We start from the raw sequence: 144,179 nt of genomic DNA on the forward strand, positions 1-144,179 counted from the left end.
TTCTACATATGTCCTTCTAGTGCTGAACGTTAAAAAATATTTTAGACCCTTTTCATGCAAAATTTATAAAAAATATTTTTCACGTTTTTTATTTAAAAAAATTGTATCCCTTCATATGCCGAACTAGTTGCATTGTGGATTTTGCCTAAAACATGATTTTAGAAAATATTAATAGACATTTTTTTTAAAAATCACATTTGAAACCCTTGTATGTTATATTCTACATATGTCCTTCTAGTGCTGAATGTAAACAAATATTTTAGACCCTTTTCATGCAAAATGTATAAAAAATATTTTTCACGTTTTTTATAAAAAAAATTGTATCCCTTCATATGCCGATCTAGTTGCATTGTGGATTTTGCCTAAAACATGATTTTAGACAATATTCATTGAAAAAAGCTTTTTCAAAAATCACATTTGAAAACCCTTCTAAATTGTATTCTACGTCTGTCCTTCTAGTGCTGAACGTAAAAAAAATATTTTAGACCCTTTTCATGCAAAATTTATAAAAAATATGTTTCACGTTTTTTATAAAAAAACTTTGTATCCCTTCATATGCCGAACTAGTTGCATTGTGGATTTTGCCTAAAACATGATTTTAGAAAATATTCATAGAATTTATTTATTTTTTTATCACATTTGAAAACCCGTGTATGTTATATTCTACATATGTCCTTCTAGTGCTGAATGTAAAAAAATATTTTAGACCCTTTTCATGCAAAATTTATAAAAAATATGTTTCACGTTTTTTATAAAAAAACGTTGTATCCCTTCATATGCCGAACTAGTTGCATTGTGGATTTTGCCTAAAACATGATTTTAGAAAATATTCATCGAATTTTTTTTGTTAAATCACATTTGAAAACCCTTGTATGTTATATTCTACATATGTCCTTCTAGTGCTGAACGTAAAAAAATATTTTAGACCATTTTCATGCTAAATTTCAAAAAAATATTTTTCACGTTTTTTATGAAAAAAACGTTGTATCCCTTCATATGCCGAACTAGTTTTTTTGTGGATTTTGCCTAAAACATGATTTTAGACAATATTCATTGAAAAAAGCTTTTTAAAAAATCACATTTGAAAACCCTTCTAAATTGTATTCTACGTCTGTCCTTCTAGTGCTGAACGTAAAAAAATATTTTAGACCCTTTTCATGCAACATTTATAAAAATTATTTTTCACGTTTGTTATAAAATGGTATCCCTTCATATGCCGAACCAGTTGCATTGTGGATTTTGCCTAAAACATGATTTTAGAAAATATTCATTGAATTATTATTATTTTTAATCACATTTGAAAACCCTTGTATGTTATATTCTACATATGTCCTTCTAGTGCTGAACGTCAAAAATATTTTAGACCCTTTTCATGCAAAATTTATAAAAAATATGTTTCACGTTTTTTATAAAAAAACTTTGTATCCCTTCATATGCCGAACTAGTTGCATTGTGGATTTTGCCTAAAACATGATTTTTGAAAATATTAATTGATTTTTTTTTTTTTATCACATTTGAAAACCCTTGTATGTTATATTCTACATATGTCCTTCTCGTGCTGAACGTTAAAAAATATTTTAGACCCTTTTCATGCAAAATGTATAAAAAATATTTGTCACGTTTTTTATTTTAAAAAATTGTATCCCTTCATATGCCGAACTAGTTGCATTGTGGATTTTGCCTAAAACATGATTTTAGAAAATATTCATATAATTTTTTTATTTTTAAATCACATTTGAAAACCCTTGTATGTTATATTCTACATATGTCCTTCTAGTGCTGAACGTAAAAAAATATTTTAGACCCTTTTCATGCAAAATTTATAAAAAATATGTTTCACGTTTTTTATAAAAAAAACGTTGTATCCCTTCATATGCCGAACTAGTTGCATTGTGGATTTTGCCTAAAACATGATTTTAGAAAATATTCATTGAATTTTTTTTAAAAATCACATTTGAAAACCCTTGTATGTTATATTCTACATATGTCCTTCTAGTGCTGAACGTTAAAAAATATTTTAGACCCTTTTCATGCAAAATTTATAAAAAATATTTTTCACGTTTTTTATTTTAAAAAATTGTATCCCTTCATATGCCGAACTAGTTGCATTGTGGATTTTGCCTAAAACATGATTTTAGAAAATATTCATAGAATTTTTTTATTTTTAAATCACATTTGAAAACCCTTGTATGTTATATTCTACATATGTCCTTCTAGTGCTGAACGTAAAAAAATATTTTTGACCCTTTTCATGCAACATTTATAAAAAATATGTTTCACGTTTTTTATAAAAAAAACGTTGTATCCCTTCATATGCCGAACTAGTTGCATTGTGGATTTTGCCTAAAACATGATTTTAGAAAATATTCATTGAATTTTTTTTAAAAATCACATTTGAAAACCCTTGTATGTTATATTCTACATATGTCCTTCTAGTGCTGAACGTAAAAAAATATTTTAGACCCTTTTCATGCAAAACTAGTTTTTTTTGTGGATTTTGCCTAAAACATGATTTTAGAAAATATTCATTGAATTTTTATTTTTTTTAATCACATTTGAAAACCCTTGTATGTTATATTCTACATATGTCCTTCTAGTGCTGAACGTAAAAAAATATTTTAGACTCTTTTCATGCAAAATTGTATAAAAAATATTTTTCACGTTTGTTATAAAAAAAATTGTATCCCTTCATATGCCGAACTAGTTGCATTGTGGATTTTGCCTAAAACATGATTTTAGACAATATTCATTGAAAAAAGCTTTTTCAAAAATCACATTTGAAAACCCTTCTAAATTGTATTCTACGTCTGTCCTTCTAGTGCTGAACGTAAAAAAAATATTTTAGACCCTTTTCATGCAAAATGTATAACAAATATTTTTCATGTTTGTTATAAAAAAAAATTGTATCCCTTCATATGCCGAACTAGTTGAATTGTGGATTTTATCTAAAACATGATTTTAGAAAATATTCATTGAATATTTATTTTTTTAAATCGCATTTGAAAACCCTTGTATGTTATATTCTACATACAGTGGGGAGAACAAGTATTTGATACACTGCCGATTTTGCAGGTTTTCCTACTTACAAAGCATGTAGAGGTCTGTAATTTTTATCATAGGTACACTTCAACTGTGAGAGACGGAATCTAATAAAAAAATCCAGAAAATCACATTGTATGATTTTTAAGTAATTAATTTGCATTTTATTGCATGACATAAGTATTTGATCACCTACCAACCAGTAAGAATTCCAGCTCTCACAGACCTGTTAGTTTTTCTTTAAGAAGCCCTCCTGTTCTCCACTCATTACCTGTATTAACTGCACCTGTTTGAACTCGTTACCTCTATAAAAGACACCTGTCCACACACAATCAAACAGACTCCAACCTCTCCACAATGGCCAAGACCAGAGAGCTGTGTAAGGACATCAGGGATAAAATTGTAGACCTGCACAAGGCTGGGATGGGCTACAGGACAATAGGCAAGCAGCTTGGTGAGAAGGCAACAACTGTTGGCGCAATTATTAGAAAATGGAAGAAGTTCAAGATGACGGTCAATCACCCTCGGTCTGGGGCTCCATGCAAGATCTCACCTCGTGGGGCATCAATGATCATGAGGAAGGTGAGGGATCAGCCCAGAACAACACGGCAGGACCTGGTCAATGACCTGAAGAGAGCTGGGACCACAGTCTCAAAGAAAACCATTAGTAACACACTACGCCGTCATGGATTAAAATCCTGCAGCGCACGCAAGGTCCCCCTGCTCAAGGCAGCGAATGTCCAGGACCGTCTGAAGTTTGCCAATGACCATCTGGATGATCCAGAGGAGGAATGGGAGAAGGTAATGTGGTCTGATGAGACTAAAATAGAGCTTTTTGGTCTAAACTCCACTCGCCATGTTTGGAGGAAGAAGAAGGATGAGTACAACCCCAAGAACACCATCCCAACCGTGAAGCATGGAGGTGGAAAAATCATTCTTTGGGGATGCTTTTCTGCAAAGGGGACAGGACGACTGCACCATATTGAGGGGATGGAAGGGGCCATGTATCGCGAGATCTTGGCCAACAACCTCCTTCCCTCAGTAAGAGCATTGAAGATGGGTCGTGGCTGGGTCTTCCAGCATGACAACGACCCGAAACACACAGCCAGGGCAACTAAGGAGTGGCTCCTTAAGAAGCATCTCAAGGTCCTGGAGTGGCCTAGCCAGTCTCCAGACCTGAACCCAATAGAAAATCTTTGGAGGGAGCTGAAAGTCCGTATTGTCCAGCGACAGCCCCGAAACCTGAAGGATCTGGAGAAGGTCTGTATGGAGGAGTGGGCCAAAATCCCTGCTGCAGTGTGTGCAAACCTGGTCAAGACCTACAGGAAACGTATGATCTCTGTAATTGCAAACAAAGGTTTCTGTACCAAATATGAAGTTCTGCTTTTCTGATGTATCAAATACTTATGTCATGCAATAAAATGCAAATTAATTACTTAAAAATCATACAATGTGATTTTCTGGATTTTTGTATTAGATTCCGTCTCTCACAGTTGAAGTGTACCTATGATAAAAATTACAGACCTCTACATGCTTTGTAAGTAGGAAATCCTGCAAAATCGGCAGTGTATCAAATACTTGTTCTCCCCACTGTATGTCCTTCTAGTGCTGAACGTAAAAAAATATTTTAGACCCTTTTCATGCAAAATTTATAAAAAATATGTTTCACGTTTTTTATTTAAAAAACTTTGTATCCCTTCATATGCCGAACTAGTTGCTTTGTGGATTTTGCCTAAAACATGATTTTAGACAATATTCATTGAAAAAAGCTTTTAAAAAAATCACATTTGAAAACCCTTGTATGTTGTATTCTACATCTGTCCTTCTAGTGCTGAACGTAAAAAAAATATTTTAGACCCTTTTCATGCAAAATGTATAAAAAATATATTTCACGTTTGTTATTAAAAAATTTGTATCCCTTCATATGCCGAACTAGTTGCATTGTGGATTTTGCCTAAAACATGATTTTAGAAAATATTCATAGAATTTTTGTATTTTTAAATCACATTTGAAAACCCTTGTATGTTATGTTCTACATATGTCCTTCTAGTGCTGAACGTTAAAAAATACTTTAGACCCTTTTCATGCAAAACTAGTTTTTTTTGTGGATTTTGCCTAAAACATGATTTTAGACAATATTCATTGAAAAATGCTTTTTAAAAAACCACATTTGAAAACCCTTCTAAATTGTATTTTACATCTGTCCTTCTAGTGCTGAACGTTAAAAATATTTTAGACACTTTTCATGCAAAATTTATAAAAAATATGTTTCACGTTTTTTATTTAAAAAACGTTGAATCCCTTCATATGCCGAACTAGTTTTTTTGTGGATTTTGCCTAAAACATGATTTTAGACAATATTCATTGAAAAATGCTTTTTTAAAAACCACATTTGAAAACCTTTGTATGTTGAATTCTACATATGTCCTTCTAGTGCTGAACGTTAAAAAAATATTTTAGACCCTTTTCATGCAAAATGTAGAAAAAATATTTTTCTCGTTTGTTATAAAGAACTTGCCATCCTACAATCCAAACTAGATGCCCTCAATCTCACGCAAATTATCAACGAACCTACCCGGTACAACCCTAAATCCGTAAACATGGGTACCCTCATAGATATCATCCTGACTAACATACCCTCTAAATACACCTCAGCTGTCTTCAACCAGGATCTCAGCGATCACTGCCTTATTGCCTGCGTCCGTAACGGGTCCGCGGTCAAACGACCACCCCTCATCACTGTCAAACGCTCCCTAAAACACTTTAGCGAGCAGGCCTTCCTAATTGACCTGGCCCAGGTATCCTGGATGGATATAGATCTCATTCCGTCAGTATAGGATGCCTGGTTGTTCCTTAAAATAAATTTCCTCTCAATCTTAAATAAACATGCCCCATTCAAAAAATACAGAACTAAGAACCGATATAGCCCCTGGTTCTCCTCAGACTTGACTGCCCTTGACCAGCACAAAAACATCCTGTGGCGTACTGCATTAGCATCAAATAGCCCCCGCGATATGCAACTTTTCAGGGAAGTTAGGAACCAATATACACAAGCAGTCAGGAAAGCAAAGGCTAACTTTTTCAAACAGAAATTTGCATCCTGTAGCACTAACTCCAAAAAGTTTTGGGACACTGTAAAGTCCATGGAGAATAAGAGCACTTCCTCCCAGTTGCCCACTGCACTGAGGCAAGGAAACACTATCACCACCGATAAATCTACAATAATCGAGAATTTCAACAAGCATTTTGCTACGGCTGGCCATGCTTTCCATCTGGCTACCACTACCCCGGCCACCAACTCTGCACCCTCCGCTGCAACTTGCCCATGCCCCCCCCCGCTTCTCCTTCACACAAATTCAGACAGCTGATGTTCTGAAAGAGCTGCAAAATCTGGACCCCTACAAATCAGCTGGGCTAGACAATCTGGACCCTTTCTTTCTAAAACTAGCCGCCGAAATTGTCGCAACCCCTATTACTAGTCTGTTCAACCTCTCTTTCATAACGTCTGAGATCCCCAGAGATTGGAAAGCTGCCGCGGTCATCCCCCTCTTCAAAGGGGGTGACACTCTAGATCCAAACTGCTACAGACCTATATCCATCCTGCCCTGCCTTTCGAAAGTATTTGAAAGCCAAGTTAACAAACAGATCACCGACCATTTTGAATACCACCGTACCTTCTCCGCTATGCAATCCGGTTTCCGAGCTGGTCATGGGTGCACTTCAGCCACGCTCAAGGTCCTAAACGATATTATAACCGCGATTGATAATAGACAGTACTGTGCAGCCGTCTTCATCGACCTGGCCAAGGCTTTCGACTCTGTCAACCACCGCATTCTTATTGGCAGACTAAATAGCCTTGGTTTCTCAAATGACTGCCTCGCCTGGTTCACCAACTACTTCTCAGATAGAGTTCAGTGTGTCAAATCGGAGGGCCTGTTGTCTGGACCTATGGCAGTCTCTATGGGGGTGCCACAGGGTTCAATTCTTGGGCCGACACTTTTCTCCGTGTATATCAATGATGTCGCTCTTGCTGCTGGTGACTCTCAGATCCACCTCTAAACAGACGACACCATTTTGTATACATCTGGCCCTTCATTGGACACTGTGTTAACAAACCTCCAAACGAGCTTCAATGCCATACAACACTCCTTCAGTAGCCTCCAACTGCTCTTAAACACTAGTAAAACTAAATGCATGCTTTTCAATCGAACGCTGCTGGCACCCGCCCACCCGACTAGAATCACCACTCTCGACGGGTCTGACCTAGAGTATGTGGACAACTACAAATACCTAGGTGTCTGGTTAGACTGTAAACTCTCCTTCCAGACTCACATAAATAATCTCCAATCCAAAGTTAAATCTAGAATCGGCTTCCTATTTCGCAACAAAGCCTCCTTCACTCATGCTGCCAAACATGCCCTCGTAAAACTGACTATCATACCGATCCTTGACTTCGGCGATGTCATTTACAAAATAGCCTCCAACACTCTACTCAGCAAATTGGATGTAGTCTATCACAGTGCCATCCATTTTGTCTCCAAAGCCCCATACACTACCCACCACTGTGACCTGTACGCTCTTGTTGGCTGGTCCTCACTACATGTTCGTCGTCAAACCCACTGGCTCCAGGCCATCTATAAATCACTGCTAGGCAAATCCCCGCCTTATCTTAGCTCATTGGTCACCATAGCAGCACCCACCCGTAGTCTGCGCTCCAGCAGGTATATCTCACTGGTCATTCCCAAAGCCAACACCTCCTTTGGCCGCCATTCCTTCCAGTTCTCTGCTGCCAATGACTGGAACGAATTGCAAAAATCTCTGAAGCTGGAGACTCTTATCTCCCTCACTAACTTTAAGCATCAGTTGTCAGAGCACCTTACCGATCACTGCACCTGTACACAGCCCATCTGAAATTAGCCCACCCAACTACCTCATCCCTATATTGTTATTTATTTTGCTATTTTGCACCCCAGTATCTCTATTTGCACATAATCTCTTGCACATCTAGCATTCCAGTGTTAATACTATTGTAATTATTTTGCACTATAGCCTATTTATTGCCTTACCTCCATAACTTGCTACATTTGCACACACTGTATATATATTTTCTGTTGTATTTTTGACTTTGTTTTTTTACCCCATATGTAACTCTGTGTTGTTTTTATCGCACTGCTTTGCTTTATCTTGGCCAGGTCGCAGTTGTAAATGAGAACTTGTTCTCAACTGGCTTACCTGGTTAAATAAAGGTTAAATAAAAAATAAATAAAAATACAGGTGTGCCAAGTTTGTAGCGTCATACCCAAGAAGACTCAAGGCTGTAATCACTGCCAAAGGTGCTTCAACAAAGTACTGAGTAAAGCATATACTGAATACTTATGTAAATGTGATATTTCATTTGTTTGTTTTTTTCAAAAATTTCTAAAAACTTGTTTTTGTTTCATCATTATGGGGTATTGTGTGTAGATTGATGAGGGGAAAAAAACAATTCAATCAATTTTAGTGTAAGGCTGTAACGTAACAAAAATGTAGAAAAAGTCAAGGGGTCTGAATACACTACATATACAAAAGTATGTGGACACCCCTTCAAATTAGTGGATTTGGCTATTTCAGCAACACCCGTTACTGACAAGTTCATGAAATCGAGCACACAGCCATGCACTCTCCATAGACAAATATTGGCAGTAGAATGGCCTTACTGAAGAGCTAATTGACTTTCAACGTGGCACCGTCTTAGGATGCCACCTTTACAACAAGTCAGTTTGTCAAATTTCTGCCCTGTTAGAGCTGACCTGGTCAACCTTAAGTGTTGTTATTGTGAAGTGGAAACGTCTAGGAGGAACAACGGCTCAGCCGCTAAGTGGTAGTCCACACAAGCTCACTGTTACGAACCCCGTGGCTTTAAAAGTCTAGGGTGGATGGAACAGAGACCCGTAACATAATTCATGCAAATTAGAATCATGACATGGAAACAGTGAGAACAAAAACTACACCGACAACCATAAACTACCGTCAAACACAATATGTTTATTTTGAACACACGGTAAAGGTTTGGGAAAAAGGGCTGAGCAGGACCCAAGAAATGAAACGATAATGTAAAAAAAAACTAAACTGATCTTGCCTGCCTCAAGAACCGCTAAGCTACTGCTAATCATACAAAAATTACAGTGGGTGGTCCGCTCAGGTCTACCTAGTGTTTTTAAACTATTTTCTTCCTACAGGTAATGTATGCCCATGGGCAACTTGCTTAAATCCCCCTTTTCCCAGAAACACACAACAAAGTTACCAAACAGAGTAACCAGCAAATGAGTGAGTATACAAAACACAGGACACCACAGTATCCATACTCACATACGGAAATAGTCTCTTCCAACAAACACAACTGACTGGCTTTTAAAACAATGGGAGGTGTAAGTGAAAAACCAGAAACAGGTGGTGCAATACAGAGGAATGTCCACTAATTCGTCCACCTCAGCAATCAGCAGCCAAACGGATGTCGGACAGGTGGGACTCCCCAACGACCACCAATCAGGAACATAAAGGACACCTGTGATTAGGGCAGAAGGAGAGGGAAAAACACAAAAACACATACAGGATACCTGTATCCGTAACACTCCCACCCTTAAAAGAGCAAACCACAAGGGTTTGCGACACACGTATCATCACAACACCAAAAATTCAAAGATCAACCGCATCCTGACGGGATAACAAAAAAAACCTAGTTCTTGAAACACGAGACAAAGCATCTGCCAACACATTATCCGACCCCTTTTTGTGGCGGATCTCCAAATTATAATTTTGCACTACAAGTGCCCAACGCAAAAGGCGTTGGTTCTGGTTGTACATCCGGTGGAGAAAAACTAAGGGGTTATGGTCAGTATACACTATCACTGGTAATGCACTGGAACCAACATATACTTCAAAGTACTGCAGAGCTAACAACAAAGCTAGAGCTTCTTGTTCAATGGTGGAATAGTTTGTCTGACATTTGTAAAATTTTCGTGAAAAATAACAGACAGGATGGTCCACTCCACTCTGGTCCGGCTGCAGTAGAACAGCACCAGCCCCTCTGGCACTTGCATCTACCTCCAGTTTAAACGGTTGTTCAAAATCTGGCGCAGCAAGAACAGGAGTACTACATAAGAGTGCTTTAGCAGTGTTGAAAGCAGTACGACAATCTTCCGACCATACACATTTTCTCGCCGGACTGAGCAAATCCGTTAATGGAGCAACTACCGCAGATACATTTTTACAGAAACTACGGTAGTAGCCAACCATCCCTAAAAAGCGGCGTAGCTCTCTTCTGGTGGTAGGTGCGGGAAATGCATTTATAGCTGAGACCTTGGCATCTACAGGGCGCACCTGACCATGGCCGACCTGTTTACCGAGATAAGTAACAGTGGCCTTCCCAAACTCGCACTTTGCTAAGTTCAGGGTTAGAGAAGCGGCTGCTAGATGTTCACACACTACCCTTAGAGCGTTAACATGATCAGACCACTCAGTTGAGTAAATTACCAGATCAAGGTAAGCACAACAATTAGGAACTCCAGCCAATACTGTGTTAACCAGGCGTTGGAAAGTGGCTGGTGCGTTCCACATCCCAAATGCCATGACAGCATATTGTAGGAAGTGGTCTGGGTTACAAAGGCAGAGATGTCGGAGGCACGCGAGGTTAACGGCACCTGCCAGTAACCTTTTAGAAGATCTAGTTTGGTTACATAAGTAGCAGCACCAACAGTGTCAATACAGTCATCCAGTCTGGGTAACGGGAACGAGTCGAGCACTGTAACAGCATTGACCTTCCGATAGTCTGTACATAACCTGGATGTCCCATCAGGTTTAGGAACCAGAATGCACGGAGAACTCCAAGGACTTGAACTTGGCATAGCCAGGTTATTCTCCAGCAAATAACCGACCTCATCCCTCATTATCTTTCTTTTAGAGACGTTGACACGATAAGCATGTTGCTTGATAGGTGCAGCGTTTCCAACATTAATGTCATGTTCTAACACATTTGTGCATGTAGGAACATCATTAAAAAGACATGGAAAGCTGTGTACTAGCCTCACAATATCATCTGACTGTCCGTCCGTTAAATGAATCAGGCTTGACGGGAGAGACAGCAGCATCTCTGAATTGGGCAATATAGCACACTGCTGCTGAGTATTGCGCAACTCCAAACCATCTCCGTCCACATAATTAACATGACCTCCCACTACAGCCGTAGCAGCAATAGAGACAGCCGACTCTGCCAGTTTCTCTGGACTGTCTACCTGAGTGACGGGTCTGGTGTGGTATGTCTTCAACATGTTAACGTGGCACAAACGAGATTGGCGTTTTCTATCAGGAGTCTGTATCACGTAGTCAGTTTCACTTAGTTTCTTTTCAATTACATAAGGACCAGAGAAACGTGCTGACAATGACGCTCCTGACACAGGCAACAATACAAGAACTTGGTCACCTGGCAGCAGTGAACGAGAAACAGCCTGGTTGTCATAGTGCCGTTTCATCCGTCTCTGTGAGGAAGACAGCGCTTCCTTTGCTAGTTCACAGGCACCATGTAGGCGCTCACGAAAGCGACTAACGTAGTCCAACACATTTTCTTTCACACACAACTCGTGATAAAAACTGATCCTTAAAGGCTTTCATAGGTCCTCTCATGGTGTGTCCAAACACCAGTTCAGCTGGGCTGAACCCTAGGGATTCCTGTACTGTCTCACGGACAGCAAACAAAACTAGAGGAACTCCCTCATCCCAATCCTTCTCAGATTCCAAGCAATATTTACGGAGCATAGACTTCAGTGTCTGATGCCAACGTTCAAGTGCACCCTGAGACTCTGGGTGATATGCGCTTGACACACGGTGTGTAACTGACAAGGATTTTAACACTTGTTTGAAAAGCTTAGAAAGGAAATTCGTACCCTGATCAGTTTGTACCACCTTAGGTAACCCAAAAGTTGAGAAGAATTTGATCAACGCTTTACTCACCACCAGAGCAGTAATCCTTCGCAGAGGATTGGCCTCTGGGTACCTGGTGGCCACACACATAATCGTCAACAGAAACTGGTTACCAGATTTTGTCTTTGGTAATGGTCTAACACAATCAACCATCACATGTTCGAATGGTTCACCTATGGCCGGTATGGGCCAAAGAGGCGCGGGGGGAATAACCTGGTTCAGTTTCCCAGTTACTTGACAGGTGTGGCAAGTCCGACAGAACTGAGCCACATCTTGTTTTAAACCAGGCCAAAAGAAATAAGTCTTGGTGACTCCCAGATGTCCGGACCACTGGTGATCATGAGTGAGGGATAAAACATTTTGTCGAAAGGCTGTAGGAATCACTATTTGGTAAACAACATTCCAATCTCCGCCAGCGTCAACATGGGATGTCCATTTATGCATGAGGAGATTACCATCAATGAAGTATGCCATGTTTTTCTTCTTTAGCTCCTCCTCTGAGACAACACTAGAAAAACATTTAGCCAGGCTAATGTCAACCTTCTGGTTAGCGATCAGCTGCTCATGAGTGACTGGTAACTGTATTGCCTCAGCAACAAGTTCCACATACTTCTTCCTTTCCCTGGGCTGTTGGTCAGACTGCACCAGCTTACCAGAGGTAGCACCCGAGCTATCCTTTGGGTCACACTCTCTGAATAGAATCGTGTTCGACAAATCTATCACTTGTCGTGCTTGAGCACGTGTGACAGCACAATCGGGGAACACATCTGGATAACCCTGTGCCAGCTCCTCGGAAAGAGACTGGTCACTTTTATCCATTACCTCCAATACGGGTATCACCTTTCCTCCGGCAATATCGTTGCCCATTATAAATGTCACACCTTTTACTGGCAACATAGGACGTACTCCAACTCTGAACAATCCACTGACTAACTCAGAGTGTACATTCACAAAGTGCAATGGCACTGGGACGAATCCCATTTCAATTCCTTGTACTAACACACTGGAACCACAATATGTATTATTGGACAAGGGCAACACATCAGATAGTATGAACAACTGCGCCGCACCAGTATCTCTGAGGATTCTAACCGGACGCTGAGACGCTTCGTCATCTGATATGGAAACAAACCCCTCAAAAATGAGCGGTTCATAACTGTGATCTGGGACTGGGACTTTCAAACCACATTCACTATGAGGCATCTGCTTTGATTCCGGCCTTACAACCGTACGAATCAGCCCAACACCCGTTGGCGGCCTGGTGTGCTGAGGCATCCCCTGTTTGCTCCCATAGAGAGTTAAAATCAGTTACCTTACTAGCAGTGTGCCATTTGTCAAACATATTTCATTTGTCTCTAGCAAACTCTACATAAGTCTGAGTAGAATACTTTTTATGAGACCTAAATCTCTGTCGATATGCCTCAGGAACCAGCTCATAGGCACAAAGAACAGTAGCTTTGACCACGTCATAATTCAAGCGGTCTTCAAGAGGTAGCGCTTAAAGAACCTCTTGGGTTTTACCTGTTAATTTACACTGAAGTAATAGGCACCATACCTCTTCGGGCCATTTCAATGCTACTGCTATACGCTCAAAAACACTGAAATAGGAATCAACCTCTGACTCCCTAAACACAGGTACCAAGGTGATCTGTCTACTAATATCAAAAGTAGCAGACAACACAGCTGGTGAGGACGGCTCACTAGCAGGCATAGTATGAGCAGAGACTAACCTCGCTGTTTCTGCCTCCAGTTCCATCTTACGCGTCTCCAGTTCCTGATCAAGTCTACGCGTCTCTAGTTCTTGATCAAGCCTACGCGTCTCCAGTTCTGCCTCTAGCTTACGCGTTTCCAGCTTGTCTTGCCTGATTTGTGCCCGCTCTTCCGCCTCCATTTGGAGCCGTGTCGAGCGGACATCCATCCTGGCATCACTGTCGGACAGTGGGGAGAGTGGGTCAAAACGGGGCAATGTGGCTGGAGCCTTAGCCTCGTCCTCAGACACCGACGGGCTTACAGGAGCAGCAGCCACATCCCCTACAGGAGCAGCAGGCTCAGGCGGCGGTAACTCAAGCACTCGCTCGTTCAATAATATCTCTAATACTGCTTTCCTAACTTCTGCTTTCACTAAAACCCTTGATATGGGTACAGAAAAGTGGTCAGCCAAAGCCTGTAGATCCACTCTACGGCAATTCTGAAAAACCTCCCACGTAGGGTTTTCCAACAATGCATCCAACTCAAAAGTAGCCATCTTAAACTAGCAACACGAGCCGACGAATACTAAACACAAAACCAGTTAGTCACAGCTGCCAAGCTCAACACTGAACCAGACACTAAACCAATTTGCATGAGTATCAATGAGAATGATCCCAGACGAGCCCCCGCATTATGTTACGAACCCTGTGGCTTTAAAAGTCTAGGGTGGATGGAACAGAGACCCGTAACATAATTCATGCAAATTAGAATCATGACATGGAAACAGTGAGAACAAAACTACACCGACAACCATAAACTACCGTCAAACACAATATGTTTATTTTGAACACACGGTAAAGGTTTGGGAAAAGGGCTGAGCAGGACCCAAGAAATGAAACAATAATGTAAAAAAATCCTAAACTGATCTTGCCTGCCTCAAGAACCGCTAAGCTACTGCTAATCATACAAAAATTACAGTGGGTGGTCCGCTCAGGTCTAACTTGTGTTTTTAGACAATTTTCTTCCTACGGGTAATGTATGCCCATGGGCAACTTGCTTAAATCCCCCTTTTCCCAGACACACTCAACAAAGTTACCAAACAGAGTAACCAGCAAATGAGTGAGTATACAAAACACAGGACACCACAGTATCCATACTCACATACAGAAATAGTCTCTTCCAACAAACACAACTGACTGGCTTTTAAAACAATGGGAGGTGTAAGTGAAAAACCAGAAACAGGTGGTGCAATACAGAGGAATGTCCACTGATTGGTCCACCTCAGCAATCAGCAGCCAAACGGATGTCGGACAGGTGGGACACCCCAACGACCACCAATCAGGAACATAAAGGACACCTGTAATTAGGGCAGAAGGAGAGGGAAAAACACAAAAACACACACAGGATACCTGTATCCGTAACACTCACAGAACAGGACCACCGAGTGCTGAAGCAGTTAGCCAATGCCAAGTGTCAGCTGAAGTGGTGTAAAGCTCGCTGCCATTGGACTCTGGAGCAGTGGAAATGCTTTCTCTGTAGTGATGAATCGCGCTTCACCATCTGACAGTCTGACGGACGAATCTGAGTTTGGCGGATGCCAGGATAACATAACCTACCTGAATGCACAATGCCAACTGTAAAGTTTGGTGGAGGAGGATTAATGGTCTGGGGCTGTTTTTCATGGTTCGGGCTAGGCCCCTTAGTTCCATTGAAGGAAGACCTTAACACTACAGCATTCAATGACATTCTAGACGATTCTGTGCTTCCCACTTTGTGGCAACAGTTTTGGGAAGGCCCTTTCCTGTTTCAACATGACAATGCCCCCGTGCACAAAGCGAAGTCCATACAGAAACGGTTTGTCGAGATTGGTGTGGAAGAACTTGACTGGCCTGCACAGAGCCCTGACCTCAATCCCATCGAACACCTTGGGATGAATTAGAACGCAGACTGCGAGCCAGGCCTAATCGCCCAACATCAGTGCCCGACCTCACTAATGCTCTTGTGGCTGAATGGAAGCAAGTGTCCGCAGCAATGTTCCAACATCTAGTGGAAATCTTTCCCAGAAGAGTGGAGGCTGTTATAGCAGCAAAGGGGGGACCAACTCCATATTAATGCCCATGATTTTTGAATGAGATGTTCGATGAGCAGGTGTCCATATACTTTTCGTCATGTACTGTATATACTGAACACAACAATTTCTAAGATTTTACTGAGTTACAGTTCATACAAGGAAATCAGTCAATTTAAATTATTTCATTAGGCCCTAATCTCACATGACTGGGTCACAGATACCTTAAAGAAAGGTAGGGGCGTGGATCAGAAAACCAGTCAATATCTGGTGTGACCACAATTTGCCTCATGTAGCGCGACACATCTCCTTCGCATAGAGTTGATCAGGCTGTTGATTGTGGCCTATGCAATGTTGTCCCACTTCTCTTCAATCGCTGTGCGAACTTGCTGGATATTGGCGGGAACTGGAACACGCTGTCATACATGTCGATCCAGCGCATCCCAGTGTGGCGCAGTGGTCTAAGGCACTGCATCGCAGTGCTAACTGTGCCACTAGAGATCCTGGTTCAAATCCAGGCTCTGTCGCCGCCGGCCGCGACCGGGAGACTCATGGGCGGCGCACAATTGGCCCAGCGTCGTCCAGGGTAGGGGAGGGAATGGCCGGCAGGGATGTAGCTCAGTTGATAGAGCATGGCGTTTGCAACGCCAGGGTTGTGGGTTCGATTCCCACGGGGGGCCAGTATAAAAAAAATTTGTATTCACTAACTGTAAGTCGCTCTGGATAAGAGCGTCTGCTAAATGACTAAAATTTAAAAAATTTAAATGTAAATGCTCAATGGGTGACATGTCTGGTGAGCATGCAGGCCATTTTCAGCTTCCAGGAATTGTGTACAGATCCTTGTGACATGGAGCCGTGCATTATCATGCTGAAACATGAGGTTATGGCAGCGGAAAAATGGCAATAGGCCTCAAGATCTCATCACGGTATCTCTGTGCATTCAAATTGCCATCGATAAAATGCAATTGTGTTCGTTGTCCGTAGCTTATACCTGCCCATACCATAACCCCAACATGACGTCATACACACTCCGTGTCTGCCATCTGCCCGATACAGTTGAATCCGGGATTCATCCGTGAAGAGCACACTTCTCTAGCGTGCCAGTGGCCATCGAAAGGTGAGCATTTGCCCACTGAAGTCGGTTACGACAATGGTGAGGACGACCAGCACGTAGATTAGCTTCCCTGAAACGGTTTCTGACAGTTTTTGCATAAATTCTTTGATTGTGCAATCCCACAGTTTCATCAGCTGTCCGGGTGGCTGGTCTCAGACGATCCCGCAGGTGAAGAAGCAAGATGTAGAGGTTCTGGGCTGGCGTGGTTACACATGGTCTGCGGTTGTGAGGCTGGTTGGACGTACTTCTAGTTTCTCTAAAACGACGTTGGAGGCGGCATATGGTAGAGAAATTTACAATTGAATCCCAGTACAACAGCAAAGGACCTTGTGAATATGCTGGAGGAAACAGGTACAAAAGTATCTATATCCACAGTAAAATGAGTCCTATATCGACATAACCTGAAAGGCCGCTCAGCAAGGAAGAAGCCACTGCTCAAAAACCGCCATAAAAAAGCCAGACTACTGTTTGCAACTGCACATGGTGACAAAGATCTTACTTTTTGGAGAAATGTCCTCTGGTCTGAAGAAACAAAAATAGAACTGTTTGCCCATAATGACCATCGTTATGTTTGGAGGAAAAAGGGGTGCTTGGAAGCCGAAGAACACCATCCCAACCCTGAAGCATGGGGTGGCAGCATCATGCTGTGGGGGTGCTTTGCTGCAGGAGGGACTGGTGCACTTCACAAAATAGATGCCATCATGAGGATATATTGAAGCAACATCTCAAGACATCAGTCAGGAAGTTAAAGCTTGGTCGCAAATGGGTTTTCCATATGGACAATGACCCGAAGCATACTTCCAAAGTTTTGGAAAAATGGCTTAAGGACAACAAAATCAAGGTATTGGAGTGGCCATCACAAAGCCCTGACCTCAATCCTATAGAACATTTGTGGGCAGAACTGAAATAATAATAATAATAATATGCCATTTAGCAGACGCTTTTATCCAAAGCGACTTACAGTCATGCGTGCATACATTTTTACGTATGGGTGGTCCCGGGGATCGAACCCGCTACCTTGGCGTTACAAGCGCCGTGCTCTACCAGCTGAGCTACAGAGGTAGAGCACGGTGTGTGCGAGCAAGGAGGCCTACAAACCTGACTCAGTTACACCAGCTCTGTCAGGAGGAATGGGCCAAAATTCACCCAACTTATTGTGGGAAGCTTGTGGAAGGCTACCCGAAACTTTTGACCCAAGTTAAACAATTTAAAGGCAATGCTACCAAATACTAATTGAGTGTATGTAAACTCCTGACCCTCTGGGAATGTGATGAAATAAATAAAATCTGAAATAAATCATTCTCCCTACTATTATTCTGACATTTCACATTCTTAAATTAAAGTGGTGATCCTAACTGACCTAAGACAGGGATTTTTTACTAGAATTAAATGTCAGGAATTGTGAAAAACTGAGTTTAAATGTATTTGGCTAAGGTGTATGTAAACTTCCGACTTCAACTGTATATATATTTAGATTCCGGAAACTGACATTGCTCGTTCTGATATTTCTTAATTTCTTTCAACTTTTTTTGATAATGTGTGTGTATGGTTTTGTATTGCTAGGTATTACTGAACTGTTGCAGCTAGAAACACAAGCATTTAGCTTCACCTGCAATAACATCTGCAAATCTGTATTCGCAATCAATAAACTTTGATTTGATTTGTCATGCTGAGGGGATCAGTGTTGGTGAGCTGATCGGACTGGGGCTTTTCATGTTGCAGACTATTTACAACCAGCTGGTATTGGCTCCCTTTACACATTAGCCAATGACTGTCGACACCTGTAGGTCTGACTCAGGAACAACAAGGGTGTGTATAGGGCCAGTCTTCTGAGCCAGTGAGCGAGGGCTCTTGGGTGGTTTCCTCTAAGTACAGATCTTGGATCAGCTTCCCCTCCCCCAATAACCTTAACCATTAGTGGGGAAAATGCTAAACTGATCCAAGATCAGCGTCTAGGGGAAACGTCACTTTACATCGCTGGGGAGCGGGGACAGAGGCCTCTGTCTCCAGCCGTTTGTCCTGCAAGTGCCAAGAACCTTTCTGTCTGTGATGCCCGGAGGTTGTTTAGGCTGTGAGGGAATGACTGTGTCTCCCTGTCAATAGGTAGAGGAAAGGAATAGGAGATAAGTGTGGGTAGAGTTGAAGACTACCTAAGTAAGTAAAGGAGGTCACAGGACCCCCCCCACGCCTACATCACCTATGGTCTACAAATGCCAGCCGAGATGAGAGCAGAGTAGGACACATTCTCTGACACCTCTGTCTTCCTCCTCTCTTTGATGTGTGTTATATCAAGTTCAAGATCATCTCGTCTGGGGAAAGATTGGGTGGCTCCATTAATTGTCAATGCTTTCTTCCCCACTACAAGGTAGAAGGTACCCATCCACTGTTAATCAGTAGTCTCGGCTCAGATGAATGGAAGAGACCGTCTTTAGTTCATTTATTAAAATGTTCAAAGTTAGCAAGTTGGAAATGTTGGGATCAAGCCTACTGTGTTTGATCCCAACATAACCCTCAGTGAGGATTTGAGCCTTCACTACAGGTTTATGAAAGAACTGGGGTGTAATCATTAGTCTGAAAAACAAAACAAAAACCAGAGTTTCTATTGGACAAATGTAAGTAGGTCCCTCCCCGTTTCGTTCCGTGTGCTTCTGTTTGGTTCCTGATCTACGTCCCTGAGTTCGACATGCAGGACATTTTCAGGTCCCAGATGGGATTAGCCTAATTGCTATCATTTTACATTTACATTTTAGTCATTTAGCAGACGCTCTTATCCAGAGCGACTTACAGGAGCAATTAGGGTTAAGTGCCTTGCTCAAGGGCACATTTATGTCATTTAGCAGACGCTCTTATCCAGAGCGACTCACAAATTGGTGCATTCACCCTATAGCCAGTGGGATAACCACTTTACAAATGTTTTAACAAGGTAAATCAACAAGGTAAATCATTTTACATTATGTCACACATGTAGACCTATTGTATGTAGGCTACAGTAAGAGTTATGAGCTAGATACATTTGGTATGTTTTATATTAAATTCCAATGTCATTTTATCCTATAAGTTTAAGTACTGCAGGCCTACTTTGACAACAACTCGGCTAAAGGATTTTACTGGAAGGAACTGACTGTAGATGTTTCTCCATTCTGAGATGTTATCAGCTTCCCACCTTGTCAGAGACAGGTCTCATCAGGCTTTTGATTAAAAGATGAGTGACCTTTTACAAGAAAATAACTACAGTTAGTAGCCTATGAAGTCTCCAAGCGTCACATTTCACAGCCGCTGTTGCTCAATTTCAGTGCTGCCGTCTACAGTCCAGTGATCTTGTAGTTGAAACTATTTATGTTGAGAATGGTTTTTATTACACAATCTGGAAGCAGCGAGAGCTAGTTGATTTATTTGATATATTTTTAAAATTTTCATAAATTTAGGAAACAGACAAGAATTAGGTTGCACAAAATAGCCAGGTTCTTTGTCATATACTGTGGTATACAGTGCCTTCGGAAAGTATTCAGACCCTTTGACTTCTTCCACATTTTGTTACGTTAAAGCCTTATTGTAAAATTGATTAAATTATTTTTCCCCTCATCAATCTACTCACAATACCCATAATGACAAAGCAAAAACAGGTTTGTAGAAATGTTTGCAAATGTATAACAAATAAAAAACAGAAATATCTTATTTACATAAGTATTCAGACCCTTTGCTATGAGACTCAACATTGAGGTCAGGTGCATCCTGTTTCCATTGATCATCCTTGAGATGTTTCTACAATTTGATTGGAGTCCACCTGTGGTAAATTCAATTGATTGGACATGATTTGGAAAGGCACACACCTGTTTATATAAGGTCCCACAGTTGACAGTGCATGTCAGAGCAAAAGTCAAGCCATGAGGTCAAAATAATTGTCTGTAGAGCTCCGAGACAAGTTTGTGTCGAGGCACAGATCTGGGGAAGGCTACCAAAACGTTTCTGCAGCATTGACAGTGGCCTCCATCATTCTCAAATGAAATAAGTTTGGAACCACCGAAACTCTTCCTAGAGCTGGCCGCCCGGCCAAACTGAGCAATCGGGGGAGAAGGGCCTTGGTCAGGGAGGTGACCAAGAACCTGATAGTCACTCAGAGAGCTCCAGAGTTCCTCTGTGGAGATGGGAGAACCTTCCAGAAGGACAAACATCTCTGCAGCACTCCACCAATCAGGCCTTTAAGGTAAAGTGGCCAGACAGAAGCCATTCCTCAGTAAAAGGCACATGACAGCCCATGACACTGTATGGAGGTGCAATTCTATGGGAAAGACAACAATGCCATCTAGTGATGAGTGGAATCCATGACTCTACTGTAGCCAGATTCACTCAAGGTTCAACACTTCTTGACATTCATTTGGTTTCATGTATGTTCTTCTGTTCAACGTCAAATCTACCTTGTTACCTCCTGTCAACAATGTTGTTGGGGTCTGCATATTTATTCATCCCTGGCATTCATTAGAGCCCTTCTTAGTAGACCTACTGATTTTCAGAGGGTTCCCTGTCCTGCAAACGAGAGAAAGAAATCTAAAGTAGCAACTGGGAAAAGGGAAGGAAAACAGGAATATGAAATGGAGAAAGAATCATTGGGTAGAGGAAAGAGCAACAACTAGAAGAGAGACATGAGGGGAGAGATGAGAAAGTGAGGACTGGCAAGCATTCCACTTACAGTGCACTCTGAAAGTATTCAGACCCCTTGACTCTTTCCACATTTTGTTACGTTACAGCCTTATTCTAAAATGGATTAAATAGTTTTTTTCCCCTCATCAACCTACACACAATACCCCATAATGACAAAGCAAAAAACAGGTTTTTAGAAATGTTTGCATTCACAACGGAACGATCACATTTACATAAGTATTCAGACCCTTTACTCAGTACTTTGTTGAAGCACTTTTGGCAGCGATTACAGCCTCAAGTCTTCTTGGGTATGACGCCACAAGCTTGGCACACCTTTATGTGAGGAGTTTCTCCCATTCTTCTCTGCAGATCCTCTCAAGCTCTGTCAGGTTGGATGGGGAGCGTTGCTGCACAGCTATTTTCAGGTCTCTCCAGAGATGTTCGATCGGGTTCAAGTCCAGGCTCTGGGTGGGCCACTCAAGGACGTTCAGAGACTTGTCCTGAAGCCACTCCTGCATTGTCTTGGCTGTGTACTTAGGGTCATTGTCCTGATGGAAGGTGAACCTTCACCCCAGTCTGAGGTCCTGAGCACTCTGGAGCAGGTTTTCACCAAGGATCTCTCTGTACTTTGCTCCGTTCATCTTTCCCACGATCCTGGCTAGTCTTCCAGTCCCTGCCGCTGAAAAACATCCCACCAGCATGATGCTGCCACCGCCATGCTTCACCATAGCGATGATGCCAGGCATTCAGGCGAAAGAGTTCAAGCTTGGTTTCATCAGACCATAGAATCTTGTGTCTCATGGTCTGAGAGTCCTTTAGGTGCCTTTTGTCAAACTCCAAGCTGGCTGTCATGTGCCTTTTAGGAGTGGCTTCTGTCTGGCCATTCTACCATAAAGGCCTGATTGGTGGAGGGCTGCAGAGATGGTTGTCCTTCTTGGTGGTTCCACAGAGGAACTCTGGAGCTCTGTCAGAGTGACCATCAGGTTCTTGGTCACCTCCCTGAACAAGGCCCTTCTCCCCCGATTGCTCAGCTTGGCCAGCTCTAGGAAGAGTCTTGGTGGTTCCAAACTTCTTCCATTTAAGAATGATGGAGGCCACCGTGTTCTTGGGGACCTTCAAGGCTGCAGAAATGTTTTGGTACCAGTCCCCAGATTTGTGCTTCGACACAATCCTGTCTGAGCTCTAGACAATTCCTTTGACCTCGTGGCTTGGTTTTTGCTATGACATGCACGGTCAACTGTGGGACCTTATATAGACAGGTGTGTGCCTTTCTAAATCTTGTCCAATCAATTGAATCTACCACAGGTGGACTCCAATCAAGTTGTAGAAACACCTCAAGGATGATCAATGGAAACAGGATGCACCTGAGCTCAATTTTGAGTCATAGCAAAGGGTCTGAATACTTATGTAAATAAGGCATTTCAGTTTATTTCTATTAAATTCGCTTTTTTTTTCTTCTGTTTTGGCTTCATGGGGTATTGATGAGGAAAAATAATAAATACTCGGAAAATGAAAAACACAAAACGGTTAAATCTTGCAAGGGTTCAACAACTCTGTCGTTGTGCTGTGGTAACTTATTTTGGTTACCCTAGACATACTGAACGCATTGACATATCGGAAACATTCAACATGTTCATTGTGGGAACATTGGAACAAACTACCCTGGTCCCAGATCTGTTTGAGCTCTTGCCTACTCCATTGCGGTCATCTTCAAACCAAACATGTTGGACATGACAATGAGTGGCAAAAAGTAAACATGACAGCAGACACTGGCACTCAGGTTATTTGTTCAAACCTAGCCTAAATAAAACATAACTGACCAGGCCAAAAAAGGCCAAAAAATAGAACTTGGTCCTGTAGAGGCATATTTTATTTATTTTTTCAATATACTTCAGAGGAAAACAATATACAAAGCAATGATGTGATGAGCTTTACTGAATGTGTTGGTGCAGCTCAATCAGACTCAATAGAAGAATAGAACGGTGGAGAACATCAGGCAGTCACAGCTCAGGACACCGGTTACTTCCCAAATGGCACCCCATTCCCTATATAGAGCACTACTTTTGACCAGAGCCCTATGGGCCCAGATCAAAACTACTGCACTACATAGGGCACCATTTGGGACAAAGCCACTGTTCCTGTACTGACTCAGAGTGAGGGGGGGGGGGGGGGGGGGGGGGGAATACAAAGATGCAAGTATGGACGGGCGTGCCAAAACAACCCTATAGATCGACGCATGACAAATGCTTGTTGAAGATCTTTTTGTTACTGATCAAATAGAAAAGAACATGGTATATTTATTTCCATGTCAGAGGTTGTGTGACTTAAGACTTTCAACAAGGCACTAGCATTAATAGTAATAATAAACAAACCACTAACAGAGAACTCCAATAAAATAATAACCAGTGCTCGCTTGAGTTTAGCATGTTTATTACAATATGCACATTTCACATTGGCTGTCATTGCTCTGCTCGACCTCTGACCCTGGTGTGTGGAGTTAATGATCAGCACCTCCATGTCTACATCCAAAATGGCACCCTGTTCCCTATATAGTGCACTACCTTTACCAGGCCCTATGGGTAAAAACACTAAAAAGGATTAGAGAGACTACGTCATAATAGAGAGCAAGAAGTACAAATGGGAGCCAATAGTTATAATTGTGTCATTCAGGTAAATTCACTGAGTTCCATTTGGCTCCCATTCCACTTCCTGAAAAATCTTGAGAATTATGACATCGCAGTCTTCTCCTTTTTAGTGTTTTTGACTAATGGGCCCTGGTCAAAGGTAATGCACTAAATCGGGAATACGGTGCCATTTCAGTTGCACCCTATACCTTGCCAGTGCCCCCAAACCGCTGCTTTAATAGCTCCCAGTAGTATTCATTCTCAACAGGGTGCAAAGAAAAATGTGTAGCAATAATTTATGAATAATATATTCTGATATACTAGTAATCACTGCAACTTTTTAATAAAACCTTTCTTTTCTTCTTAAACTCCATTATTACTTTATCAACTGTACATAGGAATGAACTCTCGGTTGAACCAAGATGGTGCCACCTCGCTTTTAATAAAAGTACCCCCCCCCCTCCCCAATAAAAAAAAACTTGCTGGAAAGTTTGAGAAAAAAACAGGAGGGTTTTTACTCTTCCCGGCTCCTCCCCCTTACAGGAGGAGCTAGACCAGGGGGTTGGGCTTCTGCGTGTAATGGGTGTGCCCAGGGGAGGAGTTAGGGAGGGGCTAGCAGTGGGAATGGTCCTTGATCTCGAAGCACACCATTGCGGCGCCCTCTTTCTTTCGTTTCTTTTTTTCCATTACTCATCACTCACTCCATCACACCACCAGGCACTGGTTTGTTTGTTTTTCGTTTTAGGAAATGCAATGCAGGACAGGGCCACTGGGAGCTGTGAACAAACAGATCCCTGAACCATTGCGACCAGACATCATGAACCTTTAAGCAGGAGGAGGGTTGGGTGGGGGGTAGCTGTGAGCGGCAGTCTCCCAAATATCACCCTATTCCCTATATAGTGCACTAATTTTAACCAAAAGTAGTGCAATACATATAGGAAATAGGGTGCCATTTGGGACACATCCTGTGTGTTTGTGTGTTTGTAACCATTATACTTCAACCAGAGGGGGATAATAGGGAAAGTAACTGTTTAATCCATTGAGCATTATTATTATTATTATTGAAGAGCAGAGAAAAAACGGTGAGTTTGTTTTACTATGCTTGCTTGTTTTACACTAAAGGTATTTTTTATGTTTCCGTTATTATTGACTTTATAATGCTATACTCCACCGTTTCCATGCAGGTCATAGACATGCTCAAGGCAATGGTTCACCGATCTATTAACGAAAAGCTTGAAGTCTGCAGACTGACAGTGCCGCCGTCTCAAATGGCATCCTATTCCCTATATAGTGCACTACTTTTGACTAGGGCCCATAGGGTTCTGGTTAAAAGTAATGCACTAGAGGGAATAGTGTGCCATTTGGGACGAAACCACAGACTGACAAGTTTAATATGAAGAAGGCTATGAACTTAAGCCGTTACTTCCTCGGCATAACGTTGATTAGTTTGGATGTCAAAAGCTTTGATAAGCATGGCTTTCCATGGTTTCAATAATCTACAAAACATATTTACAACATGGATAACATCTACAAGAAATCTACATCTCCAGGGCGCATACAAAACCAACCATGGGTGCGTCCCAAATGGCACCCTATCCCCTACATAGTGTACTATAAAGGCAATAGGGTGCCATTTGGGACGCAGAACATGTCTTGTATCAACCCTTTTTCTCCCCTCTTCCCCAAAAACCAATCAACCACTCAGACCCTCTCCCCCTAGCCCAGCCCTCTCCCCGCCCCGCGGTCCAAAGCCAATCCAACTGCAGCTTGTGTTAAGACTGGGCACAGAACAAGAACACAGAACGGTTCTACCAACCAACGGCTCTCTTACAACCATGTGCAATGGGTCTCTCCACCCTTTCCTCTCCACTCCACTCTTCAACTCAAGTTCTCAGACCATGAAGGAATTCTGATTCTTCAACTTTTCAAGTTCTTTAATTTGTTGTCTCAAAAATAATATCCTACAGACAAGAGCAGAAAATATATGTATTAGTTGTCATGTTAAAATATTTGTAATAATGGAACACATGGATGTTAACATGCATATCGCAGGCAATTAAGGTCTGGACTCTTACCTCTGCTCGCGCAATGTCGCTTGAATTTCACTGACTCGAACTAAGGATCTGAGATTTTTTAACTCCGTGCAATTTTCAGACATGTAGATGCTTCCCATGGTGTGGGCCTCCTCGCGTAGTCTGGACGCCTAAAAAAAAAAAAAAAAAAACTTGAACATAATCCAAGACATAATCCAAAAAACAACAGCAACGACACTGATCAATGCATAATGAATCAAGGTTCACATCAAAATAATGAGTTGAATCGGTTACCCAATACTGCTAAAATCTATACAATCTCTATCCTCTTTACTGGTAAAATAAAAACAAATAATGCATACAATTCCTTGGATGCGTAACCTACCTGTTTCTCTGCGTGGTCGGCGGGCCAGCCCTGGACATGCTTGATGAGATTCTCATTGAAGTGTGCTGCTAGGGTGGGTGTGAAGGAGCAGGAGGCTGGTCGGGTGGAGGAAGAGGAGCTGGAGGGGGTGGAGGTGGTGGTGGTGGCACTGCTGCTGCTGGGGGGGACATAGTTGGGACCTGGGGACGGACTCCTCCGACTGCTGTGGAATGACAGAGGAGCAACGAGAGGAGAGGGTCAGACTAAGTATGCATCTTATACATCAATGATATTCTGCTGTAATAACACCATCACCAACGTTGTTGTTGTAACAGAGGAGACAGGAGGAGAGGGTCAAACCGATAAATCAGACAAAACAGACCAACACAGCATAATATCAACAAGAGGAAAGGTTCTTAGAAATAAAATATAACTAAACAATTGTGCATATTATGTGAGATTCTGCTGACCAACTACAGCCAGAGAGAAAAGGGTCCACAGACAAAACGGACACATTCTGCATATTATTTTAAGCTCATATAACACTCCAGTGTCTGACTACAGTAAGGGCGGGGGGAATAATCTACATTGTAATACTTATTTTTGCAATACTGTATTCACTCAGTGGCTTGTGAATCATGATATTTGGTTAAATACGCTTATCAGTTCATATACATATCAACAGACGTGTTGAACTTGATGTCGTCTTGATTTCTTTTGGTTAAACAACGGTGAATCCATAACGGTCTTTGTGTGTAGCGATACAAAGCAATGAGTTATGAAAAACGTGTTCTATAAACCACCAGCAGGTGGTGCCACAGCACGACATTTTGACAATTTAAAAGGTCTCTTACAAGGCATGTTCATGGCATTGTTCTGTTTTTCCTTAACATCAGTCAGACCAACACAGAGTTGTTTTGTCTTCTTTAGATAAGAGCGTCTGCTCTGATTATTTTTTTTAAAATAGATTTTTCACACTAAAAACAACAATTAACATGATACACACAACGAACACATTCAACACCACACAATGTCATATACAGTGCATTCGGACAATATTCAGATCCCTTGACTTTTTCCACATTTTGTTACGTTCCAGCCTTATTCTGAAATACCCCATAATGACAAAGCAAAAACAGGTTTAGAATTTTTTGGCAACTGTATAAATGAAATATCACATTTACATAAGTATTCAGACCCTTTACTCAGTACTTTGTTGAAGCACCTTTGGCAGCAATTACAGCCTCGAGTCTTCTTGGGTATGACGCTACAAACTTGGCACACCTTTATGTGAGGAGTTTCTCCCATTCTTCTCTGCAGATCCTCTCAAGCTGTTTCAGTTTGGACGGGGAGCGTCGCTGCACTGCTATTTTCAGGTCTCTCCAGAGATGTTAGATCGGGTTCAAGTCCGGGCTATGGCTGAGCCACTCAAGGACATTCAGACTTGTCCTGAAGCCACTCCTGCGTTGTCTTGGCTGTGTGCTTAGGGTCATTGTCCTGTTGGAAGGTGAACCTTCGACCCAGTCTGAGGTCCTGAGCGCACTGGGGCAGGTTTTTAAAATCAAGGATATCTCTCTACTTTGCTCCGTTGATCTTTCCCTTGATCCTGACTAGTCTCCCAGTCCCTGCAAAACATCCCCACAGCATTATGCTGCCACCACGCTTCACCGTAGGGATGGTGCCAGGACGTGATGCTTGGCATTCAGAATCCTTTAGGTGCCTTTCGACAAACTCCAAGCAGGCTGTCATGTGCCTTTTACTGAGGAGTGGCTTGCATCTGGCCACTCTACCATAAAGGCCTGATTTGTGGAAGTTCTGCAGAGATGGTTATCCTTCTGGAAGGTTCTCCCATCTCCACAGAGGAACTCTGGAGCTCTCTCAGAGTGACCATTGGGTTCTTGGTCACCTCCCTGACCAAGGCCCTTCTCCCCTGATTGCTCAGTTTGGCCAGCTCTAGGAAGAGTCTTGGTGATTCCAAACTTCTTCCATTTAAGAATGATGGAGAGCCACTGTGTTCTTGGGGACCTTCAATGCTGCAGACATCTTTTGGTACCCTTCCCCAGATCTGTGCCTCGACACAATCCTGTCTCTGAGCTCTATGGACAATTCCTTCGACCTCATGGCTTGGTTTTTGCTCTGACATGCACTGTCAACTGTGGGACCTTATATAGACAGGTGTGTGCGCCTTTCCAAATCATGTCCAATCAATTGAATTTACCACAAGTGGACTCCAATCAAGTTGTAGAAACATCTCAAGGATGGAAACAGGATGCACCTGACCTCAATTTCAAGTCTCATAGCAAAGGGTCTGAATATTTATGTAAATAAGGTATGTTAAAAAAAAAAAAAATTAGACATTTGCAAAATTGTCTAAAAACCTGTTTTTGCTTTGTCATTATGGGGTATTGTGTGTAGATTGATGAGGGAAAACAATTATTTAATCAATTTTAGAATAAGGCTGTAACATAACAAAATGTGGAAAAAGAGGGGTCTGAATACTGTCTGAATGCACTGTACAGCGTTCCAGCCCATAATACTTTTTTTTTTTTTTTTTTTTAAGAGCGTCTGCTAAATGACTAAAATGTAAATGAGAAGCTCACCTTTGACGCTGGAGGGTCCTTGGGGAGGCTGCGATGTCGTGTCCGTGCTGTTTCTCGCTGGGGAGGGGCTGCTGGGGGGAGGGCTGAGGGGCTGATCCCTGCTGCTTCACAACCAGCGTGTTGCTCACCTGGACCACACAGACAGAGAGGGGAGAAGGGTTGGAGAGGAAACACACCAGAACCATTGCCGTTCACCACGACCACACAGAGACAGCGATGAAGGTTAAAAGCCCAGATTAGACTGGCACAGACCATCATTTTACTGAAATACACCTGCTGTTGACTAACTGACTCTTGACACAAACACAGGGGGATGTTATAGGATAGGATAACAATGACAGTAGCTAGGTTTCCATCCAATTGGCGACAGATTTTCATAAAAATATTATAAAATCCTCATAATGCAATATAATATAAAAGACCCTCAATATTTATTGGAAAGGAGCATCAAGCTCATCACCTTGCATTTCGCCACCCTGAGAAGTTCATTATAACTTACAGTGCCTTCAGAAGATATTCACACTTTTTGACTTTTTCCACATTTTGTTATGTTACAGCCTGAATTTAAAATTGATTAAAATGTAGTTATTTTTAACACTGGCCAACACACAAAACCCCATAATGTCAAAGTGGAATTATGTTTTTACACATTTTTACAAATTAATAAAATAATGAAAAGCTGAAATGTCTTGAGTCAATAAGTATTCAACCCCTTTGTAATGGGAAGCCTAAATAAGTTCAGGAGTAAAAATTAGCAAGTCTCATAATAAGTTGCATGGTCCCACGGTCGAGACGTGAATTTCTAACAGATTCAACCACAAAGACCAGGGAGGTTTTCCAATGCCTCGCAAAGGGCAGCTATTGATAAAAAAAATAAGCAGACATTGAATATCCCTTTGAGCATGGTGAAGTTATTACACTTTGGATGGTGTATTAATACACCCAGCCACTACAAATATACAGGTGTACTTCCTAACTCAGTTGAAGGAGAGGAAGGAAACCGCTGAGGGAATTCACAATGAGGCCAATGGTGACTTAAAACAGTTGAGTTTAATGGCTGTGATAGGAGAAAACTAAGGATGGATCAACAACATTGTAGTTACTCCACAATAATAACCTAATTGACAGAGTGAAAAGGAAGAAGCCTGCACATAATTTTTTTAAAATCCAAAACATCCTGTTTGCAACAAGGCACTAAAGTAATACTGCAAAAGATGTGGCAAAGCAATTCACTTTTTGTCTTTAATACAAAGTTTCTTATTGGATTTGCCCCAAAGATTTGCCTCAAGCATAGTGGTGGCTGCATCATGTTATGGGTATGCTTGTAATCATTAAGGACTGGGGAGTTTTTCAGGATAAAAAATAAACGGAAAACGAGCTAAGCACACACAATATCCTGAAGGAAAACCTGGTTCAGTCTGCTTTCTACCAGTCACTGGGAGATGATAACTGGGCGGCAGGTAGCTTAGTGGTTAAGAGCATTGTGGCAGTAACCGAAAGGTCGCTGGTTCTAATCCCTGAGCCGACTAGGTGAAAAATCTGTCGATGTGCCCTTGAGCAAGGCACTTAACCCTAATTGCTCCTGTAAGTCGCTCTGGATAAGAGCGTCTGCTAAATGACTAAAATGTAAATGTAAATTAATTCATCTTGATCAACAACCAATTTGAGAGCTTGAAGAATTTAGAAAATATTGTGCAATCCAGGTGTGCAAAGCTCTTAGAGACTTACCCAGAAAGACTCACAGATGTAAATCACTGCCAAAGGTGATTCTAACATGTATTGACTCAGGGGTGTGAATATTTATGTAAATGAGATCTGTATTTTATTGTCAATTAATTTGCAAACATTTCTTAAAACATATTTTCACTTTGTCATTATGGGGTATTGTGTGTAGATTTGTGAGAAAAAAATTAATGTAATCCCTTTTGAATTCAGGCTGTAACAACACGTGGAATAAGTCAAGGGGTATAAATACTTTCTGAAGGCACTGTATTTCATCAGTAGACTAATAAATTAAATCATTTTGAGTTGTAGTGGGAGGACCACACAACATGTCATCACGTGACTCCAAGTTTACTTCAATATGATAGTTGTGAATAAAAGCATTTCCACTGCCATTTCTCGCTTAGGTACTAGAATTTTTGTTACAGTCTGACTTCTATCAAACGTGATTGAGAGGATCAAGTCTATAAGTGTATAGCTCGCACAGTGCCTGCTCCACTTAATCATTCACTGCTTGAGCTGTCTGGGCTGCATTGTTAGTGCCCCACTAATGCTGCACAGAAGATTGCTAACACACTTGAATAAAACATTTAAACCGTTCATTACTGTTCGAAAAACAATGTCCATACAGGCTAAAACACTTTCACAATGCAAGAATACACATTTGCTGGCTTTTTTTGCTGGCTTACAGCTGAAGCTAACATCAATTCACTACCCTAGTACTTTGTTTGTGATGATATGCAAACCATAACGCAAAATATGCTGATTTCAAAGCTGATTGTCACCAAAAACGTTAATTCACTTAGTCCACCTCGCCACCAAAATAAATACTCTTTCACTTTGTCTGCCTGGCCTTATGTCTCCTTCAAAAAGACTATGCATGTGCCTCCTGTCATTTGACATCATTACTTTCTTAAAGAGACAGCGCACACTTTCATAAAAGACGTGGTTGCTCAGTAAAATAAAATAAAATGTTCTCCTAGCAGTTGCCAATAAAATAAGTCCCAAATGGAAGGGATTGTTTGTCAACTGTAGCCCCATGAAATCAGCTAAAACAAGCTCAATAACTCAATGCATGCCCACACCTATTGAATAATATGCATTCACCTGTATTGTGAATAGCCTTCTACATATTGATTTACCCAATTCATCAATAGAGATTTACCATTCAAATAAATTATTCCAATTATGTTTTGAAGTTGGATTGGTTAAAACTAATTAAAATTGATTGTAGGATTGTATAATTGATAATTGAATGCATACATTAGAAGAATGGCGCCGGAGGGGATGGCTGCCGTTTTACAGGCTCCTAACCAATTGTGCTATTTTGTGTGTTTTTTTTTGCATTGTTTGTAACTTACTTTGTACATAATGTTGATGCTACAGTCTCTTATGACCGAAAAGCGCTTCTGGATATCAGAACAGCGATTACTCACCTCGAACTGGACAAAGATTTTTTCTTTAATGAGTCGGACGCGAAGGATATAATGTTGCTCCCAGACAAGGCCCAAATCCCCGTCATTCACATGAAGAAAATAAGGAAATACAGGGGGCGGAGATCAGGGTACCTTGTGAGAATTTGTTGGCGCGTGGGTAACCCGCCTCAACCATCTGTTCTATTAGCCAACATGCAATAACTGGAGAATAAAGTGGATGAGCTCCGTTCGAAACTATCCTACCAACGGGACATTAAAAACGAACATCTTATGTTTCACCGAGTCGTGGCTGAATGATGACGCGGATAATATACAGTCAGCTGGGTTTTCCATGCATCGGCAGGACAGAACAGCTACGTTAAGACGAGGGGTGGGTGTGTGTGTGTCTATTTGTCAATAACAGCTGATGCGCGATGTCTAATATTAAAGGTAGTCTCGAGGTATTGCTCGCCTGAGGTAGAGTACCTCATGATAAGCTGTAGACCACACTATCTATATTTTTCGTAGCCGTCTATTTACCACCACAAACTGACGCTGGCACTAAGACAGCACTCAATGAGCTGTATAAGGCCATAAGCAAACAAGGAAATGCTCAACCAGAAGCAGCGCTCCTAGTGGCCGGGGATTTTAATGCAGGCAAACTTAAATCCGTTTTACCTAATTTCTACCAGCACATCACATTTGCAACCAGAGGAAGAAAAACTAGACCACCTTTACTCCACACACAGAGACGCGTACAAATCTCTCCCTCGCCCTCCATTTGGAAAATCTGACCATAATTATATCCTCCCGATTCCTGCTTACAAGCATAAACTAAAGCAGGAAGTACCAGTGACTCGCTCAATACGAAAGCGGTCAGATGATGCAGATACTACAGGACTGTTTTGCTAGCACAGACTGGAATATGTTCTGGGATTCTTCCAATGGCATTGTGGAGTATACCACCTGTCACCGACTTCATCAATAAGTGCCTTGACGACGACGTCCCCACAGTGACCGTACGTACATATCCCAACCAGAAGCCATGGATTACAGGCAACATCCGCACCGAGCTAAAGGGTAGAGCTGCTGCTTTCAAGGAGTGGGAAACTAATCCCGCTATGCCCTCCGACGAACCCTCAAACAGGCAAAGCGTCAATACAGGACTAAGATTTGAATCCTACTACACCGGCTCTGACACTCGTCGGATGTGGCAGGGCTCTCAGACTATTACGGACTACAATGGGAAACCCAGCCGCGAGCCTACCAGATGGGCTAAATGCCTTTTATGCTCGCTTCGAGGCAAGCAACACTGAAACATGCATGAGAGCACCAGCTGTTCCGGACGACTGTGTGATCACGCTCTACGTAGCCAATGTGAGTAAGACCTTTAAACAGGTCAACATTCACAAGGCCGCGGGGCCAGACGGATTACCAGGATGTGTACTCAGAGCATGCGTGGACCAACTGGCAAGTGTCTTCACTGACATTTTCAAACTCTCCCTGACCGAGTCTGTAAGACCTACATGTTTCAAGCAGACCACCATAGTCCCTGTGCCCAAGAAAGCGAAGGTTACCTGCCTAAATGACTACCTCCCGCAGCTCTCACGTCTGTAGCCATGAAGTGCTTTGAAAGGCTGGTCATGGTTCACATCAACACCATCATCCCGGAAACCCTAGACACACACCAATTCGCATATCGCCCCAACCTCAATCGCACTCCACACTGCCCTTTCCCACCTGGACAAAAGGAACACCTATGTGAGAATGCTGTTCATTGACTACAGCTCAGCGTTCAACACCATAGTGCCCACAAAGCTCATCACTAAGCTAAGGACCCTGGGACTAAACACCTCCCTCTGCAACTGGATCCTGGACTTCCTGATGGGCTGCCCCCAGGTGTTAAGGGTAGGCAACAACACATCTGCCACGCTGATCCTCAACACGGGGGCCCCTCAGGGGTGCGTGCTTAGTCCCCTCCTATACTCCCTGTTCACCCACGACTGCGTGGCAAAGCAGGACTTTAAGTTTGCTGACGACACAACGGTGGTAGGCCTGATCACCGACAACAATGAGACAGCCTATAGGAAGGAGGTCAGAGACCTGGCAGTGTGGTGCCAGGACAACCTCTCCCTCAATGTGAGCAAGACAAAGGAGATGATCGTGGACTACAAGAAAAGGAGGGCCGAACACGCCCCCATTCACATCGGCTATAGTGGAGCGGGTCGAGTGTCAAGTTCCTTGGTGTCAACATCACCAACAAACTATCACAACAAGAAAGTGGTATAGAGGGCACTACAACGCCTTTTCCCCCTCAGGAGACTGAAAATATTTGGCATGGGTCCCCAGATCCTCAAAAAGTTATACAGCTGCACCATTGAGAGCATCCTGACCGGTTGCATCACCGCCTGGTATGGCAACTGCTTGGCATCCGACCGTAAGGCGCTACAGAGGGTAGTGCGTACGGCACAGTACATCACTGGGGCCAAGCTTCCTGCCATCCAGGACCTACATACTAGGCGGTGTTAGAGGAAGGCCCAAAAAATTGTAAAAGACTCCAGTCGCCCAAGTCATAGTGTTCTCTCTGCTATCGCACAGCAAGCAGTACCGGAGCACCAAGTCTAGGTCCAGAAGCCTCCTTAACAGCTTCTACCCCCAAGCCATAAGACTTCTGAACAATTAATCAAATGCCCACCCGGACTATTTGCATTGACCCCCCCGCCCTTTGTTTTTACACTGCTGCTACTCGCTGTTTATTATCTATGCATAGTCACTTGACCAATTCCTACGTGTTGAAATTACCTCGACTAACCTGTACCCCCGCACATTGACTCGGTACCGGTACCCACTCTATATAGCCTCATTATTGTTTTTTGTGTGTTTTTTTTACTTAAAAAATATATATATATATTTTCTTACAACAGCATTGTGGGCTTGTAAGTAAGCATTTCACGGTAAGGTCTACACCGGTTGTATTCGGCGCATGTGACAAATACAATTTGATTTGACATGGCCTTCTAAAAAAATTTACATCAAAATGTTCAAATATAATGATATTGAGCTCAAAAGATCCCCAACGATTGAACAGAGCAGTAGCAGAGGATATCTGTCTGGATCAATTGCCATTCTGTGACATTGGCTAATACATATTTTTTTGCCATTGTATCGTTTTGGTATCGCATATCATGATGGTATCGAGTATCGTGACACTAAACCTGGTATCGAAGTCAAAATTCTGGTATCGTGACAACACTACTCCCTACAGCACTTATAAAAACTGAACCTGGGTATGATTTAGGCCAGTTTGTGATGCTGTGAAACATCAACTGCAAATACTCCTAGGCCCAGACCAGCTAGGTTATGAAGCCAACACAAATACACCCATCCACTTTAATCATTTACATTACATACAGAACAAGACAGCCAATATGTGTAATGCGACACATGGATTGAACAGAGATGGTGCTCTGCAGGCAGAGTGAGGTAGACATGCCCTGCCTTAGGCAGGATAACTACTTTAGACACAGAGGTCCTACCTGTAGCTGGGGGGCAACAGGAGGCTGCTAGGCAGGCAGTAGTGTAGTAGTTAGTATATGACCCTACATTAGACTGGCAAGGCTACGAGGCTGCATTTAGACAGGTAACCCAATTCTGATATTTTTTCCCCCACTACTTGGTCTTTTGACCAATCACATCAGAGCTGATACGATTAGTCAAAAGACAAATTAGTGGGAAAAGATATCAGAATTGGGCTGCCTGTGTAAAAGCAGCCAAATAGACATGGCCCTACCAGAGTGGTAGTAGACAGTACCTTAGGCTGGAAGGCTACAAGCTACAGCGGACAGTGTGGTAGAGAGAGGCCCTACCTTAGGCGGTGGGGCTACAGGAGACAGTACCTTGGTCTGGGAGGCTACAGGGGGCGTGCTGAGCAGGGCTTTGTGGTGACCAGCGTTGTTCTGCGGCGTGCTGATCCTGGGAGACACGTAGGAGCGGGGAGAGGAGGCGTCTGACGTCAACGACATGGGGGACTGGTTCGACTGCTGGGCTGTTGGGGGTAACAGAGGGTGGAGAATGATTAGACATCTATCTGGTTTAGATAGACTTTAAAATCAACAGTGGCAAGTTGGAAGAGGAAGGTTGCCATTGTGGATCTAAAAACAAACAAGGAAGCAAGATAAAAAACAGGGTGGCTGAAGGCCTACCTTGGTTGGAGAGCTGGGCTGCTTGGGAGAGCAGAGTAGTGATGTTGAAGGCTGACGGGCCGGCTGTGAGGATCTTATGAAGCAACGACTGTAACGACGCTTGAGTGACAGCAGCTTTGAGGACTGGAAAGAGGGGTAGAGAGAAAAGATGAGTGAGGAAAGCTTGGAAAGATGGGCTTTTATCTAAAACCATAACATAAGATGATCCCTAATATCAGCCCTGTTTTAGAACCATCAGATCAGCCACACTTTAAAGCCACACGACCAATGATTGAGATGGCCCACCAACAAAATGTAAACAATGGAGCAAATGAATTCTATGACAGTGACTAATCTCTAGCTGGTCCAAATGTCTCTTGAAGTAGGAGCAAACTGAATCAGGGTTGGGCGATATTACGATAGTTTCGTCTATCGACCATGATTGACAGCCATCGTCGATGGTGACGACATTGTGATGTGACAGACAATGGTTTACCCTATTTGAACTTGACTGGCGCTGCGCAGTAGACCTAAGAATGGAGTTGGTTAGCACCAAAGTGACATTCCGAGTAATCTGCCTATTCCTATTTGGTACAGCCTATTTCAACAGAGCAGAACAAGAGAGGAATGTAGGCTAGCCAGAGCGGTGAATTCCACCAAGGAAGCCCAGATTTCCAGACAGAAAATATTGATTCCCTCTTTCTCGCTCTGTCAGATGCATGGGCTTTACAGCCTAAACCTATTCATAAAAAAAACTAAAAACTAAATTCTGTCTAGCTGTTTTAAAAAACGTAGGCTATATTCCCTTCTCGCCATTCAATATGACTTTGGGCTACTAAGCTTTTGTTTAATGCATGCATGCTTTCTCTCCCGATCAAACAATGAATCTCAATGAGTTCCATCTAAAATGATTGAACTAATTTCCATCTTAAAAAATAGTTTGAATAGCCTTAAAACGTAAGGTAGCCAAGGGACTAATAATGAGAGAGAACAAACTATCAATGGCGTATAGAAAAATTGAATGACAAGTTCAATCAAGTTTAAGCTTATTAAGAAAAAAATTCTGTGCAGGGCGTAAACAATCCATCCATGCAAGGTTAAAAACCAAATGGCCAATATAGCCTATCATAACAGCTTTAAGACAAAGTATTTCCCTAATAGCCTAAGAAGAAGGTACTGTTGTCCTAAAGTTGCCGCTTTCATTCTTGTTCTTTTTGAAAGTCGGAGGCTATAGGCCTAGGCATAGGCTATTCTCAATCACAGCTTTATGAGAACTGGAACAAAGAATAGCCTATTAAGAGAGGAGGATGAGGCAAAGCAATTATTATCCAGTTCTGAAGACCGTAGACTATGCTTCTATCCAGCCCATGATTTATAACCTAACTCACTACGGTAAGACAGCCCATTCAAGAGCTGGGACGATAAACCAAAAATTACTGACATTTCTAACTCATACTGAAGCAATTTTGCATATGTCGGTAATTGTCGATGAGTACACAATGTTCCTTCAAGCATTAAACAATAGCCTACGGAGCGGCGTGGCATATTTGAAAGCGAAACGGCATAGCAAAAAATGATTGCGCTCCCGGAGCTCAACACTTTCATCTATGTCGTTTCATTTTAACTAAGACTACAGCAGCCAATCAGAGCCGTGTTCTATTCCATGCTTCCCACACCTGTTGGCAGTTCTCACAAGTGATGTTGCGAGTAGCTTTGTTCATTAGTGGGGGAAATTGAACAGCGACGAAGAAAATGCTGTCACTGAAATCCAAGAACAAATACTGCCAAAGAAGGATGCTGTGTCGCTTGTTGGGACTTACTTTGGTTTTAAACCTAGTGACATCGAGCAGAGTGAGGCAGTGTGCTTGTACTGTCGCAAAACTATAGCAACCACTCGAGGAAACACAAGCAACTTATTCTACCATTTGAAACAGGCACGTAATACAGCATGACAAATGCATGGCGAAGAAAAATGAGGCAGAGGCCAACAAGCGTCATGACAAGAGCAAAGCCCAGGCAACAATCCATTACGGAATCGTTTGCACACACACAACTCCCTATGCAACACATGCATTTAGCTACACCCGCAATAATATCTGTTAATATATGTATGTGACCAATACATTTTGATTTGATCATTAGATTTTAACACATTCTGACCAAAGGAATGAAATAACAGATGCCATAACATACCACATTGCAAAAGACATGGCCCCAATTTCAACAATTGAACAGTGGGTTCAAGAAGATGGTTCACACTCTGGACAAGAAATACAAAATGCCATGTACAAGAAATGTCACGCCAAAATAACATCGGAGCTGAAACCGGTGCACTATTTCGCGACAACAACTGGAGACCTACATGTAATTGACACTGCACTACATCGATGCCGACTGGAAGCTGCGCAGCTGGTGCTTGCAGACGACCACACTGGGGAGATAATAGCTGCGAGACTCGCTAGAAGCCTGGGGATCAGCATCACAAACGTTAAGGATGGACGAGGTTGCTGTGTTTTGGCCATCGACTTCTCCGCGTGATCGGTATGTATTGTAATCAAGTTAAATATAAATGAGCAAAAAGTTATATGCCTACATTTTGATTGTGTTTGGAGCAAATAATATGCTGCAATTACCAACCACCAATATACTGACAGACTTGAACTTGGTTTGAAATACTATTACATTCAAAATCAGAATTAAGAAATAAATGCATAACTAAATGAATGTTTAAAATACAGGTCTCTTTCTGTAGCAGCGTTATATCAATCATCGTATAAATCATATGCTGGATCACCTGGTAACCAAATAACTTCGGCTAATATGGCAATTAATTTGACATGGTATAAAAAGGGCGCTAATGGAGAGTACCTGGAGTCTTGCTAACACCAGCCTCTACATCCTTGCAGCTCGCTGTGTAGTTACGTGGGTCGCGCGTCAGCCAGGCTAGAGTAACTGTGCACCTCCCCCAAAAATGTTTATCGTTATCGCAAAAAATTACAATATAGATTTTTGTCAATGTCGCCCAGCTCTAGCCCATTCCTCATCAGCTGACTGTCACTTGGTTCCATCAGACACACCTGTTCCATACTGAAACTCAACCAGAAAGTAATATTAGAAAGGATTTGCCCACACTTACCTTTTCTAATGATTCAGCATTTCTTTTGGGGGGGGGGGGTGGGGTTGGCCAATAGGGGGCGATACCATCGTATATGTTTTATGAGTACATAATCACGAGAAGACAAAGGTTGACGTCGCCCAACCCTATAACACACAGGACATTAGGGCTGACCTCATTTAGTCGACTGGTCGATAGGCTGTTGGTTGACCGAGATATTTTAATCGAGCAGCGGCAAATATATTTTTAATTATGGCACCTGTCTGAGTGGACTAATCCATTGGAGGCCGCGGGGATGGCACACCAGTATCACCAGTAGTGCATTTACCTTTAATTCCCATAATTCCTAATCTACAATGTTTGTTTGGTTACGGTAATTTCTGTTAATGCATTCAATAAATTATTATTACAGTCTTATCGTTGTCTTTGTAGGAGTGGACACGTTGTTTGCAGAGCGCACAACCTAGGCTACACTTTTGGTTTATTTAATTCCATTGTTGTCAATTTATTCATTGTCTTTTGTTTGGAGCGCTGCTGTCAATCTTGAGTGAGGACAAACACCTGATTACACATAAGTGGCGCCGGAGAAGATGGCTGTCGTTTTACAGCCCTCTAACCAATTGTACTATTGTGTGTGTTTTTTCGCGTTATTTGTAATTTATTCTGTACATAATGTTTCTGCCACCGTCTCTTATGACCAAAAAGAGCTTCTGGATATCAGGACAGCGATTACTCACCTCGTATTGGACGAAGGTTTTTTCTTCAACGAGCCGGACGCAAATGATATCCTACAGACACCCGACAAGGCCCAAATCCCCGTCATTCGCATGAGAAAGAGAGAGATATCGTGGACGTAGGTCGGGGTGCCTTGTAAGGATCGGACGGCGAGCGAGTAAACTGCCTCTTCCATCAATCCTATTAGCCAATGTTCAATCATTTGAAAACAAATTGGACGACCTAAGATTACGGTTATCCTACCAACGGGACATTAAAAACTGTAATATCTTATGTGTCACCGAGTCGTGGCTGAATGACAACATGGACAACATACAGCTGATGGGATATACGCTAGAGATCGGCAGGATAGAACGGCTGACTCCGGTAAGACAAGGGGTGGCGGTCTGTGTATATTTGTAAACAACAGTTGGTGCACAAAATCTAATACTAAGGAAGTCTCGAGGTTTTGCTCACCTGAGGAAAAGTATCTCATAAGCTGTAGACCACACTATTTACCAAGAGACTTTTCATCTATATTTTTCGTGGCTATCTACCACCACAAACCGATGCTGGCATTAAGATTGCACTCAATAAGCTGTATAAGGCCATAAGTAAACAGGAAAACGCTCATCCAGAGGCCGAGCTCCTAGTGGCCGGGGACTTTAATGCAGGGAAACTTAAATCCGTTCTACCTAATTTCTACCAGCATGTAAAATGTGCAGCCAGAGGGAAAAAAAATCTAGACCACCTTTACTCCACACACAGAGACGCATACAAAGCTCTCCCTCGCCCTCCATTTGGCAAATCTGACCATAACTCTATCCTCCTGATTACTGCTTGTAAGCAAAAACTAAAGCAGGAAGCACCAGTGACTCGGTTAATAAAAAAGTGGTCAGATGATGCAGATGCTAAGCTACAGGACTGTTTTGCTAGCACAGACTGGAATATGTTCCGGGATTCTTCAGATAGCGTTGAGGAGTACACCACATCAGTCACTGTCTTCATCAATAAGTGCATCGATGACGTCGTCCCCACAGTGACCGTACGTACATACCCCAACCAGAAGCAATGCATTACAGGCAACATCAGCACTGAGCTAAAGGGTAGAGCTGCCGCTTTCAAGGAGCGGGACTCTAACCCGGACGCTTATAAGAAATCCCGCTATGCCCTCCGACGAACCATCAAACAAGCAGAGAGTCAATACCGGACTAAGATTGAATCATATTACACCGGCTCTGTCACTCGTCGGATGTGGCAGGGCTTGAAAACTATTACAGACCACAAAAGGAAGCACAGCCGCGAGCTGCCCAGTGACACAAGCCTACCAGACGAGCTAAATCACTTCTATGCAAGCAACACTGAAGCATGAGAGCACCAGCTGATCCGGATGACTATGTGTAGCCGATGTGAGTAAGACTTTTAAGCAGGTCAACATTCACAAGACTGCATGGCCAGACGGATTACCTGGACCTGTACTCTGAGCATGTGCTGACCAACTGGCAAGTGTCTTCACTGACATTTTCAACATGTCTCTGACTGAGTCTGTAATACCTACATGTTTCAAGCAGAACACCATAGTCCCTGTGCCCAAGGACACTAAAATAACCTGCCTAAATGACTACCGACCCTGTAGCCATGAAGTGCTTTGAAAGGCTGGTCATGGCTCACATCAACACCATTATCCCAGAAACCCTAGACCCACTCAAATTTGCATACCGCCCCAACAGATCCACAGATGATGCAATCTCTATTGTACTCCACACTGCCCTTCCCCACATGGTCAAGAGGAACATCTACGTGAAAATGCTGTTCATTGACTACAGCTCAGCGTTCAACACCATAGTGCCCTCAAAGCTCATCACTAAGCTAAGGATCCTGGGACTAAACACCTCCCTCTGCAACTGGATCCTGGACTTCCTGACGGGCCACCCCCAGGTGGTAAGGGTAGGTAACAACACATCTGCCAAGCTGATCCTCAACACGAGGGCCCCTCAGGGGTGCGTGCTCAGTCCCCTCCTGTACTCCCTGTTGACTGCATGGCCAGGCACGACTCCAACACCATCATTAAGTTTGCTGACGACACAACAGTGGTAGGCCTGATCACCGACAACGATGAGACAGCCTATAGGGAGGAGGTCCGAGACCTGGCCGTGTGGTGCCAGGAAAACAACCTCTCCCTCAACGTGATCAAGACAAAGGAGATGATTGTGGACTACAGAGGAAAAAAAAAAAAAAAGAAAAGAGGACTGAGCACGTCCCCATTCTCATCGACGGGGCTGTAGTGGAACAGGTTGATAGTGTCAAGTTCCTTGGTGTCCACATCACCAACGAACTATCATGGTCCAAACACACCAAGACAGTCGTGAAGAGGGCACGACAAAGCCTATTCCCCCTCAGGAGACTGAAAAGAGTTGGCTGGTTTGGATATATTGATCTCTGGCTCCCTCTTTAGTAATTTGTCTCTTAATTCTTTTATCGCAGTGCTTAAAGCATCAGACAAGCTCAGTAGACTGCATATATAGTGGATTTTATTCAAACATAGGGTGTGTCTATGGAAAATTCAAGTTTTAAAATCGATTGGTTGCAACCTCATTGTCTGAACCGTTAACATTAGGTAGTAAGTGGCTACTGTGCTTGAAATTTAGCTAGCAACTAGTAAACAATAGCTGGAACGACCTGGCGAACAGACGCGAACTGGCTGAGTCAATTCAGTGGCTAGCTTTGCACTTGGCTAGCTAACAGTAGCTGCTAGGGGTAAGTCATAACCTACATTTGTGTTTTATTTTTACATATTGGTAGCTAGAGTCGTTCAAGGAATTCGGGACATGGGTGACTAGTTAACGTTAGTTTTGCTCGCTCTGTGCGTTCTTGCCGTGAAAGGAGGGGTTTCTTCTTTGTCTGAAAGCAATGGCTAGCTAGTATGCTAACTATTCTAGCTAACTAACTGGCTGAATAAGTTGACGACGGACTCGCTCAAGCTGTCGGGACTAACACACAACGTTAGACACAGACACAAACGATCTGCTTGGCGTGTTGACACACTGGTGGTTTGTTGTGGCAGAGTATTGGTACTAAACGGTGTTGTTGGAGTCCGGCATGCTAGCTGGCTGTGGCGTCTTATGACTAGGTACCCTTGACGATTTTCACGGAAGAATACTGTACCTAGTTAGCTAGCTGAATAAACTAAGTTAGTCTATTCCTAGAAAACATTGAACCGCTGTAGTTTACAACGATTATAGTTTCTGAGGTGGAAGTTGGGAGAGTTATATTTGGGTGTTGTGGTGAGGGAGGCCCCGCTCTCTCCTTTCCCAGATGTTTAGTTAATTTCATTCCGATCTCCTTTGCATTATTGTAGCCATTTTCTGCAGCCTGTCAACTATGCCTCTGCCTATCCCTGTTCTCTCCTCTCCGCACAGGCTGTACAAACGCCTCACACCGCGTGGCTGCTGCCTCTCTAACCTGGTGGTCCCTGCACGCACCACCCACGTGGAGTTCCAGGTCTCAAGCAGCCTCTGGAACTGCCGTTCTGCTGCCAACAAGGCAGAGTTCATCTCAGCCTACGCTACCCTCCAGTCCCTCGACCTCTTGGCGCTGACGGAAACATGGATTACCACTGAAAACACTGCTACTCCTACTGCTCTCTCCTCGTCTGACCATGTGTTCTCGCATACCCCGAGAGCATCTGGTCAGTGGGGTGGTGGCACAGGAATCCTCATCTCTCCCAAATGGACATTCTAAATTTTTCCCCTGACCCATCTGTCTATCTCCTCATTTGAATTCCATGCTGTCACAGTCACTATCCCATTTAAGCTTAATATCCTTGTCATCTATCGCCCTCCAGGTTCCCTTGGAGAGATCATCAATGAGCTTGACAAGTTCCTTTCCTGAGGATGGCTCACCCCTCACAGTTCTGGGGGACTTCAACCTCCCTACGTCTACCTTTGACTCATTACTCTCTGCTTCCTTCTTTCCACTCCTCTCCTCTTTTGACCTCACCCTCTCGCCATCCCCCCCTACTCAGGCAGGCAATACGCTTGACCTCATCTTTACTAGATGCTGTTCTTCTACTAATCTCACTGCAACTCCACGTCTCCGACCACTACTTTGTATCCTTTTCTCTCTCGCTCTCCTCCAACACTACTCACTCTGCCCCTACTCAGATTGTAATGCGCCGTCGCAACCTTCGCTCTCTCTCTCCCGCTACTCTCTCCTATCCTATAATCTCTTCCCTCTGCTCAATCCTTCTCCCTCCAATCTCCTGACTCTGCCTCCTCAATGCTCCTCTCCTCCCTTTCTGCATCCTTTGACTCTCTATGTCCCCTATCCTCCCGGCCGGCTCGGTCCTCCCCTCCAGCTCCGTGGCTTGATGACTCATTGCGAGCTCACAGAACAGGGCTCCGGGCAGCCGAGCGGAAATGGAGGAAAACTAGACTCCCTGCGGACCTGGCATCTTTTCACTCCCTCCTCTCTACATTTTCTTCATCTGTTTCTGCTGCTAAGGCCACTTTCTACCGCTCTAAATTCCAAGCATCTGCCTCTAACCCATGGAAGCTCGTTGCCACCTTCTCCTCCCTGCTGAATCCTCCGACCCCCCCCCCTCCTCCTCCCTCTCTGTGGATGACTTCGTCAACCATTTTGAAAAGAAGGTTGACGACATCTGATCCTCGTTTGTTAAGTCAAATGACACTGCTGGTCCTGCTCAAACTGCCCTACCCTATGCTTTGACTTCTTTTTCCCCTCTCTCTCCAGATGAAATCTTGCGACTTGTGACGGCCGGCCGCCCAACAACCTGCCCGCTTGACCCTATCCCCTCCTCTCTTCTCCAGACCATCTCCGGTGACCTTCTCCCTTACCTCACCTCGCTGATCAACTCATCCTTGACCGCTGGCTATGTCCCTTCCGTCTTCAAGAGAGCGAGAGTTGCACCCCTTCTCAAAAAACCAACACTCGATCCCTCTGATGTCAACAACTACAGACCAGTATCCCTTCTTTCTTTTCTCTCCAAAACTCTTGAGCGTGCCGTCTTTAGCCAACTCTCTTGCCATCTCTCTCAGAATGACCTTCTTGATCCAAACCAGTCAGGTTTCAAGACTGGTCATTCAACTGAGACTGCTCTTCTCTGTGTCACGGAGGCTCTCCGCACTGCTAAAGCTAACTCTCTCTCCTCTGCTCTTGTCCTTCTAGACCTGTCTGCTGCCTTTGATACTGTGAACCACCAGATCCTCCTCTCCACCATCTCCGAGCTGGGCATCTCCGGCACGGCTCACTCTTGGATTGCGTCCTACCTGACCGGTCGCTCCTACCAAGTGGCGTGGCGAGAAGCTGTCTCCGCACCACGTGCTCTCACCACTGGTGTCCCCCAGGGCTCAGTTCTAGGCCCTCTCCTATTCTCACTATACACCAAGTCACTTGGCTCTGTCATATCCTCACATGGCCTCTCCTATTATTGCTACGCAGACGACACACAACTAATCTTCTCCTTTCCCCCTTCTGATAACCAGGTGGCAAATCGCATCTCTGCATGTCTGGCAGACATCAGTATGGATGATGGATCACCACCTCAAGCTGAACCTTGGCAAGACGGAGCTGCTCTTCCTCCCGGGGAAGGACTGCCCGTTCCATGATCTCGCCATCACGGTTGACAACTCCGTTGTGTCCTCCTCCCAGAGTGCGAAGAGCCTTGGCATGACCCTGGACAACACCCTGTCGTTCTCCGCTAACATCAAGGCGGTGACCCAATCCTGTAGGTTCATGCTCTACAACATTCGGAGAGTACGACCCTGCCTTACACAGGAAGCGGCACAGGTCCTAATCCAGGCACTTGTCATCTCCCGTCTGGATTACTGCAACTCGCTGTTGGCTGGGCTCCCTGCCTGTGCCATTAAACCCCTACAACTCATCCAGAATGCCGCAGCCCTTCTGGTGTTCAACCTTCTCAAGTTCTCTCACGTCACCCCGCTCCTCCGCACACTACACTGGCTTCCAGTTGAAGCTCGCATCTGCTACAAGACCATGGTGCTTGCCTACGGAGCTGTGAGGGGAACGGCACCTCCGTACCTTCAGGCTCTGATCAGTCCCTACACCCAAACGAGGGCATTGCGTTCATCCACCTCTGGCCTGCTGGCTCCCCTACCTCTGCTGAAGCACAGTTCCCGCTCAGCCCAGTCAAAACTGTTCGCTGCTCTGGCACCCCAATGGTGGAACAAGCACCCTCACGACGCCAGGACAGCGGAGTCACTCACCACCTTCCGGAGACATTTGAAACCCCACCTCTTTAAGGAACACCTGGGATAGGATAAAGTAATCCTTCTACCCTCCCTTACCCCACCCCAAAGAAAGAAAGAAAAAAACATATTGTAAAGTGGTTATCCCACTGGCTATAAGGTGAATGCACCAATTTGTAAGTCGCTCTGGATAAGAGCGTCTGCTAAATGACGTAAATGTAAATGTAGGAACAGACGACTCTCAGTGGACCAAGATTATTTAATTTTTTGTCGGGGACAGCCCCCAACCCTATAACACATCAGTATTCAGTTTGGATTCCAGGTCAATTTATAGGGGCTTGCTAATGGAAAAGCCATTTTAGATTTTATTAATTCCTGGAAGACCCCAAGTGGAGCACCAGTGACTAAGTGATTAAGGGAAACCAGCCCTGGGAAGAGAGCATCAGCTGGAAAACACTGTCTGACCCACTTCTTGAGACCGTCTCTGTGTGTTCCAAACGGCACCGTATCCATATACAGTGCACTACTTTGACCAGAGCCCTATGGGTCCTGGTCAAAAGTAGTACATCACTCCTAAGGATGAGGGGGAAGTCTTAAACACACATGCTAAACCAAACAGGCTTTACTAAACAGTAGCCTGGTCCCAGATCTGTTTGTGCGGTCGTGCTAACTCCTATGGTCGTTGTCATATCAGACGAGTAGGCAAGATCGCACAGACCATCTTCAATGACTCAGAGGCTTACTGATGCAACAGACCACAGACAGATACAAGCCCCCCCTTTGTACCTCATCATTATAGTGTTGTCACAATACCATCATTTTGACTTCGATACCGATACCAGGTTTAGCATCGCGATACTCGATACCATTGCATAAAAAGGCGTATTAGCCAAAGTTACAGAATGGCACTTGATCTAGACAGATCTTTTGAGTTCAATATCATTACATTTGAATTGTTTTGTCTATTTTTCAGAGACAGCTATGTATGCATTAATGCATCAATTATACAATCAATTTGACTTTGTTTTTACCAATCTAACTACATAACAGTAATAATTTGTTTAAATGGTAAATCTCTATTGATAAACTGGGTAAATCAAGATATAGCCAAGGCCTATTCACAATACAGGTGACTCCATCAATAGGAGTATGGGCATAACATTGAGTTATTGAGCTTGTTTTGGCTGATTTCATGGGGCTACAGATGAAAAACAATCTGTTTGCCTTCCATTTAGGACTTATTTATTGTACTTACCATGCATGAAGAAGCAATCTCTTTATAAAAGTGTGTGCTGTCTCTATAAGACCTAATGACTCATTCACACAGTGAGAGAGACAGCACAGATGTGAGGCGAGGGAGACAAAGTGAATGAATAACATTTTAGCCAATGACTGACTGGTTTTTGGTGACGATCAGCCTTGAAAATCAGCATATTTTGCATATCATCACAAACAAACAAAGTACTAGGGGAGTGAATGGGTGTTAGCTTCAGCTGTAAGCTAGCAAGGAAAATTAGCCTACAAAGCTGGAATCTACTGGTATGTTCTTGCATTGTAAAGTGTTCTAGCCTGTAATGTCCATTATTTTGCGAACAGTAATTAACAGTTGCAACATTTCTACATCCTGTGTTGCATTATTCAAGTGTGCTAACTTCTGTGCAGCATGAGTGGGGAGATAACACGATGCAGCCCAGACTCCCAGTGAGTGCAGTGGTTCCTCAGGACAGGCTAGAGTTAGCAATGAGTAAGTGAAGAAGGCACGGTGTACTCGCCCTATAAGGGGACATCGGCTGCGCTGACAGACAGATAATCTTCTTTCAATTAGTAGACGACGTGAAACATTTGACAGCAGTACCGAAAGTTTTAAGAAATCAAGTACCGAACCGTTTATGTTCTAGTATAGAAAAGTACCAAAATTGCGGTATACTGTGCAACACTACATCATTACGTGATTTTATGTGTGTTTTTTTTTGTTCGAGTGGTCCTCAACATCTTATATTGTTCTGCAATGATGTTTCTAACAAATCTGAACTGGTCACGGCACAGAAGACAACTCGAAACCTGAAGGGGCACACATGCTTGTAAACAATTAATAAAAAAGCATTACGTTGGCTTGGAGTATGTTATATTGGCTTCGAGTGAAGATATTGCATTCTGGGCCAGGCTCAGGGATCATGAAGCAGTCATCAGACAGGATGACACACTCGCCCCAGACAGCCAATGCCAGCCATGTTCTTTTCTGCATGGCCAGTCATCGGTGCATATTGAAGCAGGATTGGCCTGCTGCAGAGCCCCTGCCTGTGTGACAGAGGCCCCGCTGAGCAAATTTGCACTGGAGCACTTAAGCACCAGGCATGACACACCAGACAGAGTCAGCCTCCAACCAACCAGACCCTGACTAATAGTAGAATTAGAACACAAGGCGGCAGGTTGCCTAGCGGTTAAAAGCATTGGGCCAGTAACCAAAAGGTTGCCGGTTCGAATCCCTGAGCCAACTGCGTGAAAAATCTGTCAATGTGCCCTTGAGCAAGTCTCCTGTAAGTCGCTCTGGATAAGAGAATCTGCTAAAATACTTTTATTTTTTTTAATCTACTTTTTGCATGACAAGTAATTTTTCCAACAATTGTTTCACTTATAATTCACTGTATCACAATTCCAGTGGGTCAGAAGTTTACATACACTAAGTTGACTGTGCCTTTAAACAGCTTGGAAAATTCCAGAAAATGATGTCATGGCTTTAGAAGCTTTTGATAGGCTAATTGACATCATTTGAGTAATTGGAGGTGTACCTGTGGCTGTATTTCAAGGCCTACCTTCAACCTCAGTGCCTCTTTGCTTGAAATCATGGGAAAATCAACCAAGACCTCAGAAAACAGACCTCCACAAGTCTGGTTCATCCTTGGGAGCAATTTCCAAACGCCTGAAGGTACCACGTTCATCTGTACAAACAATAGTACACAAGTATAAACACCATGGGACCACGCAGCCGTCATACCGCTCAGGAAGGAGACTCGTTCTGTCTCCTAGAGATGAATGTACTTTTGTGCGAAAAGTGCAAATCAATCCCAGAACAACAGCAAAGGACCTTGTGAAGATGCTGGAGGAAACAGATACAAAAGTATCTATATCCACAGTAAAACAAGTCCTTATCGACATAATCTGAAAGGCCGCTCAGCAAGGAAGAAGCCACTGCTCCAAAACCGCCATAAAAAAGCCAGACTACGGTTTGCAACTGCACATGGGGACAAAGATCGTACTTTTGAGAAATGTCCTCTGGTCTGATGAAACCAAAATAGAACTGTTTGGCCATAATGACCATCGTTATGTTTGGAGTAAAAAGGGGAACGCTTGCAAGCCGAAGAACACCATCCCAACCGTGAAGCACGGGGGTGGCAGCATCATGCTGTGGGGGTGCTTTGCTGCAGGAGGGACTGGTGCACTTCACAAAATAGATGCATCATGAGGAAGGAAAATTATGTGGATATATTGAAGCAACATCTCAAGACATCAGTCAGGAAGTTAAAGCTTGGTCGCAAATGGGTCTTCCAAATGGACAATGACCCCAAGCATACTTCCAAACTTGTGGCAAAATGGCTTAAGGACAACAAAGTCAAGGTATTGGAGTGGCCATCACAAAGCCCTGACCTCAATCCTATAGAAAATGTGTGGGCAGAAGTGAAAAAGCGTGTGCGAGCAAGGAGGCCTACAAACCTCACTCAGTTACACCAGCTCTGTCAAGAGGAATGGGCCAAAATTCACCCAACTTATTATGGGAAGCTTGTGGAAAGCTACCTGAAACATTTAACCCAAGTTAAACAATTTAAAGGCAATGCTACCAAATACTAATTGAGTGTATGTAAACTTCTGACCCACTGGGAATGTGATGAAAGAAATAAAAGCTGAAAGAAATAATTCTCTACTATTATTCTGACATTTCACATTCTTAAAATAAAGTGGTGATCCTAACTGACCTAAAACAGGGAATTTTTACTAGGATTAAATGTCAGGAATTGTGAAAAAATGAGTTTAAATATATGTAAATGTAAGGTGTATGTAAACTTCCGACTTCAACTGTATATATATGCAGAGCTCAAAAAGCAGTAGTAGCAGTACGCAAATCAGGGAGCCAAATGAATGGTCTCTTTCACCGATGCGATTCGGTTCCCGACATTCACCAAAAAGATCAGTCCAAAAAGAGCCGTTTGTTCGCGAACGACCCATCACTACTAGCCTGCACTGGGAGTCTGGGCTGCATCATGTTCGCTCCCTACTCCTGCTGCACAGAAGTTAATACACTTGAATAATGTAACACTGCAATTAGAAATGTTGAAACTGTTAATTACTGTTTGCAAAACAATATCCATACAGGCTAGAACACTTTATAATGGAAGATGATACTGGTAGCTTTCCAGCTTTGTAGGCCAACTTGTAGGCCTTGCTAGCTGACAGCTAAAGCTAACATCAATTCACTACCCTAGTATGCAAAATGTTAATTTCAAAGATGATTGCCACCAAAACCTTTATTCCGTCTCTCCTAAAGATTATCTATTGCTTCAGCAAACCAAGTGTGTGTGTGTGTGTAGGACTCCGACGGTCTGCCCCCCTCTTGCCTCATGAACGATGTCATACTGGTTAAAGAGACGGCTCGCACTTTTATAAAAATAAGCTACTTCTATGCAAAGGTTATTGATCAGTACAATAAAATAAGTCCCAAACGTAAGGGAAAAAGATTGTAATCTGTAGCCCCATGAAAACAGCCAAAACAAGCTCAATAACAACTCAATGCAGGCACACACTCCAATATGCATTCACCTGTATTCTGAATAGGCCTAGGCTACATCTTGATTTACCTAGTTTATCAATATAGATTCACCATTCAAATACATTATTTAAATGTTGTTATGTAGTTAGACTTAAAAAAACAAAGTCTAAATGATTGTATAATTGATTAATTAAAGGAAAAATCCACCTAAAACCACTAATTCCTTTAATTTACAGCGTTAAATAACACTAATATGTGAGAACAATATTTTTTGTGAACAAATGTTTCAATTTGGTGTTATTAAAAGGTTGGTAGCAACATAGAAAATTGTTGTGGAAATCTGTTGCAGCTCAAGTCGAACTACGAAATTCACAATGCAATGCTCTCTTTAAGGGCTGGCTGGCTAGCTAGCAAACTTAGCTACACACAATAATACCAAAGACAATATCAGCATGTAAAGTAGCTAGTTAGTGCAGTTTGTTTAGGCCATTTTACAGCTATCAATTTAGGAGTCTACAATCTCACCATGTTCAACCTGCAGATCGATGTGCCTCACAGAGTGGAGTCTGACATTCGCAACAGAAGATATACCGTTGAGGAGATGGGAAACGTTGCCCATGCTCAATGGGCCACATGGTGCATTCTGGGCAATTCTGAGTGAATGTGAGTTTATTGGGTGTTAGCTCAAAACCCCAACATTAGCACACATTTCTTCAACAAGAGATAATTAACTTGCCATTTGTAATATCGTAAAGCTTTGGAATTGTGACAATTCGTACTTTTGAGGAAAATAGGCACGTTTCTCGACATATACACTGACTAGGGATTGCGTGACGATTAGCTTAGCAGCCGCGTAACACAGCATGACAACGTGAACGTGATTGGACGACAGTCTGCTGGGTCGGGCGTTACGCCTCGATCACACCGACAGCGTCATAGCATTTTGGTACACCAGAACTACATTCATTTCCAATGGAAAGCAGCATTTGCAGTGCAGCATTGAGTAGCAGAAGCAGTTGCAGTGTGTTCTGTGTGGTGCATACGTTGGGTTTATCGAACGTATGCGTCAAACTGTATGCGTAGACGGCTTGACAGAAATGGTAGTAGTAGGTGAATGTTGAACTTTTGTTGCACACATATCCAGATGATTCTGCGTACCATTTTGCGCAATGACGCTGTAGGTGTGATCGAGGCATTATGCGTCCCTTCATTCATTGGATTCCCATCTCCTTTCTATAACATCTCTGGCAACAGCATCATGCAATGCACCCTGGACTAAAGAGGCAGACAAATAGGAAAAATGTGCTAGACCCTCAGTTAAATTACACATTCCTCGAGGTAGGAATATCGCAAAATATGATCAATGGCTTACTCGATAGAAGACATCCTGAGTTGTGGCCAGCATTGAAATCTAACATGTATGATAGATGTTTACACAAATCTAAAAGTCGTATTCCTATTACATTCCAGTGTAGTGAGAGCGACTTTATCACAGTGCTAAGTCATACCGGCCGGATTTCTGCCTGCTTGAACACCAATAACTCAGATACACGTGAAAACATGAAATGACCCAGGGAATAAATAGAACATCGCTAAGATGCACAAAAACAATATAACATTCAAAATGGGTGAAACTTTCCTTTAATGCAGACATGGCTGTCTCTGAAAAAAGTATTTAACAAATGCAAATGTATTGCTATTGAACTCAAAAGATACCTCTGTCTGGATCAAGTGCCATTCTATGACTTTGGCTAATATGCCTTGGTATCGTTTTGGTATCGAGTATCAAGATATTAAACTTGGTATCGAAGTCAAAATTCCGGTATAGTGACAACACTCCTACACAGTCAGTCACCACTACCAATATGGAAGACCTGACACAGCATCAAAGCTCAGAGGAAAAGGCCGCTCTCACTCCTAAATTGGACAACCTGTGTGTATGCATGCACAGGCAACCTGCTAGTCAAGTCTACATACCTGCTTAGTACCTGTGTAGTAAACTCAGAGAGGGCAGTAAAAGAAACAGCGTTGGAAGACTACTGGTCTCAGTCACCATCATGAACAAAACAAACACTTCCAGCTTCACTTGCTTCTTCAGAAGCATTCAGCATACCATCTATAGTGTTTGTGTGTCTGAGTTATTACAGTGTTATGGATAGAAGGGTAAGAGTATACTGGGTCTAAGAGATAAACCCATCATTTGATGGCTGCGAAAGCATTCACCACCATACCCCTCACATATAAGGCTCTTCAGAGGACACAGTGTGTGCGCGCGTGACTCTCTCTTACCCTCGTTGATCTTGGCCATGTCGACACTGGCGTTGTTGAGCTGTAGGGCAGTCTGAAGTGCTGGGAGGAGCTGTCTGAGAAGTGAGGGGTCCTGGAGCAGGGGGGTGTGGACGGGGGACTGCAGGACCGGGGACACGGGCACCGTGGTGGAGGCCGAGGAGGAACCGGGGGTAACCGATGTGGGGTTAAGGCTCGAGCCTGAGGAGGATGAATGGAACTGAGAGGACGCCGATGCTGGCTGCTTCTCTGCCTGGGCCGATTCTGTGGAGGGAGGGAGGAGGAAGGGGAAGGAGTGAGGCAGCCTTGTCAGATCTCAAATGTGAAAATCACTCCCACATCTGATTCTTCACGATTTCTTGCAGGTGCAGCGTATGAAACATGGAGGGAGGAGGAAGGGGAAGGAGTGAGGCAGCCTTGTCAGATCTCAAATGTGAAAAGCACTCCCACATCTGATTCTTCACGATTTCTTGCAGGTGCAGCGTATGAAACATGGAAATGTAACTTAAGAGGCCGATACGAAAGCTTAGCCAAATTAACAAACATGGGGTCCGCTCTAGTGGAAACTGCCTCTTAAAAGTGGAATCTCATTTTCAAATGATAACTCAGCAAGTGGGTTTGTCATGTGAGTGACATTCATATAACAGTAGGGTCTGAAATTATTGACACTTGATAAAGATTAGCAATAATGACTGTAAAAAATTGGGAAATATTATTTTATACTAATAAAATTGGGTAACACTTTACTTAACACCCAGTGTCATAACGGTCATAACCATGTCATAATATGTCATAACAGCTGACAGAACTTGTCATAACACTGTCATGACCCATATTTTTACACCTGTTGTGACATAGTGCCTTCGGAAAGTATTCAGACCTTGACTTTTTCCACATTTTGTTACGTTACAGCCTTACTCTAAAATTGATTAAATAAATCATTTTCCTCAGGAATCTACACACAATACCCCATAATGACAAAGCGAAAACAGGTTTTTAGACGTTTGCAAATGTATTAAAAAACAGATATACCTTATTTACATAAGTATTCAGAACATTTGCTATGAGACTCGAAATTGAGCTCAGCTGCATCCTGTTTCCATTGATCATCCTTGAGATGTTTCCACAACTTGATTGCAGTCCACCTGTGGTCAATTCAATTGATTGGACATGATTTGGAAAGGCACACACCTGTCTATATATGGTCCCACAGTTGCCAGTGCATGTCAGAGCAAAAAACCAAGCTATGAGGTCGAAGGAATTGTCCGTAGAGCTCTGAGAAAGGATTGTGTCGAGGTACAGATCTGGGGAAGGGTACCTAAAAATGTCTGCAGCCTTGAAGGTCCCCAAGAACACAGCGGCCTCCATCATTCTTAAAAATGGAAGAAGGAACCACCAAGACTCTTCCTAGAGCTGGCCGCCTGGCCAAACTGAGCAATCGGGGGAGAAGGGCCTTGGTCAGGGAGGTGACGTAGAACCTGATGGTCACTCTGACAGAGCGCTAGAGTTCCTCTGTGGAGACAGGAGAACCTTCCAGAAGGACAACCATCTCTGCAGCACTCCAGAAATCAGGCCTTTATGGTAGAGTGGCCAGACAGATGCCACCCCTCAGTAAAAGGCACATGACAGCCCCGCTTGGAGTTTGCCAAAAGGCACCTACAGGACTCTCAGACCATGAGAAACAAGATTCCCTAGTCTGATAAAACCAAGATTGAACTCTTTGGCCTGAATGCCAAGCGTCGTATCTGGAGGAAACCTGTTAACATCGACGGGGCTGTAGTGGAGCGGGTCGACGTTAACAGGTTTCCTCCAGATGCGACGCCACCCCTATGTACAAATTACATTTACATTTACATTTTAGTCATTTAGCAGACGCTCTTATCCAGAGCGACTTACAGTTAGTGATTACATTTTTTTTTTTTTTTATACAGCCCCCCGTGGGAATGGAACCCACAACCCTGGCGTTGCAAACGCCATGCTCTATCAACTGAGCTACATCCCTGCCGGCCATTCCCTCCCCTACCCTAGACGACGCTGGGCCAATTGTGCGCCGCCCATTAGTCTCCCGGTCGCGGCCGGCTGCGACAGAGCCTGGATTCGAACCAGGATCTCTAGTGGCACAGTTAGCAGTGCCTTAGACCACTGCGCCACTCAGGAGTACAATTACCTCGACTAACCTGTACCCCCGCACATTGACTCGGTACCCCCTGTATATAGCCTTGTTGTTATTGTTATGTAACCTTATTGTGTGACTTTTATTTTATTTAATTTTTTTTACTTGTTTATTTAGCTAATCTTTTTAAAACTATTTCTTGAACTGTATTGTTGGTTAAGGGCTTGTAAGTAAGCATTTCATGGTAAGGTCTACTACACCTGTTGTATTAGGCGCATGTGACAAATAAAAATGTATTTGATTTGAAAAGTCTCTGAATGTCCTTGAATGGCCCAGACAGAGCCCGGACTTGAACCCAATCGAACATCTCTGGAGAAACCTGAAAATAGTTGTGCAGCAACGCTCCCCATCCAACCTGGCAGAACTTGAGAGGACCCGCAGAGAATAATGGGAGAAACTCCCCAAATACAGGTGTGCCAAGCTTGTAGCGTCATACCCAAGAAGACTCAAGGCTGTAATCGCTGCCAAAGGGTCTGAAAACGTATGTAAATGTTATATTTCAGGTTTTTCTTTTAAATAAATTAGCAAACATTTCTAAAAACCAGTTTTTTTTAACTTTCTTATTATGGGGTATTCTGTGTAGATTTGAGGGGAAAAAAACAATTTAATCAAATTTAGAATAAGGCTGTAACGTAACAAAATGTGGAAAAAGTCAAGGGGTCTTTCCAAAAGTGTTATTTTATGGAGGTTGTGAATTTTTTTCAAATTAGTTTTTTCCGCTGCCAAGAAGTTTCCTGCGTTTCTTAAATACTTTATTAATTATTTAGTCATGAATTGTGAATAACGATGACTGAGAAAGTTAGAGGGTCAAAAACCATGGTAACCTCTCACCATTACCAATTACAGGGGAGGGTTAGCATGTCTTGGAGGCATGATCTTAGACCACGGTTCCCCAACTGGAGGCCCGCGGGCCGAATTTGGCCCACAGGTGGTTTTATTTGGACCCCCAAGTTTTCTGAGTTTTTTTTTTTATGTTGGACATAAGACTGTAAAAACACAGGAAATGAGCTCCAGGTGATTTTAGTTTAAGAAATCTGTTCAAGTATTCCCACGCATAATAGAGACATACATGATCGTATACAAATGTAAGTAAGATTGGAAATGATTATGCTTTAGTCAAACATATCTGTTTGGGCTTCTTGCAGTCTACAAATTATTTGTAATTATGTTCTGGCCCCCCAACCATCCCCTCAAGAAAATGATCCCTGTCTTACGACCCTCAAACTTTCTCCTTCATCATTATTCACAATTCATTCAGGATTATTAATCATGGTAGCATCCACATTAATATAGAAGTGTTTCAACCTATTCTTATTTACAATAAAAGTGACTCCAAAATGACAATACATTATTTACCATTAATTTCTATTGGGCACCAAATAATCTGAAACAAGTTTGTTACTTTACAATCTTGATGTAGTCATTGAATGCTAGGAATATCAGACCAAATACTAAACTTGACTACTTTATTTATAAGAATCTTTAGGGGTGTCAATTTTGACCCCTACCTTTAAATGCTTTTAAATATTACTTGTTAAATAAAATGTCTTTCTCTGAGCAATTGTAAATAATATAATTTCCCCATTTTCTTGAGCATACAATATAGCTCAGTATTTGAATGATTTATTTTATACAGTATTATTGCTAATCTTTATCAAGGGTGTCAATAATTTCAGACCCCACTGTAGACACAGTAGTTCTATCTTGGATAAATATTCTAATGATTCAAACCATCTCAAATCAACAGGCTTTTGAAGTCTTGTTAGAAGCCCCCGCTAGGCTGTCTTCCCTGTCTGGCTGTACAGCACAGCCACACCTTGACCAACATGAACCACCACCACCACAACTCTTGCAGTATCTCCAGTAAGTGACTACACTTACACTGAGAAATGACAGTCTTAGATTAGATTAAAATGATCTGAAAACACCAAGTCACAAATACCAGAGAAGTATAAGAGTGGTTTTGAAGACACAAGCAAGCCACAGATTCCATCAGACGTGAGATCTCAGCACAGCCTCCTCAAAACATCACATTGACTCACAGAAACAGCATAGATTGAATCATACGTATAGACAGCGTGGCCATCTTCAGTCTTTTGGTAAACTTAGCATGCATCAGCGCAACAAGGATCATCAATGACTGATAAGAACATTCAGCAGCCATTATTGCACAAAAAAGTAAAATCACATGCTTCTATCAATTTGGCCAGGTCACCCTTGTAAAATGTATTTTGACTAGGCTTGGTAGGTATACCAGGGTATTTGGAAATAGCCAAGGGATGGTTTTTCAATACCTACGAAACGATTTCTTTGAATTATTTTTTATACATTTGAATATTTGTAGCTACTTTTTAAGCAAATACCTGCAGTCAACATGTGCAATACGTTCGGAGATAAAGAAGATTGCGTTAAAGAAAATAAAAAGATTGCATAGTTTTTCATTATGAAGCTTACCGGTAGTCCCCAGTCACGTGGTTTGTTTACAAGCACATAATGACGAGAGACCGAAGCCTTGTGAGTCACTCACTGTTCCATACTGTAGTTACAGTATGGAATTCATAACTAAAATGTTTGCCAGCTAGATATCTTATAACTATTAAGTTAACTGTCTAAAATGTTCTAAATGCTCTGCAGTTGTACATTTGGTTTGCTAATTTAGTAGATAGTTAGCTATCTAGCTAAGTGGTTAGCTTCTACCAAAATCAAGCGTAGCTTGTTAACAGCAGAGAATCCCATTCTGGATCAAGAGCCTTTCTGTCTAATATTTGTTTTGTGCATGCAGCAAACTGATTAGCATTTTAGAGTTACTTGTATGAACTGGGATGTCTGTCCTGAAATAGTTTAGGTCAGAGACTGTATAAAATATTTGCAATGTGCTCGTTAGCATTTAGTTAGAATTCTCTATGGGATTTTACATATACTTGTTAGCATTGCTAACCTTCGGATTACAGAGGCTGTGTGGTTAGAAGATAGCGCCCCTTGTGCTCAGTGCCGGTATTAACGAATATCCCGGTATGGCACAAGATCGGTATGAAGGCATGACACCGCCCAAGCCTACTTTTGTACCTCAATGGGAGACCTAAAAAAACAATTAAATAAAAGACTTACTAGCAGCTGTAAAGCCAGTGGCTGACGTAGCCTGCTGCATGGCCTCCCGTCTATAGTCCCGGTCTTTTGGGAAACTGTTGACCGGCGCCAGCTTAGTGGAGGATTCCTTCTGCCTCAGCTCTCTGGGAAACAAACAGAAACAGTCAAGTTAGAGCTCAAGTCTGCATCTCAAATGGCACCCTATTCCCTATATATTGCACTACTTTTGACTAGGGCCCCAAGTTAAGTAAAACACATTGTCACTCAAAGATGAGGAAGATTTGCGCAAAGGTAGGGCCCTATAAAATGTTAACTTTTTTTGCCCGATTCAGTTTTTTCCCAAATTCATTTTCTCCTTTTAGTTTTCAGGTTTCTGTTTTTCCCAGTTTTTCACTCACAAAAAGCAAAAATAAAAAAAAACAGGCAATTCGTTTTTGATCAAAACCAGACAATTCCCCGGGAATTCAACCAAAAAATTTTGTTTAATTTAGGACATCTGTTCACCAAGTACTCTAATAAAAAAAGATGTGATTGTGTTTCATTGTAATGATCAAGGTATGGAATTGTTATTTTTAAATACAATCTATTTTTGGGCTTAGTTGTGGTCAATTTGCAGTGTACAAATTATAATTATGTTCTGGCCCCCCAACCCGCAGCTGAATCTAGTTGCCTACCCCTGCACTAACGCCACAACAATGTTTAAACCACATCAGAAGACCACTGGGGGAAAAATCTAAGAAACTTCTGGTTTTTGGGTGTAGTTACCCTTTAATTCAAGTGTGTACCAGTCAGAGACTGTTGTTTGGTTAGCAATGTTTCTGTAGCACTCATGTGATTGCAAAGTTTGCCAAACAAATGGCCACTGGATTGATGCAAATAATCATGATATCATTCTGTCAGGTAGGCTACTTCGTAGTTAGTCTGACGTTGCCATACCTCAAATCACGTCGTTGTCACGCCTCCTTTAGAGGTCTAGAGAATTTTGTATTGCAAAAACAGTTTGAATGGTCCACTGGGATTTTGAAAAGATGTTACATTTCAAGAACCCTCCACCCACACGCCCGTAGAAGGGGAGCTGTGTGTTATGTGTGTCACTGTTTTCCGTCCGGGTAGTTTCAAGTGCTAGTTTTCAAGTGTGCCGACAGTCTGCGATTTATATTTATTGAAATTGAACGTGGATTACGCTGGTAAAGTCAAACGTCACAACACGTTCTTTACCGCTCTGGTGACAAACACTTTCCTCGTCTCCATTCATCCACGTGGCTGCTGGCTGTGCTACCACCGAAAATATTGTGAAGATTGCCAATTATTTTGTTTTTGTAAGGACCCCAAAAGCAGAGGCAATGGGAGAACCTACTCAAGTAAGTAAATACAGGTTGTTGTTTTTTCATTAAACAATGTATTATTAGCTAGCTATCTTTGTAGGCTAACTCAACTGAGCTGCTAGCTAGCTAACTTTACACACTGTTTAGCTAAGTGAATTAAATGCCATCAGCTAGCTAACTTCTTAAAACAGTCACCAAATGCATAGATAACAGCCATGGAAGAGGGTGAAATTGCAGCTCTGTTCTCAGATATGGAAAGCTGTCAAAGCCTGTTTGCAGATGAAGAGAGAGGTCCCAATGAATGTCCCAACAGACTAAGGGTATATCCTATATGCCATGGGTTACATGTGTAGGCCTACCTACGTTAGCTAATGTTGTATACAAAAATACAACTAAACATCACACAATGTATAAATCGATAACAATTGGAGCAGGCCAACCATGCTGGAGGTCTGCTGGATGTGCAGGGTTCTGTTTCAGCCAAGCAATAACACACCTGATTCAACTTATTAAATCTTATGAGTTGATAATCAAGTGCGCTATTGATGGGCTGGAATTGAAGTCTGCTCACCCTGTAGATCAGGGATCAGTGGAGCAAGGTTGGCCACCGCTGGTCTTAAGTTTTTTTTGTTTACCTGAAACGATGCTTTGGTAATAATAGCCTACTTGTTACTACTCAATTATCTATTGTTATTTAGACTAAGATTCTTTACATACGAGTTAGCTTATTTGTACATTTTGAAGTGATGAAGTGTTGATTCTTTGAAGTGTTTAAACTTGTTTTAATTGTTAAACTATTATTCAAAATGAACTAGTGTCAATGTTGATTAAATCACAATCAAGAGGGGATGGTGTTCTGTCTAATGTGTCGTATTCTCAAATGAACATTTCCTTTTTGTGTAGTTGTATATCTCCAATCTGTTTTATTTGATTGTCACCCTCTCTCAGTATATCAGCTAAGTGAATCCATTTGCAGCTTATCATATGGCATGCATTGCCAATGCAGCCATAGGCCTACAGTATGATGGCATTACTGGCCTTATGGGCATCTCATTTGAAGCAGAGAATAGCTAAACTCACACATTGTTTACATGTTGAGCTATATGTTCTCAATTTAAAATGATACCAGTAGACAATGTTTACGAGGTAAACCATATACCAGATTTTGTACATGCCTTTTAAGTGCGGACATAAAAAATGGTTTCGTGCAAATCCAACCCTTGTCATGTAGGTACAGTATGAAAATAAGGAGACAATTAGGCTACAGGAGATGAACTTTACAGGTTCATTTTATTTTATACATTTTCACACGGTTGCTCCTACAGCACTAATCTGGTGAGCACCTTTGAGCCTTGTGTTGTGAGGCGTCACTGATTTACACCAAGTTCCAAACTCTCTTTAGCGGATTTCTGCCATGGAACTTCCCCAGGCTTCCCGTTTCCTGGTTCGCGGCTACTTTGTAGTCAACATTTAATTGAGAAGGTTTTTTGGAAAACCCTTTCTTCTGTACCAGAACACTTATAATGATTAGCATCAATGCTAACAGCTACACAAAATCTAGAAAGGGAAAGGGGAATACCTAGTCAGTCGGAGGACCATTTAACCCAACCCCTCTGAATCAGAGAGGCGCGGGGGGGGGGGGGGATACCTTAATCATACGCGGGCACCACACACACGCCGTTTCAGAAAGTTCCAGGAAAATACGAAAAACGGATGTATTTTGTTCATGTCTTATGGTTAACTTAATGAATTAATGCATTTTCTAATAAGTTCAATAAATGTAGTTGATTTCCTACTAAGTTCAATAAATATTTGAATATTGTTGAATTCCAGTTTTAAATGTCTGGATTCCATGATTTCGTCCGCGTTCTCCACAATGTGGATTTTATAAAGCCCTACAAAGGGAATTGTAACTTACAAACAATATGGCTGGCTATGTTAAATTTAATGCAATAACAAATCAGGACAAGGGTAGAGCAAAGCAAAGCCATCTTCGTCTCAGTTTTTTGATAAGCAGTGTTTATGAATTCATCAGACATCAGCTTCACAGCTCAAGGACTTAAGAGGCAAGCATTTTAGAAATTAATAGAGAACCAGGCCAGCCAGCGCAGTAAAGCTCAACTAGGCTCAGCAGTGTGAAATCTGTATTATGTTAATGAAAATGGCGTAATGCGTACCTCTCCAGCCACTCTTTGGGTTTCTCCCACTGTGAGACCTCGGTCCTGCAGTTGTAGTAGTACTTCTTCCCAGAGGAACTGATGTGCTCTGACCAGTCATCTTTATCTTCATAAGGCTGTGGAGTAGAGAAGATAACATTTATATAAGAAGGGAGAAAGGAAAAGGTGAGGGAGGGAGATGGGAATATTTTACGCTAAAGGAGGACCTCCCGAGACAGGAATACCACAGGAGGACATCATGGACAACGTCTGCAGAGACACTAGTCTCACAACGGCGGACCTACCAGGTGTCATGAATCACAGAGAGCCATGGCAAGCCATCATTCGGCGCATTGTGCCGCCATAAGCAAGCAAGCAGACAGACATTTACAATGTCATCAGAAAGTATTCATACCCCTTGACTTATTCCACTTTGTTGTGTTACAGCATGAATTCAAAAATGATTCAATGCATTTACTTTTCTCACCCATCTACACACAATACCCCATGACAAAGAGAAAACATGTTTTTAGAAGTTTTAGCAAATTTATTGAAATACAGTAATATCTCATTTACATAAGTATTCACACCTGAGTCAATAAAATGTTAGAATCACAGTCGGCAGCAATTACAATTGAGTCTTTCTGGGTAAGTCTAAGAGCTTTGCACACCTGGATTATATCATATTTGCACATTCATTTAAAAATTATTCAAGCTCTGTCAAGTTGGTTGTTGATCATCGCTAGACAGCCATTTAAGTCTTGCCATATATTTTCAAGCCAAAACTGTAACTATGCCACTCAGGAGCATTCAACGTCGTCTTGGTAAGCAGTGTATATTTGGCCTTGTGTTTTAGGTTATTGTCCTGCTGAAAGGTGAATGTCTCCCAGTGTCTGTTGGAAAGCAGACAACCAGATTTTCCTCTAGGATTTTGCCCGTGCTTAGCTCTATTCTGTTTCATTCTATCCCCCCAAAAACTCCCTAGTCCTTGCCGATGACAAGCATACCCATAATATGCAGGCACCACCATGCTTGAAAATATGGAGTGGTACTCATGGATGTTTTGGAATATTATTTATTCTGGCCTCCTTTTTTTCACTCTGTCATTTACAGTGAGGGAAAAAAGTATTTGATCCCCTGCTGATTTTGTACGTTTGCCCACTGACAAAGAAATGATCAGTCTATAATTTTAATGGTAGGTTTATTTGAACAGTGAGAGACAGAACAGAAAAATCCAGAAAAATGCATGTAAAAAATGTTATAAATTGATTTGCATTTTAAATGAGGGAAATAAGTATTTGACCCCCTCTCAATCATAATCAAAGATTTCTGGCTCCCAGGTGTCTTTTATACAAGTAACGAGCTGAGATTAGGAGCACACTCTTAAAGGGAGTGCTCCTAATCTCAGTTTGTTACCTGTATAAAAGACACCTGTCCACAGAAGCAATCAATCAGATTCCAAACTCTCCACCATGGCCAAGACCAAAGAGGTCTCCAAGGATGTCAGGGACAAGATCGTAGACCTACACAAGGCTGGAATGGGCTACAAGACCATAGCCAAGCAGCTTGGTGAGAAGGTGACAACAGTTGGTGCTTTTATTCGCAAATGGAAGAAACACAAAATAACTGTCAATCTCCCTCGGCCTGGGTCTCCATGCAAGATCTCACCTCATGGAGTTGCAATGATCATGAGAACGGTGAGGAATCAGCCCAGAACTACACGGGAGGATCTTGTCAATGATCTCAAGGCAGCTGGGACCATAGTCACCAAGAAAACAATTGGTAACACACTACGCCGTGAAGAACTGAAATCCTGCAGCGCCCGCAAGGACCCCCTGCTAAAGAAAGCACATATACAGGGCCGTCTGAAGTTTGCCAATGAACATCTGAATGATTCAGAGGAGAACTGGGTGAAAGTGTTGTTGTCAGATGAGACCAAATTCGAGCTCTTTGGTATCAACTCAACTCGCCGTGTTTGGAGGAGGAGGAATGCTGCCTATCACCCCAAGAACACCATCCCCTCCGTCAAACATGGAGGTGGAAACATTATGCTTTGGGGGTGTTTTTCTGCTAAGGGGACAGGACAACTTCACCGCATCAAAGGGTCGATGGACGGGGCCATGTACCGTCAAATCTTGGGTGAGAACCTCCTTCCCTCAGCCAAGGCATTGAAAATGGGTCGTGGATGGGTATTCCAGTATGACAATGACCCAAAACCCACGGCAACAAAGGAGTGGCTCAAGAAGAAGCACATTAAGGTCCTGGAGTGGCCTAGCCAGTCTCCAGACCTTAATCCCATAGAAAATCTGTGGAGGGAGCTGAAGGTTCAAGTTGCCAAACGTCAGCCTCGAAACCTTAATGACTTGGAGAAGATCTGCAAAGAGGAGTGAGACAAAATCCCTCCTGAGATGTGGCAAACCTGGTGGCCAACTACAAGAAACGTCTGACCTCTGTGATTGCCAACAAGGGTTTTGCCACCAAGTACTAAGTCATGTTTTGCAGAGGGGTCAAATACTTATTTCCCTCATTAAAATGCAAATCAATTTATAACATTTTTGACATGCATTTTTCTGAATTTTTATGTTGTTATTCTGTCTCTCACTGTTCAAATAAACCTACCATAAAAATTATAGACTGATCATGTCTTTGTCAGTGGGCAAACGTACAAAAATCAGCAGGGGATCAAATACTTTTTTCCCCCTCACTGTATGTTAGTAATGTGGAGTAACTACAATGTTGTTGATCAATCCTCAGTTCTCTTATCACAGCCATTAAACTAACTGTTTTAAAGTCACCATTGGCCTCATGGTGAAATCCCTGAGCGGTTTTGTTCCACTCCGGCGACTGAGTTAGGAAGGACGCCTGTATCTTCGTAGTGCATGGGTGAATTGATACACTTGGAAAACCTCCCTGGTCTTTGTGGTTGAAATTCATTGCTTGACTGAAGGACCTTACAGATAATTGTATGTCTGGGGTACAGAGATTAGGTAGTCATTCAAAAATCATGTTAAACTTGTGACTTAAGCAAATATTTACTCCTGAACTTGTACTCAACAAAAATATAAAATGCAACATGCAACAATGTCAAAGATTTTACTGAGTTACAGTTCATATAAGGAAATCAGTCAATTGAAATAAATTCATTAGGCCCTAATCTATCGATTTCACATGACTGGGAATACAGATATGCATCGGTTGGCCACAGATACCTTAAACGAAAATGGGCCTCAGGATCTCGTCACGGTATCTCTGTGCATTTAAACTGCCATCGATAAAACGCAATTGTGTTCATTTTCCCTAGCTTATGCCTGCCCATACCATAACCCCACCACAGGGCACTCTGTTCACACAGTTGAAATCAGCAAACTGCTCACCCACACAACGCCATACACGTGGTCTGCGGTTGTGAGGCTGGTTGGACGTAGTGCCAAATTCTCTAAAACAGGGCTGCCCAACCCTCTTCCTAGAGATCTACTGTCCTGTAGGTTTTCAGTCCAACCCTAATTTAGCATATCTGATTCAGCTAGTTAAGGTCTTGTTGAGCAGCTAATAAGTAGAATCAGGTGTGTTAAATTAGGGTTAGACTGAAAACCCACAGGACAGTAGATCTCCAGGAAGAGGGTTGGGCAGCCCTGCTCTAAAACGACATTGAGGCGGCTTATGGTAGAGAAATGAACACTGAATTCTCTGGCAACAGCTCTGGTGGACATTCCTGCAGTCAGCATGTTTGCAATTGCGCGCTCCCTCAAAATGTGAGACATCTGTTGCATTGTGTTGTGACACAAAACTGCACATTTTAGAGTGGCCTTTTATTGTCCTCAGCACAAGGTGCACCTGTGCAATGATCATGCTGTTTAATAAGCTTCTTGATATGCCACACCTGTCAGGTGGATGGATTATCTTAGCAAAGAAGAAATGCTCACTAACAGGGATGTAAACAAATCTGTGCCCATAATTTGAGCAAAATAAGCTTTTTGTGCATATGGAAAATGTATGGGATCTTTTATTTCAGCTCATGAAAACAACACTTTGACATTATGGGGTATTGTGACAAAATCTCAATGGAATCAATTTTAAATTCAGGCTGTAACAAAACATGGAAAAAGTCAAGAGGTTTGAATACTTTATGAAGGCACTGTAGGGTAGAGAGGGAGGAGGACATTTAGGTAAGAAGGGGGGAGAGAACAGTGGACATGAAGGAGGTGAGGGGGGAGAAGGACATTTTAGGTAAGATGGGAGAGAGAAAAGGGACATTTGGCAAAGGAGGGACATTTAGGTAAGAAGGGAGAAGAGGACGATATACGGGTAAGGAAAGAGCATGAGAGGGGACATTTAGGTAAGGATAGGAGAAGAAACTGATGCATTTTATGCGATTAAGATTTGAGAGTGCGGGGATTAGGTCTGATGCAAGATCTTGCAATGTGAGATGTAAAGGATAGGATGTGTGTGGGTCTATCTGGGCCTGAAGGTTTGGCTCCGATACCAGGGCTGGTTGGGAGATGAGACGGAGGGACGGATGCTGGCTAACTCAACTGACAGCTAGGAAGGCTTCTCAAGCTTTCAAAATATTGGTGTTTCTTGTTGAGGTGGATGCTTCTATGTACAAAACCAATACAAATTCCTAGTAACGTTGGTAGCATGGCAATAATGTTTTCTGATTCGGATCCTGAAAACCACCTGCCCAGGGACTATAGATACAAAGCTGTTGTATTTACAGACCTGTTGATTAATGTTGTGCATAGTACCAGTCAGATAAATACAATAAAGTTAAGTAAAACACATTTAGCTAATCTTTATTTTTGACAAGTGACAAACAGAATTATAACCTACAAAAAAATGATGTTCAATTTCATCCAACAATTAGGGACTAAGGTCTATGGAAAACAATAAAGCAAACTGTTCAGTCTCAGTTTTTGGGTAATCAATGTTTATGAATTCATCCAAGACAGCAGCTTCACAGCTCATCACTGACTGAAGACACCAGCCACTTGACAAACAAACGTAACATATTTTAAATGAAAAGGGAAGTAGGAGCTGAATTAGCCTAGCAGCTGATAGACCTATAAGAAGTATAAGTATGTTTCTCCCTTTAGGTCTTCACTTGATATCGGTGTTACCTTGGTCCTGCTTGCCATCAAATAACTACTTTTTGAGCAGACTAAGGACAATTTATCTATCCGTTTGACATTCCGTACCACTGAAATAGAGTATTTCCTCGTTTACCAAGGCAAATGTAGTGTGACAATTTACCCGACACGTTGTATGAATGGAAAACTAATATTGGTGAAGCCTACTCTTATTTTATTAGTTTCCAATTTATTTAATTGATACGGTAATTTCTTATCAAGATCGGGGCTAAAATATATAATATTTGAAATGTGTAACTAAATCAAGTCAATTGTTAGATTTATATCATCTGTATTTTTTTATCAAATGAAAATGTAGGCTAAAGTTATTTTGCCATTTAAAGATGGAATCTGCATTAGGGGATTAAGGGGCAACCATCCGCCCCAGCACTTTCTTTATTGTACTTTGAGTTGTGGATGAAACGGAGGCGAGTTGCTTAGAGCAGTGGCAAAAAAAATGTCTGTTCTATTGCGCGTGCAAAGATGTGAAGGGGGGGGGGGGGGGGGGACTGTTTGTTGTTTGCAGTAAATTTGTTGTTGTAATATCCCAAACGGACGTGGCAGTTTCAGCATTAAGGTGAAACGTTTTAACGAAATATATAGGCCTACTATATTGTTGTACTCTAATAAGTATTTTCACATTGAGCAGCTTTACAGTTTCTGATGCCCCCGATAGGTCAATATTTCATTGGGGGCGGTAGTAGAGAACCTAGACGCAGCTGTCTGGTATCAAACTCGCTTGAAACGGTAACAACAAGAGATCAACTGATCAGGGCCTGGTTTCCCAAAAGCATTTTAGGGCCATGTTCAACGTTAGAACCTTCGTAGACGCTCAATTTGGTTCTGGGGGGAGGGGGGGAGATGTGAAAATAAACTAACGAGACTAGTCAAGGCTCCACCTCCCTAAAGAAATGTCCCTTCCCCTTCCGAAATTTGAAAGATGCCAACTGTGAAATCGTGATTTGTCCAAATGATCAGTGAGGGAAAAAATCTGCGCACCGGAACAAAGTTCCTCATTAGTCGTCGCATCCCAGTCTGTTGAAAGACGCTACGATACCACCCTGTTAAGTGAGTCTGTCCACGAGAGATTTAGATCCTCCTTTCCAATGATATTCAGGGTGAACCTGATCCAAGATCACCACTCAATAAGAGAACCCACAACCTTGGCGTTGCAAACGCCATGCTCTACCAACTGAGCTACACCGGAATCATATTGCTAAATTACAAATAGTATGACTTTTCAGCATGTGGTCTTCAATGGTTTTCAAATGGCAGACTGTGACAGATCAGGTAAATGTCGAACTGGAATGTAAAATGCGCAGAGAAATTACTGGCCTGGTCGGGCCAGTGACTGACAAGATCCACTGGCCCAACATGTTTTTCCTGGCCCCAGGCCAGCGGACAACCGTTAATGTCGGACCCTGTCTGGGATGCTTGATACATACAAACCCTGGTCTGGTCCAGTGTCTGGCTGTAGAGTCCCACTCGGGGAAACGTCACAATATTCTCTCCTTTCTCCTGAAGTGTGCACTTATACACTCCTCCCCACAAATGTAAAATCATTGGACTGTTGTAGGCATGTGCTAAAGGGAGGTTGCACCTTATTTCTTAAAACCAATCATTTCCTTTCAAATCCATGCAGGGAAGTGGACAAGTGTACACTTCAGAGGAAAGGAGAGATTATTGGGACATATCCCAGTCCACCATGCTTTAACATCAACAACACAGAGAGGTAGTAAGCGTGTACTGTACTTACTGCGTCTGATGTCTTGCTGGGGTTCGAATGTGAATTGGAGCTGCTATGATTGGTGCTGTGGTTGTGTGAACTTTCCTGTGGAGAATAACTGGTCCCTAGAAAGAACAAAAAAGTAGATCGTTTTTATTCAACCAATAGGTAAGTATATCGCTAGATATGGAACAATAAGGTCCTTTCTCATCTGTTCCATTCAGTCTGTGTAATTGAAACTCAAGATAATACATTGTCTCAAGGTAGCCTTACTTTTTTTCTCACTATTTTGGTAAGCTTGGCATACGTCAGCCAGACATCAGCTTAATAAGTATCACTACTGACTGATAAGGGCATCCAACTACAATCAGAAGAAGAAACCAGTGGCTCAATTGGAATGAAAACTGCATTGCAGTATTTAATTTGGGGTAGAAATACTATGCACTCACCTTACAAGTAGACCACTTTCAAAATAACAAGTGTACAGTTTGTAAACAAAGTTACTGATGGTAATGCACAACTGAATCTGGCAATCTATTTCTAGAATAATTTTAACTAGCAGCTGGAACTCAGAGGCATCCCCAAAATCAGATAAGCATCATGGAAAGGTCATGGTTCAACATTTGACATGGCAAATAAAAAAGTTAGAACATTTGTGTTCTACCCCATGTGGGGCTACAAAATGACCAACATGTTTTTTTAGAGGTGAATTGCAATGGTCTTGGAATAATGTAATTCATACCATTTTTATTAACTTTTGAAATGTGAACAAATACTGATTGCCAAGTTGTATTGACATAGAAGGTTTGAAACTAAAGAGGCATAGGTGAAGTAGTTTATAGGCTAACAGGCAGAGGTTGACTGAGAGGCACTCTGCTAATCAAAATTAGTGAAGGTAAAACATTTGTGAAGGTAAAATATTTAAATTACTATGCTACCTCAATATGAAGCTTATCAAAAATACAGCACTGGCTTGCAAATCCAGAAAGCAGTTAGAGGAAAATACAAATATTTCCAATTCACAAACTCAAAAGTTAAACCTTACGTTTAACAGTTTTACTGGAAACCAATGCCAAATAAAAAGTGGCATCACAAGCAGATAGATGAGTGTGTGCTGTATCTCGTACGTTCCCCCCCCCCTTTTAATTCCTTGTGATGCAGATACAATGTTGTGTTAACACTGAGTGGGCCATATTGCCTGTGGCTATAGGCCCAGAGGGAGGAGGAAGGCTGCTGTGAGAGAGAGAGCTCCCTGTCCCATGGGGCAGGTGTGAGTCAGAGGCAGAAGCCTAAGGGAACCAGGGCATCCTAATCCCTATATAGTGCACTACTTTTGACCAGAGACCATAGTGCACTATATAGTGAATAGGGTGCCATTTGGGATGTAGACATGGCATCACCAAACGCAGCAGGTGGAGGAAGTAGCCATGTCACAAATACTCCCATATCTATGGAAACGAAAAGGCAAGCTATAGCCCAGAGGACCTATTTGCTATGGCATATCTGTGCTAACAGCAGTGGACATTTGAGAGTGAGAATAATAGGGGATACTGAAAAGCACTTAACTTAAGAGAGGATAACCCCTAAAGAATGTCAATGGTTGTGTCCAAAATGGCACCCTATTACCTATGTGGGGCACTACTTTTGGCCAGAGCCCTATGGCTCTTAGAGTAGGAGTACTGATTTAGGATAATATTTGCCTTTTAGATAATAATGAATAAGATTAGATGAACAGGGTGGACTTGATCCTAGATCATCTCTCCTGCTTTCACACTCTCTGAATACAAGCCCTGATGTATTTTCGGCTCCATAACAACTGGGCCATCCTGCTGCCATGGGCTCGAGTTACATTTTGCATGTAGCCTCCTATAGCTCATTTTTGTCTCACCTAATGATTGTGCTTGATGGATCACTGCCAAAAACGTTTATTCATTAACTTTTAGCCATTGTTCTCCTAGATTTGTATACTTCTACATTTCTACTTAGGAGCACATCATGTACTCCTTTTTAAAAAATGTCAGCGTAGAGCCCTGAACTATAATAATAAATAAGCAGTATCACGCAGCATTTTGTGGCAGGGCAGGCACTTTGTTGATGTTCAGTTGTTTTTATTATTGGATCTAAAATTATGTATTTTAACATACATTAGTTAAGACGCAGGTCACAAAAATAAAATACAATTAAGCAATATACCCCAATACTTCTTACTAGTAAAACATTTGTTTTTGAAACATTAGAAAGCATGCACAGTTTCTTTTGTGATTTTAGGCTGGTAAAAAATCTGAGTGGCTGGTAGATTTGTTTTAATCTACCTGCCACAGTGGCTGGTGGCCCAAAAAGTTAATTTCCGACCCTGAACATGATCTGTGTGGCAAATGATAAGGGTATCAACAGGTGGCTGAAGAGTACCCCCAGCCAACCCACTTATTTGATCTATTCTAGTACAAGCACAAATGATTCAATTAATCAACTGATCATCAAGCCCTTGATTACGTGACTCAGGTGTGCCATTACTGGAATAGAGCAAATGTTCACTGTCATTGGAGACAAATCGGTGAATAAGGCGATGCATGTTGGGTGTGGACGTACGCTTTATCAAAAGATGTTCCACCAGCCCAAAAGCTAACAATCAAAACAACTAAGACATTATAAAATAATGACATTGGCAACTATTTCTTTGCAAGAAATGTTGTGATAATCAAAATTGAATAGAACATTTGCAGATACTCATGTTAGGAGACCGATTGAAATGGGCAGGATCCTTATTTCAGACCACAGATGCAACTCACAGAAGGATGGTTTAACTTCTGAAATGTGTTTCTTGTATTTCATTCCATTGTTCATTGATAAGTATTCTGTGCAAGACATACCCTTAACTGTACAAAACATTAATCTTTTCAGAATTAGCTAACAGCTATTTTAGACTACTGCGGTCTTTACATTAACATGGCCCAGTCTGAAAAAGGATTCAATTAAGGATTCATTATGTTCCCCTGAAGATGGTGACACTGCATTACAGGTTTGAAAACCTCATGGCTGACCAGAAAACCAGAACATTGAGGCTTAGTTTGTGCATGATAGAGACTATGGGGCAATAAGTAGTTGTCAATGTCTAGTCTACCAACTTTGGCACTGTTTGAATACTCTTAACATGCATCTTTCCTTCCTTGAAGTGATCATTGAGCTGACATTACTAGATTGTTTTTTTGCAAGCTTGACATTGCGTTGCTTTTAACAATTAATGTCATGTCAGATGAGTGATTTCTGGAAGTATTCCAACATTTTAAAAGTATCCTAACAGGGCCCTAGTCCTACACCAAGTTAACTCCTCATCTCGTGCTGTAGGCCTAGGTGCTGTGGCCATCTATTGTTTGTTATATGGCATGATGGAGAACAATATAATGGTTGGCAGGCTATAACACACAGGGCCAATTAGGGGTTGGAACCAGTTCAGGGAACAGAACCGAAAACAGGAATAACTTTTTTTTCATCAAGTAACAGAAACGGAACGAAAGTGATCCATACTGTTCCGGAACAGAACAGTTATTTTAAAAGCATGGAAACTTGCTAAATGACTTAACTTTACGTTCCAGGCATTTTTTTCTAGTCACAAAACGCACACTGTCACTCAAACTTATCCTAGCATCTGCCTGCAAGCTGAAAATCTTTGCCAGTGTGTATGTGTGTGTGTTTAGGCTACCTGCCCCTCCCCCCTCTAACGCATAGGCTACTGTACTGAAGTTAAAAGCATGAAGATAGATTTTTTATTAGCTAGAAAATAATGGATTCACTTTTTTCAATGCTAGTTAAGGATACTACAGGCCTAGTCATCACCTTTCACATTGGATTTATTAACTACAAAAAGTTAAGACGTGTGGACCTAATTCAGATAATGCATGTCATAAGATGCCAAGCCTGCTCCTCAACCCTCTCTCGCCTTCTCCCCACCCTTAAATTTTCAGTCACATCTCATGCCATAGTTTACAAGAATATACTTTTGGTTGCAACCCCTGGTAACAGTATGGAGTGAACGCTAGTTAGCTCCTACCAACAGTGAGATTGCTGGAAAACAAGGGAAAGAATGTATGCATAACTTCAGGGGTCCAATTCAGAAATTCACTGCCATTTCCTAGCACTTGTCAGAATAACGTCTCGCAACATGTAGGCCTAGAGCAAGGTTTCCCAAACTCTGGCCTATAGAGTTACAAGGGGTCTAAGAAGTGAAGTGAGTTTTTCACAGGCTGAGCTTGTATGTCATCAGCATGTTTTACCTAGAATAAATATACTGAACAAAAATATAAATGCAGCAATTTCATTGATTTTACTGAGTTACAGTTCATATGAGGAAATCATTCAATTGAAATAAATGCATTAGGCCCTTATCTATCGATTTCACATGCCTGGGAATAGAGATATGCAGCTGTTGGTTAGATAACCTTTTTTCTTCTTTCTTTTTTATGGGCCCAGGATCTCATCACCGTATTTTTGCGCATTCAAATTTGTATCGATAAAATGCAATTATGCTTGTTGTCCGCAGCTTATGCCTGCCCATACCCCCACCATGGGGCACTCTGTTCACAACAGCAAACCGCTCGGCCACACGACGCCATACACGTGGTCTGTGGTTGTGAGTCTGGATGGACATACTGCCAAATTCAAATTGTGGTCCTCTGTAGCTCAGCTGGTAGAGCACGGCGCTTGTAACGCCATGGTAGTGGGTTCGATCCCCGGGACCATCCATACACAAAAAAATAAAAAATAAAATGTATGCACGCATGACTAAGTCGCCTTGGATAAAAGCGTCTGCTAAATGGCATTTTATTATTATTATTATTATAAATTCTCTAAAATGACGTTGAGGCGGCTAATGGTAGAGAAACTAACATTCAATCCTCTGTCAACAACTCTGGTGGATATTCTTGCAGTTAGCATTCCAATCGCACGCTCCCTCAAAACTTGAGACATCTGTAGCATTACATTTACATTTTAGTCATTTAGCAGACGCTCTTATCCAGAGTGACTTAGAGTAGTGAGTGCATACATTTTCATATTTTGGTTTGTACTGGTCCCCCGTGGGAATCGAAAACCACAACCCTGGCATTGCAAGTACCATGCTCTACCAACTGAGCCACACTGGACACTGTGTTGTGTGACAAAACTGCACATTTTAGAGAGTGCCCTTTTATTGTCCCCAGCACAAGGTGCACATGTAATGATCATGCTGTTTAATCAGCATCTTGATGCCACACCTGTCAGGTGGATGGATTATCTTGGCAAAGGAGAAATGCTCACTAACAGGGATGTAAACAAATTTGTGCACAGAATGAGATAAATAAGCTTTTTGAGCATATGGAACATTTCTGGAATATTTTATTTCAGCTCATGAAACATGGGACCAACACTTTACATGTTGCGTTCATATTTTTGTTCAGTGTATAACGATGAGTCAACTACTGTCATGCATTTAATCATATGTAATTACGCATGCTTCCTTCGGTGTAGTATTTACGGTGGTACGGGCAAGGCCTCAGCGTGCACTGACTTATCAGAGGGGGGCTTAATTCAGGGCCTGAATTCATAAAGTGTCTCAGAGTAGAGTGCTGATCTACAATCAGTTTTGCCTTTTAGATCGTAATGAATTAGTTTACATGGACAGGAGGGACCTGATCCTAGGCCAGTACTCCTACTCGGACACGCTTTATGAATATAGGCCCAGATGTCCCTTGCATATAGTGTATGTGCCACAGATGTTCGGCTAGATATTGATTAAGTATTCTAATCTATAAACTGGTCATACATGTCTGGCTAGGTTAGGTTGGTTATGCCATTCTCATTGTGGGTCAAGACAAACGATGACCGATTTCCAGTCAGGGTAGGGTAGGGGGAAGCCAATTTTGATAGAGTGACCGAAGCCAAGAAATCAGGGCCTGAAATGAACTTTCACTCAGCTCTTCACGTGCGCACAGCCCCAAGCCAGGCAGTGTTGCAGCGCGAGGTGGATAGGCTATAGCAGGATTCGTAGTTCTTTGACTTTGTGCAATTAAGTTACCAACTATGAAACAAAACCACAGAAATACTTTGAATACAGCTACTGCAGCATTTATTTGGCTATAAATGTGATCATACTTGACTATTTGTATTCACAAATGCTTGCGAAATCCTCGCACTGTGGTGCCCTGAACACCCGCCAACATGGCTGGTGAAATAGACGTCTTACCCGCCAATGACAAAATCTACCCGCATTTGTCAGGTGGCAGATGTTAATTTTAGGCCCTGCAAGAAATAGGCAAACACACTACCAATTAAATAATGCACAGCTAGAGTTAACCAGGTACAGAGCAGACCAGAAGTACAGTATAAAATTTAAAAAATAATTTAATATGCCATTTAGCAGACGCTTTTATCCAAAGCGACTTACAGTCATGCGTGCATACATATTTTTTTTGTGTATGGGTGGTCCCGGGGATCGAACCCACTACCTTGGCGTTACAAGCGCCGTGCTCTACCAGTTGAGCTACAGAGGACAACAATGGGAAATGAAGGTTGAACATTATAATGCTGTTATCTCATGACCAAGTCTCCAAAGTTGGTGTGTGAATACTATTCTTAAAGGTTAAAGAGGCTACCTGTGCATTAAAATTCATCCAAAGGGGCTAATAGTTGACTAAACTAGTCAATGTTGATAGTGTGCATTTGCAAATTGTTGGTTATGGACATATTCAGAATTGGGATGAAAAACTCAATGCTAACAGATATCACATGTCAAATCTGTAACAAGGCACAACTGGTAACTATATTCAAAACACTGTTTTAGGTAAGTATATGAGTGTTTCAGTGTACAATGAGCAGGCTGACTAGTGCAGACTGTGGTATGAAGTGCTAGTTCAAGAAGGAGATGCACTTTACAGAGCTGGCTTCTGCCAGCTAGCTACTTTTCATGAATCTGAGAATTGTCTAGTTTCACCACAGCACTCAGAATATTGTCTAGTCTTACCTATCCTAGATAGTGCCACCCGACTACCGTTTGACAATGCAGAAGGTAGAGTAACTTAAGTGTTTAATTCAAGATCAAAATACCAGGGAAAATTAACCTTGTACAGAGCCCAACCTCAGAGAAAACAGGAGAAGGGAGAGGATAAGAATATGATTTAGACAGAGACTTCTGATTGTGTTAGCTGTTCGGTCTTATGATTTACACCTCTGCCATGATTTGTTACCTGTGTTGTCCTGGCTGATATGATTGGCTTGATTTCTTAGCCGTCTTATGGGTATGCGAAGCAGCACATATGAGGCACTGAGCAGTCTTTCACTTCCAATAAGTGTGTTCTTAAACCATTTGAGAAATGTGGCTTGCTATGTGTCCACTAGAATCACAACAATGGTTGCCCAATTAACCACACCAAACTTTAAAGCTACAATATGTAACTTTTTGGGTGACCAGACCAAATTCACATAGAAATGTGAGTTATAGATCTTTAATTCCCATTGAAAGCAAGTCTAAGAAGCGGTAGATCTGTTCTATATGTGCTATTTCTATGCTTCCCCGTCAGAAGTTACATTTTTGTCTTTTACTTTGGTACACCAGCATCAAACAGAGGAATATACAATATTTTTGGTTATGGAAAATATATTTCACAGCGGTTTTGATGGTACAATTATGTTCTACTGCTTGCTTTGTCACAAACTGAAATTAGGCAAACCATTAGAATTTTAGCAACCAGGAAGTGGTGGAGCGTTTCTACATAGCGCATCTTTAAAGATAAATGTAAGGCATGTGACCAAACACTACTTCTCAGTCTCACAACTCCTAGTCAGAGCTGTTGCCTTGTGCTTCAGATCTATAATAGCAACCTAATTTGAGAGAAAGTACTGTTTACACTTACATTTTAGTAATTTAGCAGACAGACACTCTTATACAGAGCGACTTACACATATGCTTGATCTTAGCAACAACGCAATATTTCAGACTAGGCCTACACCATACAGCTTAACATCTATTTGTAAGTCGCTCTGGATAAGAGCGTCTGCTAAATGACGTAAATGTAAATGTAATACTAATGCCAAATACATGTCAGTAGTAAAATTAGCATTGGGAGAAACTAGGTCAGACACTGGTTGTTAGCTACTTTAACTGGTTGTTTTGTTTTAATCTTATATGCATTTCTCACCTCCATCCCTCTCTCTGGCCCGTTGCGCGTGGACTGCCTTTGCCCTGCCATGCCCAGTGCTGTCAATGTGTTTGTTGTCAGGACTGTCAGATCGCCTAAGCATTTTACATGGCGGAGTGGCATCTGCGGTGTCTCGCATCTTGTCATGGCGGTGATCACCACCGGGGTGACTCTTCGACGAGTACTTGAGAGTCTGAAAACACAAATCAAATACATTCTGGAACTGCAATCGATTCAGTTGCATAGCACGAAGGCTTGTTAACCAAAAAAATATGCAGCCAAATAACACGAAGGCCATGAAAATGTGTTTACAATGTCTAGCAAAATCAAAAAAAGTCGTCACTTAATCTTGTAGTTAGCTAGATCAGCTGTGGCTACGTCACAAGCTATTGGCTCCATGGATGGGCATTGGCAATTGATTAGCTAAACCCTGCGCATGTAAGACTAAAACTAAATGTTGGGTTCAACACCACATTTTGAAATCAATAGATTTGTGGTAGACTGCTAATTCAAGTGTTTTTCTGTCTTACAATAACGTTTGCGTTAATGGCGATCGTAGATAGCGAGCGACTAACGTTTTACGTTCATTCTTCATTTGTAAAGAAAACCTAATTTATTATACCATATTGGTAGCTAGCAACATGAACGTTGTTTAGTTAACTAAATGTATGTTTCCTAATTCTGAACTTTGCTCAGTCTCTTATATCGCGCGAGCTGTGACATTACGAATAGGCCGGAATTATAGTTAACTATGGGCTCCAATAAAACTCGCTAGTAAATGTGTTCACAAGGCAAAGTTCGACGTTTAAATGAATCTATACAATCTACCGGTCATAATTGTAATGTTAACAAACATACAGCATTATTTTTTTGTTCAAATTCAAAGGAAATTTGCTACTTTACGATTTTTTTCCGCACCAAGGCCTGTAGTACTCAAGAAGCCTGCACTAGAGTATCCATTTTAATCTTATTTGTTGCTAGCTAACAAGTACCTGGTAGGGCTGTGAATCCCTTCGGTCGTTGCACCTAAAAATAAAGAAGAAACAGGTTGTAAAGATGATAACTCAAACAGCAATACTAAATTTTAAAAAACAGTTCAATAATCTGCAACAGCTGAATAGCTTCCATAAGTTTCTACTTATTTTGATTAAAATAAAAATGGCGGATTGTCAAAACTGAGAAGGAAAATCTGAATAGAAGTAACGTTAGAGCTGTTTACCCATCGCTGAGTCTCGGTTGTTTCCTTGCATACATTACCATCAATGCCGTGTTAGTGGATGTGAAAGATGGACTAAGTTATGTTTTCTTTTTGTTTCAGCAACCCCTTCTATTATTTAATTAGTTCTGAGTATTTCAGTTGCTAATCGGAAGAACGCTCTCGGTCCATCTCCCACTCGCAAACACCAACTAGCTATGCCCCTATCTACCGAAAGGTGAAGCTCAGCCTGCAAGTCCCCCCTCCCACCAGTACATCCGGGATACTGCGGCGCTAAACTCCGCTGCCATCATCCGGTTTGCGATTATTTATTTTTTGACGCTGCAAAGTTGCTCAGATAAACAACAACAAGGATTACTTTAGAACAGTACACTTCAGTGGCATTTTCATGCACCAAAATAGGTCTATTAGCTACCGGCACGTCTGTCAGTCTTTTTCACAAATACACTCTTTCAGAGTAGTTGGTAGGTATCTAGTATTTCGAGTATGTTCTCAAAGCAATCTCCCTGCTTCTATTGTGGACCTCTTGTGCGACCTGCTGGGTATTTGTGGAACTGCATTAACACATATTTTGACCTGTTAAATTGTATGTTGTGTACTGTACTTCTATGTCAAATCTCATTTCCATTTCAATAAGAAACCCAGGTCTGATACAGATGTAGCTCATATGTGACCCCATAAGCCCCATGTCCTCAATTGACTAGCTGACATAGGAGGGAGGAGGCATCATGAGAGAGGTGCACAGTGTCAGGCTCTTAAAGCAACCTGTCTGTTGCTGCCTGCAAAGTAAACCTTCTGAGAAATAAACATATCCTTGTCTGAACAGATTGGTGGAGATATGGTGAATTACATATTGTGAGCATGGTCAGAATGAAGAGAGAGCCGATGGGCCATGGACAAAAGAAGCTATGTGCATCAGCACTTTGGTGCACAATGGATTTCCACTATGGGTCAGGAGGTCCCAGTATGGAGCTCTCTTTGTTGATTAATTTCGGGAACAAGCTGATTGTAGACTCATGCAATGCTTTATTGATTTATTTATTTAATTTAGTAGACCATTTTTTAAATACATACATAAGGGCGCTCCAGCCGGTGACTCCTCCACATACAATTTAAGAAAATCATCAAGGATAATACAATAAAGCTTAAAAGCTTATTTCCATTGTGGTCCTTTTGAAGAGGGAAGGGGGGATGGAGCAATGTTAGGTGACAATTGTAGCGGCAACAAACAATGACAGACAAAGTTGTTGTTTGTTTCATAACATGAGATAATCTGTACAATTCCCTTTCCTAATAAACAACTGTGGACAGGTACATCTCCCTTGTCTCACATACCCTTAATATATAAAACAATCCCTAATATACACAAGATAATCACAATATGATAAACAACAGGCCCCAAAAGGCAGACCATATGCTATCCCGGGCATTACCTTCTCAGCCACGTACTATAATCTTACGACTCACTTTTGCGACATGCTATTATTTAACAATTATTTCAGTGAGAACTTGAAACTACCTCTGGAGGTCATACGTTTCAAATTCTTCAGAAGACTATTCCAAAGAATGGCAGCTGAGAATAAAAATGTTTATTTCCCCATACCACTTTTAAATCTGAAAGGAACAACGTCAGTTTCACTCCTTCTAGTGGAATAGTTATGGTTATCCCCTACCAAGTTAAAGTAGTTGCATAGGTACCTGGGGACCATACTGTGGACAATCTTATGTACAAGACACAATTTAATCTGAGAGACTCTCTCCTCCACTTTGAGCCATCTAAGGCTTTCAAAGTGGGAATGGTCAAGATGCGTAAGTGCTTGAAGTTTATGAATATTGCCTTTTAAGACAATCGTTATGAATTTCACAGGAGTTAAAACAAATTCAACATGATGTTGCATTATTAGCTACACTTTCATGATTGAAACGCCTAAAAGGAGAAGCAATTATAATTGCTTCATACAGCATACAAATAAATAGGCTACTTAGTTTGGTGACGTGTATGTAAATTATCGTGACAAATTTAGTGATAACAGCAAAATAAATCACGATTTACAAGTGTTTATTGAGAACACATGTTTGTGTCATGAATAAATAAAGATTGTATTGTGTAGTTGTAGGAACTAATGTTTTGGTCAGTCAGTCAATCAATCAAACTGTATTTATATAGCACAATTCTTACAACAAATGCATTTCAAGGTGCTTAACAAATAAAATAATGAAAGATGAGGTCTTTCCCAGGGGGTAGATCAGAAACTATCAAATCACCCTTTGAACACCTGTTCAGATGAGTATACAAGGCTCCAGTCAACCAGCCTAGCCCTGAAAATAAAGTAGAACCTGGTAGCTATGTGGTGTGGAGTTGAGGGCAAGAAGCAGGTCGTCCCATAGGAAGGTAAGCTGTTAGGTGAGTGACGAGGCAGGTATTAGGCAGGTAGCAGCTATCGGGTAGATAGCAGGCATCAAGAGTGGTGTAGCGGAGGCTATACGGAGGTATAAGCTGTATGCCCACTTTGTTTTTCAGTGGACATTGCCTATACTCACTTCTTAATCCCCACTGATGCATATTAAATTATTTTTTCACATTTTAAGCGCACTAATGTGCACACTGGCGAATGTTCCAAAATGCAATTAGCAGAAAACACTGTTCTAAAATGCAGCCCGCACATGCGAGCGGTTTCATGTACAGAGATGGAAATATCCACTATACATTTTTAAAGAGAGGAGATCTAAAGATGCAACAATTATCATGGGTTGCTAATATGACCAGGATAGTGCCTTTGGCTGCTAGACAAAGAAATACATTTGATTTGAAAACCAATACTTCTCTCAACATTTCTATGGTTTGGCTTGCCTACTTTGAAGCAAGGTAAGACATGCCTCATAATATGAAGTAAAGCGTCCAGGTTTCAAACAACTACGGAACAAGACAAAATATAGCGATGCTAATGATAGACCTAACCATCCTCTGATAGATGGAAAGGGTTTTCCAAAAACCTTCTTAATTAAATGTTAACTAGCTACAAAGTAGCCCATGCCTACCTGGCAGAATGATATCATGAATATTTGTATCAATCCAGTGTCCATTTGTTTTGCAAATTATATTACATTTACATTTTTACATTTTAGTCATTTAGCAGACGCTCTTATCCAGAGCGACTTACAGTTAGTGAATACATTTTTTTTTTTTTTATACTGGCCCCCCGTGGGAATCAAACCCACAACCCTGGCATTGCAAACGCCATGCTCTATCAACTGAGCTACATCCCTGCCGGCCATTCCCTCCCCTACCCTGGACGACGCTGGGCCAATTGTGCGCCGCCCATGAGTCTCCCGGTCGCGGCCGGCTGCGACAGAGCCTGGATTCGAACCAGGATCTCTAGTGGCACAGTTAGCACTGCGATGCAGTGCCTTAGACCACTGCACCACTTATATCTCATGTGCACTATAGAAACACCGCTAACCAAACAACAGTGCATGTGCACTTGAACTAAAAAATAAATAAAACACACATTTTTCCCAGACCTCAAAAGTGGTCTCCTGATGTGGTTTAAGCATTGTTGTGGACTTAGAACATCCAATTTTGTTGTTTTTCTATAAAATAAAATGTGTGACTTTGAGAGCGAAAACCTGAAAAAGCTGACTCAGTTGACAGCCTCATTTATTTATTTAAATAGTAGGCCTACTATTAGCCTATGTGTTCTGAGCTTAGAGGGCACTATGGTATTGAAGGCTGAGGTGTAGTCGATGAACAGCATCCTCACATATGCATTCCTCTTTTCCAGGTGGGTGAGGGCAATTTGCAGTGCAATGGCGATTGCGTCATCCATGGATCTGTTGAGGCGCTGGGCGAGTTGGAGAGGGTAGAGTGTGTTGGGGGGATCTGTGAAGTCTGTGAAAGCACTCCCACTGGGCACAGATGTCAATTCAATGTCTATCCACGTTGGTTCCACGTCCACATACCAAGGATCATTTAGCTAAATGATTAGGAATTTTAAGACCCTTGAAGTAAATAATTATATTATATACAGTGTGTTCGGAAAGTTATCAGACCCCTTCCCTTTTTCCCCATTTTGTGAAGTTACAGCCTTATTCTAAAATGGATTTAAAAAATAATAATCCTCATCAATCTACACACAATACCTGATAATGACAAAGCAAAACAGGTTTTTAGACATTTTTACAAATATATTAAAAAACAAAAACTGAAATATTACATTTACATAAGTATTCAGACCATTTGCTATGAGACTCGAAATTGAGCTCAGGTGCATCCTGTTTCCATTCATCATCCTTGAGATGTTTCTACAACTTGATTGGAGTCCACCTGTGGTAAATTCAATTGATTGGACATGATTTGGAAAGGCACTCACCTGTCTACATAAGGTCCCACAGTTGACAGTGCATGTCAAAGCAAAAACCAAGCCATGAGTTTGAAGGAATTGGCCGTAGAGCTCCGAGACAGGATTGTGCCGAGGCACAGATCTGGGGAAGGGCACCAAAAAATGTCTACTGTACTGAAGGTCCCCAAGAACACAGTGGCCTCCATCATTCTTAAATGGAAGAAGTTTGGAATCACCAAGACTCTTCCTAGAGCTGGCCAAACTGAGCAATCAGGGGAGAAGGGCCTTGGTCAGGGAGGTGACCAAGAACCCAATGGTCACTCTGACAGAGCTCCAGAGTTCCTCTGTGGAGATGGGAGAACCTTCCAGAAGGACAACCATCTCTGCAGCACTCCACCAATCAGGTCTTTATGGTAGAGTGGCCAGACAGAAGCCACTCCTCAGTAAAAGGCACATTACAGCCCGCTTGGAGTTTGCCAACAGGCACCTAAAGGACTCTCAGAGCATGAGAATCAAGATACTCTGGTCTGAAGAAACCAAGATTGAACTCTTTGGCCTGAATGCCAAGTGTCACGTCTGGAGGAAACCTGGCACCATCCCTACGGTGAAGCATGGTGGTGGCAGCATTATGCTGTGGGGATGTTTTTCAGCAGCAGGGACTGGGAGACTAGTCAGGATCGAGGGAAAGAGGAACAGAGCAAAGTGCAGGAAGATCCTTGATGAAAACCTGCTCCAGAGAGCTCAGGACCTGAGACTGGGGCGAAGGTTCACCTTCCAACAGGACAACAACCCTAAGCACACAGCCAAGACAATGCAGGAGTGGCTTCAAGACAAGTCTCTGAATGTCCTTGAGTGGCCCAGCCAGAGCCCACCTTGAACCCGATCCAACATCTCTGGAAAGACCTGAAAATAGCTCTGCAGCGATGCTCCCCATCCAACCTGACAGAGCTTGAGAGGATCTGCAGAGAAGAATGGGAGATACGACCCAAATACAGGTGTGCCAAGCTTGTAGTGTCATATATGTCTGTCTATCCCTGTTCTCTCCTCTCTGCACAGGCCATACAAACGCTTCACACCGCGTGGCTGCTGCCACTCTAATCTGGTGGTCCCTGCGCGCATGACCCACATGGAGTTCCAGGTCTCCGGCAGCCTCTGGAACTGCCGTTCTGCGGCCAACAAGGCAGAGTTCATCTCAGCCTATGCTACCCTCCAGTCCCTCGACTTCTTGGCGCTGACGGAAACATGGATTACCACAGAAAACACTGCTACTCCTACTGCTCTTTCCTCATCTGACCATGTGTTCTCGCATACCCCAAGAGCATCTGGTCAGCGCGGCGGTGGCACAGGAATCCTCATCTCTCCCAAGTGGACATTCTCTCTTTTTCCCCTGACCCTGTCTATCTCCTCATTTGAATTCCATGCTGTCACAGTCACTAGCCCATTCAAGCTTAACATCCTTGTCAATTATCGCCCTCCAGGTTCCTTTGGAGAGTTCATCAATGAGTTTGACGCCTTGATACGTTCCTTTCCTGAGGATGGCTCACTCCTCACAGTTCTGGGTGACTTCAACCTCCCTACGTCTGCCTTTGACTCATTTCTCTCTGCCTCCTTTCCACTCCTTTCCTCTTTTGACCTCACCCTCTCACCGCCCCCCCCTACTCACAAGGCAGGCAATACGCTTGACCACATCTTTACTAGATGCTGATCTTCTACTAATCTCACTGCAACTCCCCTCCAAGTCTCTGACCACTACTTTGTATCCTTTTCTCTCTCGCTCTCCTCCAACACTACTCACTCTGCCCCTACTCAGATGGTAATGTGCCGTCGCAACCTTCGCTCTCTTCCCGCTACTCTCTCCTCTTCCATCCTATCATCTCTTCCCTCTACTAAATCCTTCTCCCTTCGATCTCCTGATTCTGCCTCCATTATAATCAAGGACAGTGTCAGCGGATTTCTTGTCATCACAGCATAATTCGCATCGTTATTTCGATACCACAGAATGGCGACGAGGACCTTTGGGACGTGTTGCGTCTCTCCAGCGTTCCATTCATGAGCTACGAAGTGACTCCCACTCAAGACGCCGGCACATAAGGTGAGATTTCTCACAATTTTGGGCGCTGGTCGGTTCGTTTGCTTATGTGGGTGTGTGCGCTGAGGAGATGTACCGTTTAAAGACTTATGTTTGCACTTTGCTGTTATTTGCTGTGGGATAAGATTCCGTTCTAAATGTCTAAATTTGTTTGCGTTGAAAACAACGCAAACAGGGGGGAGTGTCTATAGGAATTGATAACACTGGGCACAGGGATATTTGTCTTGAATAAAATTGAAAAATAATAGAATGAAGGAATAAGGCCAGGAACTAAGGAAAAATGTATACTAATTAGGACGTCGTTGATCTACGGAAGCCCTCAAACGAGGCGATCATTAGGATGGGCCGAAAATCCTGAAAACTCACTAGGTTGATTTTTAAGGTCAGTTCTGGGAACTGGAGTTTGTGGTAGATACATTCATTTGCATGTTACCCCTCGACATATAGTTGACGAGGTATATGTTCGAAGTAACCTCTCATTGAATATCTGCAAACTCGAGGTAGCAGAAATTTAGGAAGGAACTATGAGAAATAAGGAACGACGGTAGCATGCTTTAGAGGACCGTAGGAACGGATGCATTCCTCTTGAATTGTGTGTGTGTGCGGAAAAAAATTAAAATAAATAAAGACGTCTCTGTTGTGTTTCAGCTGTGTGTCGACTCATGTTATGATAAGATTTATGTTAGAGATATATACATATATATGTTTTGGTTGAGAACAGGGATTTTTGTTTTTTGTAAGGAAATATGTTAGTTAAGGTTAAAATCTTATGAGTCTCCATTAGCGAGAACGTTAATAATTGTTAAAATACTATGAGCCCCCTGGGAGGAAGTTAAGGTTAAAATCTTATGAGTCTCTATAAAAAGAGAATGTTTAATAACTGTTAAAATACTATGAGCCTACAGGGAGGATTTTAAAGAGTGTATAGAGATGTTTTGTAATGGATAATCTGCAGATTAGGATAAGTGAAGTTAAGAAACTTCAAAGTAGGATTTTTGTTCTTGTCACGGTTTCGGCCGAGGCTGCTCCTTCTCCTTGTTCGGGCAGGCTTCGGCGGTCGTCGTCTCCGGAATACTAGCTGCCACCGTTCTATGTTTCTATGTTTGATTGGTTTTGTCTGTTTGTTACACCTGTTCATTGTTAAGTGTTCATTATGCGTCCTATTTAGTTCTCTTGTGTTTGGTCAGGTGTTGTGTGTAATTGTTTCGATGTCACGTGTAGTTTGGTTCGCTGTTCTGTGCTCTCTGTACTTCGTTTTGTTTGAGAGAGTCCTGCACGTTGTGCGCACTTTATTTTGGTTCTTACCAGTGTGCGTTTGTTTCGCCTGTGGCCTGTTGCCGTGTTGGGCTTGTATATTTCGGACTCCACTAAAGACATCTGTTTCGAATCTCTGTGTGTCCTGCGTGTGATTCCACGTTACCTCTACACTCAACCCTGACAGAATTACACACCATCTCTATGGAATCAGCAGGAGCACCCGCACCCACAGAGATCATCGAGGAGCGCCTTCGTGGTCAGGAGGACAGGATCAACCAAATCGGGCACGCCCTGGACCGAGTGATGAACACCCTCCATCGTTGGGAGACCAGCGGGGTACCCACACCCCCACCGACCGCTCCATCACCATCGGCCAGCCCGCCTGTCCAACTTCCGGAACCCAGTGGGATTCGGCTCTCGCTCCCGAGGGCATATGATGGCACCGCTGCCGGGTGTCAGGGGTTCCTGTTACAAGTGGAACTCTACCTCGCCACCGTACACCCGGCGCCCTCGGGACACGAGAGCGTTTCCGCCCTCATCTCCTGTCTCACCGGCAAGGCGTTGGAGTGGGCCAACGCCGAGTGGAGGAGAATAGACGCCGCTACTATCACCTATGCGGAGTTCTCCCGCCGCTTCCGTGCAGTATTTGACCATCCACCGGAGGGGAAGGCGGCGGGGGAGCGTCTATTCTACCTCCGGCAGGGGATGAGGAGCGCTCAAGGGTTTGCACTGGAGTTCCGGACTCTAGCGGCAGATGCAGGGTGGAATGAGCGGGCACTCATAGACCACTTCCGCTGCAGCCTCCGGGAGGACGTCCGCAGAGAGTTGGCGTGCAGGGATACCACGCTTTCATTTGACCAATTGGTTGACATGGCCATTCGGCTGGACACCCTGCTCGCTACCCACGGGCGTCCCAGGTGGGGGTCGCCCATTCCACCCTCCAGCACCTCCGAGCCGAGCCCTATGGAGCTCGGAGGTGCTGGCGCTAGGGGAAGGAGAAGAAGGAGCCCGAGGGGGGCCGTCCCCTGCACCAACTGTGGCCGTGGAGGGCACACCGCGGCTAGGTGCTGGGGAGGGTCTCCTGGTGGAGGAGAAGGCAGGCCACACATTGGGGAGTCCTCCCAGGTGAGTAGGTGCCCCACTTACCCAGAGCTTTCTGTCGTACACATAACCATACCTGTTTGTTTTCCACAGGTTGCACCTCGTTCCCAGCATAAGGCGCTAGTAGATTCAGGCGCAGCTGGGAATTTTGTAGATCGCAAATTCTGTGTAGAGTTAGGGATTCCCCTCCTTCCGGTTGATAATCCTTTCCCTGTACATGCCCTAGATAGTCGTCCGTTAGGATCCGGGTTGATTAGGGAGGTCACAGTGCCACTTAGGATGGAGACGCAGGGGGGTCATGAGGAGACGATTCAGCTCTATCTGATCGACTCTCCTGCGTATCCGGTGGTGCTGGGGCTTCCCTGGTTGATTACCCATGATCCTACTATTTCGTGGCGAGAGAGGGCTCTAAAGGGGTGGTCTGCTCAGTGTGAGGGGCTGTGTCTGGGTGTTTCCGTAGGGGCGACCTCGGTGGAGAGTCCGAACCAAATGCCCGCATTGCACATTCCTCCCGAGTATGAGGATCTGGCACTCGTGTTTAGCAAGACGAGAGCGGCGCGGTTGCCGCCTCATAGACAGGGGGATTGTGCGACAGACCTCCAGGCAGGAGCTGCGCTCCCGCGGAGCCATGTGTATCCTTTGTCACAGGAGGAGAAGAGGGCAATGGAGACATACATTGCCGAGTCTCTGAGACAGGGATACATACGGCCCTCCACTTCACCCGCGTCCTCGAGCTTCTTTTTTGTGAAGAAAAAAGATGGAGGTTTGCGCCCGTGTATTGATTACCGCGGTCTCAATCAGATTACTGTGAAATATAGTTATCCACTCCCGCTGATTGCGACTATGACGGAGTCATTACACGGGGCACGGTTCTTCACAAAATTGGACCTCAGGAGCGCATATAACTTGGTGCGCATTAGAGAGGGCGATGAATGGAAGACGGCATTTAGTACTACCTCCGGTCATTACGAGTATCTCGTCATGCCATACGGGTTAATGAATGCTCCATCAGTCTTCCAATCCTTTGTAGATGAGATTTTCCGGGACATGCAGGGGCAGGGAGTAGTCGTGTACATAGACGATATTCTGGTGTACAGTTCTACCCGGGCCGAACATGTAGCCCTGGTGCGCCGAGTATTGAGGAGGCTGTTGGAGCATGACCTGTATGTCAAAGCCGAGAAATGTCTGTTCTTTCAGGAGTCGGTCTCCTTTTTGGGTTATCAGTTGTCTGCGTCAGGGGTGAGGATGGAGGTTGACCGTGTGTCAGCCGTGCGTAATTGGCAAACCCCAACCACGGTTAAAGAGGTGCAGCAGTTCTTGGGTTTTGCGAATTACTACCGGAGGTTTATCCGGGGTTTTGGACAGGTGGCAGCTCCCATAACGTCCCTTCTGAAGGGGGGTCCAGTGCGCTTGCGGTGGTCAGCTGAGGCGGACAGGGCTTTTGGGAGACTGAAGGACCTGTTTACCTCGGCTCCAGTGCTGGCGCACCCGGATCCCGCTTTACCATTCCAAGTGGAAGTGGACGCGTCTGAAGCCGGTATCGGGGCTGTTCTCTCACAACGGTCCGGCACACCACCTAAACTCCGCCCCTGTGCCTTTTATTCGAAAAAGCTCAGTCCGGCGGAGCGTAATTATGACGTAGGGGACAGGGAGCTGTTAGCCGTGGTACAAGCCCTAAAGGTGTGGAGGCATTGGCTTGAGGGGGCTCAACACCCTTTTCTCATTCTGACTGACCACCGTAACCTGGAATACATTCGGGCAGCTAGGAGACTGAACCCTCGCCAGGCTCGGTGGACTATGTTTCTAGCCCGGTTCGTGTTTAAGATCACTTACATCCCTGGGTCCCAGAACGGGAAGGCAGATGCCCTGTCTCGGCGGTATGACACGGAGGAGAGGTCCGTTGAGCCCACTCCCATACTACCTAAGTCCTGTCTGGTTGCACCGGTGGTATGGGAGGTCGATGCGGAGATCGAGCGGGCATTACGCACCGACCCTAGCCCTCCACAGTGTCCGGTGGGTCGGACGTACGTCCCGCTCGAGGTCCGGGATCGGCTCATTTATTGGGCTCACACGTCACCCTCCTCTGGGCATCCAGGTATTGGCCGGACAGTGCACTGCCTTAGCACAAAGTACTGGTGGCCAACGTTAGCCAGGGATGTGAGGATTTATGTCTCCTCCTGCTCGGTGTGTGCCCAGTGTAAGGCGCCCAGACACTTGCCCAGGGGTAAGTTACAACCCCTGCCCGTTCCACAACGACCCTGGTCTCACCTCTCGGTGGATTTTGTTACCGACCTTCCCTCCTCACAGGGGAATACCACCATCCTGGTCGTTGTGGATCGGTTCTCGAAGGCCTGTCGGCTCCTTCCCATGCCGGGTCTTCCTACTGCCCTACAGACCGCTGAGGCTCTATTTACCCACGTCTTCCGGCATTACGGGGTACCCGAGGATATAGTGTCTGATCGAGGCACCCAGTTTACCTCCAGAGTCTGGAGAGCGTTTATGGAACGGTTGGGGGTTTCGGTGAGCCTTACCTCGGGTTACCACCCGGAGAGTAATGGGCAGGTCGAACGTGTCAACCAGGATGTGGGTAGGTTTCTGAGGTCATATTGCCAGGGCCGGCCGGAGGAGTGGGCGAGATATGTTCCCTGGGCCGAGATGGCACAGAACTCTCTCCGCCACTCCTCCACTAAACTAACCCCTTTCCAGTGTGTGTTAGGGTACCAGCCGGTTCTGGCACCTTGGCATGAGAGCCAGATCGAGGCCCCTGTGGTGGATGAGTGGGTGCGGCGCTCGGAGGAGACGTGGAACGCTGCACACATCCATCTGCAGCGAGCCATCCGTCGACAGAAGACGAGCGCCGATCTCCACCGCAGTGAGGGGCCAGTGTACGCACCTGGAGATCGAGTCTGGCTCTCAACCAGAAACCTGCCCCTCCGCCTGCCCTGCCGGAAGCTGGGTCGGCGGTTTGTGGGGCCTTTCAAAGTCCTGAGGAGATTGAACGAGGTGTGTTACAGGTTACAACTGCCCATTGATTACAAGAATATTAACCCCTCGTTCCATGTGTCTCTCCTCAGGCCGGTGGTAGCTGGTCCACTCCAGGACTATGAGATAGAAGAGACTCCTCCGCCCCCGTTGGACATTGAGGGGGCTCCGGCGTACACTGTTCGGTCCATCCTAGATTCGAGACGCCGGATGGGGGGTCTCCAATATCTCGTGGAGTGGGAGGGGTACGGCCCGGAGGAGCGGTGCTGGGTACCGAGGAGGGACATCTTAGACCCGTCTCTTCTGACCGAGTTCCATCGTGGTCATCCTACGCGCCCTGCTCCGCGTCCTCCTGGTCGTCCCCGAGGCCGGGGTCGGCGCACGGCTGGAGCCGCGCGTCAAGGGGGGGGTACTGTCACGGTTTCGGCCGAGGCTGCTCCTTCTCCTTGTTCGGGCAGGCTTCGGCGGTCGTCGTCTCCGGAATACTAGCTGCCACCGTTCTATGTTTCTATGTTTGATTGGTTTTGTCTGTTTGTTACACCTGTTCATTGTTAAGTGTTCATTATGCGTCCTATTTAGTTCTCTTGTGTTTGGTCAGGTGTTGTGTGTAATTGTTTCGATGTCACGTGTAGTTTGGTTCGCTGTTCTGTGCTCTCTGTACTTCGTTTTGTTTGAGAGAGTCCTGCACGTTGTGCGCACTTTATTTTGGTTCTTACCAGTGTGCGTTTGTTTCGCCTGTGGCCTGTTGCCGTGTTGGGCTTGTATATTTCGGACTTCACTAAAGACATCTGTTTCGAATCTCTGTGTGTCCTGCGTGTGATTCCACGTTACCTCTACACTCAACCCTGACAGTTCTATGTTCTGTGTTGGTTTGGGAGTTTTGTTAAGTGTTACTGTTTGTCTGTGTTGGAAATAACGGAGGGACAGCTGGTCTCTCTACTTTCTGTTGTTTAGCTTGGAGAGAGCTGCTTGGGAGCTCTTCTCACTCTGAAATCGCACTGGTGAATGAACTGCGCATGTGTGGGATTTTATGAGTTTAGAGTTACGTAGAGCAAATATGCCACTCCCCTGCATGCACTGAGCTGCTGTGACATGCAGACAGAGAAGGAGGGGGAGACTTACACACGAATAAAGTATTCTGTTTGTTAAATCGGCTGTTGCTTAACGATGAAACTATTTGATTGAGATCTATTGAATTTATAAATGAGAGATATGTTGACGGATTAAAAATAAAAATAATTAAATAAATAAATCAAATAAAATGTTATTGCGCTATTTATAATATTCCTGAGTTAAGCTGTTTGCTTATTTCTTAGCGCGAGTGTGAACATAGGTGTGTCTAAAAGGGTATTGTATGGTTGAAATAACCCAGTGAGTGCATAAAATACTAAATTCTTGTCTGTTCCTTTGTTCTTCTGTCATGTGAGAGACGAGAAGGAGGAGACAGAGAGAGAGAGAGAGAGAGAGAGAGAGAGAGAGAGAGAGAGAGAGAGAGAGAGAGAGAGAAGGTGCTGACCAGTGCGTCATGCGACAGTGTGTGCTGTCCCGGATCCAGTCCAATCAAGGCCAGTACTGTTCTGTTCACAAAACTTACCTTCCCATACAGGATATTGTGTGTGCCTAGCATATTTCATGTTGTGACAATTTGACAGGGACTTGGCAACAGACTGATCAATTGATGTAATTAAGAATTGCACATTGGAGTTTTTTGTGCATGAGTTGGTTTGATTAGAGTTGTGTTGGAAATCCAGCACTGAAATTATTCTGTAAAATTAAGGTAATTGGGTGATTATTAAGTAATTGGTTTGTGAGTGCTGTTGTGTTGCTGGATTACAGGTCTTTCTTTTTTGGATTGCTCTGAAGTTGACTACTTTCATTTACTTTTCCTGATCAGATGTGGTAAGATTGCCACTAATCAATAATTTGGTAAAATAAAATAAAATAAAAATTAACAAATTAATAAAAATAAATAGATATATTGATACATGTATTAATTAATTGATTAATTAATTAATTAATTAATTAAATAAAAAAATAAAAATAAAGGAAAAAAGGAAGGGAAAAAAAAGGAGGGAAACATAAGCTACATAGTCTAAAGTGTTTTTTGGTTGACAAATTAATTGGTTTAAAATAATAATAATAATAATAAAATAATTCACAATAAAGGAATATAAAAGAGTTGTTACAATAGGGAAAAAGGACATCAAAACTATGAAAGTAATTACTCCTGTTGATGTAGTAGAAAATAGTAATCCTCTAGTTAATGGTATTGCAAGGTTATCTGGAAAATGGAATAAACGTTGGCCTGACATTGAACAACCATGGCCAGTGGAAGGGACTCTTAACCCTGACGTCATCAACATAATGAAAGTGCTTGTGTCGATTTATAAGGCAGCTCAAAAGAAGGGGAAAAAAGGGAACAACGTAAAGAAAAGAGACAAAGAGAGCTGGGCGTTCTTAAGCTGTTTGAAAATGAAGGACAAAAACTGATAAAAGATACCAAAGATAAAAGAAACAGAGGTATAGAGAAAATGGCAAAAGAGGTGAAGGTGACAGAAAAACTAATTGTCATGAACCCTGCATCCTGAGTCGGTTCCTGCCTGTGTTGCCATTTTTCTGCTCGGAATCTCCAGTTTCCTGAGGGTTCTTGAACGCTCCCTGCCTGGTTGCCGGGCGACGTTGCTAGGCGGGAGATCTCCCGATTAACCGCACCTGCATCTCATCAGCGATCTGCACACCTGGTCCTGATCATCACCCTTCATAAGCTCTGACCTGACATCCATTCCCTGCTGGATCGTTAGCCATGAACAGTATGTTTGTCAGTGTATCAGCCTTGGAGTTTCTAGCGTTAGTTTTGTTGTTTTGCACCTTGTTGGCTTGCCGTGTACTTACCTCCGTTTTGTTTCTATCTGCAGTCAATCTCCCGGAACCTTCACCCAACCCCTGCCTGGTTGTCGGCGGCTGCCGAGCCATTATTGGATCTGCCACTGCACCTCCACCAACTCATCTCCGCCGCCCGCTCTGTCCCCTGGATTATTCTGCATCGTTTTTTTGAATCTGTTAAATAAATACTCACCTTCGTTTCTACTCACCTTGTCCTGGTCTGCTTCTGGGTTCTGGTTAGTAAACCGTGACAGAACGATCCGGCCAGAAATGAACCCAGCGGACCTGGACTCTGTTCGCCATGCCATTACCCATCAGGAGAAGATGTTGGGACAACATAGCACGGCACTACAGGAGATAGCGTTGTCAATTCGGAACTTTTCTACCAGTCTGACGAAGATCCAGGCTCAGCTCAGTTTGCCGGTGGAGAATCCACTACCGGTTTCACCCATCTCGCCTGCCGCTTCTGGAGCTGTGCCCTTCCGTGAGCCCAAGGTTCCGACGCCTGATAAATATGAGGGGGAGTTGGGAAGATGCCGTTCTTTTCTTATGCAGTGTGGATTAGTGTTCGATCTACAGCCCCACTCTTATGCCACAGACAAGGCTAGGATAGCCTTTGTCATTGAATTGCTGCGTGGTAGAGCTCTGGAGTGGGCTTCAGCCGTATGGGAACGACAGGACACCTGCATGGCTTCATACCAGGAGTTCACGGCCGAGATGAGGAAGCTGTTTGACCATCCCGTCCGAGGTATGGACGCAGCTAAGCGCCTGTTTTCTCTTCGCCAAGGAACTCGCAGCGTTGCCGACTTCGTTATCGAATTCAGGACATTGGCTGTGGAGAGTGGGTGGAATGAGGAGTCACTGCAAGCGGCCTTTTACCAGGGGCTGTCGGAGCAACTCAAGGATGAGTTGATCTCCTATCCGGAGCCTAGTGACCTGGACAGCTTGGTAGCCTTGTCTATTCGGGTGGATAACAGAGTTCGAGAGAGAAGGAGGGAGAAGCAATGGGGCCCGCCCAATCAAGCAGCTTCTCAGTTTCCAGTCGGGTCAGGGGGTGGACCAGAATGCGTCGATCATTGTCCACCACACAGGATTAGTGGAGAGGTCCTGCCTCCAGATTCTGAACCCATGCAAGTGGGGCGGCACGGGTTAACCAAGGAGGAGCGCCAACATAGACGTAAGACCAACGGCTGCCTCTACTGTGGTAGTTCGGGACGTTACATCTCCACTTGTTCCCGGCGGTCGTCAAACTGCTCGGCTCGCTAAAGTTGGGAGGACTTTTAGCGAGCCAGTTTCAACCTCTCAATACCTCTGTCAGACCCCGTTTCCCGGCTACCCTCATGAACAGGAATCAGAGTTTAGCGATTAACGCTTTCGTCGATTCAGGTGCCGATGGAAGCTTTATTGATGCCGACGTGGTGGAACAGCTGGGGCTTTCCAAGGAGCGATTACCGGAAGCCATTGAAGCGACCACTCTGAACGGCAGTAGTCTGGCACGTATCACGATGAGGACTGAACCGGTTAAGATGCTGTTGTCAGGGAATCATTCTGAGGTTCTCATTCTTCATTCTGCCTTCTTCCCATGTTCCTCTGGTCCTTGGATACCCCTGGCTGAAAGAACACAATCCCACGTTCGATTGGGTGACTGGCAAGGTAACTAGTTGGAGCCTTGATTGTCATGCTAACTGCCTCAAGACTGCCTGTTCCCATTCTGTTCCCAGTCAGGTGATTGAGGCTAAACCCCCAGATTTGTCCCTGGTTCCCGAGACATATCACGATTTGGGGGAAGTGTTCAGTAAGCAGAGGGCTCTGTCACTCCCTCCCCACCGACCATATGATTGTGCCATAAACCTGTTCCCTGGAGCTGTCTATCCCAAGGGACGGTTATACAGCATCTCCCGACCTGAACGTGAGGCTTTGGAGACCTACATCAAGGAGTCCCTAGCTGCTGGTCTCATTCGTCCCTCGTCATCACCCCTGGGGGCAGGATTCTTCTTTGTGGGTAAGAAGGATGGCTCTCTTCGACCGTGTATTGATTATCGGGGGTTGAATGATATCACGGTCAAGAACAAGTATCCCCTGCCCTTGATGAGCTCTGCTTTCGACTCCTTACAGGGTGCTACTGTGTTCACCAAGCTAGACCTACGCAATGCGTATCACCTGGTCCGGATCAGAGAGGGGGACGAGTGGTTGACGGGTTTCAATACACCGATGGGTCACTTCGAGTATCAGGTGATGCCGTTTGGACTGACCAATGCTCCAGCAGTGTTCCAGAGTATGGTGAATGACGTCCTGAGAGATATGATCGGTCTCTTTGTGTTTGTTTACCTGGATGACATTCTTATCTTCTCGAAGGAACCTTCCAGCCACGTCCAGCATGTCAGGCAGGTTCTGCAGCGATTGTTGGAGAATCGCCTGTTCGTGAAGGCAGAGAAGTGCGAATTTCACGCCCACACCACATCCTTCCTCGGGTACATCATCTCCAGGGGAGAGATTAGGATGGACCAGGAGAAGGTTAGGGCGGTTCTGGATTGGGCCCAGCCCGGTATGAGATTGCAGCTCCAGAGGTTTCTGGGGTTTGCGAATTTCTATCGCAGATTCATCCGGGATTACAGCCGTGTGGCCGCTCCTTTAACTGCCCTGACTTCCAGTACCAGGACCTTCAGTTGGAATCCTGAGGCGGACCGAGCGTTCCTGGATTTGAAGAGGCAATTCACCAACGCACCGATTCTCTCTCAACCTGACACGGCCCGTCAGTTCGTCGTTGAAGTGGATGCGTCTGATGTGGGGGTTGGCGCCATCCTGTCCCAGCGATGCTCCACTGACGGTAAACTCCATCCCTGCGCCTACTACTCTCGTCGTCTTTCGTCTGCGTAGAGGAACTACGATGTGGGTAACCGGGAGCTTCTCGCAGTGAAGCTTGCCTTGGAGGAGTGGCGCCACTGGTTGGAGGGGGCAGAGCAACCGTTTATTGTCTGGACTGACCACAAGAATCTTGCTTACGTGCAATCGGCTAGACGTCTCAACTCCCGTCAGGCCAGGTGGGCTTTGTTTTTTGGACGCTTAAATTTTTCCCTGACGTTCCGACCTGGGTCTAAGAATGGCAAAGCGGATGCCTTGTCCCGGATGTTCTCCAAGACGGAGGAGAGTGGGGCCAAGACCGAGACGATTCTTCCCCGGAACTGTGTCGTGGGAGCAGTTATGTGGAGAATTGAGGAAGAGGTTATGGCGGCCCTTCGGACGCAGCCCGGTCCCGGTAACGGTCCACCCGGTCGGTTGTTTGTGCCTGAGTCGGTTCGTTCTGCTGTCCTCCAAAGGTCCCACGCCAGCAAGATGGCTTGTCACCCTGGCGTGGCTCGGACGATGGCATTACTTCGCAGACGATTTTGGTGGCCTGCCATGGGAGAAGATACTCGGAGGTTTGTTGCTGCCTGTCCAGTGTGTGCGCAGAATAAGAGTGCCAATCGGCCCAGCTCTGGACTACTTCACCCCCTCCCTATTCCCCGGCGACCATGGTCGCATCTGGCCCTGGACTTTGTCACTGGGTTGCCCTCTTCTGAGGGGAACACGGTCATTCTGACTATCGTGGACAGATTCAGCAAGTTCGCCCACTTTGTGCCCATTTCCAAGCTTCCCTCTGCCTCTGAGACGTCCGAGATCCTGGTTAGGGAGGTTTTCAGGGTCCACGGGTTGCCCAGTGACATAGTTTCCGACCGTGGTCCTCAGTTTACCTCTGCTGTCTGGAAGTCCTTCTGTTTGGCCATTGGAGCTACAGTCAGTCTCACATCTGGTTTTCACCCCCAATCTAATGGTCAGGCGGAGAGAGCCAACCAGAAGATGGAATCCACGCTACGCTGCCTTGTCTCCTCCAACCCCACCTCCTGGGTCTCTCAGTTGCCTTGGGTTGAGTATGCCCACAATACTCTCCCTACATCTGCCACTGGGATGTCTCCCTTCCAGTGCCTGTATGGCTACCAACCTCCCTTGTTTCCTTCTCAGGAGAAGGATCTCTCAGTGCCCTCTGTTCAGGCCCACATTCGTCGTTGCCACCGGACCTGGCATCGGGCCAGAAAGGCCCTCCTTAGAGTTTCTGACCGGTATCAGCTCCAGGCGAATCGTCGCCGGATTCCCGCCCCCACCTATACCATCAGAGATAGGGTCTGGTTGGCCACACAGGATCTTCCTCTGCGGACTGAGTCTAAGAAACTGTCACCGAAGTTCATTGGTCCGTTTGTGGTGGAGAAAGTGATCAATCCTGTTGCGGTTCGACTCAAGTTACCTAGAACGCTCAGAGTCCATCCCACCTTTCATGTCTCCTGCCTCAAGCCTGTTCTCCTCAGTCCTCTGTTACCCCCTCCGCCTCCTCCTCCTCCCCCTCGGATGATCGGAGGTAGTCCTGCCTACACGGTGCGCCGCATTATGGATTCCAGACGGCGGGGCCGGGGTTTCCAGTATCTCGTGGACTGGGAGGGGTATGGTCCTGAAGAGAGGAGTTGGATTCCTCGGCGTCAGATCCTTGATGCTGACCTCCTTCGTGACTTCTACCGCCTCCATCCTGGCGCTCCGGGTAGTCCGCCCGGTGGCGTTCGTCGGAGGGGGGGTACTGTCATGAACCCTGCATCCTGAGTCGGTTCCTGCCTGTGTTGCCATTTTTCTGCTCGGAATCTCCAGTTTCCTGAGGGTTCTTGAACGCTCCCTGCCTGGTTGCCGGGCGACGTTGCTAGGCGGGAGATCTCCCGATTAACCGCACCTGCATCTCATCAGCGATCTGCACACCTGGTCCTGATCATCACCCTTCATAAGCTCTGACCTGACATCCATTCCCTGCTGGATCGTTAGCCATGAACAGTATGTTTGTCAGTGTATCAGCCTTGGAGTTTCTAGCGTTCGTTTTGTTGTTTTGCACCTTGTTGGCTTGCTGTGTACTTACCTCCGTTTTGTTTCTATCTGCAGTCAATCTCCCGGAACCTTCACCCAACCCCTGCCTGGTTGTCGGCGGCTGCCGAGCCATTATTGGATCTGCCACTGCACCTCCACCAACTCATCTCCGCCGCCCGCTCTGTCCCCTGGATTATTCTGCATCGTTTTTTGAATCTGTTAAATAAATACTCACCTTCGTTTCTACTCACCTTGTCCTGGTCTGCTTCTGGGTTCTGGCTTAGTAAACCGTGACACTAATGGCAGAAGTCAATACACCTTTCTCACATACGGATTCAGCAAAAAGACCCCCACCTTACGAGAAAGAAGTAGAGTTTAAGGACGTCTATCCTCAGCTTCCAGTGATCATTCAGGAGGGTGATTATTGCATCAGAGATGAAGATGAACGAATAATAGAGAGAGGACAAGCAGAAACGACCATAAAGATAAATCCAAACTCCAAAAGTAAGAAGAAAACGAGATGTCTGGAAACTAAGGGTGGAGTGAGGTTCAGGAGGATGGAACTTGAAGATGATGATGATGATGATCAGAGTGATTCAGAAGAGATCATGGGTGGATATGACCCTGTGATCAGACGGAGGTTGGCCAGAGCGGAAAGAAGGGGTGATGGAAGTTGGAAGAAGAAGGATACAAGAGATCTGATCTCTGATGAAAGTGAAGATGGAGACAGCGATGAAGATTTGGAGATTAAAGGTGCTTCATATTCAAGAGGATTTGATCCTACAATGATTAGCACAGAAGAAATAGAAAGAGATATAGGCCGATGCGTATCATGCCTGGATAAGGCCAATAATTTAGAAGAAGTAAGAGAACTGGAAGAACAACTCAAGAAGCTGAAGATACAGAAGAAAAAACTGCTGAGAAAAGGATCCCAAGAATTGGAGAAGAGGTATACATTGAGGCCAAGGAAAGAGAGCACAAGTAAGAAGATGATGCCAGTGATAATTCGAGGACAGAACCTGGAGTATAAGCCTTTTCAGAATACCGATATGTCAGATATACTTGAGAAGCTGCCTACTCTTCAAGATGGAGCATATCCTTGGATTTAAAAATTGGAAGAAATTACGGTGGGAACACAGTCTGCCATAGGAGACATTAAGAGACTTTTGGCTAATCTCCTTGGGATTCCAGATATGGAAGACATTTTTCAGAGAGCTGGACTTAATAGATATGTGGGGACTGCAGTGAATGATCCTGAATTGTTGGCTGCAAGTAGAAATCGGCTGTGGAGAGCACTGAAAGATACGTTTCCAACAAATGTGCATCCTGACAACATTCTGATTGACCCACTAGGACAACAAGAAGATCCGAGAGCCTATGTGTCAAGAGTTCATCAAGTGTGGAGAAATATTAACGGAAATGATCCAGATGTGAGTCAAATTGAGCAGTCAATTGTCACACTCTGGCTCCGGGACTGTGTGTTAGAGCCAGGGTGTATTTCATTTGGTGGTGTTGGGTATGGGTGAGTTTCATTTGTTTGTGTTTGTGGTGATTGGTTAATGACTCCCAATCGGAGGTAACGAGTGTCAGCTGTCGGCTCGTTATCTCTGATTGGGAGCCATATATATTCTGTGTGTTTTTCTCCTTGTGTTTGTGGGTTTTTGTTTCCTTGTGCTATGTTCAGTCGGTGTCATAGAGAACTTCACGTATCGTCTTTGTTGTTTTTCGTGGTTGCTTTGATAAATAAAGTCATCATGTTCACTCACAACGCTGCGCATTGGTCCGTTCATTTTGAAGACGATCGTGACAGAAAAACCCACCATCAAAGGACCAAGCGGCGTGTCAAGCGGCAACAGTATCCACCTGTCAAGGATTCATGGACATGGGAGGAGATATTGGATGGAAAGGGTCCTTGGGCACAACCGGGAGAATATCGCCTCCCTCGTGAAGAGCTGGAGGCAGCCAAAGCCGAGAGGAGGTGGTATGAGGAGGCAGCACGAAGGCGAGGCTGGAAGCCCGTGGACGAGAGGCAACCCCAATAAATTTTTTGGGGGGGGCACATGGCTTGGGCGACTGAGCAGCAGGAGGCTGCCACAAGGCAGAGTCAGAAGGCTGCCAGGTTAAGGGGGCTGACGGAGGCAGAGAAGGGACGGATTCAGGAGGCTACCAGGTCAAGGGGGCTATTGGCGAGTAGAAGGAGGGAAGTGTGTGTGGCACGGCGTGAAGGACTGATGTGTGTTGCCAGTCCGGTCCGGCCCGTTCCTGATCCTCGGATGAAGCCAGTAGTGTGTGTTCCCCGTACGGTACGGCCTGTTCCGGCCCCTCGCACTAAGTGTACGGTGCGCGTCGCCAGCCCGGTTCGGCCTGATCCTGCGACCCGCACCAAGTGTACGGTGCGCGTCGCCAGCCCAGCCCGGCCTGTTCCGGTTCCTCGCACTAAGTGTACGGTGCGCGTCGCCAGCCCGGTTCGGCCTGTTCCTGCCATCCGCACCAAGTGTACGGTGCGCGTCGCCAGCCCAGCCCGGCCTGTTCCTACTCCACGCACCAGGGATACGGTGCGCTTCGCCAGCCCGGCCCGGCCTGTTCCGGCCACTCGCACCAGGGATACGGTGCGCGTCGCCAGCCCAGCCCGGCCTGTTCCTGCTCTCCGCACTAGGCGTTATGGGAGTCCCCAGGGTCCAGCATGCCCTGTTCCGACTTCCCGCACTAGCTCTGAGATGCGTGTCCTCAGCCCGGTACCTCCAGTTCCGGCACCACGCATCAGGCCTACGGTGCGTCCCCAGGGCCAAGCATGCCCTGTTGCTGCTTCCCGCACTAGCCCTGAGATGCGTGTCCTCAGCCCGGTACCTCCAGTTCCGGCACCACGCATCAGGCCTACGGTGCGTCCCCAGGGTCCAGCATGCCCTGTTGCTTCTCCCCGCACTAGCCCTGAGATGCGTGTCCTCAGCCCGGTACCTCCTGTTCCGGCACCACGCACCAGGCCTACGATGCGCCTCAGACGGCCAGAGTCTGCCGTCTGCCCAACGGGGCCTGAACTGCCCGTCTGCCCAAAGCCTGCAAAGCCGCCCGTCTGCCATGAGCCATCAGAGCCGTCCGCCAGACAGGATCAGCCAGAGCTTTCCGCCAGACAGGATCAGCCAGAGCCTTCTGCCAGACAGGATCAGCCAGAGCCTTCTGCCAGACAGGATCAGCCAGAGCCTTCTGCCAGACAGGATCAGCCAGAGCCTTCCGCCAGACAGGATCAGCCAGATCCGTCAGTCGGCCATGAGCAGCCAGATCCGTCAGCCAGCCATGAGCAGCCAGATCCGTCAGCCAGCCATGAGCAGCCAGATCCGTCAGCCAGCCATGAGCAGCCAGATCCGTCAGCCAGCCATGAGCAGCCAGATCCGTCAGCCAGCCATGAGCAGCCAGATCCGTCAGCCAGCCATGAGCAGCCAGATCCGTCAGCCAGCCATGAGCAGCCAGATCCGTCAGCCAGCCATGAGCAGCCAGATCCGTCAGCTAGCCATGAGCAGCCAGATCCGTCAGCCAGCCATGAGCAGCCAGATCCGTCAGCCAGCCATGAGCAGCCAGATCCGTCAGCCAGCCATGAGCCGTCCAGCCGGGATCCGCCAGAGCCGTCCAGCCGGGATCCGCCAGAGCCGTCCAGCCAGGATCCACCAGAGCCGTCCAGCCGGGATCCGCCAGAGCCGTCCAGCCGGGATCCGCCAGAGCCGTCCAGCCGGGATCCGTCAGAGCCGTCCAGCCGGGATCCGCCAGAGCCGTCCAGCCGGGATCCGCCAGAGCCGTCCAGCCAGGAACCGCCAGCCAGCCAGGATCCGCCAGAGCCAGCCAGCCAGGATCCGCCATTTAGTCCGGTGCTGCCCCTTAGCTCGGTGTTGCTCCTTATCCTGGTGCTGTCCCTTATCCTGGTGCTGCCCCTTAGTCCGGTGCTGCCCCTTAGCTCGGTGCTGCTTCTTATCCTGGTGCTGTCCCTTAGTCCGGTGCTGCCCCTTAGTCCGGTGCTGCCTCTTAGTCCGGTGCTGCCCCTTAATCCAGGTGGGTTAGGTTGTAGGGTGGTCAAATGGAGGAGGCTACTAAAGCGGGTAGTGACTATGGTGGGGTGGGGACCACGACCAGTGCCAGAGCCGCCTCCGAGGAGCAACACCCACCCAGCCCTCCCCATTTTTTGGGTTAGGCGCGGTCGGAGTCCGCGCCTTTGGGGGGGGGTACTGTCACACTCTGGCTCCGGGACTGTGTGTTAGAGCCAGGGTGTATTTCATTTGGTGGTGTTGGGTATGGGTGAGTTTCATTTGTTTGTGTTTGTGGTGATTGGTTAATGACTCCCAATCGGAGGTAACGAGTGTCAGCTGTCGGCTCGTTATCTCTGATTGGGAGCCATATATATTCTGTGTGTTTTTCTCCTTGTGTTTGTGGGTTTTTGTTTCCTTGTGCTATGTTCAGTCGGTGTCATAGAGAACTTCACGTATCGTCTTTGTTGTTTTTCGTGGTTGCTTTGATAAATAAAGTCATCATGTTCACTCACAACGCTGCGCATTGGTCCGCTCATTTTGAAGACGATCGTGACATCAATTTTGAGAGCTAAACTGCAGATGGGACTGCCCTCACCAGTAAGGAGCAAACTGGCAGAGGTTGTTGGACTTGGAAGCATGACAAAAGGTGTCTATACAGATCATATAGCCCATCAAGTGGATTTGTACAGGAAAAAAGAACACAACCAGAAAGAACAGGACCAAGAAACTCTCAGAAAACTCAATCAAATACAACTGGTGGAGAATAAGAAGGAGAAGAAACAAGCTTTGGTTATGCAGAATCAGTGTGCACCAAATCAACAATCACTGCCACAGCTTCAACCGGACCAGTTCCAACCGCAATTGTACCAGCCACCAATAGCGGTACCAGTTGTTTCATATCCACAGCCAGTTTCTGGACAGACACAGAATTGGAGAGGAAGAGGACGAGAAGGCTTAGGAAGAGGAAGAGGAGGAAGATTTAAGCCATACTTCCAGCAATCTTCAGAAGTGTGTTATAATTATAGACAGGTTGGTGACTTTGCTGTGAGTGTAATGGGCAAGGAGGAAACACCAGAGGGAATTTCAGAGGAAGATACAGGGGCCAGTCAAGATCATCTGGAGGACCGGTGAACCCTTATAGGGGCCCGGAGCAAGGATTCTAGGGGTGCCCAGAAGATCCGAAAGGGGGGTGTCAGCTGGTAGCATCAGGACCGGAAAAATATCCAACAATTGAGGTGAAAATAAACAACCGACCATTGGAAGTGATGGCGGATAGCGGAGCTGCTTTTACCTGTGTTCGGCCTGAAGATGCTACACATCTCCCTATGTCCAATCAACTAATTAGAACAATCGGATTTGAGGGAGTGAAACAGCTGATTCCTCTTACGGAACCAATTGAGCTCTGCTATAAAAATCAGAAAATTACAATACCCATACTGGTATCAGAACATACACCTATTGCATTGTTGGGAAGAGATGCACTGTGTAAGTTGAACTGTACAATAAAATGTACACCAGACGGCTGTCTGGTAGAGTGCCAAATGAAAAGGTTTACCAATTGTTGATGATGACAGAGATGGATTCTTCTTCAGTATTCTGGATTGGAAATCTCAGTGAAGATTTTTTGAAGCAGGCTAAGATATGGGAGAAATTCATTGTGGCAAATATGCCAGATGCGAGGCTTCCGGAATATCCATTTCATTGTACGCTCAAGTATTTCAAGAATGCTGCCCAATCGAACTCAGAGGAATGGTTGAGTCATCAACCAAAGAAAGTTCAACTCAGCTCATGTTGCATAATTTTAGGACCACAAGGAGCAGCTATGAAGATAAACACAGACGATTATCTGGATAAAGAATTTGAGATTGAGAAGAGTGTGCCACATGTGACCTTGTTGGTTTCTGAAGGCTATGAGCAGAAGCAAATAGGAGAAATTATGACAGAAGCAGAGAAAGCTGTTTTCCTACCGATGAAAGAGAATTTGGCGATTTGGAGGAGTGAAGATCAGCGATTTCTCAAAATCATGATTTCGGCTCAAGGACAAGGATAGCCACAAGCTGTACGGATGACACATGAATCTATTTGTAGTGTGAAGATGGATTCAGACCCTATGAAAGAGGAGATGTTGAAACAAGTTCAAGAATGTTTGTGGTCTCAACACAGTACCGATATTGGACTTGTGAAATCAGCCCAACCGGTGAAAGTTGAACTTCGACCAGGAGCCAGACCTCCTTGGAAGAATCAGTATCAATTGAAAGATGAAGCAATCCAAGGGATCGAACCATAAATTGAAGGACTTTCGAAAGCAGGTGTTTTGAAGACAATAAAGAATCCTCAGAGTAACACACCTTTGTTGCCTGTGAAAAAAACAGATGAAACTTATCGTGTGGTTCATGATTTGAGAGCGGTGAATGAGGTAGTGACTGACTTTCCAGCAGAAGTGCCAGACCCGCATACCTTGTTAGCCCAAATTCCTCCTGATGCAACACATTTTACAGTGTTAGACTTATGTGGTGCATTTTTTAGTGTTCCACTTAGTGTAGAAAGTCAGGGTTTATTTGCGTTCACATATAAGGGACAATTCTATGAGTACAGTCGTTTGCCACAGGGGTACAAGTATAGCCCCCATATTTTCAATAAAGTACTGAAGAATGATTTGGTAGGGATAGATCAGATATTGCAAAGCACTGTCATTCAGTACGTAGATTATATAATTATCTGCTCACAGAATAAGGAAACATGTCATAGAGACTCAATTAAATTGCTACAGGTATTGGCAGAAAAGGGGCATAAGGTTTCACAAAAAAAAGTTGCAATATTGCCAGGAGAAGGTTGTTTATTTGGGTCAGAAAATAACGCATGGACATAGAAACATTTCGGACAGTCAGTTGGAAGCTATTCGTAAGGCTCCGAAGCCTAGAACTGTCAGAGAGATGATGATATTTCTTGGTATTGCTGGTTATTCTTCAGCTTGTGTTGAGAGCTATACTAGTTTGACGGGACCTTTGAGAGCTATGGTTAAGGATACTGGAAATGGTCAACTCCATAGCAATCTTTCCTGGACACAGGAAGGCCATGTGGCATTTGAAACGATCAAACAGAGGTTGCAGGAGGCACCTGCACTTACTCTACCAGGCTACTCTAAGAATGTTTTGCTATATGTGTCTACTTCTACTGGAGGTAGATATGCATGTGCAGTTCTTTGTCAGCCGACAGGCACGAATCCTCAGCCTATTTCCTACTACTCTACTGCCTATTCAGAAGTAGAACTAGGACTACCACTGTGCTACAGAGCAATGGTGGGAGTATATTCAATGTATGTCAAAGCATCATCTGTTACGATGGGTTACCCAGTAACAATTCTTACCCATCATAGTCTCAGAAATCTTCTGAACTATGGGAAATATACATTGACTATGCCTAGGCTCAGAGACTATCATAGGCTCTTAGAGCAGGAAGATGTCACCCTAGTGAGGTGTGATACGATGAATCCAGCCGAGAATTTGCCAACTTCAGAGGATGGTGAGCCACATGATTGTTTCCAAGAAGCAGAGAAATACTCGAGGCTTAGATCAGATTTGCAAGCCTTTCCATTACGTGAGGCAGACCTGGAGTATTGGACTGATGGGTCTTGTTATCGTGTGGGAGATAAATTGTGTGCTGGCTATGCAGTAGTTAAAGCCCAAGGAACTGGATTTGTTGTTGAAAAGGCTGAAGTAATACCACAGCCTGCATCTGCACAACTTGCTGAACTTGTGGGGCTAACAGAAGCATGTTTGTTAGCAGAAGGAAAGCGAGTGACGATATACACTGATTCAGCATATGCACATAGTATATGTCATTTGTTTGGAGCAGTATGGAAAGGTAGAGGGTTTAAGAAAACGGATGGTTCTCCGATACAACATCATGTGCAAATAATGAAAATGTTGCATGCTATGATGAAGCCTAAAAAGATAGCGATAGCTAAGTGTGCAGCTCATAAAACAGATGTGTCAAAAGTCACACAAGGGAACAAAGCTGCTGATGAAGCTGCAAAAGCCGTCACAGGAGCGGACAAATTGGGAAACGTTTTTCTGGTCACTCATGGAATGGACTTGGAAGAAAAAATTACGCTTAAGGATGTGATTTTGATGTAGGAATCTGCTTCTACGATTGACAAACAGTTATGGCTAGACCGAGGTGCCGTCAAAGATGCTACTGGTCTTTGGAGAAACCATGAGGGGTTGATAGTAGCGCCTCTAGACCTATTAGGTCTGATGATTCAGGAAGCACATGGGTTAGCTCATGTTGCAAGGGGGGAGGTTAGGAGAAAGATCACAAAGGAGTATGGTTTTTGGGCACCATATTTGCTTGAACAGGTTGACTATGTCATAGGCAGGTGCACAATCTGTCTGAAAAATAATGTTCGCAGGGGTGTGACTGTTCTTCCTGGTTACATTCCTACACCGAGAGGTCGTGAGTTGGTTATCGACTTTGTTGATATGATAAAACCAGTTGATGGGAAAAGATACATGTTGGTGGTTGTAGATAGATTTTCACGATGGCCGGAGGCCTGTCCAACCAAGCGAAAAGATGCTCAATCGGTTGCCAAGTTCTTGTGTAAAGAAGTCATAAGCAGGTGGTGTCACGCCCTGGCTCTGGGGACTCTCGTATGTTGAGCCAGGGTGTTAATTTCTAGGTTTTGTAATTCTATGTTGGCCAGGGTGGCTCCCAATCAGAGACGGCTGTAGCTCGTTGTCTCTGATTGGGAGCCATACTTAGGTAGCCGTTAGGCATTCATTTGGTGTGGTTTCTTGTTCCGTGTTGGTTGGTGTATGTAACCAGGGACGTCACGTTATCGTTTTGTTCGTGTGATCATTATTTAATAAATATGTTCACATTCCACGCTGCGCCTTGGTCCTCTGTTCCCGACGATCGTGACAGAAGAAACCACCATAACTGGACCAAGCAGCGTGTCCAGGAGCCAACGCCAGAGAGGACTTGGAAGCAGAAGAGCGAGAGTTGAGTGAGAACTATGGAGGCCTGGTCCACGAGGAGGAGAGACACCCAGAACATTTTTAGGGGGGGGGCTCACGCCGTGGACGACGGGGCAGCAGGAGGCCGCGATAGAGCGGTTAGTAGAGGAGGCCGCCAGGTTACGGGGGCCACTGGTCACAAAAGGGGAGGAAAGTGTAGAGGCACGGCGAGAGGTACTGGGGTGTGTTACCAGTCCGGTCCGGCCCGTTCCTGATCCCCGCGTAGGGCCAGTGGTGTGTGTCCCCAGTACGGTCCGGCCTGTTCCTGTCCCTCGTACCGAGCCTGTGGTGCGCTGCGTCAGCCCAGCTCGGCCCGCTCCTGCTCCCCGCACCAAGTCAGTGGTGCGTTTCGTCAGCCCAGCTCGGCCCGTTCCTGCTTCCCGCACCAATGCGCTTCGTCAGCCCGGCTCGGCCCGTTCCTGCTCCCCGCACCAAGTCAGTGGTGCGCCTCGTCAGCCCGGTCCGGCCCGCTCCCCGCACCAAGTCAGTAGTGTGCGTCGTCAGTACGGCACAGCCCGTGCCTGTTCCACCGGTGCCTGGGTCGGCACGGGTCAGCTGCGTCACGCCGGAGCTAGAGCAATCCGCTCCACCAGTGTTCAGTTCAGCTCCGGTCAGCAGGGCCAGACCGGACCAGGGGTACTTTGGGGGGTTAGAGAAGGAGTGGGGGTCATGTCCGGAGCCGGATCCGCCACCGAGGCGGAGTGCCCACCCGGTCCCTCCCCTGTTGTGTTTGGTTGGCGCGGTCGGAGTCCGCACCTTTGGGGGGGGGGGGTACTGTCACGCCCTGGCTCTGGGGACTCTCGTATGTTGAGCCAGGGTGTTAATTTCTAGGTTTTGTAATTCTATGTTGGCCAGGGTGGCTCCCAATCAGAGACGGCTGTAGCTCGTTGTCTCTGATTGGGAGCCATACTTAGGTAGCCGTTAGGCATTAATTTGGTGTGGTTTCTTGTTCCGTGTTGGTTGGTGTATGTAACCAGGGACGTCACGTTATCGTTTTGTTCGTGTGATCATTATTTAATAAATATGTTCGCATTCCACGCTGCGCCTTGGTCCTCTGTTCCCGACGATCGTGATAGGTGGGGACTACCCGATCGAATATCCTCAGATAATGGGAAGGAATTTGTGGATAAATCAGTGAAATGGTTTTTGAAAAAATTGGGGAAAAAGTCAGACTAAGACGTTATGAAAACTGGGGTTGAAATAACTAGGAAATGTTGAATATCCGATCATTTTTCACATGGCTTTACATATTATTGTGATATTTAGTATTTTCTTATGAATCAAAGGGGGGAAATGGAATGTGATTCATTTTATATATCATTTTTATATTATTGTTGATATTGATGTTTTAATTTGCATGTGTTGTTTTGCAAAAGATACTGGTTGGTGTTTTCTTTTCTTCCAGAAGCATATGGGGGAATGTGTAGAGGGGATTCAAATACTCAAACATGGACAATATGAATGGACTGGAGGAAGTGGAACAAGGAAGGTGTGGAAATGTTCAGATTCCATCATCGACATTGCATTGAAAGTCGACACTGCTGAGGAGATGCAGTGTAGTGGACTACATTCCAGTGTCTGCAATGATATATAGACATATTTGCATGTGTAATACATAATTTGTGTCATATTCTTTCTGTATTAATTTTTGAAGAATGATGTTTTCTGTTGTTGGGTACATGTGGGGACCTCAGATGTTTTTGTTTTTTCGTGGATGCTTAGGGATATTGGGTCTAGGCAGGGACAGAGAGAATCCACAGGAGGGTCGGATGGGTCGACCAGCCTGAATGTGGACATTTTTGATTGTATTTTGTTTTCTGAGGCTTTCATGTGTATTCAATTGCATCATAGTTTAAAATGCATTGATAACAATTGATGAATTGATCTGGAGTACTTAGGTGGTCGCCTGGGGCAGAGGGGCCGTGAGAGAACTTTACTGTCTTGATTGATTGACGGATATTTGGAAAGAAAGCTGCCAGACAGGTTTTTCACTCTCACACTCCATAAAGATTTGTTCATATTTCATAGAAATTTATTTACACTCCATAGAAAAATGTGTTTACTCTCCATACATTTTGGTTTATTGCTAAAGTTACTCAATAAGAAAAATTGTTATTTGTCATAATCCTATTATTTTTGTCTCGAAGGGGGGAAATATGTAGTATCTAAACAGTTTATGACTTTGCTGACGTTTGCAAATGGTGTGTTAGAGGAAGTTGACTCAGCTTGCGGAAGCATCTGGAAAGCATTACTATAGGGGCCCCCTAAAACAGAGGAAGTCTGTTATGTGGAGGCCAGGGATTGGTTTATGGGAAAACCACCCATATCATGTTACATATTATAAATACCATGGTTGGAACAAAGGACGGGGAGAATAGAACATATTAGAGATTGGGTCAGTTGTTCTCCAGATGTCTGCAGGAGTCTGTAAATTGACGCTGAAATCTTTGATGTAATAAACCATTATAATCAAGGACAGTGTCAGCGGATTTCTTGTCATCACAGCATAATTAGCATCGTTATTTCGATACCACAGGCTCCGGGCAGCCGAGCAGAAATGGAGGAAAACTAGACTCCCTGCGAACCTGTCATCTTTTCACTCCCTCCTCTCTACATTATCTTCCTCTGTTTCCGCTGCTAAAGCCACTTTCTACCACTTTAAATTTCAAGCCTCTGCCTCTAACCCTAGGAAGCTCTTTGCCACCTTCTCCTCCCTGCTGAATCCTCCTCCTCCTCCCCCTCCCTCTCTGTGGATGACTTCGTCAACCATTTTGAAAAGAAGGTTGACGACATCCGATCCTCATTTATTAAGTCAAATGACACCGCTGGTCCTGCTCACACTGCCCTACCCTATGCTTTGACTTCTTTCTCCCCTCTCTCTCCAGATGAAATCTTGCGACTTGTGACGGCCGGCCGCCCAACAACCTGCCCGCTTGACCCTATCCCCTCCTCTCTTCTCCAGACCATTTCCGAAGACCTTCTCCCTTACCTCACCTCGCTCATCAATTCATCCTTGACCGCTGGCCATGTCCCTTCCGACTTCAAGAGAGCGAGAGTTGCACCCCTCCTCAAGAAAACCTACACTCGATGCCTCCGATGTCAACAACTACAGACCAGTATCCCTTCTCTCCAAAACTCTTGAGCGTGCCGTCTCCAGCCAACTCTCCTGCTATCTCTCTCAGAATGACCTTCTTGATCCAAACCAGTCAGGTTTCAAGACTGGTCATTCAACTGAGACTGCTCTTCTCTGTGTCACGGAGGCTCTCCGCACTGCTAAAGCTAACTCTCTCTCCTCTGCTCTTATCCTTCTAGACCTATCTGCTGCCTTTGATACTGTGAACCATCAGATCCTCCTCTCCACCCTCTCCGAGTTGGGCATCTCCGGCACTGCTCACTCTTGGATTGCATCCTACCTGACAGGTCGCTCCTACCAGGTGGCATGGCGAGAATCTGTCTCCGCAACACGTGCTCTCACCACTGGTGTCCCCCAGGGCTCAGTTCTAGGCCCTCTCCTATTCTCTCTATACACCAAGTCACTTGGCTCTGTCATATCCTCACATGGTCTCTCCTATCATTGCTACGCAGACGACACACAATTAATTTTCTTCTTTCCCCCTTCTGATAAGCAGGTGGCAGACATATCAGTGTGGATGTTGGATCAACACCTCAAGCTGAACCTCGGCAAGACGGAGCTGCTCTTCCTCCCGGGGAAGGACTGCCCGCTCCATGATCTCGCCATCACGGTTGACAACTCCATTGTGTCCTCCTCCCAGAGTGCAAAGAACCTTGGCGTGACCCTGGACAACACCCTGTCATTCTCCGCTAACATCAAAGCGGTGACCCAATCCTGCAGGTTCATGCTCTACAACATTCGCAGAGTACGATCCTACCTTACACAGAAAGCGGCACAGGTCCTAATCCAGGCACTTGTCATCTCCCGTCTGGATTACTGCAACTCGCTGTTGGCTGGGCTCCCTGCCTGTGCCATTAAACCCCTACAACTTATCCAGAACGCTGCTGCCCGTCTGGTGTTCAACCTTCCCAAGTTCTCTCATGTCACCCCGCTCCTCCGCACACTCCACTGGCTTCCAGTTGAGGCTCGCATCTACTACAAGACCATGGTGCTTGCCTACGGAGCTGTGAGGGGAACTGCAACTCTTTACCTTCAGGCTCTGATCAGACCCTACACCCAAACGAGGGCACTACATTCATCCACCTCTGGCCTGCTAGCTCCCCTACCTATACGGAAGCACAGTTCCTGCTCAGCCCAGTCACAGCTATTCGCTGCTCTGGCACCCCAATGGTGGAACAAGCTCCCCCATGACGCCAGGACAGCGGAGTCACTGACCACCTTCCGGAGACACTTGAAACCCTACCTCTTTAAGGAATACCTGGAATAGTATAAAGTAATCCTTCTTCCCTCACCCCCCATAAAAAAAGAAAAGAAAAGAAAAAATGGTTGTCCCACTGGCAATGCACCAATTTGTAAGTCGCTCTGGATAAGAGTGTCTGCTAAATGATGCAAATGATGTAAATGTAAATACCCAAGAAGACTCGAGGCTATAATCGCTGCCAAAGGTGCTTCAACAAAGTACTGTGTAAAGGGTCTGAATACTTATGTAAATGTGATATTTCAGTTCTTTTTATTTTGAATACATATACAAAAAAATATAGAAACCTGTTTTTGTTTTGTCATTATGGGGTATTGTGTGTAGATTGATGAGGAAAAAACACAATGTAATCAATTTTAGAATAAGGCTGCAACATAACAAAATGTGGAAAAGTCTAGGGGTCTGAATACTTTCCGAATGCACTGTAACTTTGGACGAAGTGTACAAGCAACGCAGATGTGAGATTTTAAATGCTAATGTTAATGTGTATAAGAAAAGGGATCCTTTGAATCTTCTTTGGATGCTGATTTTACCATATATAAGATGCGTGTAACCCTGATAGTCGGTGGATATACAGCCCCAGGTCATGATCAGTTGTGCTATGTAATGTTTAAGAATCTACCTGATGAGGTCATACATGTTCTCCTGGGATTATTTCATAAGATGCGGAGTGAGGGGGTTATACCTTCTGGATGGAAACGTGCAGTAATATTATATTACCTTTTATAAAGCCTGGTAAAGATCCTTCATGTGCTGACAGTTACAGACCAAAACCACTGACATCTAGCTTGTGTAAACTGATGTAAAATATAATAGTCAGACTGTCCTATTTTCTGGAACATAGAGGTTTATTGAGTCAATTTCAAAGAGCCTTCTGTAAAGGTAGATCTACCTTGGATGCATTAGTAAAGGTGAGCAACAAAGTAAAAAAAGCTCTGGTCATTAAATAAGTAATGGCTACTGTCTTTTTTTATATTGAAAAGGCTAATGACACTATGTGGAGAGAAGGCCTCCTGATTAAGATGGAAAGACTGGGTATTTGTGGAAGGTTATATAACTGGGGTTTGGCCTTATTAAATCATTATTTTCTAGTTAAAATAGGATCCATTTTATTTGATGCCTATGGAGTTGACAATGGTATTCCTCAAGGCAGTGCTATCAGCCCTATTCTGTTCAGTATTATGATTAACAATGTGTTTACAAATGTTGGTAGGGGCATTGGGGCTTGCCTATATGCTGATGATGGAGCTATTTGGAAGAGGGGAAGGAATGTCTCTCATGTGACCAAATCTATTCAACAAGCTATAGTGACTGTTGAAAGATGGTCGATTGATTGGGGTTTTAAATAGTCAGTGGCGAAGTCTTGCTGTATGTTCTTCTCAAAGAAGAACGTTGCTGATAATATACAGTTGTTTCTGTATGGACAGCCTATGGGTAGGGTTTCTATGTTCAAATGTTTGGGTCTATGGTTCAATGAGAGATATACATGGAAAGATGATGTCATAAATGTTGAAACAAAGTGTAAGAAGATGGTGAATCTTATGCGCTCGGTCTCTGGTTATGAATGGGGTGCTGACAGACAATCGCTGTTGGATATATATAGAATGTCACGGTTCAGACAGACGACCAGAGGACCACAATTGCGTCACACCAGAAAGTTTATTAAAACTTAAGGGAAAAGGGAAGTAGGGAGTGAATGAAGGCTCCAGGGGTAACAGGGATCCCGTCCAATGTGCTGGGTCTGTGCCCCCCCCAGTGGCAGCGATGCGTCCTATGAAGCCGGTGGTGGGTGGTCCAGAAGTCCTGGGGGGGGGAGACACAGACACAACAGGGCGGAATGAAACAAGGCAGCAGTACAGTTCAAGGGAAATCCAAAATACGTAGTAGCAAGGCAGAAGGCTGGTCAGAGTTACCGGGAATGAAGAGTAGTCAGGAGTCGTTATGGCAGAAAGCAGGTCTGGATCTCCTGGGGCAGAAGAGTATCCAAAAATCAGGCAGGTCCGGGGTCACAAAACCAGGGTGAGCCAGAAGCGCGAGCAAACAGGTTCCGGGTGTGAGCTTTGCAGACGATCTGACACAGGAGAGCTGAAAGACAGGGCTTTAAATACTGGGAGAGGTAGTGGGTAATGCAGCGCAGCTGGCAGAGTAATTAGAGCAGAGCAGAGCAGGGACAGGTGGAGCTAGTTAGGCTGAGTAGAGAGAGTGGTGAGCAGAGTGGAAGAAAATAAAGGTGGTAACCCGGTGGAGTGAGAGGCTCATGACAGAACCCCCCCCCCAAGGGACGGCCCCAGAAGTCCCAAGAGCAACACCACGCCGGGCGGGAGGAGGGGAGCCGGAGGAGGGCTAGAACTCCTCCGAACGGTCCGAGTGAACGTCCTCATCCTCGGAGGAAGCCGGAGGGCCGTGGTCGGGAGATGGGACAGGTCCCGAGACAGGATCAGGCACAGGACAGGAAGCCGAGCGGGCAGGACGGTTAGGGACCCCTCTGGGGCGGCCCCTACGGATTGCAGGTTGATCAGGATGCCGTTGGTGGAAGGCGGTGATGAGAGTCCTATCCACAATCCGACTAGCTGGCACCCAGGTCCTTTCCTCAGGTCCATAGCCCTCCCAGTCAATGAGGTACTGGAGACCCCTACCCCTCCGTCTGGACCGAAGCAGGCGGCGGACGGTGTAAACCAGACCACCATCGACGAGCCGTGGAGGAGGAGGACAAGGCGCAGCAGGGACCAGCGGACTCTCATGGATGGGCTTAATCTTAGACACATGGAAAGTGGGGTGCACCCTCAGGGAATTAGGCAGTTGGAGCCGGACAGCAGTTGGGCTAATCACTCTTATGATAGGGAATGGGCCAATGAACCGAGGTGCCAGCTTCTGCGACTCCACCCTGAGTGGCAGGTTCTTCGATGACAACCACACCCTTTGACCAACATGGTAGGTGGGAGCAGGAATTCTCCGACGGTTGGCCCCGGTAGTGTAGCTGGCAACGGATCTGAGGAGTGTGGCTCGGGCTTGTGACCAGGTGCGGCGACATCGACGGGCAAAAGCAAGTGCAGATGGGCAAGTAACCTCCTCTTCCTGGCTGGCAAATAGAGGAGGCTGGTATCCATAAACACATTGGAAAGGGGACATACCGATGGCAGAGCAGGTCAGAGAATTGTGTGCGTACTCCACCCATGTCAATTGCTGCGACCAGGAGTGGGGGTTGCGTGAAGTCATGCATCGCAGTGCCTTCTCGAGCTCCTGATTTGCCCGCTCTGACTGCCCATTGGATTGGGGATGGAATCCGGAAGTCAGACTCCCAGCAGGTGACAGAACTCCTTCCAAAAAGCGGAGGAGAATTGTGGACCACGGTCAGAAACTACATCCTTTGGCAGTCCGTGGATCCGGAAGACGTGTTCCAGGACCACCTGGGCGGTCTCCTTGGCGGTTGGGAGCTTGGGGAGGGGAATGAAGTGTGCCATCTTGCTGAAACGGTCAACTATGGTGAGAATGACGGTCATGCCACTTGAAGGGGGCAGCCCCGTGACAAAGTCAAGGGCGATGTGAGACCAGGGACGTCTGGGCACAGGCAGGGGCTGCAGCAATCCGGCTGGGGGCTGGCAGGACGACTTGTGTTGGTTGCAGATGGGGCAGGCTTGGACGAATTCCCGTACATCCCTTCTCAGAGAGGGCCACCAGAACCTCTGGGCGAGCAGGTTGTAAGTGCGGGTGGAGCCAGGGTGACAAGCTAGGCGGGAGTCATGTCCCCACTGAACGACCTGGGACCTCAGGTTTTCGGGGACAAAAAGGCGGTCAGCTGGGCAAGTGCTGGGACCTGGCTGGTTACGGAGAGCTTCCAGCACCTGTTCCTCAACAGCCCAGGTCAGAGCTGCTACGATGCAGGGACTTGGCAGAATCGACACAGGGTCCTTGGAGGGGGTGTCATCCTTCTGGAATTGACGGGAGAGGGCGTCTGGCTTGGTGTTGCGTGATCCAGGCCGGTATGACAGAGTGAAATTAAACCTGGTGAAGAACAGGGCCCAGCGGGACTGCCTGGAGTTCAACCGTTTGGCCGTGCGGATGTACTCCAAGTTCTTATGATCGGTCCAAACGAGAAATGGAATGGTGGACCCCTCCAGCCAGTGACGCCACTCCTCCAAGGCAAGCTTCACAGCCAGCAGCTCACGGTTCCCTATGTCGTAATTGCACTCAGAGGGGGACAACCGACGTGAGAAAAAGGCACAGGGATGGAGCTTCCTATCCTCCGCAGCCCACTGAGAAATCACAGCACCAACTCCCACATCCGAGGCGTCCACCTCCACAATGAATTGCCGGTCCACATCAGGCATCTGGAGGATGGGAGCGGAGGTGAACCTCACCTTGAGGGTACTGAAGGCTTTGTCGGCTGCTGGGGTCCAGGTGAAGGGTTGCTTGGTGCTGGTAAGAGCAGTGAGAGGGGCAGCAACGGTACTGTAGTTCCGGATAAACTTTCTATAGAAGTTAGCAAACCCCAGAAACTGTTGCAGCTTCTTTCTGTTCTCCGGAACTGGCCATGAAGTGACTGCTGATACTTTGGCAGGATCCATTTGGATACTTCCCTCTGCCACTATGTACCCCAGGAAGGCCACTGTCTTGACGTGAAACTCACATTTCTCTGCCTTGGCGTAGAGGGAATTCTCCAGAAGACGATGAAGGACTTGCTGGACATGGCGGGTGTGTTCAGACAGGTTTCTGGAGTAGATTAAGATGTCATCCAGGTAAACGAAGACAAACTTGTTTAACATGTCCCGCAGTACATCATTCACTAGAGCCTGGAACACAGCAGGAGCATTGGTGAGGCCAAAAGGCATAACCAGATACTCGTAGTGGCCTGTTGGTGTATTGAATGCGGTTTTCCATTCATCTCCCTCCCGGATCCGCACTAGGTGGTAAGCGTTTCTGAGATCCAACTTGGTAAAAACAGTGGCTCCCTGGAGCAACTCAAAAGCAGAGGTGAGCAGAGGCAGAGGGTAACGGTTTTTCACTGTGATGTCGTTGAGTCCCCTGTAGTCGATGCAGGGGCGAAGAGATCCGTCCTTCTTCCCCACAAAGAAGAAGCCAGCACCAGCAGGAGATGAAGATGAACGGATTAATCCTGCGGACAGAGAGCCATTGATGTAGTCCTCCATGGACTTTCTTTCAGGAGCAGACAACGAATAAAGACGGCCCTTTGGAGGGGCTGTTCCAGGGAGGAGGTCGATGGCACAGTCGTACGGTCGGTGAGGGGGCAGAGATGTGGCTCTTGCTTTGTTAAACACTTCTCTGAGACCATGGTAGCATTCTGGGACATTGGAGAGGTCAGGAGCGGAGTTAGTAGGTACTGGCCGAGGGGGTAGTGCGGCAGCAAGCAGGCAGGTTCGGTGGCAGTCCTCTCCCCACTCCCTGATCACCCCGGTCACCCAGTCGAGCTGAGGGTTGTGCCGGCGGAGCCATGGGTAACCCAGGATGAGGGGTTGGCCTGGAGAGGGGAGCAGGTGAAACTGGATAGTTTCTTGATGGTTTCCGGACAGACCCATCGAGACCGGGGCCGTGACATGAGTGACCGATCCGAGTAAGTGTCCGTCCAGTGCCCGGGCAGGAATAGGAGGTGTCAAACGGAGGTTCTCCAGTCCCAGTTGGCGTGCCAGCTTGATGTCCATTATGTTGGCTTCGGCGCCAGAATCCACCAGAGCAGCCAGGGTGTGAGTTGAATCAGAGAGGCGGAGGTGAACTTGCAGCAGGGGTTTGCGGTCGGAGGACTGGATGGTCATTGAACTCAACCGGACTCCCCCTATGCCCGGTGAGCTTCGGCCCTTTAAAGGGCAGGTTACCACACGATGTCCATCACCTCCACAATAGAGGCAGAGGTTTGAGGTGAAGCGGCGCTGGCGCTCTGCAGGAGTGAGAGAGGCTCGCCCAATCTCCATAGGCTCAGACTGATCAAGCTGACCTGGGTGAGTGGCAGTAGATGACAGGAGCCCAGTCGGATCTCTCCGAATGCCGGTAGTAGGTGGACCTTGGCGCCCCCTCTCACGACGACGGGTCTGTATCCTTCTGTCGATCCTGACAGTCAGTGCGATGGCTTCATCAAGAGTGGAAGGCAGTTCATGGGAGACCAACTCGTCCTTGATATAGTCAGCCAAACTATGGAAGAACGCGTCCACCAACGATGGTGTGTTCCAAGAACTTCGTCTAGCCAGGGTTCGGAAGTCGATGGAATGGTCTGCGACTGTACGTCTGCCTTGTCGAATACTGAACAGTTCACGAGACGCCTCTGCGGTTGGTGAATCCAGGTCAAACACCTTCAGCATCTCCTCAGCAAACAGGTCGAAGATTGCACATGCGGGGGTTTGACGTTCGAACTCTGCTGTTCCCCAGAGTCGAGCTCGGCCCGTCAGGTGAGTGATGGCATACCCAACTTTAGCCCCCTCCGTGGCGAAGGTCCTTGGCTGCAAGGAGAACTGAAGTCGGCAGCTAGTCAGGAATGGCCGGACCTGGGTTGAATCGCCGTTGAACCGCTCGGGGTTTCCGATCTTGGGTTCCGGAGCAGCGGCTGCAATGACCGGGGCAGGTAACTCGGAGGCAGGGCTGGTGGGCAGACTGGCTGGGGTAAGGTTGGTGAGGAGTTGAATGATCATGGCGAGTTGTTGTTGCTGCTGCTGGAACTGCTGCTCATGCTCGTCGGTTTCCATGTCGGGGGAAGTGTGCGCTGAGTCCATAATGGTCAGATCGTACTGTCACGGTTCAGACAGACGACCAGAGGACCACAATTGCGTCACACCAGAAAGTTTATTAAAACTTAAGGGAAAAGGGAAGTAGGGAGTGAATGAAGGCTCCAGGGGTAACAGGGATCCCGTCCAATGTGCTGGGTCTGTGCCCCCCCCAGTGGCAGCGATGCGTCCTATGAAGCCGGGGGTGGGTGGTCCAGAAGTCCTGGGGGGGGGAGACACAGACACAACAGGGCGGAATGAAACAAGGCAGCAGTACAGTTCAAGGGAAATCCAAAATACGTAGTAGCAAGGCAGAAGGCTGGTCAGAGTTACCGGGAATGAAGAGTAGTCAGGAGTCGTTTTGGCAGAAAGCAGGTCTGGATCTCCTGGGGCAGAAGAGTATCCAAAAATCAGGCAGGTCCGGGGTCACAAAACCAGGGTGAGCCAGAAGCGCGAGCAAACAAGTTCCGGGTGTGAGCTTTGCAGACGATCTGACACAGGAGAGCTGAAAGACAGGGCTTTAAATACTGGGAGAGGTAGTGGGTAATGCAGCGCAGCTGGCAGAGTAATTAGAGCAGAGCAGAGCAGGGACAGGTGGAGCTAGTTAGGCTGAGTAGAGAGAGTGGTGAGCAGAGTGGAAGAAAATAAAGGTGGTAACCCGGTGGAGTGAGAGGCTCATGACATAGAACTCTGATCAGGACGACAATTGATTACGGGTGCATAGTTTATTGAGCAGCGGCGAAGACTTGGCTTCAGAGGCTGGAGAGAATAAAGTATATAGCTGTAAGGATATTGGTGCATTTAAATTAACATCTGTAAGTGCCTTACTAGTGGAGGCAGGAGAGAAGCCTTTAGACCTACGCCGTAAAATGTTTTAATTGGGTTAGGCTGATAGGATGTGAGGTTGATCATCCCACTGCTATTGTTCTAGATGAATGTTGGGAATATACTAGTAGATAAGGCAGAGGCTTATCTTTGCCTTGATGAAAGCTTTACACACTCTTGGCATTCTTTCAACCAGCTTCACCTGGAATGCTTTTCCAACAGTCTTGAAGGAGTTCCCACATATGCTGAGCACTTGTTGGCTGCTTTTCCTTCACTCTGCGGTCCGACTCATCCCAAACCATCTCAATTTGGTTGAGGTCGGGGGGTTGTGGAGGCTGGGTCATCTGATGCAGCACTCCATCACTCTCCTTCTTGGTAAAATAGCCCTTACACAGCCTGGAGGTGTGTTGGGTCATAGTCCTGTTGAAAAACAAATAATAGTCCCACTAAACCCAAACCAGATGGGATGCAGTATCGCTGCAGAATGCTGTGGTCGCCATGCTGGTTAAGTGTGCCTTGAATTCTAAATAAATCACAGATAGTGTCACCAGCAAAGCACCCCCCACCATAACACCTCCTTCTCCATGCTTTACGGTGGGAAATACACCTGCGTAGATCATCCGTTCACTCACACCGCGTCTCACATAGACACGGCGGTTGGAACCAAAAATCTCAAATTTGGACTCATCAGACCAAATGACACATTTCCATTGGTCTAACGTCCATTGCTCGTGTTTCTTGGCCCAAGCAAGTCTCTTCTTCTTCTTGGAGTCCTTTAGTAGTGGTTTCTTTGCAGCAATTCGACCCTGAAGGCCTGATTCACGCAGTCTCCTCTGAACAGTTGATGTTGAGATGTGTCTGTTACTTGAACTCTGTGAAGCATTTATTTGGGCTGCAATTTCTGAGGCTGGTAACTCTAATGAACTTATCCTCTGCAGCAGAAGTAACTCTGGGTCTTCCATTTCTGTGCCGGTCCTCATGGGAGCCAGTTTCATCATAGCGCTTGATGGTTTTTGCGACTACACTTGAAGAACCTTTCAAAGTTCTTGACATTTTCCTTATTGACTGACCTTCATGTCTTAAAGTAATGATGGACTGTCGTTTCTCTTTGCTTATTTGAGCTGTTCTTGCCATAATATGGACTTGGTCTTTTACCAAATAGGGCTATCTTCTGTATACCCCCCCTACCTTGTCACAACACAACTGATTGGCACAAACACATGAAGGAAATATATATTCCACAAATTAACTTTTAAGAAGGCACACCTGTTAATTGAAATGCATTCCAGATGACTACCTCATGAAGCTGGTTGAGATAATGCCAAGAGTGTGCAAAGCTGTCATCAAGGCAAAGGGTGGCTATTTGAAGAATCTCAAATATAAAATATATTTTGATTTGTTTAACACTTATTTGGTTAATACATGATTCCATATGTGTTATTTCATAGTTTTGATGTCTTCACTATTATTCTACAATGTAGAAAATAGTGAAAATATATAAAAACCCTTGAATGAGTAGGTGTTCTAAAACTTTTGATCGGTAGTGTATGTATAAAACTAAAAGATGAATTGTCTGTATTTTCTGTTGAAATGTTAGCAATAGTAGTTGCCCTCCAGTGGCTGGAGGGTGTTCAACCTGTCAGCATTGTATATTATGCTCAGATTCTCTGTCTGTACTGAGTAGTTTATCCTCTGGCAAATATAATAGGAATGATCTACTATTGGAAGCATTAACGCTATTATGGAGACTCGAGAGACTGGGTGTAGTAGTGAGAGTCTGCTGGGTCCCAGCCTACTCGGGTGTGGATGGGAATGAAATTAAAGACCAGATAGCCAAAAAGGCTTTAAAATGATATATAATTGATATTCATGCTCCACTGGGTAGAGGTGAGGCCAAATGTAAGATCAGAGCCATTTTTATAGATGTGTGGCAGAAGAGATAGGACTCCGAGCCCATAGACAAACACTGGCAGTAGAATGGCCTGTACTGAAGAGCTCAGTGACTTTCAATGTGGCACCGTCATAGGAAGCCACCTTTCCAACAAGTCAGTTCGTCAAATATCTGCCCTGCTAGAGCTGCACAGGTCAACTGTAAGTGCTGTTATTGTGAAGTGGAAACGTCTTGGAGCAACAACGGCTCAGCCACAAAGTGGTAGGCCACACAAGCTCACAGAACGGGACCATCGAGTGCTGAAGCGCGTAGCGCGTAAAAATTATCTGTAGCAACACTCGCTACCGATTTCCAAACTGCCTCTGGAAGCAACGTCAGCCACACACAAGCCTAAGATCACCATGCGCAATGCCAAGCGTCGGCTGGAGTGTTGTAAAGCTCGACGTCATTTGACTCTGGAGCAGTGGAAATGCGTTCTCTGGAGTGATGAATCACGTTTCACCATCTGGTAGTCCGACGGACTAATCTGGGTTTGGCGATTGCCAGGAGAACGCTACCTGCCCCAATGCACAATGCAAACTGTATAGTTTGGTGGATGAGGAATAATAGTCTGGGGCTGTTTTTCATGGTTCGGGCTAGGCCCATTAGTTCCAGTGAAGGGAAATCTTAACACTACAGCATACAATGACATTCTATACGATTTTGTGCTTCCAACTTTGTGGCAACAGTTTGGGGAAGGCCCTTTCCTGTTTCAGCATGACAATGCCCCCGTGTACAACGCGAGGTCCATGCCGAAATGGTTTGTTTAGATCGGTGTGGAAGAACTTGACTGGCCTGCACAGAGCCCCGACCTGAACACCATCGAAAACCTTTGGAATGAATTGGAACGCTGACTGCGAGCCAGGCCTAACCGCCCAACATCAGTGCCCGACCTCACTAATGCTCTTGTGGCTGAATGGAAGCAAGTCTATAGAGCGAGATACAGTGGGGAAAAAAAGTATTTAGTCAGCCACCAATTGTGCAAGTTCTCCCACTTAAAAATATGAGAGGCCTGTAATTTTCATCATAGGTACACGTCAACTATGACAGACAAAATGAGAAAAACAATTCCAGAAAATCACATTGTAGGATTTTTTATGAATTTATTTGCAAATTATGGTGGAAAATAAGTATTTGGTCAATAACAAAAGTTTCTCAATACTTTGTTATATACCCTTTGTTGGCAATGACACAGGTCAAACGTTTTCTGTAAGTCTTCACAAGGTTTTCACACACTGTTACTGGTATTTTGGCCCATTCCTCCATGCAGATCTCCTCTAGAGCAGTGATGTTTTGGGGCTGTCGCTGGGCAACACAGACTTTCAACTCCCTCCAAAGATTTTCTATGGGGTTGAGATCTGGAGACTGGCTAGGCCACTCCAGGACCTTGAAATGCTTCTTACGAAGCTTCTCCTTCATTGCCCGGGCGGTGTGTTTGGGATCATTGTCATGCTGAAAAACCCAGCCACGTTTCATCTTCAATGCCCTTGCTGATGGAAGGAGGTTTTCACTCAAAATCTCACGATACATGGCCCCATTCATTCTTTCCTTTACACGGATCAGTCGTCCTGGTCCCTTTGCAGAAAAACAGCCCCAAAGCATGATGTTTCCACCCCCATGCTTCACAGTAGGTATGGTGTTCTTTGGATGCAACTCAGCATTCTTTGTCCTCCAAACACGACGAGTTGAGTTTTTACCAAAAAGTTCTATTTTGGTTTCATCTGACCATATGACATTCTCCCAATCCTCTTCTGGATCATCCAAATGCACTCTAGCAAACTTCAGATGGGCCTGGATATGTACTGGCTTAAGCAGGGGGACACGTCTTGCACTGCAGGATTTGAGTCCCTGGCAGCGTAGTGTGTTACTGATGGTAGGCTTTGTTACTTTGGTCCCAGCTCTCTGCAGGTCATTCACTAGGTCCCCCTGTGTGGTTCTGGGATTTTTGCTCACCGTTCTTGTGATCATTTTGACCCCACGGGGTGAGATCTTGCGTGGAGCCCCAGATCGAGGGAGATTATCACTGGTCTTGTATGTCTTCCATTTCCTAATAATTGCTCCCACAGTTGATTTCTTCAAACCAAGCTGCTTACCTATTGCAGATTCAATCTTCCCAGCCTGGTGCAGGTCTACAAATTTGTTTCTGGTGTCCTTTGACAGCTCTTTGGTCTTGGCCATAGTGGAGTTAGGAGTGTGACTGTGAGATGTTGTGGACAGGTGTCTTTTATACTGATAACAAGTTCAAACAGGTGCCATTAATACAGGTAACGAGTGGAGGACAGAGGAGCCTCTTAAAGAAGAAGTTACAGGTCTGTGAGAGCCAGAAATCTTGCTTGTTTGTAGGTGACCAAATACTTATTTTCCACCATAATTTGCAAATAAATTCATAAAAAATCCTACAATGTGATTTTCTGGATTTTTTTTCTCATTTTGTCTGTCATAGTTGACGTGTACCTATGATGAAAATTACAGGCCTCTCTCATCTTTTTAAGTGGGAGAACTTGCACAATTGGTGGCTGACTAAATACTTTTTTCCCCCACTGTACATTCCAGAAGGTTGAACGTACTTATCGTTAGGATCGTAAGAAAATCCATTAGTAAATTGTTAGGATCGTAAGAAAAGCCATGCGTGAAATTTCATCTGTGAACATACAAACACCATGTTACAATTACGGACTAATATTTTTGGCTTGAACAAATCTGGTGTTGCAATTCTGATGTACAATAATACCTTTCAGAGTTTAGGCAGTTTCATCTCACCAACAAAAAAACGTACACCAAACGGCCTGTGATGAGTTCTATGCGAACAAGTATAACACAATATTTTAAAAAAACAGAAGTCAGTGAAACCGGAAAGAGGTATCCTGCACGTTTTCAAGTTAAAAGTCTCCATTCTCTATTTCTCCTCAATTTAGTTTACTTCACATTTAGGTAGCTAATGTAATGGATTTTTTATTATTTAGGCATAATACAGCTAGTGCTATCTAGACTTGCGCTGGCAAACAAATCATTACAATAGCTACCTAAATGTGAAGTAAACTCAACTAATTCTAACCTCTTTCTGGTTTCCCGTTTTTTTTTTAATACTGTGTTATCCTTGTTCGGGTAGCACTCCTCACAGGCCGTCTGGTGTACGTTTTTTTTGTTGGTGAGATGAAATTGCAACACACGATTTGCTGCAGAAATGTTTTGGTACCCTTCCCCAGATCTGTGCTTCGACACAATCCTGTCTCGGAGCTCTATGGACAATTCCTTCGACCTCATGGCTTGGTTTTTGCTCTGACATGAACTGTCAACAGTGGGACCAAATATAGACAGCTGTGTCTCTTTCCAAATCATGTCCAATCAATTGAATTTACCACAGGTGGACTCCAATCAAGTTGTAGAAACATCTTAAGGATGATCAATGGAAACAGGATGCACATGAGCTTAATTTCGAGTCTCAAAGCAAAGGGTCTGAATACTTCTGTAAATAAGTTTTATTTATTTATACATTTGCTAAAATGTCTAAAAACCTGTTTTCGCTTTGTCATTATGGGGTATTGTGTGTAGATTGCTGAGAATTTGTATTTCTTTAATACATTTTAGAATAAAGCTGTAACGTAACAAAATGTGGAAAAAGTCAAGGGTTCTGAATACTTTCCGAAGGCACTGTATACATATAACAATGTAGAGCTAATGTAAACCGTGATTGACCATACACTCCAGCACAGTAGGTGGCAGCACGCACCTTAAACGTTTGTTTGCGGACCGCCATTATACCATAGAAAAAGAAGATTACATTGTAAATATGACTATGGCCAGTGACGTGTCTTGTGAAAGACTCACGCACAGCCTTCTGTCAATTGAGAACTGTAGTCCCATGTAAAGTGCATTCGGAAAGTATTCCGTAGTCCGTAGAGCTCCGAGACAGGATTGTGTCGAGGCACAGATCTGGGGAAGGGTACCAAAAAATGTCTGCAGCATTGAAGGTCCCCAAGAACACAGTGGCTCTCCATCATTCTTAAATGGAAGAAGTTTGGAACCACCAAGACTCTTCCTAGAGCTGGCCAAACTGAGCAATCGGGGGAGAAGGGCCTTGGTCAAGGAGGTGACCAAGAACCCAATGGTCACTCAGAGATCTCCAGAGTTCCTCTGTGGAGATGGGAGAACCTTCCAGAAGGACAACCATCTACGCAGCATTCCACCAATCACGCATTTATTGTAGAGTGGCCAGACAGAAACCACTCCTCAGTAAAAGGCACATGACAGCCCGCTTGGAGTTTGCCAACAGGCACCTAAAGGACTTAGACCGACAAACAAGATTCTCTGGTCTGATGAAACCAAGATTGAACTCTTTGGCCTGAATGCCAAGCGTCACGTCTGGAGGAAACCTGGCACCATCCCTACGGTGAAGCATGGTGGTGGCAGCATTATGCTGTGGGGATGTTTTTCAAAGGCAGGGACTGGGAAACTAGTCAGGATCGAGGGAAAGATGAACGGAGCAAAGTACAGAGAGATCCTTGATGAAAACCTGCTCCAGAGCGCTCAGGCCTGAGACTGGGGCGAAGGTTCATCTTCCAACAGAACAACGAGCCTAAGCACACAGCCAACACAATGCACAGTGGCTTCGATACAATCTCTGAATGTCCTTGAGTGGCCCAGCCAGAGTCCAGACTTGAACCCAATCGAACATCTCTGGAGAGACCTGAAAATAGCTGTGCAGCGATGCTCCCCATCCAACCTGACAGAGCTTGAGAGGATATGCAGAGAAGAATGGGAGGAACTCCTGAAATACAATTGTGCCAAGCTTGTAGTGTCATACCCAAGAAGACTCAAGGCTGTAATCGCTGCCAAAGGTGCTTCAACAAAGTACTGATTAAATGGTCTGAATACTTATGTAAATGTGATGTTTCCGTTTTTTATTTTGAATACATTTGCAAAATATTCTAGAAACCTGTTTTGCTTTGTCATTATGGGGTATTGTGTGTAGATTGATGAGGGAAAAAAACAATGTAATCAATTTTAGAATAAGGATGTAATGTAACAAAATGTGGAAAAAGTCTAGGGGTCTGAATACTTCCCGAATGCACTGTAGCTCAGTTGGTAGAGCATGGTTGTGGGTTCGATTCCCACGAGGGACCAGCACGAAAAAAGTATTAAAATGTATGCAATCGCTACTGTAAGTCGCTCTGGATAAGAGCATCTGCTACAGTGGCTTGCGAAAGCATTCACCCCCTTGGCATTTTTGCTATTTTGTTTCCTTACAACCTGGAATTAAAATGGATTTTTTGGGGGTTTGTATCATTTGATTTTACACAACATGCTTACCACTTTGAAGATGCAAAATATTTTTTCTTGTGAAACAAACAAGAAATAAAACAAAAAAACAGAAATCTTGAGCGTGTATAACTATTCACCCCCCCAAAGTCAATACTTTGTAGAGCCACCTTTTGCAGCAATTACAGCTGCAAGTCTCTTGTGGTATGTCTCTATAAGCTTGGCACATCTAGGCACTGGGATTTTTCAAGGCAAAACTGCTCCAGCTCCATCAAGTTGGATGGATTCTGCTGGTGTACAGCAATCTTTAAGTCATATCACAGATTCTCAATTGGATTGAGATCTGGGCTTTGACTAGGCCATTCCAAGACATTTAAATGTTTCCCCTTAAACCACTCGAGTGTTGCTTTAGCAGTACGCTTAGGGTCATTGTCCTGCTGGAAGGTGAACCTCCGTCCCAGTCTCTAATCTCTGGAAGACTGAAACAGGTTTCCCACAAGAATTTCCCTGTATTTAGCGCCATCCATCATTCGTTCAATTCTGACCAGTTTCCCAGTCCCTTCCGATGGAAAAACATCCCCACAGCATGATGTTGCCACCACCATGCTTCACTGTGGGGATGGTGTTCTTGGGGTGCTGAGAGGTGTTGGGTTTGCGCCAGACATAGCGTTTTCCTTGATGGCCAAAAAGCTCAATTGTTGTCTCATCTGACCAGAGTACCTTCTTCCATATGTTTGGGGCTCTCCCACATGCCTTTTGGCGAACACCAAATGTGTTTGCTTATTTTTTTCTTTAAGCAATGGCTTTTTTCTGGCCACTCTTCCGTAAAGCCCAGCTCTGTGGAGTGTACGGCTTAAAGTGGTCCTATGGACAGATACTCCAATCTCCGCTGTGGAGCTTTGCAGCTCCTTCAGGGTTATCTTTGGTCTCTTTGTTGCCTCTCTGATTAATGTCCTCCTTGCCTGGTCTGTGAGTTTTGGTGGGTGGCCCTCTCTTGGCAGGTTTGTTGGGGTGCCATTTTCTTTCCATTTTTTAATAATGGATTTAATGGTGCTCCGTGGGATGTTCAAAGTTTCTGATATTTTTTTATAACCCAACCCTGATCTGTACTTCTCCACAACTTTGTCCCTGACCTGTATTGAGAGCTCCTTGGTCTTCATGGTGCCACTTGCTTAGTGGTGCATTTACATTTACATCATTTAGCAGACGCTCTTATCCAGAGCGACTTACAAATTGGTGCATTCACATTATAGCCAGTGGGATAACCACTTTACAATATGTAATTTTTTTTTTTAAGAGATTTTGGGGGTGGGGTAAGGGGGGGTAGAAGGATTACTTTATCCTATCCCAGATATTCCTTAAAGAGGTGGGGTTTCAAGTGTCTCCGGAAGGTGGTGAGTGACTCCGCTGTCCTGGCGTCGTGAGGGAGCTTGTTTCACCATTGGGGTGCCAGAGCAGCGAACAGTTTTGACTGGGCTGAGCGGGAACTGTGCTTCCGCAGAGGTAGGGGGGCCAGCAGGCCAGAGGTGGATGAACGCAATGCCCTCGTTTGGGTGTAGGGACTGATCAGAGCCTGAAGGTACGGAGGTGCCGTTCCCCTCACAGCTCCGTAGGCAAGCACCATGGTCTTGTAGCAGATGCGAGCTTCAACTGGAAGCCAGTGGAGTGTGCGGAGGAGCGGGGTGACATGAGAGAACTTGGGAAGGTTGAACACCAGATGGGCTGCGGCATTCTGGATGAGTTGTAGGGGTTTAATGGCACAGGCAGGGAGCCCAGCCAACAGCGAGTTGCAGTAATCCAGACGGGAGATGACAAATGCCTGGATTAGGACCTGTGCCGCTTCCTGTGTAATGTTGTAGAGCACGAATGTTGTAGAGCATGAACCTACAGGATCGGGTCACCGCCTTGATGTTAGCGGAGAACGACAGGGTGATGTCCAGGGTCACGCCAAGGCTCTTCGCACTCTGGGAGGAGGACACAACGGAGTTGTCAACCGTGATGGCGAGATCATGGAACGGGCAGTCCTTCATTCGGGAGGAAGAGCAGCTCCGTCTTGCCGAGTTTCAGCTTGAGGTGGTGATCCGTCATCCACACTGATATGTCTGCCAGACATGCAGAGATGCGATTCGCCACCTGGTTATCAGAAGGGGAAAGGAGAAGATTAGTTGTGTGTCGTCTGCGTAGCAATGATAGGAGAGGCCATGTGAGGATATGACAGAGCCAAGTGACTTGGTGTATAGCGAGAATAGGAGAGGGCCTAGAACTGAGCCCTGGGGGACACCAGTGGTGAGAGCACGTGGTGCGGAGACAGATTCTCGCCACGCCACTTGGTAGGAGCGACCGGTCAGGTAGGACGCAATCCAAGAGTGAGCCGCGCCGGAGATGCCCAACTCGGAGAGGGTGGAGAGGAGGATCTGATGGTTCACAGTATCAAAGGCAGCAGACAGGTCTAGAAGGACAACAGCAGAGGAGAGAGAGTTAGCTTTAGCAGTGCGGAGAGCCTCCGTGACACAGAGAAGAGCAGTCAAAGTTGAATGACCAGTCTTGAAACCTGACTGGTTTGGATCAAGAAGGTAATTCTGAGAGAGATAGCAAGAGAGTTGGCTAAAGACGGGACGCTCAAGAGTTTTGGAGAGAAAAGAAAGAAGGGATACTGGTCTGTAGTTGTTGACATTGAGGGATCGAGTGTTGGTTTTTTGAGAAGGGGTGCTACTCTCGCTCTCTTGAAGACGGAAGGGACATAGCCAGCGGTCAAGGATGAGTTGATGAGCGAGGTGAGGTAAGGGAGAAGGTCACCGGAGATGGTCTGGAGAAGAGAGGAGGGGATAGGGTCAAGCGGGCAGATTGTTGGGCGGCCGGCCGTCACAAGTCGCAAGATTTTATCTGGAGAGAGAGGGGAGAAAGAAGTCAAAGCATAGGGTAGGGCAGTGTGAGCAGGACCAGCAGTGTCATTTGACTCAACAAACGAGGATCGGATGTCGTCAACCTTCTTTTCAAAATGGTTGACGAAGTCATCCACAGAGAGGGAGGAGAGGGGGGGGGGGGGGGGATTCAGCATGGAGGAGAAGGTGGCAAAGAGCTTCCTAGGGTTAGAGGCAGATGCTTGGAATTTAGAGTGGTAGAAAGTGGCATTAGCAGCAGAAACAGATGAAGAAAATGTAGAGAGGAGGGAGTGAAAAGATGCCAGGTCCGCACGGAGTCTAGTTTTCCTCCATTTCCGCTCGGCTGCCCGGAGCCCTGTTTTGTGAGCTCGCAATGAGTCATCAAGCCACGGAGCAGGAGGGGAGGACCGAGCCGGCCGGGAGGATAGGGGACATAGAGAGTCAAAGGATGCAGAAAGGGAGGAGAGGAGGGTTGAGGAGGAAGAATCAGGAGATTGGAGGAAGAAGGATTGAGCAGAGGGAAGAGATGATAGGATGGAAGAGGAGAGAGTAGCGGGAGAGAGAGAGCGAAGGTTGTGACGGCGCATTACCTTCTGAGTAGGGGCAGAGTGAGTAGTGTTGGAGGAGAGCGAGAGAGAAAAGGATACAAAGTAGTGGTCGGAGACATGGAGGAGAGTTGCAGTGAGATTAGTAGAAGAACAGCATCTAGTAAAGATGAGGTCAAGTGTATTGCCTGCCTTGTGAGTAGGGGGGGACAGTGAGAGGGTGAGGTCAAAAGAGGAGAGGAGTGGAAAAAAGGAGGCAGAGAGAAATGAGTCAAAGGTAGACGTAGGGAGGTTGAAGTCACTCAGAACTGTGAGGGGTGAGCCATCCTCAGGAAAGGAACTTGTCAAGGCGTCAAGCTCATTGATGAACTCTCCAAGGGAACCTGGAGGGCGATAAATGACTAGGATGTTCAGCTTGAATGGGCTACTGACTGTGACAGCATGGAATTCAAATGAGGAGATAGACAGATGGGTCAGGGGAAAAAGAGAGAATGTCCACTTGGGAGAGATGAGGATTCCTGTGCCACCACCCCGCTGACCAGATGCTTTCGGTATGCGAGAACACATGGTCAGACGAGGAGAGAGCAGTAGGAGTAGCAGTGTTTTCAGTGGTAATCCATGTTTCCGTCAGCGCCAAGAAGTCGAGGTACTGGAGGGTAGCATAGGCTGAGATGAACTCTGCCTTGTTGACAGCAGAACGGCTGTTCCAGAGGCTGCCGTAGACCTGGAACTCCACGTGGGTGGTGCGTGCAGGGACCACCAGGTTAGAGAGGCAGCAGCCACGCGGTGTGAGGCGTTTGTATAGCCTGTGCGGAGAGGAGAGAACAGGGATAGACAGACATATATGACACTACAAGCTTGGCACATAGTTGACAGGCTACAGAAAATGGCTACAATAATGCAAAGGAGATCGGAATGAAATGAACTAAACATCTGGGAAAGGAGAGAGCGGGGCCTCCCTCACTTATGTTTCACTGAAACACCCAAATATAACTCTCCCAACTTCCACCTCAGAAACTATAATTGTTGTAAACTACAGCGGTTCAATGTTTTCTAGGAATAGACTAACTTAGTTTATTCAGCTAGCTAACTTGGTACAGTATTCTTCCGTGAAAATCGTCCAGGGCACCTAGTCATATGACGCCACAGCCAACTAGCATGCCGGTCTCCAACAACACGGTTTAGCACCAATACTCGGCCACAACAAACCACCAGTGTGTCAACACGCCAAGCAGATCATTCGTGTCTGTGTCTAACGCTGTGTGTTAGTCCCGACAGCTTGAGCGAGTCCGTCGTCAACTTATTCAGCCAGTTAGTTAGCTAGAATAGTTAGCATACTAGCTAGCCATTGCTTTCAGACAAAGAAGAAACCCCTCCTCCCACGGCACGAACACACAGAGAGAGCCAAGCCAACGTTAACTAGTCACCCATGTCCCGAATTCCCTTGAACGACTCTGGCTACCAGTATGTAAAAACAAAACACAAATGTAGGTTATAACTTACCCCTAGCAGCTACTGTTAGCTAGCCAAGTGCAAAGCTAGCCACTGAATTGACTCAGCCAGTTCGTGTCTGTTCGCTAGGTTGTTCCAACCATTGCTTAGTAACTATCTAGGTAGCAACAAGCTAGCTAAATTTCAAGCACAGTAGCCACTTACTACCTAACGTTAACGCGTCAGACAATGAGGTTAGAAAAACAGCTGAATGGTAGGCATTATTGTATGTAATTATTGTAGGCAGCTAGCTGGCGTAATTACAGGTACTCTCAGGCGTGAAACAACTATCCACAGTTGCCAGTAGCTACCCGCTAGCTAGTCCAGGTAGTGGGTTAGCTAGCTTTGTGCTTCACCAGGCTCAGCCGAATACAATACTAACCTACAATAATTACATACAACAACCCACGATAACTACCTAACTACAATCTAAATACATAGTTTAAGCTTTACTCGACAAAGCCCAAACTATGTATATAAGCCATATAAGCCAAACTTACCTCCCGCCAGAGAGAGACACAACCTCACCCGATGATGATGATGATGATGACGACCACCACACTACACTACACTACACTACACTACACTACACTACACTACACTACACTACACTACACTACACTACACTACACTACACTACACTACACTACACTACACTACACTACACTACACTACACTACACTACACTACCCTGGTGCCCCTTGCTTAGTGGTGTTGCAGACTCTCGGGCCTTTCAGAACAGGTGTATATATACTGAGATCACGTGACACTTAGATTGCACACAGGTGGATTTTATTTAACTAATTATGTGACTTCTGAAGGTAATTGGTTGCACCAGATCTTATTTAGGGGCTTCATAGCAAAGGGGGTGAATACATATGCACTCACCACTTTTCCGTTATTTATTTTTGAGAATTTTTTGAAACAAGTATTTTGTGTATGTCCATTACATGAAATCCAAATAAAAATAAATGTAAATTACAGGTTGTAATGCAACAAAATAGGAAAAACGCCAAGGGGGATGAATACTTTTGCAAGGCACTGTAAATGACTTAAATGTAAACTGTTGTCTACATCAGTTCTCAATTTTCTCCTCAGGGAGCCCCAGCGGTTCCAGGGCTAGCACACCTGATTCAACTTGTCAATTAACACAATAATAACATCCATGGAATTTAAATAATATATGACTAACCAAAATAAAAACCCTGCATGGTTCTTCAAAATGTTCTACAAAGAACCTTTAAGATTGAGGAAAGTTCTTTATAGAACCATTCTCCATAAAGGTTCTATAAAGAATGGGTTGTAGCCATAGCGGAACCCTTTCTTGGTGCTATATAGAACCTTTTATTTATGGTTCTTTATAGAACCTTTGGAAAGGGTTCTTTATAGCGCCATACAGTTCCATTTGGAACCTTATGAGCATGGTTATTTATTGAACATTCAAAAAAGGGTTCTATATAGCACCAAAAAGGGTTCCACTATGGTTACAAGTCAAATAACTGCTATTTGGAATTATTTAGAAGAAGAAGAAAAAATGTGTGGGCAGTGTGCATGATGCCTGGTAGTGCCTGTCCACAGACTGTATAATAATGGGGTAGAGCCAAGCTTGAGCTTGACTAAGCATCCCCACAATTTGCATTCGTCTGAAGTACTTTCATATTAGTGGGAAACCTACTCTGCTTAGACACAGATTAAAATAAGTAATTTTAGTTTTTATAAGTAGTATCATATTTGATACATGAATATTGTTTATACTTCCACGGGGGGCCAGTATGAAAAATGTATGCACTCACTAACTGTAAGTCGCTCTGGATAAGAGCGTCTGCTAAATTACTAAAATGTAAAAAAAAATACTTATAAAGCCTTTATAAATCATTTTTACTATACCTTAATGTAAACATGGTGAATATCCAAATTAGATATTATTGTCTCAGTCTATAAATATATTGAATGCTGTACTTTCTTCTCTTTTCCAAACTTTGTAACAAGAGACGACCTATGGAAATGTGCAGCTCAACAAACTGGCAACGCCCAAAACGGGAATACCAGCCAATCAAATAAGAGATTCATTGAACGAGTTTGAGACTGGGCGTTTCTTTGTGGAATTCTCGCGTCCCAAACAGAGAAAGAACAAGGATGAGTTTCTGAGATATTGAAACACCCAGAAAAGTCTCCATCTATAATTGAATGATCTAGCTAGTAAGGCTGACTGCAAAGGAGTTTCTATCCCGAAGTGATCTGGCGAAGTGCGAACCTCTGTGAGAGCAAATTTGCACTAACGCAACGAAGCTTGAGTGAGTAATATTGCGTTTGACAATAAACTATTCCATTTTGCGTAGGAAAGTAACTTGCAAGCTGCTCTGTCCTCATGGCAACAGTTAGTTAATAAATTAAGTTCTAAATGTGTTCACATCTCCTTAGCAAATAAACAAAATATGTGGGAACAATAGCTATACTTTCCAATATACAAGGTGAGCTATATTGAGCTATCACGGTTGCGAAGGAGTACAGAACCCCTTCTTGAGCTTGTCACTGACAGAGCGAGGCAACTGGGTAAATATTTGCAAACTAACCTCTTCTTATTTTTGGGGATTTGCGTTGTGTGGAATAAGGACATCAACACCAGAAACAATACATCCTATGGTAGCTACATCTTTTCTTTATTGATGTAATAGTAAAGCTAGCGAGCTAGCTCGGCTCGGCTCGCTCTCAACCAAGCAACTTCAAGTTTTAGCAGGCAACGTTGATAATAAAATGACTCGAATCATTCAGATTCTTCAGATTACAATCACCGTTTCTGGATTTTGCTCCTTTGTATCATTGGTAGATTATGCCAATGGTTTAGTGGTTTTGTCTCTGGCGTAGTAAGTACTGTAGCTAGGATGATGTCACCTGTAGCTGTTCTGTGTGACAGGTGTTAGAAATGTAAACACACCAGTGTTTGCACTGTACCATTTAAATAACATGGTATTTAGATCAAGCTAAAAAGTAATGATCGTGATATAGCTCAGTGTCTGTTTGTACAGTATTGGGTTTCTTGGTAACACTTTAGCTCTCATAGCTGTGTAATAACACTAAAAGCATTGTTACATCATATTTTAGTCAGGTGACATACAGGGTGAGTGGGTGTGGCCTGAGGTCTTAAGGTCCAAGAGTCATAGGCCACTGATGTGATAGCTGATTTTCTTGCACATGTACCATCAAGTAGTGGGTGGACAAACCCCCAGGCGCAGCCATCACCATGTGGTTTGTGGTCTGCTGCAGGGGGTGAAGACTAGGCCAAACCAGGGGATGCTGGCAGGGCTGTGGTCTGACTGCGGCTGCTCAGATGAACTTCCCTGTCTTCACCCCATGGCTCAGAAAGCTAAAGCCTGGTCAGATTCCTGTGGATTCTGGTTAGTCTCCAATATTGATAAGGCGTGCCCTTCCAGTAAAATTCCAAGGGGATCATAGAGACTCTATGAAGGCTTCACCCTTGGCTCACCTCAACTTCTTGGTTTTAACACTGGCAACTGCAATGCACCCAGGTCTATACCTGTGTGTAGTAGTAACACTGTACTGACTACTGTTACATAGCTAGTACTGTAGTAATTGCATTGTAATTGCACAGTAATGGAGTAGAGCGGCTTTTGTTATTGGAATAACACCTGGGATAGTATAAAAGTAATCATTCTACCCCCCACCCCACCCCCACAAAAAACAATAAAATAAATAAATAAATAAAAACAATATATATATATATATATAAAACAAATGAAAATTAAAAATATACTCTAAAAATTAAAAAAATTAAAAAATTAAAAAAATACATTGTAAAGTGGTTGTCCCACAGGCTATCATAAGGTGAATGCACCAATTTTTAAGTCGCTCTGGATAAGAGTGTCTGCTAAATGACGTAAATGTAAAAAATGTAAATGTAAATGAATAAGATAGCCCTATTTGGTAAAAGACCAAGTCCATATAATGCAAGAACAGCTCAAATAAGCAAAGAGAAATGACAGTCCATCATTACTTTAAGACATGAAGGTCAGTCAATACGGAGCATTTCAAGAACTTTTAAAGTTTCTTCAAGTGCAGTCGCAAAAACCATCAAGTGCTATGATGCAACTGGCTCTATTGAGGACCGCCACAGGAATGGAAGACCCAGAGTTACTTCTGCTGCAGAGGATAAGTTCATTAGAGTTACCAGCCTCAGAAATTGCAGCCCAAATAAATGCTTCAGAGAGTTCAAGAAACAGACACATCTCAACATCAACTGTTCAGAGGAGACTGTGTGAATCAGGCCTTCATGGACGAATTGCTGCAAAGAAACCACTACTAAAGGACACAAATAAGAAGAAGAGACCTGCTTGGGCCAAGAAACACGAGCAATGGACATTAGACCGGTGGACATTTGTAATTTGGTCTGGAGTCGAAATTGGAGATTTTTGGTTCCAACCGCTGTGTCTTTATGAGACGCGGTGTGGGTGAACGGATGATCTCCGCATGTCTTTTTCCCACCGTAAAGCATGGAGGAGGAGGTGTTATGGTGTGGGGGTGCTTTGCTGGTCACACTGTCTGTGATTTATTTAGAATTCAAGGCACATTTAACCAGCATGGCTACCACAGTATTCTGCAGCGATACGCCATCCCATCTGGTTTGGGCTTAGTGGGACTATCATTTGTTTTTCAACAGGACAATGACCCAACACACCTCCAGGCTGTGTAAGGGCTATTTTACCAATAAGGAGAGTGAATGAGTGCTGCATCAGATGACCTGACCTCCACAATCCCCCGACCTCAACCCAATTGAGATGGTTTAGGATGAGTCGGACGGCAAAGTGAAGGAAAAGCAGCCAACAAGTGCTCAGCATATGTGGGAACTCCTTCAAGACTGTTGGAAAAGCATTCCAGGTGAAGCTGGTTGAGAGAATGCCAAGGGTGTGCAAAGCTGTCATCAAGGCAAAGGGTGGCTATTTGAAGAATCTCAAATTTAAAATATATTTTCATTTGTTGAACACTTTTTTGGTTACTACATGATTCCATATGTGTTATTTCATAGTTTTGATGTCTTCACTATTATTCTACTATGTAGAAAATAGTAAAAATAAAGAAAAACCCTTGAATGAGTAGGTGTGTCCAAACTTTTGACTGGTACTATATATATATATATATATATATATATATATATATATATATATATATACAGTTGAAGTTGGAAGTTTAGATTCACTTAGGTTGGAGTCATTAAAACGTGTTTTTCAACCACTCCACACATTTCTTGTTAACAAACTATAGCTTTGGCAAGTCGGTTAGGACATCTACTTTGTGCATGACACAATTGTTTTAAGACAGATTATTTCACTTATAATTCACTGTATCACAATTCCAGTGGGTCAGAAGTTTACATACACTAAGTTGACTGTGCCTTTTAAACAGCTTGGAAAATTCCAGAAAATGATGTCATGGCGTTAGAAGCTTCTGATAGGCTAATTGACTTCATTTGAGTCAATTGGAGGTGTACCTGTGGATGTATTTCAAGGCCTACCTTCAAACTCAGTGCCTCTTTGCTTGACATCATGGAAAAATCAAAATAAATCAGCCTAGACCTCAGAAATAAAATTGTACACCTCCACAAGTCTGGTTCATCCTTGGGAGCAATTTCTAAAAGCCTGAAGGTACCACGTTCATCTGTACAAACAATATTACGCAAGTATAAACACTATGGGACCACGCAGCCGTCATACCACTCAGGAAGGAGACGCGTTCTGTCTCCAAGAGATGAACGTACTTTTGTGCGAAAAGTGCAAATCAATCCCAGAACAACAGCAAAGGACCTTGTGAAGATGTTGGAGGAAACAAGTACAAAAGTATCTTTATCCACAGTAAAACAAGTCCTATATCGACATAACCTGAAAGGCCGCTCAGCAAGGAAGAAGCCACTGCTCCAAAACCACCATAAAAAAAGCATCATACTGTGTGGGTGCTTTGCTGCAGGAGGGACTGGTGCACTTCACAAAATAGATGGCATCATGAGGAAGGAAAATTATGTGGATATATTGAAGCAACATCTCAAGACATCAGTCAGGAAGTTAAAGCTTGGTCGCAAATGGGTCTTCCAAATGGACAATGACCCCAAGCATACTTCCAAAGTTGTGGCAAAATGGCTTAAGGACAACAAAGTCAAGGTATTGGAGTGGCCATCACAAAGCCCTGACCTCAATCCTATAGAAAATTTGTGGGCAGAATTGAAGAAGCGTGTGCGAGCAAGGAGGCCTACAAACCTGACTCAGTTACACCAGCTCTGCCAGGAGGAATGGGCCAAAATTCTCCCAATTTATTGTGGGACGCCTGTGGAAGGCTACCCAAAACGTTTCACCCAAGTTAAACAATTTAAAGGCAATGCTACCAAATACTAATTGAGTGTATGTAAACTGCTGACCCACTGGGAATGTGATGAAAGATATAAAAGCTTAAATAAATAATTCTCTCTACTATTATTCTAACATTTCACATTCTTAAAATAAAGTGGTGATCCTAACTGACCTAAGACAGGGAACTTTTACTAGGATTAAATGACAGGAATTGTGAAAAACTGAGTTTAAATGTATTTGGCTAAGGTGTATGTAAACTTCCGACTTCAACTGTAGATATTCCATTAAAAATCAGCCGTTTCCAGCTACAAGTAGCCATTTACAACATTAACAATGTTGTATCAGGTCATCTGATGCAGCACTCATTCACTCTCCTTATTGGTAAAATAGCCCTTACACAGCCTGGAGGTGTGTTGGGTCATTGTCCTGTTGAAAAACAAATGATAGTCCCACTAAGCCCAAACCAGATGGGATGGCGTATCGCTGCAGAATGCTGTGGTAGCCATGCTGGTTAAGTGTGCCTTGAATGTCATTGTATGCTGTAGTGTTAAGATTTCCCTTCACTGGAACTAAGGGGCCTAGCCCGAACCATGAAAAACAGCCTCAGAACATTATTTCTCCTCCACCAAACTTTACAGTTGGCACTCTGCATTCGTGCAGGTAGCGTTCTCCTGGCATCCGCCAATCCCAGATTTGTCTGTCGGACTGCCAGATGGTGAAGCGTGATTCATCACTCCAGAGAATGCGTTTTCACTGCTCCAGAGCCCAATTGTGGCGAGCTTTACAACACTACAGCCGACTCTTGGTATTGGCCATGGTGATCTGAGGCTTATGTGCGGCTGCCTGCCCATGGAAACCCATTTCATTAAGCTCCCGACGAACAGTTATTGTGCTGACGTTGCTTCCAGAGGCAGTTTGGAACTCGGTAGTGAGTGTTGCTACCGAGGACAGATTATTTTTACGCACTACGCGCTTCAGCACTCGGAGATCCCTTTCTGTGAGCTTGTGTGGCCTACCACTTCGCGGCTGAGCCGTTGTTGCTCCTAGACGTTTCAACTTCACAATAACAGCACTTACAGTTGACCGGGGCAGCTCTAGCAGGGCAGAAATTTGACGAACTGACTTGTTGGAAAGGTGGCATCCTATGACGGTGCCACATTGAAGGTCACTGAGCTCTTCAGTAAGGCCATTCTACTGCCAATGTTTGTCTATGGAGATTGCATGGCTGTGTGCTCGATTTCATACACCTGTCAGCAACGGGTCTGGCTGAAATAGCCGAATCCACTAATTTGAAGGGGTGTCCACATACTTTTGTATATATATAGTGTAAGTATATCCAACATTTCCGGACTTGAATAACTATGCAAAACCCTTTAGTTTACATAATTTACAGGCAAACATTTAAACGACAGCGGTTTTTGTCAGACCATGAGACATCCCGAAACTCGGTCTTCTCACGAAAATGTCTGTAACACCTGAACCTTTTGGCCTATATGAACACTGTAAAGATGAGATTCACGAACACTATGGTGTTCTCCATTTTGCTCTACGAACCCCACAAGCGTCACGGAACGAGTCTGAAGTCGATTCCGCCGGTCTGCCAACTTCTGTCTGTAGCGTCCAAACAGTTTGAGCCAGTATGACTCCTCTATGGAAAGGTGATACTCTCACGAACACGTACTGTAAATGTCGGTCACAAGACTCGTCTGAAGGTAGCCCGGTACCAGTTTAAAAATGAATGGAAGTAAATATGGAAATAGTTTAATGCAGCGATTCTCAACTTTATAAAAAAATACTCCAGTCTGAACTTAAACGACTTAAACCAGGTAGAAAGTGTGTAGACATGATAATGAATTTTAATTTCTCAATAATTTAATCTCCGAAAAAAGTTTATTCTATCACAGTATTTTCAATATAGAGCTATTAGCAGCGCTATTTTGGTTGATTTTGTGGTCTCAAACCAGATTTTATTAACGTTCTTCATCAAGAATATGGGCAAAATGTAATTTTTGACAATGAAAGAGGTGGGAATGTTGTTACCTTGTCATATAATTGCTACATTTACTATCAATATAGCATTAAAAATTGTTCTCCAGATTGTGTTTTAGTGATTATTTTTTGCCACGCGAATATTGGGTCACGACTGAGAGAACCTGGTTCAATTTGGGTCCTGAGGCAAAACCAGGTGCCCAATTTTATTTAATTTTATATGGTTAACAAAATATATTAATTTTCTGATCTTTCTTTTATCTCTCAGATATAGCACTGACACTTTAAAATATACTTTGTTCTGATTTATTTTTTGATTATCTGTTTTTCCATGTATGAATCTTTTATTCAGTGTGTTTCTATGGGCTAATAGCAGTAAGGCCAAATTCAATTTTTTATAAAATATTTTATTTATTTGGGATACCTAAAGGCTTAGACTCCCTATTTGACCAGCGGCCCTCCGTTTAATATTCACAGTTGATGCTATCAGGAAGTGTAAGTGCATGTGTTTGTCTTTGCTGTAAACTTTAACAAAATAATAAATGCTTGGACTAAACCTGTAACTGTGTCTGTGTGATTCTGTAGCTGTGGTTAACCAGTAGTGTGAGTAAGATGTAACAATGTTGACAATGTCAAATTAAGCAATGTTACCACAAGCAAACCGAATGGAGCTGGTTAACCTAGGAGATGGAGAGGAAAACAACAGCCAGTTAGTAACAACAGGTGTTTAAGTCCAGGTTAAGGAATGGTGTGAATTAATTCATGATTGTGTGTGTGTGCATGTAGGCGGGGGTTTTAAAGGGAAATAGTCACAATGCAAAGTCTGCGCAGAGCCACTTCGTCACAGTCCTAAAGTTTCAGCTTTCAAATGGGAACAATTGTGAAAGTCAGAGTCAATAGGCGATTCTCTATCACAGCTTTATTTTTAATGACAAATATTGCAGGCAAGAAGAAGTGAAATTGAGGAAACCATATCGAGATGGAAAAATCGAATGAGAACTAAAAAGAAGGCATACAGTTGAGCAAAGCTTATGAAAGAAACTATGTGTAGAGTAGGCTTATTTCCATAGCCTATTATTAGCAATGTAGGCTACAACCTACCTATAACGTATAGAAGCCTAGTAAGAGAGGCAGATTAGGCAAAAATGCGAATAATTGAATAATTATCCAGTTCTGAGGACAGCAGAGTTGCGTGCTCTGCAACCAGGCCCTTGATGATTTACAACGCATCACACCATGCACAGCCAGCGAGGCTCCTTAACTGTCACTTGCTCGTCACCTCTTTTGTGCCACAGCTCCCAACAGAGAGTATTAGGCTACAAAAAAGATTTGGCTCCAAAATATCTGAAATCAAATTTTATTGGTCGTGTAAACATATTTTGCAGATGTTATCGCAGGTGCAGCGAAATGCTTATGTTTCTAGCGCCAACAATGCAGTAATACCTAACAATACAAAACAATAAACACAAATCCCCAAAATAAAAAGAAAGGAATTAAGAAATATCAGAACGAGCAATGTCGCAGTCCAGAATATAAATAAATATGTATATGATGGTGGTATTAGGGCTGTTACGGTGACCGTATTACCACAACACCGGCAGTCACAGGTCATGACTGCAGTCAAATTCCACGTGACCGGTTAGTCATGGTAACTAGTCTTCTCCAAGCTCTAATGCTGCTGATGGTCATTAGTAGCCTACCAAACTTGCTAATTGCCTAGTACTCAGCACTCTATTGTCCCTCTATAATCACTCTGACGTCAATGCAAATCTATTCGAAAATTCGAGGCATCATCAAGTGCATGTCAAATTGTGAATGAGAGACTGATGAAGTGTGTGCAGCCTGAGCAAAAATAAAGCAGAGCTCATGCCTTTCATGCAACTTTTTTCAAATCATCATTAGAGTCACATCATGCAGCCTTAGAATGTATAAAAAAATCGAAACATATAGCCCAACGTTTGTATCACAACTGAAGTTTCATAAATATCTCTAAATTAAGCATATAGGAGGACCTGTTTCTTTGTTAACCGCTCATCACAGAATCGCCGCATGTGCGCACTCCCTCAGATATCATTTGGAGAAAATATCCTTTCTATTTTATTCAGCTATGTTCAATTGTATTCTTCATAATATAAAATAATGCCATGGAATTCTAAGCAAATCTTCTCTGCTAAATGAACTAGTGTAGCCCACAGCCATATGGCATATCCAGATCAGGGCGTAACATAAGGACAACTCAGAGTATGCTATTCTGTTCTTCTGAAATAGACTACATTTTCTTCATATCATGTTTCTTTAGACCTGTCTAAAATAAATAATGGATTTATTGTGGTGGTGTATATTAAATGCATTTATTACACTTTTGAAAATGTAGATGTTCCAAAGGTCTGCATCAGTGGCTTGTAGGCTATGCGTGGAAGCCAGGAGATGCTAAATGTGTTTATGTTAATTAACGGTAAATTACTGTGAAACCGGCGGTTATTTGCTTGACAATCACTGGCTGATAAACTGTAATGACCGCCACAGCCCTAGTGTGTACAGACAGTATGGACAGTATATGAATAGAAAAGGTGTGTACAGCAGTAGTTATATAGGATGAGCCTTGACTATAATACAGTATACTGTATACATATGAAGTGGGTAAAACAGTATGTAAACATTTATTAAAGAGATCAGTGTTCAATGACTATGTACTATGTAGGGCAGCAGTCTCTAAGGTGCAGGGTAGAGTAACGGGTGGTAGTCGGCTTGTAACAGTGACTAATTTCAGGGCAGGGGCCTGGGCGGAGGCCGGCTAGTGGTGACTATTTAACAGTGATGGCCTAGAGATAGAAACTGTTTTTCAGTCTCTTAGTCCCAGCTTTGATGCACCTGTACTGTCTCCGCCTTCTAGATGGTAGCGGGGTGAACAGGCTGTGGCTCAGGTGGCTGAGGTCCATGATAATTTTCTTGGCCTTCCTGTGACACCGGCTGCTGTAGATGTCCTGGAGGGCAGGCAGTGTGCCCCCGGTGATGCGTTGGGCTGACCGCACCACCCTCTGGAGTGCCCTGCAGTTGCGGACGGTGCAGTTGCCGTGCCAGGCGGTGATACAGCCTGACAGGATGCTCTCAATGGTGCATCTGTAGAAGTTTGTGAGGGTCTTAGGGGCCAAGCCAAATTTCTTCAGCCTCCTGATGTTGAAGAGGAGCTGTTGCACCTTCTTCACCACACTGTCTGTGTGGATGGACCATTTCAGGTTGTCAGTGATGTGCACACCGAGGAACTTGAAGCTTTTCACCCTCTCCACTGCAGCCCCGTCGTTGTGGATGGGGGCGTGCTCTCTCTACTGTCTTCTGAAGTTCACGATCAGCTCCTTCATTTTGTTGACGTTGAGGGAGAGGTTATTTTCCTGGCAATACTCTGCCAGGGCCCTCACCTCCTACCTGTAGGCGGTCTTGTCGTTGTTGGTAATCAGGCCTACCACAATTGTGTAGTCTGCAAACTTGATGATTGAGTTGGAGACATGCGTGGCCACGCAGTCATGGGTGAACAGGGAGTACAGGAGGGGGCAGTTCACACACTCTTGTGGGGCCCCCGTGTTGAGGATCAGCATAGCGGAGGTGTTGTTGCCTACCTTCACCACCTGGGGTCGGCCCGTCAGGAAGTCTAGGACCCAGTTGCACAGGGCGGTGTTCAGACCCAGGGCCCTGAGCTTAGTGATGTGCTTGGAGGGCACTATGTTGTTGAAGGCTGATCTGTAGTTGATGAACAGCATTCTTACATACAGTGGGGAAAAAAAGTATTTAGTCAGCCACCAATTGTGCAAGTTCTCCCACTTAAAAAGATGAGAGAGGCCTGTAATTTTCATCATAGGTACACGTCAACTATGACAGACAAAATGAGAAAAGAAATTCCAGAAAATCACATTGTAGGATTTGTAATGAATTTATTTGCAAATTATGGTGGAAAATAAGTATTTGGTCAATAACAAAAGTTTCTCAATACTTTGTTATATACCCTTTGTTGGCAATGACACAGGTCAAACGTTTTCTGTAAGTCTTCACAAGGTTTTCACACACTGTTGCTGGTATTTTGGCCCATTCCTCCATGCAGATCTCCTCTAGAGCAGTGATGTTTTGGGGCTGTCGCTGGGCAACACGGATTTTCAACTCCCTCCAAAGATTTTCTATGGGGTTGAGATCTGGAGACTGGCTAGGCCACTCCAGGACCTTGAAATGCTTCTTACGAAGCCACTCCTTCGTTGCCCGGGCGGTGTGTTTGGGATCATTGTCATGCTGAAAGACCCAGCCACGTTTCATCTTCAATGCCCTTGCTGATGGAAGGAGGTTTTCACTCAAAATCTCACGATACATGGCCCCATTCATTCTTTCCTTTACACGGATCAGTCGTCCTGGTCCCTTTGCAGAAAAACAGCCCCAAAGCATGATGTTTCCACCCCCATGCTTCACAGTAGGTATGGTGTTCTTGGGATGCAACTCAGCATTCTTTGTCCTCCAAACACGACGAGTTGAGTTTTTACCAAAAAGTTATATTTTGGTTTCATCTGACCATATGACATTCTCCCAATCCTCTTCTGGATCATCCAAATGCACTCTAGCAAACTTCAGACGGGTCTGGACATGTACTGGCTTAAGCAGGGGGCCACAGCAGGATTTGAGTCCCTGGCGGCGTAGTGTGTTACTGATGGTAGGCTTTGTTACTTTGGTCCCAGCTCTCTGCAGGTCA

At 44.4% G+C, this 144,179-nt stretch overlaps 1 protein-coding gene across 1 annotated transcript; it reads right to left on the minus strand.

Annotated features, from left to right (window-relative positions):
• Positions 1-23,916: 23,916 nt before the first annotated feature.
• On the minus strand, positions 23,917-78,722 carry LOC311104914 (WW domain-containing adapter protein with coiled-coil-like). Its single transcript, XM_084146890.1, has 13 exons — positions 78,527-78,722; positions 78,300-78,333; positions 77,308-77,500; positions 69,170-69,264; positions 62,309-62,424; positions 58,828-58,949; positions 53,550-53,810; positions 36,464-36,586; positions 36,158-36,306; positions 29,125-29,252; positions 26,546-26,747; positions 26,203-26,330; positions 23,917-26,088 (listed from the first exon to the last, which is right to left on the minus strand). The coding sequence occupies exons 1-13, from the start codon at positions 78,565-78,567 to the stop codon at positions 26,019-26,021; spliced, it is 1,662 nt and encodes a 553-aa protein (XP_084003016.1). The 5' UTR covers positions 78,568-78,722; the 3' UTR covers positions 23,917-26,018.
• Between the last annotated feature and the right edge of the window lie 65,457 nt (positions 78,723-144,179).

This window comes from Coregonus lavaretus (genome assembly GCF_964263955.1).
Source record: "Coregonus lavaretus genome assembly, chromosome: 2".
NCBI lineage: Eukaryota > Metazoa > Chordata > Actinopteri > Salmoniformes > Salmonidae > Coregonus > Coregonus lavaretus.

Coding starts and splice junctions, on each gene's coding strand:
- LOC311104914 (XM_084146890.1), bottom strand. CDS start 78,567: ATGGTAATGTATGCAAGGAAACAACCGAGACTCAGCGATGG. Junction 36,307..36,463: donor AGCCCAGCTCTCCAACCAAG/GTAGGCCTTCAG, acceptor TACCCCCAACAG/CCCAGCAGTCGAACCAGTCC. Junction 26,089..26,202: donor GCGACATTGCGCGAGCAGAG/GTAAGAGTCCAG, acceptor TCTTGTCTGTAG/GATATTATTTTTGAGACAAC.